This window comes from Nelumbo lutea, chromosome 1, assembly GCF_056320005.1.
Source record: "Nelumbo lutea isolate HS-2025 chromosome 1, American lotus-T2T, whole genome shotgun sequence".
In the NCBI taxonomy this organism is placed as follows: domain Eukaryota; kingdom Viridiplantae; phylum Streptophyta; class Magnoliopsida; order Proteales; family Nelumbonaceae; genus Nelumbo; species Nelumbo lutea.
The window spans coordinates 221,290,899-221,435,077 of NC_142684.1; the positions used below are offsets into that span (position 1 = coordinate 221,290,899).

Genomic DNA, 144,179 nt, shown 5'->3' on the forward strand with positions numbered 1-144,179 from the left:
ATTGGTTAATAACGGTACAGGATACACAACAAATAGAAAATGTAGTTATACCAATAACGGTACAGTATCTTGTAAGTCGTTCGTATTGCATCCATATGAATCTGACATGTATCGGACACTACGCACTGGTACGAGACGATACGTGCGAAACGCCGTGTCTCTACTTCATAAAAAATGTAGTTATACCAATTTGAGCCCAAGTCATTTAAACACGCTATCTTTTCACCACACTCTCAACCATCAAGCCAAGCTTTATCTTATGTTATTAAATGGAATCAAATAAATTTTATTAGTCTTTTGTGTCAACATAAAAATTAAACAAAAAAGCTCATTTATATTTAACAGTTATAACTATTCCAAGCAATAATATTCAAAAATAGTATTTTATAAATTAATAGAACAAATAATCTATCAAGTCCATATTTATATAAAAAGATGATTTTTAATATCAATAAAATTATATAAATAAAATATTATTAATAAAATAATTACTTTAATATTTAAATTGCACATGATATACATTTTAAATTTTGCATATATTTGTAAAAATTATTAATTAATATTTTAATTCACATTAACAATTAATAACAATATATTTATTATTTATAAAAAATAAAGATATTGTTTACAAAATATTGAGGGATATAATATTAAATTGAACCTATCAAATTTACTAATATACATTTATTTCAAAAAATGTTTTTAGTTCAAATTATTTATAGAAATAAAATTATTAACAATGGAATAATTATTTTAGTAATTAAAGATTATGAATTTGTATAGGATATGTATCTTAGAAATTTTAACAGATTTGATATACTTTAAGTTAATATTGTATTTTTTTTGTTAATTATTAATTGGTATTTTAATTTACATTTGAGAATTTAATATTTAGTTGATTTTTTTGTTAATGTTAAAAAATTAAAATAGTAAAATAACAAAATAAGTGATATAATAATTAAAATATAATATGCACATGTGTTTAGTGTCTTTGATTCTTGATTTATGTATTATAAATAAAATTATATGATATCTAGGTATCCCACTATATTAATTGTAATATATCTTTTCATATACACCATTAAAATATACATTTTCTATGTATTTATATATTATTCATGACTTTTGGTCTTAAATTTAGTGTCATTAATGTATTTGTGGAATTTGTATGTATTTCCCTAACATATCCATCTATTTTCATATTTTTTTCGTTTGTATCCATGCGTTTCCAAAATGTATCTATATTCGAAGTCTCCCATATGATATCCGACACCGATACTTTAATCATTGCTATGGATGTTACCTTTTTTAAACTTATTATCTTTTTCTTGGGTGGTTTTCCTCAGGGGGAGTGTTTTGGGGAGGAGAACTACAATCCCACTATCTGAAGTCCCTCTTCCTGTGTCATTTATTCCTTCATCTGATCCACCTCCACCATCAGCGACTACAATCCCACTGTCTGTTCCACTACGGGCAACCTCACAGGTATGTCAGTGCCACTGGGGGAGGATTGACTCCACACATGCTCAGATAAAAGAACCTACACCACTCTCCGTCAATTCATCTGAGATCCCAAGTTCAACTGATACAGTTTCAAGTATATCCTTTGAGCATGAGCCTGATATTTCCCCTAATAATGATGTTTTTGTACCTAACATTGTTGTGGCAATTGATGCCACTGACCTTGATTTTTCCATTGCAATCCGCTAAGGGAAGAGAAAGTATACAACTCATTGTATTTCGCACCATCCCTCTTATAGTGCATTATCACCCTCCTACTGTGCTTTTTTTTTTCATTGGATTATGTGTCTATACCTAGGAATGTTAGTAAGGCTCTTCTAAACCTGAATAGAAACTAGCTATGCAAAAAGAAATGGAAGCTTTGGTTAAGAATCAGACATGGGAAATAGTTGATCTTCCCATAAACAAAGAAACAGTCGGATGTAGATGGGTGTTCATTGTGAAATACAGGGCTGATGACAGCATAGAGAGGTACAAAGCAATGTTGGTTGCAAAAGGGTACACATAGACCTATGGTATTGATTACTTTGAGACTTTTGCAATAATTGCTAAGATAAGCTCAGTTTTGATTCTCTTGTCCCTATCAGCTACCTATTCATGGTCTCTATTCCAATTTGATGTTAAAAATGCTTTCCTTAATGGTGATTTGCAAGATGAGGTATTTATGGACATTCTAATTGGTTTATATGAGAATGTTAGTAAGGGAAAAGTTTGCATGTTGAAGAAATCACTATGGTTTAAAACAGTCACTTGGGGCATGGTTTGATAGGTTTAGAGTAGTACTTATCCATTTGGGGTACACACAGACTCAATCTAGCAATATTCTCTTTGTAAAAAGGAGAGAGACACTCTTATTAGCATTGTTTGTATATGTAAATGATATAATTGTTATAGGAAATGATATGAAAGAGATTGATGCACTCAAGAAGTCAATACAACAAGAGTTTGAGATCAAGGATATGGGTGAACTGAAATACTTTATAGCGATTGAGGTTTCAAAATCCAAGTATGTGGTTTTCATCTATTAAAGGAAGTTTGTGTTGGACTTACTACATGAGGTTGGGAAGCTATGAACTAAACCAACTAGTACTCCTATTAACCTAAATCATAGAATTAATGCTTTGGATGGTCAATTGGTTATTAGAGGATGGTAGGCCGGCTACTATATTTATGTACGACACATCTAGACATCTTCTATGTTGTTACTATTATGAGCCTATATGCTTCTCGGGTTCAACACTAGGAAAACATTGAGCGGATACTTGCTTACCTGAAGAATCATCTTGGTAGAGGAATTATTTTCTTAGACCATGAAAATTTAAAATTGGAGTCCTACACAGATGCAAATTGGGTAGGTTGCTTAGATGACAGGAGATTTACATCAAGGATATGCACCTTTGTGGGAGGAAACTTGGTCTCATGGAAGAATAAAAAACAATCAGTTATGGCTAGATCAAGTGTAGAGGTTGAATATAGATCTATGGCTCATGGTGTTTTAGAACTACTTTGAGTGAAATCTTTACTGAGTGAGATTGGAATAAAAGCTAATGAACCCATGATGTTATATTTGACAACCAAGTTGCAATCAATATTGCCTACAAACTAATTCAACATGATAGGACTAAATCGGCACTTCGTAAGAGAAAGTGTGACAACTTAAGAAGTTAATTTGCCTTATGTTTCCTCTAAACTACAACTGGTTGATGTCTTCACCAAAGGGGTTGCAAAGAACAAGCTTGAATACAATCTACGCAATTTAGGAATGTGTAACATTTACTTACAAATTGATGGGGAATGTTGAGGTTTTAGACAAGTTGTGTAGTCTATAGTGATTGTTTTTTATTATTTATTGTTTAGATATGAAGTGGGGACCACACCACTCTTGTTGGGCCATTTTTTGAAAAGTTGTTTTAATTGTTTTATGTGTTAGCTACCCTATAAAGGGCGTATTGGTCTTTGTACTTTTTATTATTTTAGACTATAAATAATAGTGAAGAGGGTAACCAACATTATTGCTCTCTTTTCTCCCTAAAATTTCTTATCAGCTTCAAGAAATATTCTTTTTTTTTACAGATTTTTTATTTCAGCAATTTTCCACTATAACCAAAACAGGATAACTTTTTTGAAAAAAAAAATCAAATAAGGGCACTATTAAATGAGATCAGTGCCAAACGTCGAACTTCATCCATAAAAGCTTAGATATTCTGATTGGAGGATCCACCGCCGACCAACGCCTTCTCTATTGTGTTCTTCCATTTTAGGGTAATTTAAAGCCGAGAGAAAGATTGGAACAACTCAGGTAATGCCTACAATCAATGAATGGTGAGAAATCACCAAAAGTCCAAAACAAAAACAGTGGAATCACCGTTATGAGGTTTTTTTCGCAGAGATAGGAAGGTCTGAAAATGATGCAGAGAGGGAGAGGGATAGGAAGAATAAGGAGAGAGAGAGAGAGATTTGGATGTAAACATGAACATGTCTACTAACAACTTATTTGACTGTAGTCAGAATTCGATTCAACTATAAACATGAAATTTGGATATACCCAAATTTGATTGATTCGAGTCATTTGCAGCCCTACTAGTAGGGGTCCTCATGGTTCAGTTACCGAATTGTGGGCCTATTTTTGAAACCGAATCGGTACTATCAGTTTCTAGAAAAGCGATAACCGAAACTGAGTCAAAACCGATTGATTAATCATTTGTCCAATTCAATTTGTCGGTTTTTTATATTTATATATATTATAAAATATATAAACATATAATAACAACTAGAAATATATAATATTATATTTTAAATAATATACAATATATAATATATTATATATTATAAATGTATTTATATAATACATATTTAATAATTTATAATATATAAATAATATCAAATATATAAAAATATATATAATATACACAAATATGCATATAATATATAAAAATATATATATAATATACACAAATATGCATATAATATATAAAAATATATGTATACTGGACAATTCAATTAAATGCCGATTTTTTATAGCCAAAACGAGCCGATACCTTCGGTTTTAAAAATATCGAATCGAAACAAAACCGACCGATCCGATTAACCGGAATTTTCGGTTCGGTCTCCTCGCTTCGCTTCGGTTTGTTTTTCCGGTCTTTCGATTTTTCTTACTCACCCCTCTACCTACTGGCGCTGCCTCAACTGAAACGGATAACTGCTTATTATGCACATTACTGGCCAGAAAATTTTCTCACTCCCAGATTCCGAAAATCCTCTTGATTTCTCTCTATCGATCACCGTCTCGAATTTTTCTTCTACGTATTTTTCTCTGTCACTCGCCTCTTTTCCCTCATGCTAGCTTTGCAAAACAACTTCTCTTTCACCATTCTATCATCCATTTCGAGCCATTCTCTCTCTGCCCGTCGTTTTAACAATGACAATGCTGCTCCAAGAGTTGCAAGACCTGCACTGAGATTCCAGGAAATCCCCATCGAATCCCTAGAATTGCAGGCCATGAGCGACAAGACCTCTTCAAGCAAAGGAGAGGATAGAACCACACAGACGGACACTGAACATGGTGTTCGAAATGCCAAGGGAGGTGAAGAAGAATTTAAGGGAATCTCTGGAATTCGAGTTCCGAGACGCGGTTACATCTCCGTTTCCAAATCTAAACTTCTTGATGCCGTACTGTCCATGTTTGATTCGAAACAAGATGTAGACGACTTCGTTCGCTTATCCTCGTAGCTACTCTCTATTATCTCTGTCACTACTATATTTCTCTAAGTATTAGCTTTAACCTGTTATCAATCGAAGGTTCAATCAACACTGTTGTTGCTTTTGTTAGTTGTTTTTAGTTTCATTGCATGGAATCAAAATTATTTCCCCAAAAGTTCATTATTTTCTTAACGCATAAAATCTAATGTGCCATGTGTTTGTATTATTTCAGGTGCTTGGACTCAATTCTTCATGCTGAGCATAAAGGTATTCTAGAGGAAATGCGAATTGATTATTGCCTTATCCATCCTATTGAAAGCAATGAGAGTACTTGTGAGAGTTCAGCTAGATTAGAAGAAGAGTTCGTGGCCAATGGGGATTACTCTGAATCAGCCTATAACAGCAGATATGGGGTAGTACCTGAAAAATGCATGCCTTTCAATTATGGCTTGGACTTGGGATCTCTATTAAGTTCATCCTTCAAAAACTTAAGAAGAATTTCCACCGGAGGGTCGAGGTTTGTTGCCAGGGTATCTGTTTTTTTTTTTTTTATCTAGTAGTCCATATTGGCAATTTATGTGGAAGAATTAATTATATGTGAGCATGTAGGACTGAACATCCAATTTCTGTTAGCGAATAGACCAATGACATGCATCTCTCATTGGATCACTACATAAATAGACGTGGAGTATTGTAAATAATTCTTATTAGAGAAATTTGACATGATCAACCAGAATATCAATCAAACACTAGAACTTTTTTTTTTTAAATGGTGTTACACTGTGTTGTTTCACATCATCTTCCAATTCAGTGTCATCAACTATAGGACTACTAAAGCCAAATTCCATACCACCACATGGTTGCCTTGCATTGTTATATTCGTGAGTTTTCTTTGGGAATTCAGTCATATATGGAAGGAAAACATATGTTGAAGGAGATATTCGACATCCAAGGACCAAGATGGATGGATGACCTTGGGAATTTTAAAGAATTTCTTGTCTGAGTTAGGTCTTGGAATATCTCAGAATCATTGCATTGCTTTCAGGCAAAGATTATGTGAAAAGCGAGTAAACTGACTTTCTATAGGTCAACCCTTTTAAGGATTAAAATCATGTGTAGGACAAGGTATCATGGGCACAATTCTCTTAAAAACTGATAATACGGGGACTCTTATAAAAAATGAAAAGTAGAGCTTATATTCAAATGAATTTGAGTTTTTTGTATTTTTTGAGATATGCATAAATTAACTTGCATAGGTCTAACCATTTTGGTGAAACTTGGCCACAGGTAGAATTGTAATGAGATTTTGATTATTTGGTGCATTTTCTATGAAGTTAAGACTCATACAAGGTTTAACCATTGACCTCGAGTCTAACATTCACTTTCTATGCCAAATTTACCAAATGCATTATTACCTAAATTTTACATTTGTTAGTTGTGTACTTATTTTCTTTTTATGTTTTGGGATTTTATCTTTTTAGCATACTCAATTGTTATAGTCTCATGAAGATATTGCCTAGATAGATAATATATGTAATATTGAACTTATTATGGCTAACTACTTGTAGAGTTCCTCTTGCTGCTCGTTTCCAACGCACTTTCATGAAACTTCTACATGATGGTCAGTTTGAAGAGCTATCAAAAACAGATTTGTTGTTGGCATCTGCATTGAACACTGATTATCTCCTTACGCTGCCAATATATATCGATTGGAAGAGAGCATCTGAATCCAATGCAATAATATTCAGGTGAGTTTTTATGTATATATGTGCTTGCAACCTTTGTTTACACCTTTATGTTCATTTTGGTAGATTTCAACAACGAACTAAGTGCCATTTCTTCCTCAATGGCATGTTATCCTTAGCTCTAAGGCAGATTGATGGGCATTTCGTTCTCTTACCTCAACTCAATTCAATTAACTTACCCTTAATTGAAGTCCTTAAATAATTTTTACTGTCCTGCCTTTGTGCTTTAGGGCCATATTTCTACAAAATTTGAAGTCCTTAAATAATTTTTACTTGGTGTGATCATGGGTTGGTTCGGTTTGATTCCAAGGCAGAACCTAGAACCTACCTTGTAGGGGTCGGTTCTAGGTTTTTGGAACCAGAACCTATCCTAAAGATTGGTTCCAAGGCTGGTTCTGGCATTGGCGGTTTTGAGGATGGCCTCAAGGTGTACCCAAGGAACCTATTCTTTATAAAAAAAATAATAGCATAACAATCATAAAATGTTTAAACTTGATTTTCAATAATGATTATATATAGTGTACCTAGAAAGAATTAATAGTTGTGTTTTACTCCAAAGAAAAAAACATCATTGGTTATTATCCCCCCACTGGTATTCCCTCTATAAAGCTGAGGGTGAGATTTTCTTTCACTGTTAGACAGTGTATGCCCTTAGCTCCAATAAGATTGACGTACATAAACATTTACTTGTAAATGAATAAGCATATTGTTGTTTCATGTTCATATTGGTGTGTTTTTTGTGTGTTATCCCTTAAGCTGGACAATTAAGAGACTCGTGTTAGTTTAGAATGTTCTCAACCATTGGATAAACTTGGGGAGTTTATCCTGACGAGACTAACATCGGTGTGCTACCAAGCAGTTGGAGCAGCTTGTCTCAGCTTCTAGGGTTAGACCCTAAGCACAACCAATGGGTTTCTCTATCAAAGCACTGAACCCGGACTGATTTCTAGTTATGCCCTAGACCTTGGAGATAGATGGGCAAAACTAGAAAGTTACACATAACACCAGACTTGATTATGGTGTTGGACTAGGCTGTCTTTGATATGCCAACTAGTGAGATCCATCAAGGGTCAAATACCTGGGTATGTTGGGGTAGTTTAAGAATTCGCCTGAGTGGGTGATCATAGTGATAGGATCGACCCCTTTGTTAGAAAAAGTGAATGTCAGGGTTTACACTCTCTTCGATGGAAATCTAAACTGCCGGTAGTGGATTTCACCTGTGTCTAAAATATGGTTTTGCAAAATGTATTTATACATTATGTACTATTTTATAAAAAATGTTTTAATCCCAGGATCCATCTGAGCAGAGAGTGTGACCGTTAAAGTTAGCCGAATAAGGGTAGTTTAGTCATCTTATCTTTGTTAAGTTGTTTGCTTATGTGGCAGTCTTATTAGAGACACTCTGCCCCACACTTAAGTAAGGGCAGTTTAGTCTTTGTAAATGTGATTAGAGACTAATAACTATTAAGGGGTTGACTGATAGGGTTAACCTATCAGATTCGACAGTTCCTTCTTTTCTTTCTTCTTCTTCTCTTCTTCTCCCTCTTCTTCTTCCTCTTGCTGGTTCGGGTTACTGTAGCAGCAGTCCAAACATGGTATCAGAGCCGTGCTCTTGACCTACTTCAGTTCGTGAAACATATCAGCAGGGTTCGTGACCTCTCTTCCTTCATTTCTGGGCTGTCAATGGAGAGAACTGGTTCGTCCTAGGTCTGAAACACCTCAGCTCGTCTCTCTTTGCTGCACATAACCTTCTTCATTAAGAAAAGCAGCTTCAACAGTGAATGGTTGGTTGAGACTCTCAAAGGAAGGTCAGTTATCTCTTCTTCTTGTGTTGCTGGTATTTCTGGGTAGAAAACCTTCAACAACGTGCTAGTACTGATCAGAACCTAGAGAACTTGGTTCACTGTTGCCCTAGTTCTTGGAGAGAACCTCAAGAATGGGTTGTGTGTACAGTAGCCGAATGGTGTAGGGGCTACTGTAAGTTGCTGAGTGGTGTAAGGGCTGCTGTAAGTGGCCGAGTGGTGTAAAGTGTAATGCAGTGACCTAGCCGAGTTCTTTGTGGTCGTGTAGTGCCCTCTTAAAGGTGTTAAACAGGTCTGTACTGGGTGTAGCAGATATGACTATGTGGTGGTGCTTGTGATGCACAATCTTTATTGAGTGGCTGTAAGAGGGCTTGCATGTGAGCAGTAAGTGTTAAATTGATGTTTATGTGGTTCGTGGTGTTGTGAAATCAGTAGTAGTGTGAACAAGAACAAGGCGTGTGTACCCATTGTTGTGTTTAGGGGCTGCTATAGGAGCTGGAACATCAAACTTCTAATAACAGCACTCAGTTTGTAGCTGAGAATTCAGGTTAGAGGCAACGGTGAAAGAGTACCATGGCAGCAATGGGAGATGGGTGTAATGATCAGAAACCTAGTGTGGCGGTTCCCTCTGACTACCTAGGTGTACAAATGACCTCAATCAAACTGAATGGGGAGAACTATGTTCCATGGGCCAAATCAGTGGAAGTTTTCCTCAAGGCAAAGAGAAAAGTGAAGCATGTAAAAGATGATAAACCACCGGTTGACTCTCTAGGGTTTGATGATTGAGAACAAGAGGATGTTCAAATCATGACTTGGCCATGGAATAGTATGGAACCCAAAATTAGTGCCAACTTCATGTTCCTAAATACGGCTAAGGATATATGGGAACATGCTAAGAAGTTGTATTCTGGACAAGATAATACAACAAGGGTATATCAACATTATCAGGAATACTTTGATTTGCAACAAGGAAACAAAACACTAGAAGAGTACTATGCCTGCATGAAGAATATAAGGAATGAACTCAATGTCTATCATCCCCTCACTCCAGATGTTAAAGTTTAGCAACAACTAAGAGAACAACTAAATGTTACAAGATTCATAGCGGGGTTGAAATCGGAGTATGAACTAGTTATGGCCCAAATATTAGGGAGATCTACCCTTCCTACGCTTGAGGAAGTATTCTCATGGCTTCGTAGGATTTCTTTGGGACAGACAGAGAATCCCACACAGTCTGATAGATCAACACTTGTGACAGTTAGATGAAGTGGACGTGGTACAAGAGGGGGAGGACATGCCTCCCGAGGAGGCCGTGGCAGTTCCATGTTTGGCCGGGGTGGTGGTCGTGACTCAGGGGGAGGCCGTGGCAGAGGGAAGAGTAACTCTGCAAGGAAGTGTACTCATTGTGGCAGGGAAGGACACACGGTGAATTTCTATTATGATCTACATGGCCCTCCCTCTAAATGAGCTAATCATGCTGTAGCTGGTGAGGTTGATATCAGTGACCTAACTCCTCCCACATCTACATCTACTTCTGGGAGGGAGATGGTGAGTGTACCGCGTGATGAGTATGAACGGTTCCTTCAAACCATTTCACAGGATACCACTGCAACTCTTGCCCACTCAAGTATTGCTTGCATGTCATCTAAAACCTCTTCCTGGATTATTGACTTTGGAGCCTCTAATCACATGACCGGGACTCCAGGTGTGTTCTCCTCTCTTTCTGAAACTTCCACATCACAAACTGTTACACTTGCCAATGGGTCTTCATCTCCCATCTGTGGTATTGGTAATGTTGACATGGCTTCTCTTTCTTTATCATTTGTTTTATATGTACCTAAGTTTTCATTCAATCTTATGTCTGTTAGTAAAATAACCAAGGCTCTTAACTGTTATGTTACATTTTTTCCTTCCACTTGTCACGACGGGAAAGAAGATTGGTGGGGGGCATGAAGATGGTGGATTGTACTATCTAGACGGTGGTGGATCTTCAATTGCTCTTCAGACTTCACTTACTCCTCTACAGTGGCATTGCCAACTATGACATCCTTCTCTCAAGGCTCTCAAGATATTAGTTCCGTCTTTGAGTCATTTTCCAGTTTTGCAATGTGAGTCATGTCAGTTTGGGAAACATCGTCGTGTTTCCTTTAGTCCTAGAGTTGAGAGTCGTATGTTGAGTCCTTTTTCTTTGGTTGATTTAGATGTTTGGGGCCCGATCAAAATATAGTCTTATAATGGGTACAAGTATTTTGTCTCTTTTATTGATAATTGTTCAAGAATGACATGGATTTACTTAATGAAAGAAAGGAGTGAATTATTTTCCATTTTTAAAAAATTCCATGCTGAAATACGTACACAATTTGGTGTTCCAATCAAAATTCTCTGTTCAGATAATGGTCGTGAATACTTTCTTTCTTCATTTCAACAATATTTAGAACAGCATGGCATTATTCATCAAACCTCATGTGCATTCACTCTTTAACAAAATGGGGTGGCTGAACGAAAGAACCGTCAGTTCCTTGAAATTACTCGGTCTGTTCTTCATCATATGAATGTTCCTAAACGGTTTTGGAGTGATGCTGTACTCACTGCATGTTTCCTCATTAATCGGATGCCCTCTTTCATTCTTCATGGTCAGTCCCCCTTCTCTATCTTGTTCCCCACTTTATCTCCATTTCCATTAACTCCTTGTGTCTTTGGTTGTGTGTGCTTTGTCCAAAATCTGAGTCCTAAAATAGACAAGCTAGATGCACGCTCCATTAAATGTGTCTTTCTTGGCTAATCTCGGACTAGAAAAGGATACAAGTGTTATAATCCCATTACTCAAAAGTGCTATGTCTGATCTGATGTCACCTTTTTTGAGTCTGTCCCCTTCTTCTGAAGACCTGAAGCATCTTCGTCTCCACCCTTACTTCCTCTTCCTCTTCCTGTCAGTGATCCAGTTCTAGATGTTGCTGTTGGAGTAGACTCGTCACCTCATCCAGTGCAAATCACCACTAAACGACCACCGATCCGACAAGTGTATACACGTTGAACGACACCGGTCCCTCCTCTAGCTTCTACCTCATCTTCGGATCCTGTCATGGCTCCTGTTGCTGAACCCTCAAACCTTGACCTACTCATTGCCTTACGGAAAGGTAAACACAGTTCTACCCTCCATCCCATTTCTAATTTTGTTTCATTATCTCGTCTTTCCACCTCACATCGTCAGTTTGTTTCACTTTTGTCATCTATTTCCATACCTAACAATGTCCAAGAAGCTCTTAGTTCACCTGGGTGGCGGCAGGCAATGGAGGAGGAACTTTCTGCTCTTCAACATACTCAAACGTGGCAACTCTCTACTCTCCCACCTGGTAAGCACGTTGTGGGCTGTAAATGGGTGTATACTGTGAAATACTTGCCAAATGGTAGTGTGGAGCGTCTGAAGGCCAGACTTGTTGCTAAAGGTTGCTCATAGTTGTATGGAGTGGACTACATGGAGACATTCTCTCTGGTGGCTAAGATTGGTTCTGTTCGAGTGCTAATTTCCCTGGCAGTTATGTATGATTGGCCTTTGTTTCAGCTTGACATAAAAAATGCCTTCCTTCATGGTGACCTTGTGGAGGAGGTATATATGGAGCAACCACCTGGGTTTGTTGCTCAAGGGGAGGATGGTAAGGTGTGCAGACTGAAGAAGGCAATTTGTGGGTTGAAACAATCACCACGTGCTTGGTTCGGGAAGTTTAGTGAGGTGGTGAAGAGTTTTGGAATGAAGCAATGCCAGGTTGATCACTCAACGTTCAGCTATGACTCAGAAGCTGGGAAGATTTTATTAGTGGTCTATGTGGACGATATTGTCATTACTGGCAGTGACAAATTGGGGATTGGCAAACTAAAGGTATTTGTGCAAAATCATTTTCAAACAAAAGACCTTGGAACATTGAAGTATTTCTTGGGAATAGAAGTTGCTAGGTCAAAACAAGGTGTAAATCTGTGCCAAAGAAAATATGTTCTTGATCTACTGGAAGAAACAAGACTGTTAGGTGCAAAACCGGATGAGACCCCTATGGAACCAAATGCTAAGTTGAGCAGTGATACAGGAGAAGTATTTGAAGATCCTGGAAGGTATAGACGACAAGTGGGGAAGCTGAACTATCTGACTATCACGAGACCTGATATCTCCTTTGCAGTCAGTGTGGTTAGCCAGTTCATGCAGAACCCTCGTATACCTCATTGGGATGCAGTTCTTAGAATTGTAAGATATTTGAAGGGAGCTCCAAACCGTGGACTATTGTATAAACCAGGAGGAAAACTTGAAGTAGTTGGGTATACAGATGCAAACTGGGCAGGCTCAGTGAATGACAAAAGATCTACTACAGGCTATTCCACATTTCTTGGAGGAAATCTCGTGACGTGGAAGAGTAAAAAACAGATGGTTGTGGCTAGAAGCAGTGCTGAAGCCAAGTATAGGGCCATGACACACACTACCTGTGAATTAGTGTGGTTGAGGAATCTCCTACAAGAAATTGGGTTCCACATGGATAAACCTATGAGATTGTACTGTGACAATCAAGTTGCACGCCATATCTCATCCAACCCTGTTTTTCATGAGAGAACAAAGCACATAGAGGTTGATTGCCACTTTGTGAGGGAGAAGGTTCTTGCTGGAGAGATAAGCACAGAACATGTGGGCACTAATGATCAGTGGGCAGATTTATTTACAAAAGCTCTAAGCTCAGGGAAAGTGAACTATTTATGTAACAAGCTGGGATTATATGACATATATTCTCCAGCTTGAGGGGGAGTGTTAAAGTGAGCCGAATAAGGGTATTTTAGTCATCTTATCTGTGTTAAGTTGTTTGCTTATGTGGTAGTCTTATTAGAGACACTCTACCCCACACTTAAGTAAGGGCAATTTAGTCTTTGTAAATGTGATTAGAGACTAATAACTATTAAGAGGTCAACTGATAGGGTTAACCTATCAGATTTGACAGTCCCTTCTTTTCTTTCTTCTTCTTCTCTTCTTCTCCCTCTTCTTCTCCCTCCTCTTGCTGGTTCGGGTTACTGTAGCAGCAGTCCAAACAGTGACATTGCACCTTGCAGCCAAGGGAGAGGTCCTTCCCTGTCGGGCAATGTTCTAATGATTATGGGCTGAGAGGTTAAGTGTAAGAGACCATTATAGGGCTGATTAACTGATGGATTTATCTTACAAAAGTCCATTATCCTTGGGTCTTCATAGGGTGGCTGAATCCAAGAATCATTTAGGTGTAAATGTTGGGACTAGACTAAGCCCTTGCTGATTGGCTCAAGGGTTCACTGCCCTAAGCAGTAAACTCAGCCCAATCTCTTTTAGAGGTGGGGCCCAACCCTCATGGACTTGTGTGTGACTTTTGTGGGGCCTCACACCATAAAATATCAAGCCCAAAGTGGCCATGCAACACTTTGGGATGTGAGCCTTTAAGAGAAATGGGCCTAAGGCCCATTACTTATATGATTAGTTAAGCTATGACATGACAACTTAAGAGGATAATGTTTATCAATTAAGAAAAGGAAAGTTTTGATCCAAATCAAATTTGGATGATTTGGATCATCTCCTAATCAGATCAGGAGTTTGCTCCATATAGAGATAAAGAGAGAAGTGTCTTGGACTCTCTCTACACATTCTTGCTCTCTCTTCTTCTCTCTTGTCTCTCAAGAAACCCATCACGACCTAGCCTTTTCAAGAACTGATTTCTATCAGTTTTCTTCTGTGTTTTTGCAAGAAAAACATTGAAGAAACTTAGCGTCACTCATCCCATTTGATCCAAGCTAGTTGGATAACAGATTTTCTCAATCGGTTTCTCCTGTACATTGCACCATCTTTAGTTGGAGGCCGATTTTGGGATTGATATTTGGCGTGAACTTCCACCTTGGGAGCTGTGATTTGTGGTCTTCGTATCTGGTATAGACTACTTTCAATTTGGTTTCAAATCTGGTTCGGTTCAATGCAAGATCAACTCGGAAAATTTAGTTTTCAACTTCACTAGGAAATCGGCTCCTGAAAGGGGTAGAAAAATTTTTGAAAATTCGCTCAACCATCTTGCATGGTTGGGCCATCCATATGATGGATTCGAAACTGTTCCAACACTCACTTATTAATCACTTGCTCTTTTTGTTATTTAATTTGGGATTGGCTTTCTTCTTTGTTTGGGCTGAGGTGGAATTTCCCAGCTTCTATACCAAACTTGTTTGCCCCTTGTAGAGGAGATGGGCCGAATGGCCCATAGGCTGTCATTCTATGTTATGTTTATGTTTTTTCTCTGTAATGGGCCTTATTCTGGCCCCATATTCTTATATACTTTGTTTTGTAATTTCTTGCCCATCCAAGGGCCCCTCTGTCATATTTCAAAGATTAAGTTAATAAAATGATTTAGAGTGTTAGAGGGAGGTTAAGTTCGAACCTCTCTTCTCTAACTCTCTCATTGCCACCAGCTTCTCTTCCTCTCTCAACTTCTTAAGCTTCTCTTGTTCTTTTTCTGGTTTTGTATCTAATCTCAAGCTGTTTTAGACCACAAGAGGGCTGTTTTCAACTCCCCTAATTTGGTTAGCTGGCCAAAAAAGAGGAGGAGAACTCTTTGGAGGTGTACAAGGGCCGTTGTGTGCTGGATTATTTGAGAAGAAAGGAATAAAAAGAATATTCTCAGGAGTGGAGAGAAGTAGGATTGCTTTAATTGAAACCATTACTACTAGAATGGTTTATTAGGTGAAGTCTTTGAAACTCTTAGAAGACGTTTCCACTAGGTAGTTGATGAGGAAGTGGATTGCTTGCTCTTCTTCCTCTAAGGCTATGGTTAGGTCTTTGTGGTCTCCACTTAATGGAGGCTTCATAAAGCTGCACTTTGATGGAAGTAGTGAAGGAAAGTATTTAGGGATGAGGAAGGTAGAGCCGCTGCCTTTTTTTTTTTTTTTTCGGGTTCAATTGGTGGGAATACATCTTTGTGAAGAGGGAAATTAGAAGCCTGATACAAGACATGGAGGTCATCGTACAATTGGTGTGTTAGAGTGAGCCGAATAAGGGTAATTTAGTAATCTTATGTCAGTTAAGTACTTTGCTTATGTGGCTGTTTTATTAGAGTACTCTGCCCCACACTTAAGTGAGGGCAGTTTAGTCTTTGTAAGTGTAATTAGAACCTAATAAACACAAGGGGGTCGACTGAATGGAAGACTAATCAGTTCGACTAAACCCTCCTGTTCTCTCTTTCTCTTGTCTTCTTCCTCATCTTCTTCTTCCTTCTTCACTGGTTCGGACTACTGTAGCTGCTCCAAAACATGGTATCAGAGCAAGGTTTCTGACCTGCTTCCGCTTGCAAAGCATCTCAGCTGTGTTCGTGACACCCTCCTCCTCGTTTCTAGTTGGTTAATGGAGAGAGCTGGTTCGCCCTAGGTCTGAGACATCACAGTTTGTTGCTCTCTGCTGCGCACAGTTTTCTTCATCAAGGAAGGTGATTTCAGCAGTGAATGGTTGGTTGATACTCTCAAAGGAAGGTTGGTTATTTAGTCCTCTTGTGTTGCTGGTATTTCTGGGTAGGAACCCTTCAAGAATCAGTTAGTACTGATTAGAACCTAGAGAACTAGGTTCATTGTTGCCCTAAAAAGGGCTGTGTGTGCAGTAGCCGAATGGTGTAGGGCTGCTGTGAGTTGTTGAGTGGTGTTAGGGCTGCTGTAGGTGGCCGAGTGGTGTAAGGTGGAATGCAGTGACCTTGCCAAGCTCCTTGTGGTCGTGTAAGAGGGCCTACTGTTGTGTTGTGGTGCTTGTGATGCTTATGTGGGTCGTAGGTGTGTGAAGTCAGTAGTAGTGTAAAGAAGAACAAGTGTGTGCTCCCACTGTTGTGTTTAGGGGCTGCAATAGGTGCTGAAGTATCAAACTGTGAACAACATCAATCAGCTTGTAGCTGAGAAGTAAGGTTAGAGGCAACTGTGAAAGAGTACAATGGCAGCAATAGGAGATGGCTACAATGATCAGAAACCTAATGTGGTAATTTCCTCCGACTACCTAGGGGTACAAATGACCTCAATTAAGCTGAATGGGGAGAACTATGTTCCATGGGCCAAATCAGTGGAAGTGTTTCTCAAGGCAAAGAAGAAAGTAAAGCATGTAAGAGATGAAAAGCCATCGGAGGACTCTCCAGGGTTTGATGATTGGGAGCAAGAAGATGCTCAAATCATGACTTGGCTGTGGAATAGTATGGAACCTAAAATTAGTGCCAACTTCATGTTTCTTGATACGGCTAAGGATATATGGGAGCATGCTAAGAAGCTATATTCTGGACAAGATAACACAACAAGAGTGTATCAGATTTATCAGGAGTATTTTGATTTACAACAAGGAACCAAAACACTAGAAGAGTACTATGCCAACATGAAGAATATAAGGAATGAACTCAATGTCTATCACCCCCTTACTCCAGATATTAAAGTTCAGCAACAGCAAAGGGAGCAACTAGATGTTACAAGATTTTTAGTGGGGCTGAAGTCGGAATATGAACCAGTTAGAGCCCAACTCTTTGGGACAGACAGAGAACTCCACACAGTCTGATAGATTAGCACTTGTGACAGCTCGAGGGGTTGGATATAGTACAAGAGGGGGAGGTCATGCTCCCCGAGGAGGCCGTGGCAGTTCCATGATTAGTCGGGGTGGTCGTGACTCAGGGGGAGGTCGTGGTAGAGGGAAGAATAACTCTACAAGGAAATGCACTCATTGTGGTAGAGAGGGACACACAGTGAATTTCTGTTATGATCTACATGGCCCTCCCTCTAAATGGGCTAATCATGCTGTAGCGGGTGAGGTTGATATCAGTGACAGTAAACCGGCAGACCGAACTCATCCCACATCTACATTTACCTCTGGGAGGGAAATGGTGAGCGTACCGCGTGATGAGTATGAACGGTTCCTTCAAACTACTTCACAGCATACCACTGCCACACTTGCCCAATCAGGTATTGCTTGCATGTCATCTAAAATCTCTCCCTGGATTATTGACTCTGGAGCCTCAGATCATATGACCGGGACTCCAGGTGTGTTCTCTTCTCTCTCTGAAACCTCCACATCACAAACTGTTACACTTGCCAATGGGTCCTCATCTCCCATATGTGGTGTTGGTAATATTGACATGGCTCCTGTGCCCTTATCATCTGTTTTATATGTCCCTAAGTTTCCATTCAATCTTATGTCTGTTAGTAAAATAACCAAAGCTCTTAACTGTTCCATTACCTTCTTTCCTTCCACCTGTGTTTTTCAGGATCTCAAGACGGGGAAGAAGATTGGTGGGGGGCATGAAGCTGGTGGACTGTACTATCTTGACGGTGGTGGATCTTCAATTGCTCTTCAGACTTCGCTTACTCCTCTACAATGGCATTGCTGACTGGGACATCCATCTCTCAAGGCTCTCAAGATTTTGGTCCCGTCAATGAGTCATTTGTCAGTTTTGCAATGTGAGTCATGTCAGTTTGGGAAACATCGTCGTGTGTCCTTCAGTCCAAGAGTTGAGAGTCGTATGTTGAGTCCTTTTTCTTTGGTTCATTCAGATGTTTGGGGTCCAATCAAAATAGAGTCTTATAATGGGTACAAGTATTTTGTCTCCTTTATTGATGATTGTTCAAGAATGACATGGATTTACTTAATGAAAGAAAGAAGTGAATTGTTTTCTATTTTTCAAAAATTCCATGCTGAAATACGCACACAATTTGGTGTTCCAATCAAAATTCTCTGTTCAGATAATGGTCGTGAATACTTTCTTACTTCATTTCAACAGTATTTAGAACAGCATGGCATTATTCATCAGACATCATGTGCATACACCCCTCAACAAAATGGGGTAGCTGAACGGAAGAACCGTCAGCTTCTTGAAACTGCTCGGTCTATTCTTCATCACATGAATGTTCCTAAACGTTTTTGGAGTGATGCTGTACTCACTGCATGTTTTCTCATTAATCGGATGCCCTCCTTCATTCTTCATGGTCGGTCCCCCTTCTCTATCTTGTTTCCCACTTGATCTCCATTCCCATTAATTCCTCGTGTCTTTGGTTGTGTGTGCTTTGTCCACAATCTGAGCCCTGGAATAGACAAGCTAGATGCACGCTGAATTAAATGTGTCTTCCTTGGCTACTCACGGACTTAGAAAGGGTACAAGTGTTATAATTCCATTACCCGGAAGTGCCATGTCTGTCCTGATGTCACCTTTTTTGAGTCAGTCCCCTTCTTCTCAAGTCCTGAAGCACCCTCGTCTCCACCCGCATTTCCTCTTCCTCTCCCTGTCAGTTCCAGATGTTGTTGTTGGAGTAGACTCATCACCTCATCCCATGCAGATCACCACCGAACGTCCACCAATCCGGCAAGTGTATACACGTCGAACGGCACCGGCCCCTCCTCCAGCTTCTACCTCATCTGCGGATCCTCTCATGGCTCCTATTGTTGAACCCTCAAACCTTGATCTACCCATTGCCTTACGGAAAGGTAAACGCAGTTCTACCCTCCATCCCATTTCCAATTTCGTTTCATTATCTCGTCTTTCTACATCACATCGCCAGTTTGTTTCCCTTTTATCCTCTATTTCCATACCTAACAATGTCCAAGAAGCTCTTAGTTCACCTGATTGGCGGCAGGCAATGAAGGAGGAACTTTCTGCTCTTCAACATACTCAAACGTGGGAACTTACTACTCTCCCACCTGGTAAGCATGCTGTGGGATGTAAATGGGTGTATACTGTGAAATACTTGCCAGATGGTAGTGTAGAGCGTCTGAAGGCCAGACTTGTTGCTAAAGGTTACTCCCAGTGGCTAAGATTGGTTCTGTTCGTGTACTAATTTCCCTGGCAGTTATGTATGATTGGCCTCTGTTTCAGCTTGATATCAAGAATGCCTTTCTCCATGGTGATCTTGTGGAGGAGGTATATATGGAGCAACCACCTGGGTTTGTTGCTCAGGGGGAGGATGGTAAGGTATGCAGATTGAAAAAGGCAATTTATGGGTTGAAACAATCGCCGCGTGCTTGGTTTGGGAAGTTCAGTGAAGTGGTGAAGAGTTTTGGAATGAAGCAGTGCCAGGTAGATCACTCAGTGTTCAGCTATGACTCAGAAGCTGGGAAGATTCTATTAGTGGTCTATGTGGATGATATTGTCATTACTGGCAGTGATAAATTGGGGATTGGCAAATTAAAGGTATTTTTGCAAAACCATTTCCAAACAAAAGATCTTGGAACATTGAAATATTTCTTGGGAATAGAGGTTGCCAGGTCAAAACAAGGTGTAAATCTGTGCCAAAGAAAATATGTTCTTGATCTATTGGAAGAAACAGGATTGTTAGGTGCAAAACCGGCTGAGACCCCTATGGAACCAAATGTTAAGTTGAGCAGTGATACAGGAGAAGTATTTGAAGATCCTGGAAGGTATAGACGACTAGTGGGGAAGTTGAACTATCTAACTATCACGAGACCCGACATATCCTTTGCAGTCAGTGTGGTGAGCCAATTCATGCAGGACCCTCGTATACCTCACTGGGATGCAATTCTTAGAATTGTGAGGTATCTGAAAGGAGCTTCAGGCCGTGGACTATTGTATAAACCAGGAGGAAAACTTGAAGTAGTGGGGTATACAGATGCAGACTGGGCAGGCTCAGTGAATGATAGAAGATCTACTACGGGCTATTGCACATTTCTTGGAGGAAATCTTGTGACGTGGAAGAGTAAAAAGCAGACGGTTGTGGCCAGAAGTAGTGCTGAAGTTGAGTATAGGGCCATGGCACATACTACCTGTGAGTTAGTGTGGTTGAGGAATCTTCTACAAGAAATTGGGTTTCACATGGATAAACCTATGAGACTGTATTGTGACAACCAAGCTGCACTCCATATCTCATCCAATCCTGTATTTCATGAGAGAACAAAGCACATAGAGGTTGATTGCCACTTTGTGAGGGAGAAGGTCCTTGCTGGAGAGATAAACACAGAACATGTGGGCTCGAATCATCAATGGGCAGATTTGTTTACAAAAGCTCTAAACTCAGGGAAAGTGAATCATCTATGTAACAAGCTGGGATTATATGACATATATTCTCCAGCTTGAGGGGGAGTGTTAGAGTGAGCCGAATAAGGGTAATTTAGTAATCTTATGTCAGTTAAGTACTTTGCTTATGTTGCTGTTTTATTAGAGTACTCTGCCCCACACTTAAGTGAGGGCAGTTTAGTCTTTGTAAGTGTAATTAGAACCTAATAAACACAAGGGGGTCGACTGAATGGAAGACTAATCAGTGTGACTAAACCCTCCTGTTCTCTCTTTCTCTTGTCTTCTTCCTTCTTCACTGGTTCGGACTACTGTAGCTGCTCCAAAACATGGTGAAAAGAGATGCCAACTCTTTTGCTGACTGTTTTGCTAGACATGGAGTGGGAAGAAATCAGTTTTGGGGTCAATATTTAAAAATTTTTCTGTTTTGGGAGAGTTAAGATAGTTTCTCTCTCCTTTTTCTTTTTCTTATAATTTTTTGTTTCTATCCATTTAATGAAATGCCTCTGTTATAGATAAAAAAATAATGATAATATATAGTTCAGAACTACATTATCTTTATTGATTAAATTGAGTAATTAAATCTGTAGATTATCATATGTATTAGTATATAGTTCAAAACTTGTCATTATGATTTAAATTTTGTAAGTATTACCTTTTACATTTCTTATTGTGCACATTTAAATTTTTAAATATGACTCAATGGCCAACTGAGACCATGGTCTTTGTAACCATGAGTACTTGGGTTCAAATCTTCACATAGTAGAAATCTATTGAAACAAAAATCTGTAAAGAAAGAAGAAAAGAAGTGTTTTTTTTTTTGTGAGAGAAGAGAAGAAGAAGAGAAGAGGTTGAGCAAGAAAGAGAGCAATCAGATCTGGTCACTCTCTCTCATTAGTATTTATACTTTAAATATAAATAGATACAATGACTGATATGCCCTTATAGGGCGGCTGATACAAAAAACTCAGTAAAAAACTCAAAAACACTAGTCCAAAGGACCCCAACAAGTAGGCTGTGGTCCCCACTCCCTAACTAAACAAATAATAAACAAAATCAACTAATAAAATGTAAAAGATCCTCTAATACCCTCCTCAAGTTGGGAGTAAATGTCATACATTTCCAACTTGCGTAGGTTATGTTCCAAGCTTATTTCTTGCAACTGCTTTGGTGAAGACATCAACCAACTTGCAACTACAATGACTGATATGCCCTTATAGGGCGGTTGATACAAAAAACTCAATAAAAAACTCAAAAAACACTACTCGAAAGGACCCCAACAAGTAGGCTGTGGTCCCCACTCCCTAACTAAACAAATAATAAACAAAATCAACTAATAAAATGTAAAAGATCCTCTAATACCCTCCTCAAGTTGGGAGTAAATGTCATACATTTCCAACTTGCGTAGGTTATGTTCCTAGCTTATTTCTTGCAACTGCTTTGGTGAAGACATCAACCAACTGTAATTCAGAAGAGACATAAAGTAGGCAAACTTCTTCAGCTGTCACCCTTTTTCTTGTGAAGTGTCTATCAAATTCAATATGCTTTGTATTGTCATGTTGAATTGGATTGTGGGCAATATTGATTGCAATTTGGTTGTCACAGTATAACATCATAGGCTCCTCTACATCTATCCCAATCTCATGCAGCAAGGAAACTCAAAGTAATTCTGAAACACTATAGGCTATAGATTTATATTTGGCTTCGACACTTGACCTTGCCATCATTGACTGTTTTTTACTCTTCCATGAAACTAGATTTCCCCCCGCAAAGATATATACTCCTGATGTGGATCTCCTGTCATCTAAACAACCTGCCTAATCTGCATCTGTATAGGATTCCAGTTTCAAATTCCCATAATCTGTGAATAAATTTCCTCTGCCAGGTTGTTTATTTAGGTATGCAAGGATCCGATCAATAGCTTCCCAGTGCTGAACCCGAGGAACATGCATATATTGACCAACGACACTCACAACATAAGAAATGTCTAGGCGTGTCATGCACAAATATAGCAGTCGGCCTACCATCCACTGATATCTCCCCACATCCTTAACTAACTCACCATCCAAAGCATTAATTCAGTGGTTCAGATCAATAGGAGTATTACCTACTTTAATTCCTACTTCCCAATTTCTTGTAGTAGGTCTAATACATACTTCCCTTGAGAGATGAATATCCTATGCTTGGGTCTTGCAACCTCAATCCCCAAAAAATGTCTTGATGACTTGCAACCTCAATTCACCTAGATCCTTAATCTCAAATTCTTGCTGCAGTGATTTCTTGGACAGCTTGGAAGAAAGGAATCAGAGTATCTTTCTTGATAAGGAAAGAAGTAGAGCTGCTCTAATTGTCGCCATTACAATTAGGGTTAAGTCCAATGTTGGTTGTGTGTTGCTGACTCCGCTCCTCTCAAGGTTGGCTTAAGTCCAAGTTGGTCCCCACCTTCACATGGTTTTATTAATATGAATTTTGATGGGAGTAGTGCAGGAAATCCCGGTCCTTCTGGCATAGGGGGAGTTGTTAGAAATGAGGAAGCAAGAATTATAGCCATTTACTTGGGTCCGATTGGTGTGGGAGATTTTCTGAGGGCTGAAATAATGGCTGTGTTGGAAGGTCTCCGAAGGGCTAAAGAGCTGCACATTCATAAGCTTCTAATTGAGGGGGAATCGAAGTTAGTTATTGAGTGGTTGCAAAAGGAAGAGGAGGCTGGGTGGTGGAACTATATTAATGAGAAAACGAGCAAGTGGCTATCGCAAGGAATGCAAATTAATGTACAAGGGTGAAAAGGAATGCTAACTCCTTTGCTGATACTTTAGCAAAACAGGGGGTCAGAAGGGATCATTTGTTTTGGGCTGTTTTGTAATCCTGTAATCATGTTTCCTGGGTGAGGGAGAGTTAAGAATGCTTATCTCTCCCTCTATCCTCTTTGTACTTCTTTCTTTAATTTTAATGAATCAGTTTCTGTTATTCATAAAAAAATGAACAATTATCAAGATTGGTGTCTCTTCGTGAATGGAAGGACACCAAGATGGATAGGGTGGAAGAACAGGGGATCCTATCAATAAGAGATGCTAATTATTAATTTCTTGGTTTTGATTTCAATGTGCACTTATAATAATTATGAGCTATTATTTACTGTTTTAATTCAGGCGGGGATATACTACTGAGAAGCAGAAGGGTTTACTGCTTGTTGAAAAACTTGATTACTTGCAATCGAAGCTTCTGCAAGGGATATTCTTCAGTCTATCTAAACCACTGGGAAAAGTTGGCATGTGGATAAATGAGGTTAGTGGCTGGTTTGTGGAACATGTGATGTCTCTTCTTGCGTAAATCAATTTATGTGGCATTAAAGTTTGCTAATGTACACATTGAACCAAAAAAAGTTTGCTAATTTACATTGGCATTTTGCTCATCATGCTGCAGTGAGCGTAGATCTTTTATTCTTATTAGAATTTGTTCCATTTGTTACATATAATTCCTGTTAGGCACTTGGTGATCTGTAGACGAGTATACCTAATACATTTAAATATTTATACCCATATATACTTCATTGTGAAAAGGTAGAAGTAGACATGCTGACAGATTACTCCTTTCACATTGCAAGTTAGAATCTTTCTATAATATTCTACCAAGGATGGATGCTATTGAGAGATCATACATTTGGCCTGAGTAATGCACGTGTGTCTTAATTCTTAAATGTGTGTGAGGTAAAGATGTTTTTTTATATGATCAATTGGAATGGAAGATGAAATGCATCTGGCTGGAAGACATTGTAATGCTGATCAGAAGGTTTTTTTTTTTTTAAACCCCAAACATTCATGGTATAGGGGTGTCCACCGTAAAATTTTATTAAAATCTCATGAAAGAAATCCTAGGAGGGGGGACATAAAAACCTTACCCCAGTAAAAAAATCTATACAAGGTCCCTAAGTGGCTCATAGATACAGTCCACCAAACATCTGTTGAATAGAAGATTTCAGCATTAAGAAACTGGAAGAAAATAACAAACTAATAGAAGAATAGTAAAAAAGATAACGGGAGGGATTCTAGATTTTATTTCGCAAAATATCATTCTCATTGTAAAATCTTGTGGAATCTTTTACCTTTTGCTCTGTATTGGACTGTTTGGACGGAGAGGAGCAGTAGGGTTTTTGAAGCCAATGACTCTTAATCTAATCCGATTATAGGTAAAATAGAATGGAATCTTTGGAGATGGGTGGGTGTGTTAATGATTTCTGGAGGCATTAAGGACTGTATCTTTATAAATCATTGGGGTAGCATTGTATATGGGGGTTGCTAATTTTTTTTGCAGATATTATGTACAGGTTATAACTTAAAGATACTTTTTTTTGTAAGCATCTCATCTGTGAATATCACCCTCTTTTTATATTGATTCAAATATATTTTTATTTGCCTATGAAAAAATCATACTGATTGAAATAAATCTGAAGTAAATGCATATTTTTTTTGGTATTATCAGAATGTATAATTTTAATGGATACACCAAAATGATTTTTAATTTCAGAAGAGAACAGATGAGACGGAAAATTACACTGATGTTTTTTTTATTAATTATATTCATTTCATTCTTGAAATATTGTGTACAAAGTATTAAAATACTTGAACTCAATGTAAGAGTTTACTAGTCGGGACCCGTGTGATGAACAGGCTTTATTAAGAAAATTGAGAATGGAGCTCCATGACATTTTCAATTAAGTAGTGGCCATCTAAGTCCAATTCAAGCATTATTTTTTGGATTATGTCTAATTTATAAAATCACAATCCAAGTTGCACTTAGTGAGAGGGGCCAATTTCTTATGCTCAAGACAAATTTGTATTGTTTTTTTGTATCTTAATCCTATTTTTTATTAATTTTGAAATTTATTGGTTTGTTATTATATTCATATTATTTGTTATGTAAAATTAAAAAAAAGATCTCCTCTTATAACAATTCTACAAACCACCTTTAAGTTTTGATCCTAACAAAAACCTCCCCTATATTTTTGAAAAAATGTGCAAATACCTCCTTTGCGTTAGCTTTTTAATAACAAAGACATTGAAGTTACCAAAATAAACAAATAGTATTTGTTTGGGCCTAGGACAAGGACACACTTGCCCGTGTTAAATATAAAACTACGATTTTTTTACAAATTAAATTTTTTATTTAATTTTAATTTATTATAAAGAATATATAAAAATTTCTATTCATATATTAGTATAAAATTTATTATCTAAATATTATATAATAATATTTACCATATATGTATATAACTTCCAGGTGGAGCTTAGGGGTTTCTTAGCTTGGGCCTTGCTGGCTATGGTTGTCAATGGACTCTAAAATCGCAATACTTGATTCAACATTGAATCTGATTATCCTGGATTTAGATGTTAGGACTTGCATTCATATATATTTATTATACATATACTTCAAATATATGTATACATTTAGATATTATATGTTGTTATATAAAGTTTATAATTGATAAATTTAATATTTTATATTCATATGCATTTATTATACATATAGTACAAACATAATTAGTTTTTTTTTTTTAATTTTTTTAAATTTTTTTGGTCATTCTAAACACAATAAGAAGGTTACGGGTTAAATCCAAATCCAATTCAAAATCCAACATAATAATTGGATGTGGATGTGGATCTAGAGATTTCATAATTGAATATGGATGCAGCTGGATCCGATCTGAATTCAATCCCTTTGCATTCCTATTGTCTACATTATGTGTGGTCTTGGTGCAGATCTGAGCTAGACGTAGCTCAAAAGAAAATAGTTGCTTGATCTTGGAACTTTCTAGGTCTAGCCAAGTTGGGCTAAGTTATAAATGATCATTCCTAAGTTGAAGGAGTCTTACGACATTAATTGGGCCGTTATTGGTTTCATTATTTTAAATAATTTTTATAATTTTTATATGGAATTCAAATGGTTTGTTTTGCTACTTTTAATATTTTCTTACTTTTTCTTATTGGCTTTAATTATCCTATTAATGTTAGTTATTTTTAAAAGAACTTAAATGTATTTTAATTTTTAACTTATGAACTAATTTTTATTAATTTCTTAATTTTTAATAGTTTCTAAAATTTAGTAATTTTTATTAAATTTAGTTATTTGGTTTCAAATTATATTTTTTTGACAATTAACTGATTAAATAGAATTTGAATGATGAAACAAATAAATGGAATTTGGATGAGAGTAAAATTCTCATCCAAATGTAATGTGGAACCCAGGATCCTTCATAAATTCCCCTACACCACTCGTTGCATAAATGAGATGTTTGGTCATGTGATAGTCATGTAGTTTAGTTTGCCAACTAGCCTTATATACCTCCTAGGATCATTAAACGGTTTACCTTGATCAACACTCAACTTTGTACTAGAGTCAATTGAAGATTTGTCTAGTTTTGCTACCAATAGTCTTGTTTCCTTAAGTAAATCAAGGACATACTTCCTTTGACACAAATTGATGCTATGTCTTGATCTTGCCACTTCAATACTCAAGAAGTTCCTTTAATAAATCAAGGTTGCCACTTCAATAATCTTGTTTCCTTAAGTAAATCAAGGTCATTGATAGTCAACTTTGGGGTGAGAGGTACAAGTTCTTTTACCTTTCCACAAAGCAATTGGGAGATCTAAATGGGAAGCATTAAATGGATGTTGCAATTGGGGAAGACAAAGTTGGAGGATCCAGTCCCCTTCTCTGTGTATACACTCTTTCTATTGGTGATTTCTTAGATGGTGGGTGGTCCTTGAGGAAGCAATTGGAAGATGTCCTTCATAAGGAGGAGATAAGCTAGAGACAGAAGTCTAGGAACAAATGGATCAAGGAGGGTAACAGGGACACTAAGTTTTTTCACACAATGGCTATTAGAGGAAAGAGGAGGAATCTTATCTCAAGACTAATGGTTGATGGGATCCCATTGACACATCAGAATAAGATAGGCACGATTTTTAAAGAACATTTTAGATTTATCTATAGAAGAATGTTGAAGGATAGAGTGTGGCTTGAAGGGCTTGGGTGGTCGAGGATCCTTGGCGAAATAAAAAACTGGTCGATGAGAAGTTTTGAGCTGGATGAGATTAGGGAGGTAGTTTTCTCAATGGATAGATGCAAAGTGCCATGGCCGGATGGGTTCACAATGGCCTTTTACCAAGATTGCTAGGACATCCTGAAAGATGAACTATTGGGAGTGTTTGAGGAATTTTTTGAAAGGGGAGTAATTAATCTAGGCTTGAACTCGACACTTATTACCTTGGTGCCAAAGAAAAGTGATGAAACTTATCCTCATGAGTTTGGGCCCATTAGCTTGGTGAACAGTCTATAAAAATTTATAGCTAAGGTCCTGTCTTTTTGGATTAGGGTTGCTCTCCCCTACATTATCTCTCCAAATCAAGGTGCCTTTGTTAGGGGTAGACAAATTATTGACCAAATCCTTATTGCGAATGAGTGTGTGGAGGACTTTAAAAGAGTTGGAAAGAAAGGATTCGTTTGCAAGTTGGACTTGGAAAAAGACTATGATTTGGTGGATTGGACCTTTCTATTGGAAGTCTTGAGGAGTTTTGGTTTTGGGGCAAGATGGTGTAAGTGGATAAAGGGGTATGTTCAAGTCCTATCACTACTCCTTACTAGTTAATGGAACCATGTTGGGTTTTTTCCCGGCTTTGAGAGGGATTAGGCAAAGAGGCCTCCTATCCCTCTTTCTATTCACTCTAATTGCTGAGGTTCTCGGTATGCTATGCTCATTGCTAGGGTAGATTCACAAGAACTGTTGAGGGGTTGGAAGGTAGGCCGTGGCCGTGTCCCAATTACTCACTTGCATTTTTTTGATGATACTTTTCTTTTTTGTGAAGGAAGAAATAAAAACTGGGTTCGTAATCTCAAGTTGACAATTCAACTCTTTGAGCTAATCTCCAACCTTAAGGTGAATTTTGACAAGAGTTGTATTGTGGGAGTTAACATGGAAGAAGGGGAGAAGTAGGAGTGTGCAAACATTTTGTTAAGAGACTTGCATCTTGGAAGAAAAGCTATCTATCCTTGGGAGGAAGGATCCCATTGATAAGAGCTACCTTGGCCAATTTGCCGGTGTACTTTATTTCTGTTTTTAAGATGTCGGTAAGTGTGAGTAGAAAATTGGAAAAGCCGATGAGGGATTTCTTGTGGGAGCCAAGGGAGGAGAAAAAAGACCATAGAGTTAGCTGGGAAATGGTGAGTAGAAGCAAGAAGTTTGGTGGGTTAGGCCTTGGTAACCTACTTAAAAGGAATGAGTCTTTGTTGGGAAAGTGGCTTTGGAGACTACCAATGGAGAAGGATAAGCTTTGGGCTAAGATAGTTATTGGTATTCATGGGCTTGCAGTTGACGGTTGGGATGCTGGAATTTTGGCTGGGGCTACTAGAGGATCTCCTTGGAAAGCCATTAGGGCTGTCCTTCCATCCTTCCTGCCCTATATCAGGTATGATCTTTGTTCTGGTAACCTCATAAATTTTGGGAACATGTTTGGGTGGGTAATCTTTTTTTGGGCTTGGCTTAGTAGATTTTGTTTTGACTAGTGTGACCACAATTAAGTTGGATGGAACCAATTGCCTAGCTTGGGAACAGTCTATACGGATTTATGTCTGTAGTAGAGGTAAATTAGGGTATCTCACAGGAAGTAAAGTGAAACCCAAAGAGACAGACCTTGCATTTGAGAAATGGATGTAGGAGAACTATACAGTAATCAGATGGTTGGTCAACTCTGTGCAACCTCATATAAGTCAGCATTACCTTTGGATGTCTTTAGCCAAGGAGATCTAGGACAGTGTTACAGAGACCTATTCATAGAAGTTGAATGTGGCAAGAGCCTATAAATCGAAAAGTGATGTGAAGAATTTGAGACAGGGGGAGAAAAGTGTGGCAATTTACTACACTATGCTACAATCTCTATGGTAGGAAATTGATATTATGGAGACAGTTGTGTGGGAGAGTGCAAAGGTTGCAGAGACCTTTAGGAAATTGGTGGAAAGAAACATGGTGTTTGAGTTTCTTATGGGACTCAACCCTGAGTTTGACATTATTAGGTAGAATATTCTGGCCAAGGATGAGGTCACCTTGACCCAAGCATATGCTATGGTAAGTAGTGAAGAGAGTAGGCGGTAGGTTCAGTTACAAAGTCCACCTATAGAACACTTTGCACATTTTGGAATAAAGCCAAAGGGTCTGACTAAGAAGAAGGAGTTGATATGTGAATAATGCAAGAAACTGAGGCATACTAAAGACATTTGCTGGAAGCTTTATCCAAATCTTCTACCGGATAGGTTTAAGAATAATAATAGTTTTAAGAAGGTTGGTCAGACAGGAAAGCCTAAGATTGCGAATGTTGCCACAATGCCCGAAGGAGGGAATAAGGAAAGTGAAGAAAAGTCAGCCATGGAACACTTGGCAACAATGAAGGCAAAGTTTGAAAAATATGGAAGGTTATTGAATCACTTGGAAACCACTGTCTCTACATCCCACTCTTCAGGCAATATATCATCATCATCCGCATTTGCTCTCTCAGGTATTCGTGCTTTTGCAAATCATGCTTTTTGTTTCTGGTGCATCGGACCATATGACCAGCTTGTCTAACCTTTTTTGTTCATATCATCTTCTTTCTGGTAAAGAGAAAGGGGGATATTAAAACCTCTGACACCCTTGTTTTATCCTCTGTCCTTCATTTCCCTAAACTTAATACCAATCTTTTATCTATTAGCAACTTAACTAAATCCATGAACTGTAGCATAACCTCCTTTCCTACCCATTGTGTTTTTTAGGACATGAAATCTTAGAGGACGATTGGGAGTGTCCATGAGGCGAATGGAATATACTTGTTGGACACACCTGATAGGAGTCTTGGACCACCTCATGGAGTAGCCTTGGAGTCGGTTGTGTCAAAGTCTGTTGATAGAGTCATGTTATGTCATTTTCGATTTGGTCATTTATCTTTTTCTGCTTTGAGTAATTTGTTTCCCAATATGTTTAAGGGAGTGTCGTTATCAAGTCTTCATTGTGAGTCGTGTGAACTTGCAAATCATTGTAGATAGCCTTATTTATTATGCAATAAAATATTTATTTCTCCTTTTCATATTGTGCACTATGATGTGTGGGGGCCATATCATTTGCATATTATGGGGGGTTACAAGTATTTATCCTTTTTATTGATGATTACTCTCGTTACACTTGGATTTATCTCATGAAATCTAGGGATGAAGTATCGAATATTGTGCAAAAATTTCATGAACTTATCCAATTTAACACCAAAATCAAAATATTCCGTTCTGATAATGGTAAGGAATATTTTGAGAAGAACCTCTCATACAACTTTGAAACTTTTGGGGGTATTCATCAGAGTTCTGGTTCCTACACTCCACAACAGAATGGAGTGGCAGAAAGGAAGAACTGCCATGTGGTTGAGGTTGCTAGATCTCTCCTTTTTGCATCCCATGTTCCTATTAAATTTTGGGGAGATGTTGTCGTTACTGCTACCTTTTTAATTAACTGTATGCCTTCCTTGGTCCTAGGTTTCAAAACCCCCTTTAGACTTCTCTTTTTCAGATGTGGATCTCTTCTCTCTTCCTCTCTGAGTTTTTGGGTGCACTTGCTATGTTCATATTCATAGCCATCAAAGGCACAAATTTGAACCTAAGGCACATAAGTGTATTTTTCTGGGATATGCCTCTACATAGAGGGGATATTGCTGTTTTGATTCGGTCAGTGGCACCTACTTTGTCTCTTGGGATGTCACGTTTGCTGAGTCTACTCCTTTCTTTAGTACTTCTCCTGAGGGGGAGCAATCTGAAGAGCTTTTTGCTATGTCTCCAGTAGTTCCTCTTCCTGTTCCTTTTGAGTCACCTGCTAAGTTATCATCTCCTCCCACTGTCTCTACCTTAAATGTTCATGCTCCTCCTCCTCCTCCACCTCATCCTCCTATAATTCCCTCACATCCTGTTCTCCAAAGGTGGTACAATAGTCGATCAAGACTACAGTCAGTCTTGAATTCCAACAGATTTCGGATTGAGAAAAGTAGAAGAAAGGAGAAGAAGTAGAAGTACACAAGGGTTTTGAAAGAAGGAACAAATCGAATGAATCTGCCGCCGCCACTCTCTCAATATTTATAGTTTATGTTCACTAAATGTAGGAAAGGACAAAATTGCCCTTAACGCTTACATGGCAAATAAAACAAATAAATAACTGAGATAACAAGCTGTCTAAGATAACTACCAACTAACACTGACAAATTAATCAAAGGTTACATGTGCTGTCATACAAACATAGTGGGGACCACAGTCGTGGGGCCCACATCAGTGTTCTCTACACTCCCCCTCAAGTTGGGAATAGATATATGTCATTCCCAACTTGAATAGGTATGCCTATAACTTCTTCCTTGGAATGGCCTTGGTGAGAAGATCTGAGAGCTTTATGTTGGAGGTAATATACAGGAGACACACTTCTTGTGATGAAACCCTTTCTTTGACAAAGTGTCGATCAACTTCGATATGTTTAGTTCTATCATGCTGCACCGGATTGTGAGCTATATTAGTAGCCGCCTGATTATCACAATACAACATCAAGGGCTTCTCATAATCAATACCCAACTCTTCGAGTAGTGACTTCAGCCATAGGATTTCAGCCACTCCGTTAGCCATTGACCTGTATTTAGCTTCGGCACTAGAGCGGGAAGCAACACTTTGTTTCTTACTCTCCAAGAGACAAGGTTACCTCCTACAAGGGCACAATATCCAGAGGTAGACCTCCTGTCATCAGCACTCCCAGCCCAATCAGCATCTGTATAGACCTCTACCTTCATGTGATTATTGTTCGTGAACAGTATACCTCTACCTGGGCATCTCTTCAAGTATGCTAATATTCTCTCAGCTGCAAGAAGATGTGTAGTTCTAGGGGAATGCATGTACTGGCTGACAACATTGACTGCATAACTGATGTCTGGGCGTGTGAGGCAGAGATATAGGAGCTTTCCAACCAACTGTTGGAACATAACTCTGTCTTCGAGAGGGTCTCCACCCTTTGCACTGATCTTGTGATTCTGTTCAATGGATGTATCGGCAGGCTTGACACCTAACTTTCCAGTTTCCTCCAACAGATCTAGAACATACTTCCTTTGAGAAATAATGGTCCCCTGTTTAGATCTAGCAACTCAATATCCAAAAAATATCGCAGTGCACCAAGATCTTTCACCTCAAACTCTTGATAAAGGAGCTGTTTGAGGGACTCAATCTCACTATTATTATTCCCTGTCACTACAATATCATCCACATATACAACAAGCAAGGTCAAAGAAGAGTTCACTCTTTTAACGAACAATGTATGATCTGACTGGGCCTGTACATAGCCAAATTTTCCAAGGGCTAGTCTGAATCTATCAAACCAAGCTCTAGGGGATTGCTTTAATCCATACAATGCCTTATTCAGTCGGCAAACCTTTTTACCTGTCTCTATATCATAGAATCCAGGGGGCAACTGCATGTAGACCTCTTCCTGTAAGTCTGCATTTAGAAAGGAATTTTTAACGTCCATCTGGAACAAGGGCCAAGAGTAACTTGCTGCAAGGGCTAATAGAACTCGAATAGTGGTCATCTTTGCTACTGGAGCAAAAGTCTCCAAGTAGTCTATACCATAAGTCTGAGTAAATCCTTTTGCAACCAACCGGGCTTTGTACCTTTCAATGGATCCATCAACATTATGTTTCACAGTAAATACCCATCTACATCCAACTGGTTTCTTTCCTCTGGGTAGGTCAACTAGCTCCCAAGTATTATTTTTCAAAAGGGCATCCATCTCAACTTTCATTGCATCTTTCCACTTTGGAACTGATAAGGCTTCTTGCACTGTTCTGGAGATAGGGATATTGGCAATGGAAGTGAGATAGGACCTGTAAGAGGGAGACAGGCGATCATAGGATAGAAACTGGGAAATGCAGTGAGCTGTGGATGTGGTGCAATGTCGTTTCCCTTTACGGACCACAATAGGGAGGTGAAGGTCATCTAAAGAAGGGGGGGAAGTAGTAACAGTGGAAGGTATCTCAATGGGCTTTGGGACTGTAGTACCTGGATTTGGATCCGCAGAAGGAACTGGAGCTGGCCTGGACTGTCGATGACCGAGATCAACCTGCCTGCATCGCCTATGATAGACTTTCAACTCCTGATCCCTCTGACAACCCTCACCATTACAACCTTCATCACTCAATGGAATGGGTAAAGGAACAACCTCAGATGAGTTAACCCCACTCTCACTGCGCTCCCCCTGAGGAAAAAGACCCAAATTCTCACTACTCTCCCACTGAGGAGAAACCCTAGGATAATAGGGTGCCTCCTCAAAGAAGGTGACATCCATCGAGACAAATCTCCTCCCTGAAACAGGGTCATAGCAGCAATAACCCTTTTGAGTTTGTGCATAACCGAGAAAGATGCATTTGGAGGCCTTAGGGTCAAATTTGGAATGAAGAGGTCCAAGAAGCTAAACAAAATAGGTACAACCAAGGTTTTGAGAGGAACAGTAAACAACTCCTCGTCTGGGTATAGAAGGGTAAACGGAGGCTTCATATCAAGAACCCGGGAAGGAACCCGATTAATAAGATGCACTGTCGTGAGGATAGCATCACCCCAGAAACGGATAGGCACATTGGAGGTAAACATGATGCTTCTAGCCACTTCCAAAATGTGCTTATTCTTCCTCTCGGCAACCCAATTCTGCTGTGGTGTATGAGGACAAGTGCTCTGGTGATGATCAAGTAGATAAGAGGCCAGTGGCTTAGCAAAGTATTCTTTTGCATTATCAGAACTGAGGACTTTGATTTTGACCCCAAATTGGGTTAAAATCATCTAATGAAAGTTTCGGGTCAGAGCGGGAACCTCATCTCGAGAACGCATAAGGTAGACCCAAGAAAACGGGTATGGTCATCAACAAACAACAGAAAATATCTGCACCCACCCATAGAAGGGATTTGATATGGCCCCCAAACATCGGTATGCACAATATCAAAACAATTATTACTTCTTTTATTACTCAATGAATAAGATGTTCTACAATGTTTGGCAAGCTCACAACTCTCACATCTCAAATTTGACATCTCAACAGACTCAAATAAAGTAGGAAATAGACTTTTCAAAGACCGAAAAGATAAGTGACCTAATCGATTATGCCAAAGCATAACCGGACTCACAAACTGAGAAACAAAAGACTTCTTATCCACTAGCTCTTTCCAATGAGAACTCTCTCCAAGCAAATAGATCCCATTTGTCTCACGACCAGTCCCAATCATCTTCCTTGTCCCCAAGTCCTGAAAAACAAATCGGTTAGGGAAAAAGGTTACTGAACAATTATGATGTTTGGTAATACTATTGACTGAAAGCAAATTAGTATCAAGTTTAGGAACATGCAAGACTGAGGATAAAGAGATAGTATCAGATAACTTGATGTCACCCTTGCCAGAAATGGGAACAAGAGAGCCATCAGCAATGGATATTGAAGAAAATTGAAGAGAAGAGAGTTGAGGGTTCGGCAATGAGGGTCTGAGAAGAGGGTTTCGAACTCTTGCTCTCTCAGCCCCTTAACACTATTTTATTAGATATATTTGAATAATTACAAGGAGGTCCTTAGTTGGGCAAGAATTTACAAAGAACTTAGTATTGACAGGATGGGCCCAGAATAAGGCCCATTACAGAAAAGAAACATAAATAACAAGAAAGAATAAACAACCTACAACCTATGGGCCATTCGGCCTATCTTCTCTACACTCCCCCTCAAGCTGAGCATAGATGTCAATCATGCCAAGCTTGCTGGTATCATGCTGAAGTTTTGCCTTGGTAATGCCTTTGGTGAGAAAATCTGCCAACTGTCCTTCAGATGTGATGAAAGGAATACACACTTCACCCGAAGAGACCCTTTCCCTAATGAAGTGTCGATCAACTTCAATATGCTTGGTTCTATCATGTTGCACTGGGTTGTGAGCAATGTTGATGGCAGCCTGATTATCACAGTACAATATCATTGGCTTGTCATATTCAACTCCAAGTTCTTCCATCAAAGATTTTAGCCATAATAATTCAGAAACTCCATGTGCCATGGCCCTGTATTCTGCTTCAGCAGAAGACCGAGCAACAATCGATTGTTTCTTGCTTCTCCAAGAAACAACATTACCAGCTACCAAGCTGCAATACGCAGAGGTAGATCTTCTATCATCAATGTTCCCGGCTCAGTCAACATCGGTGTAGGCTTCAAGTTTCATATGACCATGCTTTGCAAACAAAATATCCTTTCCTGGGGAGCCCTTTAAATAACATAGGATTCTCTCTGCAGCTGCCATATGAGTGTCTCGGGGAGCATGCATGAATTGGCTAATGCAACTGACTGCATATGCAATATCTGGCCCAGTCATGCATAGGTACAAAAGTTTCCCAAGAAGTCTTTGAAAGATTCCTTTGTCTTCTAACAATGTCCCTTCTGAGGCTGAGAGTTTATGACTCATATCAATAGGAGTAGCAACTGGTCTAGCACCCATCTTTCTAGTTTCAGAGAGCAAGTCAAGAACATACTTCCTTTGGAAGATAAGAATTCCATCCTTGGATCGAGCCACTTCTATGCCAAGAAAGTATCTCAATTCCCCCAAATCTTTAATCTCAAACTCTGTATGGAGAAAAAAGTTTAGATCATGAATTCCTGAGGCATCATTACCAGTCACTACAATATCATCTACATACACAATGAGATATACTGCCAGAGGTCCACTCCTCTTCACAAAAAGAGTATGATCGGACTGTGTCTGCACATAACCAAAGTTAACAAGTGCTGTTCTAAATCTCTCAAACCATGCTCTAGGGGACTGTTTTAGTTCATAAAGATTAACGAAGGATTAGAGAGGGGAGAGAGGAAATTATCGACTCTTCTTCTTCTTCCTCTTCTTTTCTCCATCTTCTTCCTTTGTACTGCTGTCTTCTACCTTTCTTCTACTTTTCTCTCTATTTTTAACCAAGTTTATATCAGTTTTAGAGGACTGATTCACTCCTCTTCTTATCCTCGATGGGGTTTACTTGGAATCCTTAAAACCTGACAGTCATATTTGGACTCTTTCCTCCTCTGGTTCCTTTTCTTGTGCTTATTTCTTTAAGGCTCTCATTCAACCTTTTGATTCCTCAGGATTCCGTTTCCAGTGGCTGAGGTATGGGGTAATCCTATCCCTCCAAGAGTTAGGGGTGTTGGGAAGTCTTCTTGGAAAAAATTAATACTTGTGATTTACTCCAAAGGAAAAGAACAAATTTGTGCTTATCTCCTCATTGGTATGTTATGTTTAAGGATAATGGAGAAACTTGCTTTCACTTATTAATCTCTTGCCCTTTTGTTACTTTTATTTGGGAATGGTTTTTCTTGCTATTTGGGTGCAGGTGGTCTCCCTCAATCACTGTGCAAAGTTTGTTTGATTCCTCTTTCTTGAGGTGGCCCAAGAAAAGGGGACAAGTATTATGGAGATGTGTTAGGGTGACTATAATTTGGAACATATGGGAAGAGAGGAATGCAAGATTGTTTTCAGAAAAGGAAAGAAGTAGAGAAGCTATAATAGAAACCATTATGGTGAGAGTGGTTCATTGGGTTAAATCTGATGGTCTTAGACCCAATTTTAGTCCTGTTTGGTCTCTTCCAATGTCAAATTACGTTAAACTGAACTTTGATGGGAGTAGTGCTGGAAACCTGGGTCCTTTGGTATTGGAGGGGTTTATAGAGATGGTGAAGGCATATTTATTTCAGGCCCAATTGGAGTAGGTGACTCCCTAAGGGCTGATTATCGAAGGTGATCGAAGGAGTGCAAAAGGCAAAGGAAATGGATGTTAGGAAGTTGATTATCGAAGGTGATCAAAATTAGTAGTGAAATGGTTGCAAAAGGAAGGCAAGGGTTTCTGGATGTACATCAATGATAAAAGGACTGCAAATGTTTTTGCTGATGCTTTAGCTAAGCAAGGGGTGGGAAGGAATCATTTGTTTTGGGCTCAACTGTAATTGCATATTTGTTGTGGAGAGGTAAGACAGTTTACCTCTCCCAATCCTGTAATTATTCTTTTATAAAGTTAATGAATTTCAGTTATTGATCAAGAAAAAAAAAAATCTTAGATGGTGGTGCTTAGAATCGGCCACAATACCAGACTCAATTATTGGAACAGGAAGAGGTAGCAACGGTGAAGTAGATAAAACATTATGACCATTGAAGAAAGGAAATGACTCAAAAAAAGTAACATCAGGACCCTTTTAGCTCTGGAGCCATAGTAAGAGCTCGGTTTTAATTTGAGATGAAAGAAAGCAGGTAAGAAAAAGAAGGCAACGAATGGAAATAGAATTTGGGTAGGGAGCAAAAAAATCAGTTTCCTCTCTCAACGGAAATGTATTACTAATAACTTGAAGTATAGTAGAAATAACCAATCCTTTTAATATACTATCTCTAACAAATGAATATATAAAAAAATGCATGGAATAAATTTTTAGATTTGATAAAGTTCAGATCTGTGTAGCCTTTAGATTTGAAATAATAAAGGAAAAGAAACAATGGTGAAAGAGTAGAAGAAAGAGAAGAGAAGAGAAGAGAAGAGGAGAGAAAATAAGGTTTGGTTCGAACAAGAGAGACTTCTCTCTAGTCGGCCAGTTTTATTTAGCTTTCTAAAACAAATGCACAGACTATTGTGCCCTCACTTAAGTGTGGGACACATCACTTAACTTAGGATTTACTTGCAACTACATCAAGCATATAACACAATGTAAATTGACTATACTACCCCTCTACAGCTGACTCTAACAAGATTCTTCTAATAATAATTCTCTTTCTTGACTGTTTTTAGCTGATTTCATTGATTTCATGCTACTGTTTCTGTCTTTTCTTTTGCTTGCTGCCCTTTTCCTGTATGGTTTCTTTGTCTTTCTGTCTTTTCTTTCATTTCATGCTATTGTTCCTGTCTTTTCTTTCACTTGCCCCTTGTCAGGGTATAATAGTTAGATTGCTTTGGGGGCTTTATTTCTTCTCTTGGGTGATGCTTTATCACCTTCCTTGTGTACTTTCTTTTCCCTTTTAATGATTTTTTTTCTTTACTTCTCGAAATGATATTTGGTGGTTGTCTTTCTGCCATAGGGATGTTTCTAGTTACAAATTTTTGTTCTTTTCCCTGCTACTTTAGAACAGGCACTGAAGAATGGCACTCAGGCACAACAATTTAAAGCTTGGATTGAGAAACTCAATCTTTGGATGAAAGAGTTATTTTTTTCTCGATGGTCATATTCTTATGATGGAAAAAGCATACCTGATAACCAACTGGGAGCTGATCAACCATCTGATAATGACCTTCCTATTTGGCTTGCAGCACAAAGGGCAGTGCCTCGTTATGAAGGTCTTTTGTCATCTATTGGGCCCCGTGAGAGACTCTTAAGAAAGTTACTTATGTGGATTGGAATTATTCCTTCTATTCCAGAAACATCAATTGAACTTGAGATGGATAGTACAACTTCTGAACCTTATTTAAGGTTTGTCTTAACTGCCCTTATGTTTTTCCTTTTCAAAGCTATATTTCTTTTTCATTTATGAGAGGCTTGATTTTTATTGGCTTCTGTTTGTATTTGGGAAAGATGTATGCTAAGAATGTCAGCAGTACAGTTAAACCAAGACTAGTCAGCCATTGGGCCACTGAGTGGCTTAGTTAATTTTCAAAACCAAACCATGCATCAGAGCATTGGATGTGGTGGTTCATGGTTCAACAGTTTCTGGTTTAGGTTGCTTATTACATGATTTCTCATGGTATCTGTGATCAGGAGAGGAATAAGATAAATAAGGTGCAAAAAATCTTAGCAACAGTCCATATTTGGTTCAGACGGGAGTAGGAGAGAAGAAGTTGACGAATGAGGGCTGAAAGCAAGTTGAGATTGAACAGAACCAATCCCTAACTGCTGTGCCACTTTTCTTTTATTATAATAAAACTGAAATTACATAATTACCCCTGAAATAGAAAAACAAATAAATAATAAAAGAAAATAAATGAAAAAAGACTAATGGACCCCTATGATCAGCACTTATAATTTAACACTCCCCATCAAGTTGGAGCATTTCATCTGTGCTTGACTTAACCCTTGGTGAAGAGATCGGCTAGCTGATCGCCAGACTTCTTGTAGGGTGTAACTATTTCTCCACTAACAACTTTCTTCCTTACAAAGTGGCAATCCAATGCTATACGTCTGGTTCTCTCATGAAATACTGGATTGGAGGATATGTAAATAACTGCTTGATTATCACAAAATAACTTAATGAGAGTTGAAACTGCCACTTTTATCTCTTGTAATAGCTGTTTTTAGCCACATCAACTCACGAGCAGTATATTCAAACCCACCTGAGCAAGGTGATGTGGTTAGATCAGAATTATTGGCTGCAGTTTATGGGGTTGAGAAGGCCAAAGAGTTAGGTATTGAAAGACTGATTATTGAGGGTGATTTGAGAACAGTTGTGCAATGGCTGAAATAGGGGGAGTGGTGACTTGGCACCTAAGGAATGACTTCAGGTGTTTCAAATGGCTGTCAAGACATGTTGATCCAAGTTAAATGGGTTAGGAGATCTGCGAATAGTCTGGCGGATGGTTTCCCTAAGCAAGGGGTACAAAGACATTCCTTGTATTGGGCTGAATTGTAATACTTGGGATGGATTAGCTCTATTGAACTTGTTGTTTATTCTTTCAAAACTTCTTGTTGTAATTCTAATTTCTAAGCTTTATGAAATTATTAGTGTGTTTCTGATAAAAAAAACAAAAACTCACAAGTAATCAAATTCCCTACCAGGAATGTGCAAAAACCAGTCAACATCTGTATATCCCTCTAAAGAGAGTTCTCCTTCTTTTTTATAAAACAACCCCCGAACTGAAGCACCCTTTAAATAATGTAGCACTTTAATGATACCTTCCCAATGGGTCAACCTCGGATTCTGCATTAACTGACTCAACAATCCAAAACTAAATGGGATATCTAGTCTTGTAATTGTGAGATAAATCAGTTTCCCTACTAACCTCCTGTACCATCTGGGATGAACTAAAGCTTTCACTCACTATTAGACATCGTTACATTCAGATCTATAGGGGTATCTATTGGTTTTTCCCGTAATAGACCAATTTCTTCCAACAAGTTAAGCACATACTTCCTTTGTAAGGGTGAGATTCCCCACTTTCACATTGCTACTTCTATGACCAAAAATTACTTCAAGTGCCCCAAGTCCTTAGTTTGGAACTAGTTTTGTGAAAACTATTTCAATTATTCAATACTCTGTTTATCACTCCTAGTAATAATAATGTCATCTGTTTAGCTAAGAAGAAGAAGAAGAAGAAGAAGAAGAAGGGGAAGAGAGAAGAGGCTGCAGACTTAAGGCCTCAAAAGAACTGCTTCATGCGAGTGAAGCATTTGTATTTATACTATATTGGCTGTACAACACAAAAAGAACTACAAAATTACAAAAATACCCCTACAGGCACTAAACCTGCGTACAATACATATAATACACCGGTCAACACTCCCCCTCAAGTTGGAGCATAGATATCAATCATGCCCAACTTGTCACAGAGACCTTGGTGTCTGGAATGATAGCCCTTTTGTAAAGATGTCTGCTAGTTGGTCTTCAGAGCTGTTGTATGGAGTGCATACTTCGCCTGTGATGATTTTCTCTTTGATAAAGTGCTTGCCAACTTCAATGTGCTTTGTTCTATCATGTAGTACCGGGTTGGCGGTGATACTTATAGCTGCCTTGTTGTCACAGAGAAGAGTCATGGGTTTGTCAACTAGAAAACCCAACTCTCCCAATAGATTCTTTATCCGCATACCTTCGGCTACTCTGTGTGCCATTGCACAGTATTCAGCTTCAGCACTGGATCTAGCTACCACTGTTTGCTTCTTACTCCTCCTAGTAACAAGGTTCCCTCCAACAAAGGTGTAGTAACCACTAGTAGACCTTCTGTCACTTTGAGATCCAACCCAATCCGCATCTGTGTAAATTTCAACTCTCAAATGTCCATGTTTCTGGAATAGTAAGCCAGCACCCGGGAACTTCTTAAAATACCGTAGTATTCTCTCCGCTGCTTCAAGATGAGTAGACCTAGGTGCATGCATGAACTGGCTGAAGACACCAACAACATATGCTATGTCTGGACGAGTCATAGAGAGGTACAGAAATCTTCCTACAAGCCTCTGAAATTGCTTCACATCCTTAAGAGGTTCACCTTGGCTATCACTTAATTTTTGGTTGGGGTCAATGGGAGAGTCAGCTGGTTTAATCCCAATCTTTCCAGTGTCCTTAAGCAAGTCTAGGACATACTTCCTTTGGGAGATGAAAATACCCTTTTTTGATCGGGCAACCTCAATTACAAGGAAGTATTTGGCGGGTCCTAGATCTTTCACTTCGAACTGAGTTGCAAGGAAGCCCTTCAAACTTTGAATTTCATCCTCCCAGTCACCAGTAACAATTATGTCATCCACATATACTATTAGGGCAGCCATTTTACTGTCTACCCTTTTTACAAACAGTGTGTGATCTGACTGACATTGCTTGTATCCCCTCTGCTGAACCGCAGTATGAAATCTGCTAAACCAAGCTCTTGGTGATTGCTTCAGCCCATATAAAGACTTCTTTAACTTGCACACTTTCTGTTCACTTTCTTGAGCCAAAAAACCGGGGGGTTGAACCATATAAACTTCCTCTTCAAGGTCACCATTCAAGAAGGCATTCTTGATGTCGAGTTGATGTAGATCCCAATTTAGATTGGCAGCAAGAGAGAAAAGTACTCAAATAGAGTTCATTTTGGCAACAGGGGCAAAGGTTTCTGCATAATCAACTCCATATACTTGAGTAAAACCCTTTGCCACTAAACGAGCTTTATACCTCTGCACAGTTCCATCAGTCTCATGCTTAACAGTGAACACCCATTCTACAATGTTTGCTCAACCGACAAGTTTGACATTTGAACTCAGACACTGACATTGATTTAAATAAGTCCCGGAAGTAAGACCTTTAGTGGCTCAAAAGATTAATGACCCAAATGACTATGCCATAAGTAAACTTGACTCATACTAGACCGACTCATAGACTCAATGACCGCAAGACTAGCTTTGTTCGCCAGCATGTAGAGACCATCCACCATATGATCTCTTCCAATCATCTTCCCTGAGTCCAAATCTTGTAGAATACAAGAAGGGAAAAAGGTCATCGAACAATTTAATGAATTTGTAGTGCTACTGACGGATAGAAGTTTATAGGTAATTCCAGGACATGTAATACATTAGAAAGGGTAAGTCCAAAAGGAAGGGTTATGGTTCCTTGACCAGCTATGGTGGAAAAAGAATCACCAGCTACTCTCACTTTGTCCCTACCAGATAAAAGTTGATAGGACTGAAAACAAATTGACTTACCCGTCATATGATTTGAGGCTCAAGAGTCAATTATCCAAGGGGAGTCAGGTGAATGGGAAGACACATGGAAGGTGTTGAAATAATTTATTTATTTGTGTTAGGGTCTGCTTGGCTAGTTAAAGCGTTTTTTTTTTTATTTTTTTATTTTCTGTTATTTCTGTTATTGTACTCACTTACAGCAGGGGCACAAGGGTCTTTTCCCTTCTTATTTCTGCTGCCCTATATAATATAATAGAAGCTGGTGCCGCCAACACTGTTCTATTGCTCCAAACCTTTTCTTCTTCCTTTCTTTCTTCTCCTTTCCTCTCTTCTTCCCTTCTCTTCTCTACTTCCTCATATTTCAATCGGATTTATTGTCAAGATGGTATCAGAGCAAGGCTGTTGAATCTGGGCGACCAAGTTTTTTTCTCTTCAAGTTGCCGAATCTGGGCTGATCAAATCAGATCTGCAACTGCTACAACCCTAATGTTTTCTTTCTTCTTTTATTTCTTTCCTTGGTTGCGTACCAAGTGGAGAACAAATGAATCCAAACCACTGAATGTCGGCAGACTTTTGTGAGGGTTATATTTTCGTGCGATCCTGTACCTATGAAAAGGTGACTGTAGGTCATAGATGACATGTTTTCTCTGCTCGTTAGTCTGATTTCATGTGTGTTAGGATCTCTCTTATTGATTAATGCTGTGGTGGAACTTACTGGAAAACCGGTAGGCTGGGAGTGTTCTTCATGCAGATCTGAAAATCAGTCTTGTCATAGTTCTTCTTTGGAAATTGGTGCTGTTTTTTGTGCTTAGATTAAGTCCAGAACTGAATTGTTGTGTGTGGAGCTTTTGTCGATACAAGGAGGGATCATAAGTTGAGAGTTTAGATAAAAAAAACCTTGTGTTTACCATGTCTGAGAATTCTGCTACTTCAGAGATTTCAGGGAGCCACAATGGAGTGAGTGGGGGAATGGATATGAATTTCCCCATGGCTGTTATTCTCTTTGATGGTCTGAACTACCTTGAGTGGTCTAGGGGAATAAAACTCTACATCACTGCTAGGGGGAAAATAGGATACATCAATGTGAGAGTGAAAGAACCGAAGAACGGAAGTGCTGAATATGATAGGTGGAACCAAGAGAATGGTATGGTGATGTCATGACTCTTGGTTTCCATGCTGCCATAGGTAAGGAGGACTTTTATGTGGGATGAAACTGCTTGTCAGATATGGGAACAAGCAAAGTCCACCTATTTAGAGCAAAGACACTATGCCAAGATATACCAACTGCAAGCTGAATCCTCTACTTGCAAGCAGGGGGAGAGGAGTCTCTCAATGTACTATTCTGATTTGACATCGATATGGAAAGAACTTGATCACTACCAGAATTTGAATTGGAAGTGTGATGAAGATGCAAAGGCGTATAAGTCACTTGTATCTCAGCAACGGGTCTTTGCCTTCCTCCTAGGGATGAATGCTTCATATGAGTCTATCAGGGTGCAGATCTTGGGTAGTAAAGACTTGCCATCAGTTTAGGAGGTGTATGCCTTGGTGCAGTCAGAAGAGAGTAGAAGAAGTGTGATGAATTGTGTAGAGGGGGAGTCAGTTGCCCTAGCTGTCCCGGGAAATTCTGATATAGATGTCGGAGGTGCTTTTAAGAAAGGTAACTCTCAGAAGAGAACAAATGATAAGAGTAAACTTTAGTGCACTTACTGCCAGAAGACAAGACACACTAGAGATACATGTTGGGATCTCCATGGAAAATCTAAATGGGCACAGGATTTGGGTAAGAAGTCAACACCTGATCAGGGCAAGAAACCAAGTCAACAGAATCAGAAAAAGTATAACTCATCTAATATGGTGTCGCCAGAGATTAGTCCATTGGTAACTCAGGAGAGGCATCCCAGTTCTGACCCTAAGGAAGAAATTATCAACTCCTTTCGTGACCATTTGGAATTGTATGGTAGGACTCTCCGCCAGATGGATTCTGGTCCTACTCCCTCTACCTCTTTCGTGTCTACATCAAGTAACGTTGCCACTGCCTTCCATGTGTCATCTCATACCACTGATTCTCCTTGGGTTATTGACTTTGGAGCATCAAACCACATGACCGGTAAGTCAAATTTATTTCAGACATATAACCTTCTCTCTGAGAGAGATAAGGTGAGACTAGCTGATTGTTCTTTCTCTACCATAGCTGGTCAAGGTACCATACCTCTCCCACTCGGCCTTACCCTTTCTAATGTACTGCATGTTCTGAAATTACCTATAAATTTGCTGTCCATTAGTAGTATAACTCACTCCTTGAACTGTTCAGTCACTTTTTTCCCGTCTTCATGTGTGTTTCAGGATTTGGCTTCGAGGAAGACGATTGGTAGAGGAAGCATGGTGGATGGTCTCTACGTGTTGGAGAATAAAACTGGTCTTGTGGCTACAGAGTCCATGAGTTTGTCCAGTGAGAGTCAAGCCTATTTATGGCATAGTCATCTTGGTCATCTTTCTTTTGAGTCATTAAAAGTTATATTCCCAAAGTTGTTTGAGTCCTTGTCAGTGAGTCAGTTACAATGTCAGACATGTCAATTGAGTAAACATTGTAGAAGTTCTTTTCCTTTGAGAGTTAAAAGATCTGAATTTCCATTTCATATTGTTTATTCTGATGTTTGGGGCCCTGTTACTCTACCCACTGAGGCTGGATATAAGTACTTCATTACTTTGATTGATGATTACTCTAGATACACTTGGGTTTACCCTATGCAATCTAGAGATGTAGTGCCAAAAATTGTATAAGACTTTCAACGCATGGTGTTCATTCAGTTCCAAACTCTGAAATCCATATCTTCAAGTCGGACAATGCGAAGGAATACTTCCATAGTTATCTCACGAAGCTTTTTGCTTCGAGTGGGTCACTTCAACGAAACCCTTGTGCCAAGACACCCCAACAAAATGGTGTTGTTGAACGAAAGAACCGTCACCTTCTCGAAGTAGCTCATGGCTTATTAATTTATATGAATGTGCCAAAATGTTTTTGGATGGATGCAGCTTTGTGTGCTACATACCTTCTCGGTTACTAGAGTATAAGGCCCCGCATCATCTTCTGTTTCCTACAGCTCCGTTGTCCACCATTCCGAAACGTGTTTTTGGGTGTTGTTGCTTTGTCCATAACTTGTCCCCTACACGAGGTAAGCTTGATCCTCGGGCTATTCCTTGTGTTTTCCTTGGTTACCCTTTATCTCAAAAGGAGTATCATTGCTATGATCCTACCTCTCGCAAGTACTATGTCTCCATTGATGTATCCTTCTTTGAGAATCAACCTTTCTTCTTGGTTTCTCCTCAGGGGGAGAGTAGGGTTGAGGAGAAACAAGCGGCTCAAACTCAACTACTTCCTTTACCCGATCCTCCTCCATTCTGGGTCTTTCATCGTCGCCATAAATGCTAGCAGAGTTCAAGAGCCGTGGAACCTGACACTATGCAACCAACATCATCGGATTCACCAGAGGCAGATCCGTCTCATCATCCAGGTACACTTTCTCCTATTGATATGCTTGTTCCTCTCAATGTTGATTCTACTGCCATCAATGATCTTGATGTTCCTATTGCTAAGAGAAAGGGTGTTAGATCTTGTACCACTAATCATCCTATCTCTAATTTTGTGTCATATGATCACATTTCACCTTCATTCCGTGCATTCCTTTCTTCTGTGGACAGTGTCCCTGTTCCTAAGAATGTGGCAAAATCTTTATCTAAACCTGAATGGACATATGCAATGCAGGAAGAAATTGATGCATTACACAAAAATGGCACTTCGGAGTTGGTGGATCTTCCTGAAGGGAAGGAACCAGTGTGTTGCAAGTGGGTGTTCACAGTGAAACACAAGGCTGATGGAACTGTTGTAAGGTACAAGGCTAGACTGGTAGCAAGAGGTTTTACACAGGTATATGGAGTGGACTATGCAGAGACTTTTGCTCCAGTTGCCAAGATGAATTCTATAAGCATTCTTCTTTCATTGGCAGCAAATCTTGACTGGGAACTTCACCAATTGGACATCAAAAATGCTTTCTTGAATGGTGACTTGGAAGAGGAAGTGTACATGACTCAACTTCCAGGTTTTTGTGCCAAAGTTAGTGAACAAAAGGTGTATAGGTTAAGAAAATCTTTATATGGGTTGAAACAATCACCTCGGGCTTGGTTTAGTAAGTTCCACTTAGCAGTTCAACAGATGGGGTTTAAACAATGCCAGTCAGATCACACTCTCTTTGTGAAAGAGGTGAAGGGAAAATTGCAGCTTTAATTGTGTATGTGGATGACATAGTGATCAAAGGAGATTGGGAGGCTGAAATACGGAGACTAAAAAACTTCTTAGCCACTCAATTTGAGGTGAAAATCTAGACCCTTTACGTTATTTTCTTGGAATTGAAGTTGCCTGCTCTCATAAGGGCCCTTTATTTCCCAACGGAAATATGTACTATATCTACTAGAAGATACAGTTAAGTTGGGGGTAAAACCAATTGACTCACCAATTGAATCTAATCATCAGTTGGTAGATAGTCAGGGAAAGTTTTTGAAAGATGTGAAGAAGTTCTAGAGACTCGTAGGGAGACTCTTGTATTTGTCTATGACTAGGCCTGATATTGCTTATGTAGTGGGTGTCCTTAGTTAGTTCATGCACAATCCTAGGACAACTCACTTTGAAGCTGCAGAGAGGATCCTTAGATACCTCAAGAAGTTTCCCGGAGCTGGTTTGTTGTTCTAGAATCATGGTCACTTAAAGGTGGAAGTATTTACTGATGCTGATTGGGCAGGAGCAGTTGATGACCAAAAGTCTACCAGTGGGTATTGTGCCTTTGTAGGAGGAAACCTGGTCACATGGAGAAGTAAAAAACAAATTGTGGTGGCTAGATCTAGTGTTGGAGCAGAATATAGAGCGATGTCTCATGGGGTTGCTGAAATCATGTGGATAAGAAATCTGTTAGGTGAACTGGGTTTTGCAGTGAGCAATCCTATGTCACTCTATGTGACAATAAAGCTGCCATAAATATTACTGCTAATCCAGTCCTGCATGATTGGATGAAACACATTGAAGTGGACAAGCATTTTATTAGAGAGAAACTTGTAAATGGAGAAGTGTGTACTCCATATGTCAGCTCAGAAGAACAACTTGTAGATATCTTCACCAAAGGGCTTCATCATGTGCGGCACAATGATTTGTGTGACAAGTTGGGCATGATTGACATCTATGCTCCAACTTGTGGGGGAGTGTTGAAATAATTTAGTTATTTGTGTTAGGGTCTGTTTGGCTAGTTAAAGCATTTTTTATTTTCTGTTATTTCTGTTATTGTACTCACTTACAGCAGGGGCACAAGGGTCTTTTCCCTTCTTATTTCTGCCGCCCTATATAATATAATAGAAGCTGGCGCCACCAGCACTGTTCTATTGCTCCAAACCTTTTCTTCTTCCTTTCTTTCTTCTCCTTTTCTCTCTTCTTCCCTTCTCTTCTCTACTTCCTCATATTTCAATCCAACAAAATCCATTTGATGGATTGCTCTCCCATACAAATCCAAGTGGTCATGGAAAGAATTAATTATATCTTCCTGGGGATCGGCAAACGGAGGGGTGGTCCTGGTGAATAGCAGTAGATGACTGAGGCTCCTGAGAGGCCAAGTTTGTTGTATTAAACCTTTTTTGACTCTGCTGTCCCGACTTCTTATTCTGATCTGATTTCTTACACAACTCTTGGGCCCACCTTAGCTTTCCATGGGTGTCCTAGCGAGTATCTCGGGTATGTCTAGCCTTCTGGTAATGAGTACACCATAACTTATCCTTATCATCCACTCTCTTTTGGGAGTCACCCTTCTTAAAGGAATTATTGCTTCCTACACCTATACTCCCTTTAGCCACTAAGGCAATCTGCTCCCCCTTGGAGCTATTCATCACACTTTGCCTACTCTCTTCGGACTGTACTAAATCATACACTTCTTGCACTGAAGGAAGATCTTTACTTCCTGATATTTGAACTCAGAGGGACTCATACACAGGGTTCAGCCCCAAGAGGAAGGCAAAGACCTGTTGTTGGGAAACTGCAGAGGAGATGGGCCGAATGGCCCATAGGCTGTCATTCTATGTTATGCTTATGTTTTTTCTCTGTAATGGGCCTTATTCTGGGCCCATACTCTTATATACTCTGTTTTGTAATTTCTTGCCCATCCAAGGGCTCCTCTGTAATATTTCAAAGATTAAGTTAATAAAATGATTTAGAGTGTTAGAGGGAGGTTAATTTCGAACCTCTCTTCTCTAACTCTCTCATTGTCGCCAGCTCTCTCCCTCTCTCAATTTCTTAAGCTTCTCTTGTTCTTTTTCTGGTTTTGTATCTAATCTCAAGCTGTTTAGACTACAAGAGGGCTGTTTTCAACTTGGTATCAGAGCAGGCCAGAACTTGGCGTGATCCTCATGTGATTCTAGTTCAGCCAACTGCATGAGGAGGTTCTTGGACTGAAAGCTTAAAGTCATTCGCCTGTTTCTTGGAGGTCATTGGAGGGTGCCCAAGTCTCTACGCACTTGGAGAATGGTACGGTGACCAGGAAGAATCAGAGAGAAAGGTGTTCAGCCTGATTTGAAATAAGAGAAAAGGGTGTTGAAGTTATCTCAAAAAGCAAGGTGTTTGGCCTGGTTTGAAGTTTAAATAAGAGATTCTCTTACTGTAAGTTTTCTCAGTTTTTGCTGGGTTATTTTCGTTGCTTGGGAGGGCTGTTAAAGCATTCAAAACCCTCCTCCATTCTGCCTTACTGTTGCTGGACTGATTCAACTCAGAAATTTCTGGGTTATTTTGGAGAGCAGTTCGGCTGTTATTGGACTGCCAAGCTGCTGAAACTGATTTGGACTAAGTGGTACTAGTCTCAATTTCAGCCCAGCCTTTTTCTTGGACCTATATGGAACACTATTGAAGTGGTTTCTACTAGTTAACAGTAGGCTGTTAACTACTGCACACAGAGTGTTTGACAAAAGGTCTTGTTGGAAAACGTGGGGTTACTGGTTCCGATCTGAAAATAGAATTGTATATATTCCTAGGATTGTGGAAGGATTGTTTTAGAAAGTTTTTTCTTTCTATTTCTTTCTTTCTATTTTTGTACTTTCTATTTTCTCTTCTTTCTATTTTTTCTTCTTTCTATTTTGTTTTCTTTCTATTTTTCTTTCTTTCTCTCTTTCTTTCTTTCTATTTATTGCAGCAGCTTACTGTATAAATATGCCCATTGGCAATAGAATGAAACATATCAGTATTCTACCATTCCAAAACATGGTATTAGAGCTCTAGGTTTGTCAACCTTGAGATTTTTTCGGCCTTCATTGCCAGTTTTTTGTGTTTTTCTCTTCTTTCCTTCAGTGTTGATCTATAACCAGAAGTGTTCCTTTATTCTCCTTTCCTGCTGGCCTTATTTTTCCTCCATTAACAATGTCCGACATGACTGCAACAAGTGCTCCCGTCCAAACCGATGAAGGAGCAACAAATTCTCATCCTCACACTGGTGATTTGTAGAATATTCAGGCAACATATAGACTGAATGGCCAGAATTACTTGAAGTGGCCACAATTAGTGCATACCTATTTGAAGGGAAAAGAAAAAATTAGTCACCTCCTTGGAACAAGACCAAGGTTAGGCGAGCCAAATTTTGATGCTTGGGACGAAGAGGACTCCATGATTATGTCATGGTTGTGGAGTTCAATGACACCCGAGATCAGTGATACTTGTATGCTTCTTCCCTCTGCAAAGGCTATTTGGGATGCTGTCCAACAAACCTATTCCAAAGCCCATGACGCTGCTCGTGTCTATGAGGTCAAAGTGAAGACTGTGGCAGCCAAACAAGGGAGTAGGAGTGTTACAGAGTATGCAAATCTGCTGCAAAATTTATGGCATGAGCTTGATCATTATCGGGTTCTTGAGACAAAGTGCGCAGATGATGCTGTGATCTTGAAGAATTTTATTGAAAGAGATAGGGTGTATGATTTTTTGGTTGGACTGAATGCTGAATTTGATCAGGTCCGAATACAAATTCTTGGCAAAGAAGAAGTGCCTCCATTGAATGAAGTCATAGCCCTTGTCAGAGCTGAGGAAAGCCGCCGTGGAATCATGCTTGAGCCTAAAGATACCGAAGGCTCAGCCGTGGTGGCAAGGGGAGGAAGTTACAGTGGTTCAAAGGGTGAGAACAATCACAACTTGGCTCATGACACAACCACCCGTGACTCTAACGATAACCTCTGGGGAAATCGAGGAGTTTCAAAAGGAGTTCAACAGGCCCATAATGTCTCCACAACCCCACAGCAAGAACACTCAAGTCAAGGACCATTTAATGATGAACTTGAAAGGCTAAGGTGCTTCTTGAAATCCTTGGAACCAGGAAGTGGTTCTACCTCTCTTGCTCTCTCAGGTGAGTCTTTATCTCTAGGATTACATGCCTCAGCTAGTGTTTTTCCATGGATTCTTGATTCTGGAGCTACTGACCACCTGACACCCTCTTCACTACATTTTCTCACCTATACACCCCGTCCTAGTAATAGAAAAATTTCTGTTGCTGATGGTTCTTTCACCACAGTGGCAGGGATTGGGAATATTCAAATTACTCCATCCCTATTACTTAAAAATGTGCTTCATGTTCCTAAGTTATCCACTAGCCTTATCTCTATACATAAACTCACCCAGGATGTGAACTGCAATGTTGTGTTCTTCCCTTCTTACTGTGTATTTCAGGACCAAGTTTCGGGGAAGAAGACTGGACTTGCTAAGGAAAGAGATGGACTCTACCACCTTGATGCAACCAGCAAATCATCTTACACTATTATGCATGTCACACACGAGTCATTCTTATCTACCTCCAATAAAGATTTAATTTGGCGTCATCATTTCCGTTTTGGTCATCCTTTATTTCCTATTTTAAAAACAATGCTTCCTTCCTTGTTTAAAGGAATTGATGTTGAAACCTTTCATTGTGATGTTTGTGAACTTGCTAAGCACAAAAGGGTTTCTTTCCCAATCAGCAATAAAAGATCTTCAACTCCTTTTTATTTGATTCATTCGGATATATGGGGCCCTTCTCGAATTCCCAACATTACTGGTTCCAGATGGTTCATCACCTTTATTGATGATTGCACTAGGGTCACATGGATTTTTCTTCTTAAGTCTAAATCTGATGTGGGTACGATTCTTCCCAACTTTCATAACATGGTCCAAACTCAGTTTGGTGTGAGAATTAAAAGGTTTCAATCTGATAATGCTACAGATTATTTTAATCAGAATTTGTCCCCATTTTTTCAGAAAGAAGGCATTATGCATGAATCCTCCTGTGTTAACACTCCCCAACAGAATGGGATAGCTGAGAGAAAAAATGGCCATCTTTTGCAAACCACCCAAGCCTTTCTCTTTCAAAATCAGGTGCTAAAACAATATTGCGGGGAAGCTGTCCTTACTGCTGCCTACACCATAAATAGACTACCATCTAAAGTTCTTGACAACCGCAGCCCAATACAAGTCCTTTCTCAAATTTACCCTGATATTCGAGCCTCAAATAGTCTCACACTAAGAATTTTTGGCTGCACTGCCTTTGTTCGTGTCCATAATAAGGTAAAATTAGACCTACGAGCAATCAGGTGTGTCTTCTTGGGATATTCCCCAACTTAGAAAGGTTATAACTGTTATCATCCAGTCACCAGAAAATTCTACACCTCCATCGATGTCGCATTTGAGGAAGGAAAATCTTTTTTCACTCAACCTTATCTTCAGGGGGAGCCCTCATTAATGGAAGATAAGGCCTCGGATCTACTCTCCCTAGATGTATTACCCTCCTCACAGACATTCAATCGTTAAGAATCACATCCCTCTGAGTCACATTCCTCTGAGCCCCACATTCCCGAGTCTCAACAAGAGTCAAACAACCCGACCATTGAACCAAATTCGGACACTGTTAACCCCACGAATGATGTGCATGATAATGTGAGATATATGTAGGTTTATTCTAGGAGGAAAAATCCAGATCCTCAACCTGTGCAATTCCAAGATTCAACTCCTAATCCTAGAACTAAGGGATGCTTAGATTCTGAACCTACACCTTCACAGTCTGAGTATGAGTATGACCTACCTATTGCACTGGGAAAAGGAACCAAAGAATGTACCAAACGCCCATTGTACCCTTTAGCCAAATATGTATCATTCCAAAGATTCTCTAAATCCCATAAAAGTTTTCTAGCCAGCCTTAACACCATTCCAATTCCTAATACTCTAGCCGAGGCACTTTCTAATAAGGAGTGGAGAAAAGCCACGAGAGTGGAAATTGAGGCATTAGAAAAAAACAACACATGGGAAGTTGTGGACCTACCAAGAAACAAGAAGACGGTAGGTTGTAAATGGGTGTTCACAATTAAGTACAAATCTGATGGGTCATTAGAAAGGTACAGAGCACGCCTGGTAGCCAAGGGATATACACAGACTTTTGGGGTAGATTATCAGGAGACTTTTGCCCCAGTAGCTAAAATGAATACAGTAAGGGTGTTACTGTCGTTGGCTGCTAACTATAATTGGGATTTGCAATAGTTTGATGTAAAAAATGCCTTTCTCCATGGTGATCTAGAAGAGGAGATATACATGGACATTCCACTGGGTTTTGGAGAAGGCATTAAAGGGAACAAAGTTCGTCGGTTGAAGAAAGCACTATACGGTCTCAAACAATCTCCAAGAGCATGGTTTGGAAGGTTTACGAAGGTAATGTTGAGTACAAGTTACAAGCAAAGTCAAGGTGACCACACATTGTTTATCAAATCTCACAGCCTCAGGGGGAGTTACTGCACTATTAGTCTATGTGGATGATATAATCGTTACTGGGAATGATAAAAAGGAGAGGGAAGCATTGAGAAACTGCCTTGCCAGAGAATTTGAGATAAAAGACTTGGGGGGACTAAAGTATTTTCTCGGAATTGAAGTTGCACATTCTAAACAAGGCATCTTTATCTCTCAACAAAAGTATGTTGTTGATCTTTTTAGAGAAACAGGAAATATGGCATGTAAACCAGCTTGCACGCCTATAAATCCCAATCATTAACTTGGAGAAGCCCACGAGAATGCAAGTGTAGACAAGGAGATGTTCCAAAGACTAGTTGGAAAACTCATTTATCTTGCACATACACGACCGGATATTGCATATGCTGTAAGTGTAATAAGTCAGTTTATGCATAATCCTAAAAAAGTTCATCTGCAGGCTGCTCATCGAATTCTGCACTATTTGAAAGCCAATCCAGGAAAAGGAATTTTATTTAGAAGAAATGGAGGACTGACTCTTGAAGCATATACAGATGCCGATTATGCAGGATCTCCAGTAGATAGACGGTCCACTTCTGGTTACTGTACCTTCTTAGGAGGAAACTTAGTCATTTGGAGGAATAAGAAGCAAAATGTAGTGGCTCGGTCAAGTGCAGAGGCAGAATTCAGGGCTATGGCACAAGGAGTGTGTGAATTACTCTGGTTGTAGATAATTTTAGAAGACCTGAAGATTCCACGAGAAGAGCTTATGAAACTATATTGTGACAACAAGTCAGCCATCAATATTGCTCACAATCCTATTCAACATGACAGGACGAAGCACATCGAAATTGATAGACACTTTATAAAAGAGAAACTGGACAACAAGTTGATTTGCACTCCCTATGTGTCTACAAAAGGACAACTGGCCGATGTACTTACTAAAGGGCTCAATAGTACAGTCTTTCGGAGAATTATAGCCGAGCTGGGAATGGAGGATCTCTATTCACCATCTTGAGGGGGAGTGTTGGAAAACGTGGGGTTACTTGTTCAGATCTGAAAATAGAATTGTATATATTCTTAGGATTGTGGAAGGATTGATTTAGAAAGTTTTTTCTTTCTATTTTTGTACTTTCTATTTTCTCTTTTTTTTCTTGTTTCTATTTTCTTTTCTTTCTATTTTTCTTTCTTTCTTTCTATTTATTGCAGCAACTTACTGTATAAATATGCCCATTGGCAATAGAATGAAACATATCAGTATTCTACCATTCCAAAACAGGTCTCTTAAGGACTGTGGACTTTTTCTCTCTCTCTCTCTTTGGGACAACGGTTGTTGGGGACCTGGAATACTTTGTGTTTGGGGGTCTACTGGTTGTCCCTTGAATGCTGAAATAGTATTTCTTACTCTAGAAAGAGCTACCATCGTGCTGGACTGTCACAGTTATCAAGACTGAACTGATTCTGTGAGCTGGTTGTTGTTGCCAATTCAGCTCAAACTAAGTTCATCAAGGACCCCAGTACCTTGGAAAACTTATTAAAATCCTAATTGGATCCTTTGCATGATGGATTTCTCGAACCTTGAAAGCAAGAATGCTGCTTAATATGGACAGACTTTGGGAACCCCAGCTGATTCTATGTTGGCTGTAACTACAGTTAAACTTGATGGGACCAACTACTTGGCATGGTCACAATCAGTGAAAATCCATATTTGTAGCAGAGGGAAATGGGGTTTTATTTCTGGGAGCAAGAAAGCTCCTCTAGAGGATGATCCATCTTATGAGAGATTGATGCATGAAAATTACACAATGATTGGGTGGCTTGTGAATTCAATGCAGCCACAGATTAGTCAACACTATCTTTGGATGAACTCGGCTAAGGAATTCTGGGATAGTGTTGTAGAAACTTACTCCCAAAAGTTAAATGTTGCCAGAGCCTACAAACTGAGGAGTGATGTGAAGAATCTAAGGCAGGGGGAGAAATCACTTGCATCATACTTCTCAACCCTGAAATCTCTATGGCAAGAGATTGATTTGATAGAGGCTGTGACATGGGATACCCCTAATGATGCTGAAACATACAGGAAATTAGTTGAAAGGAACATGGTCTTTGAGTTCTTGACAGGGCTGAATTTTGAATATGACATCACAAAGCAGAACATTTTGTCCAAGGAAGATGTTTCATTGTCTCAAGCATATGCTTTGGTCAGCAGTGAATAGAGTAGGAGGCAAGTGCAGGTTGGAGGAGTCGGTATCAATGATCATTTTGCAAATATGGGAATTAAACCCAAAGGGGTTATAGGAGCTCCCAGTGGCACAGGAAAGAAGGAGGTGGTGTGTGAATATTGCAAGAAGCCGAAACACACCAAGGACAAGTGCTGGAAATTGCATCCCAGTCTTGTCCCTATCCAATTCCAGAAGAAGAATAATAGTAGAAAGACAGGAAGTGCACATGCAGCCACAAGTACAGATACAAAGGTTTAGTCTGCCAGTACACAATTGGCAGCCATGAAAGCTAAATATGAGAAGTTTGGAAAGATGATCAGCCAACTTGAAGGTGTAACTTCATCATCCAACCCTTCTGGAAGTTCAGCTACCACCGCATTTGCTCACTCAGGTATAAGAGCTTCTGCTAACCATGCATCCACCTCAGGTAATCCCAAGACCCCTTGGATCATAGACTCAAGTGCTTCTGATCACATGACCAACCTTTCCACTTTGATTGTTTCATAGGATTTGCTTCCTGTTCGTGACAAAATCTCCTTAGCTGATGGTTCTCTTGCCCCAATTTCTGGCAAGGGAACTGTCAAGCCTACAGACTCCTTACTCTTATCTTCCACTCTTCATGTACCTAAATTGAATAGAAATTTTTTATCTGTAAGTAGCTTGACCAAGTCATTGAACTGTTGTGTAACATTTTTTCCTTCTCATTGTGTGTTTTAGGATCTGGAATCTCAGAAGGTGATTGGGAATGGCCATGAAGCGAATGGAATATACTTGCTCAACACTCCTGGCCAATGCCTTGATTATCCCAAGAACGCTGGCTTTGGTTCTACTTCTTCGGAGTCGGTCTGTCGAATTTTGGTGAGTCATTGTTGTTTTGGTCATTTACCTTTTTCTGCTTTGAGTCATTTACTTCCCGAATTGTTTAAGGGAGTCAATGTGTCCAATCTCAATTGTGAGTCATGTCAGTTGTCAAAGCATTGTAGAAACAATTATCCCGTGAGAGATAAAAGATCTTCTTTTCCTTTTCATATTGTGCACTTTGATGTGTGGGGGCCTTACCACTTATCTTGTATGGGGGGCTACAGATATTTCATCTTGTTTATTGATGACTTTTCTAGATTCACTTGGATATACCTAATGAAATCCCGTGATGAAGTTCCAAGACTTGTGAAGCAATTTCATGAGCTTATTTTAACCCAATTTGATACCATAATTAAAGTTTTCAGATCTGACAATGCAAAAGAGTACTTTGAAAAGAGCTTATCCTTGTATCTCTCTGACATGGGGGTTATTCACCAAAGCTCTTGTGTTAGAACCCCTGAACAAAATGGAGTTGCTGAAAGGAAAAATAGACATATTGTTGAAGTTGCAAGAAGCCTTTTGTTTGCCTCACATGTTCCTACAAGATTTTGGGGTGATGCTATTCTTACTGCTACCTATCTTATAAACCGTATGCCATCCAGGGTTTTAGGGTTTAAATCCCCTTTTAGTCTTCTTCATCCAGACAGGGATCTTTTTCCAATTTCTCTTCATGTGTTTGGTTGTACTTGTTATGCTCACATTCCAAGTGCCCAAAGACATAAGTTTGAACCAAAAGCCCACAAGTGCATTTTCCTTGGTTATTCCCCCACACAAAAGGGTTATTGCTGTTTTGATCCTAAGACTGGTACTCGACATGTCTCTATGGATGATACCTTTGATGAGCTTTCACCTTTTTATGGTTTCCCTTAGGAGGGACATTTTCAACAGGGAGAGAGTTTGTCACAAGTATTTTCTTTTCCTCTTCCTATCCCAGTTGAGTCTCTTGACAAGCTTGTATCCTCACCAAATGAACCAAAGGAGGATCAACCACTTCATTCATCCTGTCCTGATGCTCCTATTTCTTTACCTCCTCATCCTACCCATAATCCAAAAGTGTACCAAAGGCAAAGATCCAGAAATGAGCAAGTTGTTTCCCTTACAACAGATGAGGCTCATACACTCCCAATCACAGATGAGATAACAGGTTCTGCTCCAGCCCCCTTGGAACCATCATTCCCGGATCTTGATGCCCCCATTGCTGTTAGGAAAGGAAAGCGGAAGTGCACTGCACACTGCATTTCCAAACACCTTTCTTATGATCTACTTTCTCCTTCATACTTTGCTTACCTCTCTTTAGTTGCTTCTAACCCTATTCCTAGGTCTGTATCAGAAGCTCTTGGGATTCCAGAATGGAGAGATGCCATGAAGTTTGAAATGGATGCTCTACACAAAAATGATACATGGGAAGTTGTGGATTTGCCTGAAGCGAAGGATCCTGTTGGATGCAAGTGGGTCTTTACCATTAAATACCGGGCTGATCTGACTATTGAGAGGTACAAGGCCCGACTGGTTGCAAAAGGTTACACACAAACATATGGGATTGACTACCTGGAGACCTTTGCCCCGGTTGCCAAGATGACATCTGTGAGGGTTCTCCTATCTCTGGCAGCTCACTTTGATTGTTCTCTTTATCAGTTAGATGTAAAGAATGCATTTCTGAATGGTGATTTACATGAGGAAGTCTATATGTCCCTCCCTCCAGGAATGTATGGGAAAGATATGCAAGGAAAGGTATGCAAGTTGAAGAAATCACTTTATGGACTCAAACAGTCTCCTAGAGCCTGGTTTGAGAAGTTTAGAGCTGCACTTGTTAGATTCGGCTATGTCTAGACACAGTCAGATCATACTCTCTTTGTGAAGAAAAGTGGATCTCTAGCAGTATATCTCATTGTGTATGTTGATGACATTATAGTAACTGGTGATGATGCCTCAGGCATTCGAGCCCTTAAGTCTTTCCTTCGCACAAAATTTGAGATTAAGGATCTGGGAGAGTTGAGATACTTCCTTGGCATAGAAGTTGCTTGATCTAAGGATGAGATTCTTATCTCCCAGAGGAAATATGTCATTGATTTGCTGTCTGAAACTGGAAAGGTGGGTGCTAGACCAGCTGCAACTCCCATTGATATGAGTCACAAACTTTCAGCTTTGGATGGAACATTTTTGGAAGACCCTTCTTGGGAAAATCTTGTACTTGTGCATGACTCGGCCAGATATTGCATATGCTGTCAGTTGTATTAGCTAGTTCATGCATGCTCCTGGAGATACTCATATGGCAGCTGTAGAACGAATTTTGTGTTATCTGAAAGGCTCTCCAGGAAAGGGAATTCTATTTACTAAGCATGGTCATCTGAAGCTTGAAGCTTATACTGATAGTGGCAATATTGATGATAGAAGATCTACTTCAGGGTATTGCAGTCTGGTGGCTGGTAATGTTGTCTCTTGGAGGAGCAAGAAACAATAAGTTGTGGCCCGATCCTCAGCAGAAGCAGAATACAGGGCCATGGCTCATGGAGTCTCTGAACTGTTGTGGCTAAGGTCATTGATGGAAGAACTTGGGATTGATCATGACAAGCCAATGATGTTGTATTGTGATAATCAGGCAGCCATCAACATTGCCCACAACCCAGTACAACATGATAGGACTAAGCATATTGAGGTTGATAGACACTTTATTCGAGAAAGAGTCTCTTCGGGTGAAGTGTGTCTTCCATTCATCACTTCTGAAGGACAATTGGCAGATTTTCTCACCAAGGGCATTCCCAAGGCAAGGCTTCAGCATGACACTGGCAAGTTGGGCATGATTAACATCTATGCTTAGCTTGAGGGGAGTGAGGAGGAGATGGGCCGAATGGCCCATAGGCTGTCATTCTATGTTATGTTTATGTTTTTTCTCTGTAATGGGCTTTATTCTAGGCCCATACTCTTATATACTCTGTTTTGTAATTTCTTGCCCATCCAAGGACCCCTCTGCAATATTTCAAAGATTAAGTTAATAAAATGATTTAGAGTGTTAGAGGGAGGTTAAGTTCGAACCTCTCTTCTCTAACTCTCTTATTGCCGCCAGCTCTCTCCCTCTCTTATCTTCTTAAGCTTCTCTTGTTCTTTTTCTGGTTTTGTATCTAATCTCAAGCTGATTTAGACTACAAGAGGGCTGTTTTCAACTGAAACCAAAGACTTGTAGGCTTTAGCATCAGCATCAGACTTCCAATCAATGTTCTGAGAGTGATCTAGCTCTATCCAAATTGAGGTCAAATCTGAATAGTAGGCTGAGAGGGTCCTCTCCCCCTGCTTACAAGTAGAGGAGGCAGCTTGCAACTGGTATATTTTGGCATAGTGGTGTTGCTCTGAATAGGTAGATTTTGCCTGCTCCTGAATCTCAACAGCTATTTCAGCCCACATGAAAGTCTTCCTGACTGGTGGCAACATAGACAGTAATAGCCATGACATCACCATGCTGTTTTCCTGATCCCACCTATCATGCTCTACCGCCTGAGGCTTTGGTTCTTTAGTTTTACCATTAATATAGCCTACCTTCCCCTGGCTGTTATGTATAGTTTGATTCCTCTTGACCATTCTAGGTAGTTAAGACCATCAAAAGGTATCACAGCCATGGGAAAACTCGTCAAATCCCCCACTAACTTCACCTTGACAGGAGGACCCACTAGACAGGATAGAATCCTCAGAAGACATATTATAAGATTTAGGTTTTCAGATCAGGTCTGTTAAAAAAAGTCACAGTTCAGCCACAATTCATTAACAGTTCCGTTCATATTGGTTCAGTTCAGCCACTGTTCAGTTACAGTTCAGTCAGTTCAGTCCCCAGTTCAGGTTCAGTCAAGTATAAATTTTCTTTGAATACCACACAGATCAGCTTGTCTGTACATTGCTGAAAGACAGTTCATGAACAAAGAAGGGCAATTCTGTAGCTAGGCTGACTTTGTATGAACTCTTTTTTCATCACTTTTCTTGGATACACAGCTACTGGAAATGTTTCCAAGGAAGGGAGCCGATAACTGTCTTACAGTTACAGGTCATTTAGACCTACACCGTCCGGTTGTCTGGGTAAAAAAATTTTCAGGATCACATGATCCAAAGTTCAAGGAAACCTAGCACTTTCTTGTCATCTAGACCTCCAAAAAACCCACTTACCTGGGTACAAGAGAGGATCACTTGATCCACAGAAGATAGATTTTTCCTCGCAGCATCAGATTTCCCTTCCTTTTAAGGGTTTCTTGGCACACGACCAAGGAAGAAAAGAAGAAGACTAGCAGAACCCCCTTCAGATCAGTCCGATCTGCTTCTTGATCAGATTCGATCCACAGCAAGGAGAGTCCAAAAAAAGGAAGCTTTATCACACACTTTCTGATCTCAGAAGGCCTGCTCTGATACCATGTTTTCAGGCCAGAGATATCAGAGAAAGAGAGGAAGAGAGAAGAGAGAAGAGAGAAGAGAGAAGAAGAATTTGGATTCAAAACTTGTGGTTGGCGGTGCCAGCTTTTTTCTTTTGTATTAGGGTGACTCAACTTATAATAAAAAAGAGGAGAATTACAAGAGTGCCCCTGTGACACTAAAGAACAGAAAATTAAATAAACAGCTAGGAGAAACTAGCTTATTTCAACAATATGGGCTTGTATGTTCACTGGTCTTGGGGAGCTAATTTTCAGTTCTAGTTTATGCATTCATATATTTCTATTGATAATCAATAAGATCTCTATTCTTGTTACTGATTAAAAAATGCAGAATTCTTTGAATTGTAAACAATGATGTTTGATGGTCTGACTATTTTAACCATCTTCTCTGATCAATTTTCGAAATATTATACTTAAGATATAGTTGGGAGTAGTAATTGGGGTGGTAACATTACTGCACTGTGTTTATCCAAACCACATTGGGTGATAGTGGGTGATAAAAAGGACAAAGGTGTGGATTTTTTGGTCCTGACACCTGAGTTCAAGTGGTGAAGAGAGGCTAGTTGTAATTCTCTACCAGGATTTTTTTTAGTAAATGTAACAAAATGTACTAAAAGATAGAAAATACAGATCAAAATTAAAATTAAAATTAAAAATGAAAATGAAAATGAAAATGAAAATGAAAATGTAAAGAACAGAAGACAGGAAACAGCAACCCAAAAAGAACCAATCTTGCCATAGAAACACCTAACTAGATTCTATACAAAAAGGCCCCCAAAAGCAGCCCCAGAAAAATACTTCAAACGGCTCCAACATTTCTCTTCCTTCCACCTCTCTCCTATCCCTCGTGCTCTATGAAATTAGTTACTTTCTCAAGCTTTCTACTACCGCTGCCTGTCTCAGTACTCACATTATATTCCAGCTTCCTACTAGTTTTGTCTGTTCTGGCAGGATGTCATAAAGTAGTTGCCTGTGCATGGGTAAGAATGGGACATATGTCATCTCTTCACAAAGCAATGGGTGATGTATGGAAAATTGCTTGCCGTTCTTGAGTAAAGGGAAATATTGGGAAATATCATAGTTCTTATAGATCTGAGTTCCAATTCCATGTTGTGTTGTTGTGTTTGTATGTGGTAATTTGATGTAGATTAAGTAGTTTCACTTGAGAAATGCCTAATTTGTATTTTAATTGTTTATCAGGCCAATTTTCTTGTCTAGGATATCACTTAGTGATATATGGAAACCAGCCACAAGGGAACCTTGCGGAAATGATATTTGGGAAATGCTGAAAAATGCTGTTTCTATTCTTTTCTCACAGTCAGTTCTCCAGGTATCCCCAATATTTCAGTAAGTTTTTCACCTTAATTTAATCTCTTTGTATATGATAAATATTTCCCTCCCAAAAGTGTTTTTTTTCTTCTACATCATTCTATTGTTGGTGAAAATGTAATCTGAAGTCATCTAACTTTTTTTTTTTTTTTTATCAATAACTGCAGTTTTCATTAAATGATAGAATTAAATGTGTGTAAAATAAGTATACAATGATTGAGAGAGAAAATTTCTTTCTACAATTGTGCCCAAAGCATCAATTGTCTTTCTCTCCCTTGCTTAGCTAATGCATCTGCCATGGAGTTGGCAGTCCTCTTAACCCGTTGCATTTTCACTTCCATATCCTTTGTCAGCCATTTGAACTCTTTTTTGTCATTGTTGTACATCCATAACTTCAAGTCCTCACTTAGTAGCCACCTCACTACTAATTTTGAATCTCCTTTAATAATTAATTTCCTGATATTCAGCTAATTTGTCCATCTTACTCCTTCCATCATTGCAATAACTTCAGTTCTTAGAGAGTCTCCCTCACCTTGCTGTTCCTGAAAAGAAGGAATTACCTTCCCTTCCTCATCCCTAAGCACCTCTCCAATACTTGAAATTCCAGGGTTACCGGTGGTGACCATAATGGAGTGGTGGTGCTCTTATTGCAAGAAGAGTCCGCCGCTTCCTTCCAGTTTCTAATAATGTCATCCACCGTAACATGTGAGAAAGTTTCCATTGTCTTTAACCATGAGCCGCTCTAATCAAAATGGACTCTATTAAGGACTCCACACTTCTCTCCTTCTCTAAGAAGATTCTTGAGTTTCTTTCTTCCCATATTGTCCAAAGAATTTCCACTCTTATACATCCCACATATATCTTTCCCTCTTCTTTGGCCATTCAAAGGTTGTTCGAGCAAGTAGGCTTGGAATATCAGTCGGAGGAGTCCACCTACAACAAAGAAAGAAACCATTCCCAAATATAAACAACAAATAGACAAGAGATTAATAAGTAGTAACAATTCTAACCATTTGCCTTACACAATACACCAATTGAGCGAGAGGCACCAGTTAGTCTCTTCTTTTGAAGCAACTCACAGGTGTTAATTCTCCCAAGAGCAACTTCCCCACAAAAAGCTGCTATTCTATGTAGAATAGGCTTACACCACATCTGTTTTGTAGAGAAAGGGTTCAAGGAGTGAATTGTGAGTTGAGATAGTTATTTGAAAAAAGAGGCACATATAAACAAGCCAGATGGAGAGAAAGTGCAGATTTGGCTATCAGTTTTGGATGGGTCAAGAAAAAGTCCTTCAAGCAATTGAATTAGGGAATGCACATTAGGGATATCACAATCCCTTACACCCCTTCTAAAGCCCAGATCCCAGTTGAAACCATTTCTGAGTTGGAGGGAACTATGAAGTTAGAAATAGGATCATTATATATTGGTGATAATGCAAATTGTTGTGAGGATTATTTAATTGTTATTTTATAGTTGCTGTTAGTGGGTTGTCCTCTTAAGGTGCTGTCAGTTAATTTCTTTCTTTCTTATTAGTTTGGTTCTAGGGAGTACCGCCAGGGGCATACTTGTAGTTTTCATTCTTTTTATATTAAGTAAATATAAATAATGAACTGGCTGCAGCCAGGAGAAGGTTTTCCTTTTTCTCTCAATTGTATCTTCCTCTTCTTCTCTTTCTCTCTCTCGTCTCTCTCTCTCTCCATGAATGATTACATGGTATCTGAGCAAGGTTCTGGGCTATAAAAGAATTTCGGTCTCTCCTATTTGAACCTGCTTCGTCCTCTTTACCTTCTTTGATTTCTTGGACGTGGAAGACAGAGAAACCCTAGCAGACTACTTGTGGCTCTTCCTTTGGGTTCTTCCTTGGTCGTAATATCAAGGAAGCCCTAGTCGAAGAAGGGCGATGCAGAAAGAGACTCCCCTTCTTTTCTGTTCGATGCTGCGAAGTCAGTTTCTGGTTGGCACCTTCGTACAGGTGCTGGACAGGGTATGTGTTCTTGTTTTTTTGTTTTTGGCCAATGGTGTGAAGGCCTTTATCCTTGGTTCTATACATTCGTTTGGATGCTGGATTGTTAGACTGTATGGGCTGTAGTCGGACTGATAGTATACTATTCTAACGTCTGCCTTGGCTGGTGTTGGACTGATTACCAGGCTGGTTTAATGACTGAACCATCACAGAGTTGATTTCAGTAGTTTTTTGTTGTCATTTCCACATCCTAGAAGTAAATTTCTTGAGGGTTGGTATTCTGTTTGTGGCTGTTGTGTAGTTTTGTGGGATTTGGACTGATTTCAGCAATAATCTATGGCAACTATGATTCAACCTCATCGGGGGTTACACCGACCCACAGCACAGCTGGTATGGGAGGTGAAAACATGATGTTTCCCATGCCCATTACCCCTTTAAATGGTCTAAACTACCTGCAGTGGGCTAAAAGTGTAAAACTTTATGTAACGGCAAGGGGAAAAGCTGGTTACATAAATGGAAGGGTGAAAGAACCTAAGAGTGAGACAGCTGAACATGATAGGCGGGACCAAGAAAACAGTATGGTGATGTCTTGGCTCCTTGCAGCCATGGAACTTGATGTGAAGAAGAACTTTATGTGGGCAGACACCGCTAGTGAGATTTGGGAACAGGCCAAAACTACCTATTCTGAGCAAAGGCATTATGCCAAGGTTTACCAGTTGCAAGCTGAATCTTCAACCTATAAAGTAGAAACATGATGACGATGCTAAGGCCTACAGGAAGCTGGTTTCTCAGCAGCGTGTGTTTTCCTTCTTGTTGGGACTGAACCCTGCCTATGAACCTTGAGAGTTCAAATCCTAGGAAGCAAAGAGTTGCCGTCGGTTCACGAGGTATACTCCCTAGAACCAAACTAATAAGAAAGAAAGAAAATAACTAACTGACAACATCTTAAGAGGACAACCCACTAACAACAACTATAAAATAACAATTAAATTATCCTCACAACAGATAAGAAGTACATATCCAAGGAAGTCACTTTTTTAAGTCAAGTCTTTTGTTATAGTCATCTCGTCCTTCTTTTCAAGAGGAGAGTGTTGGTGAAGATTGGACTCCTTTTTGTCTTACTGTTCCTACTTAAGTTGGTACTTTTGCTCTTCCTCTTGCATTGATAGCCCTCCTTGCAACAGTGTTTTATCAGGTGGAAGAAGGTTGCTTCCGAGACTGAACATCCACCATAATCTAACCCCTTAGATTTAAGTAATCCAGGTAACCAACTTGTTGAATTTGAACCTCTTCTTGATTCTATTGCTAATCTTTTTCCCTTGAATTTTGGCCTTGATCTTCTTATTGCAGTTCGTAAAGGAAGAGCTCTACCTCTATCTTATTTCTAATTATGTTTCTTATGACACCCTATTTCCTTTATATTATGCTTATATTTATGCCATTTCTTTTGTTCCTATACTTAGTGTTACAAAGGTAGTACAATCACCACATTAGAAGGATGCTATGGAGCAAGAGATGGAGGTACTTAGTAAGAACCAAAAGTGGGGTCTTGTTTCTCTTCTTAAAGATAAAGTTTCAGTTGGTGACAATTGGGCTGTTAAAGATAAAGCCGATGGTTGAATTGAGAGCTTGACAGGTATAAAGCTTGCTTGGTAGCAAAGGGGTATACTCAAAATTATGGATTTGGTTACGAGGAAACTGTCACTCCAATGGCATAGATAAATTCCATTCATAACATCATGTCTCTTGTTGCCCACTATTCTTGGCCCTTGATGGACATAAAGAATGCTTTTCTTAATGACGATCTTCAAGAAATGTATATGGAGGTGCTCTTAGGAGTGAATATCCCTGGTAGTGAAGGGAAAGCTTGTGCTGTTTGAGGAAACCTCTGTATGGCCTTAAGCTATCACCTAGTTCGATAGATTTGGAAGAGCTGTCTTGAAAATTGGACTCAAACAATCTCAAGCTGATCACATTTTGTTCATCAGGAGAGTTGGTAGCTGTGAAACTATGTTGATAGTGTATGTTGATGACATTGTTATTGCAAGAGATGGTACATCTAGCCATGGTTCAAAATATCGATACACCGGTAGGGACATATCGGGCGTTTCTATACTTGTTTTTTTACCTTTTTTTTTTTTAATTTTTTTTTCAAAAACTGGTTTAGGGGAGCCGGTCTAGGACCCTTCCATCCTCCGAACCAGTCAGACCCCTGATACACCCACTGTAGGGGTGTATCGGAAGGGTCCCGGAATGATACGTATCGGCTGATACAGGCCGATACGTAACGATACTTTGAACCTTGCATCTAGCATTTCTGAATTGAAGGCTTTCCTTGCTTTTAAATTTGAAGTCAAGGATCTTGGAAACATTGTGATATTTCCTTGGGACTGAGGTGGCAAAGTCAAAGAGATGTGTTTATATTTCATAGAGAAAATATCGTCTTGATTAGCTTCAGGAAGCAGGAAAATTAGGATGCACGCCAGCTGAAATTCCTATCAATTCCAATCATAAGTTGGGGGCTGTTATTCTTCCAGATAAGGGTTCCTACCATAGACTTGTTGGCTTCCTTCTTTAGCTTTGTCTAACCTGGCTTAATATATGATATGTTGATGCCTAGAACATCTCATGTGTAGGCTATCAACAGGATCCTTTCTTATTTAAAGTGATGTTGAGGTGAGGGGATGCTATATTCTTACCATGGACATCTTAAGGTTGAAGCGTATACAGATGCAGATTGGGCATTGTGGATGATAGGTATTGTACCTTGGGGGCTGGTAACATTGTGTCATGGAGAGGTAGAATATGGTGCAATGGCTCATAGAGTTTCAGAATTGTTGTGGCTAAAGAACTTGTTGTCAGAGATGGGGATATGGGCTAACATCCCAATGAGATTATATTGTGACAACCAAGCAACCATAAATATAGCTCATAACCCTATCCGTCATGATCATACAGCATATAGAAGTGGATAGGCACTTCATTAGTGAGAGCATTGCCGATAGAGATTTGCTTACCTTTGTGAAATCTGGATAATAGTTAGCTGACTGCCCTACCAAGTTTGTTCCCAATCTGAAACTTTATAGAAACTTGAGTAAGATGGGCATGATAGATATCTATGCTGAGCTTGAGGGAGAGTGTTGAGTGTTTGAAAGGGCATTTAGTCTTTATAAATGTAATGAGGTGCCTAATAGATGTTATTTTTTTTACTTATTAATATAAAAGCATATAGATTAGGGTGTGGGAGACGATTTTGAGTCTCATTAATTCTTGTTCTCTTCTTCTTCTTCATTCTTAAACTGCCTTTTCTCTTTTGATAGGCGGTCTCTACCCATGTAAGCACTTAGGAGTTCCTATTCACAAAGGGAAAGCCAGAAGCTATATGTTTGATGAATTATTGACCAAGTTCTAGTTGAAAATTGATTCTTGGAAAGGGCTGCTATTATCTTCAAGGGGCAGACTCACTTTACTGAAGCATGTACTTTCCTGAATGCACATTTACATGATAATGGCTTTTGAACTACCTTCAGCAGTTTTCGTGGTCAGGCTCGGATGGAAGAAAACATGGGTGGGTTCCTTGCCATGAGGTGTGTAAGAAAATTGAGGGAAGTTTAGGTCTAAAGTGGCTAGATGACATCAAAATAGGTCTGAAGTGGCTAGCAAACTTAATGCCTTATGGAGAACTCTCTCTAAAAGTGGGTGTTGGTCTGATTTCTTTAAGATGAAGATGATAACTGTTATCCATAAGAGTAAGCCGTTTCATGGCTCTTCTACCTGGAAGTCCAATTTTAAATTATGACTTTTATGAATATTCTACTTGGCACATTAGAGAAGGTAAGATTAGCTTCTGGTTGGAGAATTGGTGCTCTTCAATGCCTTTAAACAAATTGGTTCATGATCCCAGCCAAATTGACTTATCTATTTGGAGTCATGACATCCTTAACTCTAATGGCATCTGGAATTGGTCCATTGTTGAGAACTGCTTGAATCCTAAAGTGTTAGTTGAAATTGAAGACTTAGGTCTTTGAGTTAAGGAGGGTCCGGATGTTAGAATCTGGAAGTCGAGTTCATATGGTATTTGTTGAGCAAGAGCAAGAGCAAGAGAAGAGAGGAGAGGAGAGGAGAGAAGAGAGGAGAGTCGAGTGGACTGAAAGCCCTCTAGAATACTGGGGGCAAGTGTAAGAGATATTTTTTATACTGGCCCAGTCGTACAATATAAAAATGGGAGAAATTACAACAGTACCCTTGAGGTACTAAACCTGAGTATACAAAACAACTGTTAACACTCCCTCTCAAGTTGGAGCATAGATATCAATCATACCCAACTTGTCACAAATGATGTCTGGAATGGTTTAAACCCTTTGTAAAGATGTCTACAAGTTGGTTCTCAGAATTGACATAGGGAGTACACACTTCGCCTGCGATAACTCTCTCTGATAAAATGCTTGTCAACTTCGATGTGTTTTGTTCTATCATATAGCATCGGATTGGCAGCAATGCTTATAGCTACTTTGTTATCACAGAATAGAGTTATAGGTTTGTCCACTGGGAAACCCAACTCACCCAACAAATTCTTTATCCACATGCCTTTAGTAACCTCGTGGGCCATAGCATGATATTCAGCTTCAGCACTGGATCTAGCCACCACATTTTGCTTTTTACTCCTCCATGTAACAAGGTTCCCTCCTATAAGGGTCCAGTAGCCACTGGTAGACTTTCTGTCACTTTGGGATCTAGCCCAATCTGCATTTGTATAAACTTCAACTTTTAAATGTCTGTGCTTTTGAAATAACAAGCCAGTACCCGGATACTTCTTTAGATATCGGAGGATTCTCTCTGCTGCTTCAAGATGAGAGGACCTAGGAGCATGCATGAACTAACTGAGGACACCAACAACATATGCAATGTCTGGGCGAGTCATAGAAAGATCTCTCTACAAGCCTCTTAAACTATTTCACATCCTTGAGAGGTTCACCACGTCTGTCACCTAATTTATGGTTGGGGTCAATGGGAGAGTCAATTGGCTTCACCCCCATTTTCCTAGTGTCCTGAAGTAAATCTAGGACATATTTCCTTTGAGAAATGAAGATACCCTTCTTTGATCGGGCGACTTCAATTCCAAGGAAGTACCTGACAGGTCCTAGATCCTTCACCTCAAACTGAGTGGCAAGAAAAAACTTCAACCTCTGAATTTCATCCTCCTAGTCACCAACAACAATTATGTCATCCACATATACAATTAGAGCAACAATTTTACCTTCTCCTCTTTTCACAATGTGTGATCTGATTGACATTGCTTGTATCCTTTCTGCTGAACTGCCACATGGAATCTGCTGAACCAAGCTCTTGGTGATTGTTTCAGCCCGTATAAGGACTTCTTCAACTTGCACACTTTCTGTTCATTGCCTTGAGCCAGAAAACCAGGAGGTTGAATCATGTAAACTTCCTCTTCAAGGTCACCATTCAAGAATGCACCATGGGAGGAGCATCCATCTGACGAATTGCTCTACCATAGAGCTCTAAATGGTCACAGAAGGAATTCATAATATCCTCCCTCGAGTTAGATCCAGTGAGATGTGTCTGAGTCACAGTAGAAATGGGGGGCTGATTCTCCCGAGTAACCATGTTGGCCATGTGATGTTTCTCTGTACCTTGCTGTCCAGACCTCTTATTCACCTCCGAACCTTGCTTCTTAGTCAGATCTTGAGCCCATTTTGGTTTCCCATGAAGATCCCAACAGGTATCTTTGGTGTGTCGGGGTTTCTGGCAATGAGTGCACCACAATTTGTCCTTGTCTTCTGTTTTTTTCTGGAGATCTCCTTTCCTGGAAGAAGATCCCACACCAGTAGAGACACCCCCTTTTGCTACCAACACAACTGCATCCCCACCAGGGCTGTTCATCAAATTACTTTTGCTTTCTTTAGATTGTACAAGAGCATAGACTTCCTGAACTGATGGGAGATCCTTAGAGCTAAGAATCTGAACCCTGATAGATTCATACATAGGATTCAGACCATGTAAGAAGGCAAACACCCTTTGCTAGGAGACAAGTTGCTTGTACATTTTGGCATTCTCATCACATTTCCAATCCACACTCTGGTAATGATCCAACTCCTTCCAGACAGAAGTCAAGTCAAAGTAATAAACTGATAAACACCTTTCCCCCTGTCTACAAATAGATGATGCTGCCTGCCGTTGATAAATTTTGGCATAGTGTCGCAATTCTGAATATGTAGATTTTGCTTGTTCCCAGATTTCATTTGCAGTTTCAGCCCACATGAAATTCTTCCTTATTTGAGGTTGCATGGACCCCAAGAACCAAGAGATAACTATACTGTTCTCCTGATTCCATCTATCATATTCAGCATTCCCAGAGGATGGTTCTTTGATCCTCCCATTAATATAGCCTATCTTCCCCCTTGCAGTGATGTATAATTTGATCCCTCTTGACCACTCTAGGTAATTTAAACCATCAAGAGGGACAACAGCCATAGGAAAGGATAGGTCACCCCTACCCATTCCATTCAGCATTGAGGAAACTCCAGATGTGGCTGAATCTTCACTGCCCATGATATCGGAATAAAAAAGAAACAACTAAATGAGTACTGCCATACAAGGGTATTGCAGAAAATAGGTCCTTCTGACCTACGGTTTCACTGGGAGCAAAGTCTGAACACTGCTGTTGCAGTACTAGAACAGGTCCTTTTGACCTACGGTTTCATTGAGAGTAAAGTCTGAACACTGCTGTTGCAGTATAGGAAAAGGTCTGTATGACCTACGATTTTGTAGGAATCAAAAAGAAACACTGCTGTTGTAGTACATCACTAGGTTTGAATGACGTACAATTGAACAGAAGTCATATGACCTCCCAATAGAGTGAAAAAAAAGAGGGTGAAGTTTACCACACACCTAATCAGTTGGCCTGATAGCCAACCAGTCAATGAGATCAACAGGGTAGCCGAACAGTCAATCAATAAGAATAATACAATATCAGCTTCAGGACATCAACAGTCCATAATACCAAAAAAATCAGCTGAATACAGCTGCTTTGTTAAGGAATACAGTCAATCAACAGTCCATCAATCGGCTGAACAGTCAATCAATAAACAGTTAATCAGTAGGTCAGCCGAACAGTAGATGACCAGTACCTCTTTTAACTTCAGATGATAGTCTCTCTGTAAACTAGAACTCCCTCTACGAACCTCAAATGATAGCCTCTCTACAGTCGAGCAGACATGGGGTACAACTTCTGGGCTGGAAGATGAAAAGTCTCTGTAAATTCTGGGTCGAACTGAGTACACCAGATTAGCAGTTCGATGGAGACAGCTCTGGGAGATGAAAAGTCTCTATAACTTCTGGGTCGAACTGAATACAACAGCTTAGCATTTCGAGGGATGCAGCTCTGGGAGATGGAGAGACCATCTGCACGACATTGAACAGCAGGTTTGGTTGACACCACCCTTCGGGCCTGGACGACTTGCTCTGATACCATGTTGAGCAAGAGCAAGAGAAGAGAGGAGAGTCGAGTGGACTGAAAACCCTCCAGAATACTGGGGGCGAGTGTAAGAGTATTATTTATACTGGCCTAGTCGTACAATATAAAAATGGGATAAATTACAACAGTATCCTTGAGGTACTAAACCTGAGTATACAAAACAACTGTCAACAGTATTTTTAGTTGTAAAGCGGCTTGGAATTGTATTCAGACCAGTCAAAGTGCAGTGCCTTGGAGCAGGCTTGTTGGAGAACTCTTCGGGGTAATCTTCCTCCAGATGGCAGCATTAGAGAGTTGGGAACACTAGCTTCGAAGGTCTGGAATTACTTCAGTTGTCTATTGTACATGTAGAGAAGATGGGCCGAATGGCCCATAGGCTATTATTCTATGTTATATTTATGTTCTTTTCTGTAACGGGCCTTATTCTGGGCCCATCCTCTTCTATGCTATGTTTTTTGTAATTTCTTGCCCAACCAAGGGCCTCCCTTGTAATTATTCAAAAATTAACTTAATGAAATAGTGTTGGAGTGTTAGAGGGAGAGATTAGTTCGAACCTCTCATTCTCTAACCCTCTTTGCCGCCAGCTCTCTCTTCATCTTCTACCAATCTTTTCAGCTGTTTTACTCCTTTTGATTTTTCCATCTAATCCTATACAGTCCCATATTTCGAAAGACTGTTTTTCAACTTGGTATCAGAGCAGGCCTGAACTTGGCGTGGCTCTCATGTGGGTATAGTCCAGCCGACTGCATGAGGGTGTTCTAGGGCTGGAAGTTTCAACTTGTTCGCCTGATTCTTGGAGGTCATTGGAGGGTGCCCAAGACTCTAATCACTTGGAGAGTGGTTCGGTGATTAGGAAGAATCAGAGAGAAGGACTGTTCGGCCTGATTTGGAGCTCAAATCAGAGATTGGTAAGACTGTAAGTTGCATTCAGTTATCCCTGGGTTATATTTCTGGTTTTGGGGACTGTTGAAGTGTTCGAAACCCCTTTAAATTTGTTCAACTGTTTGGCTGTGGTTAACCTGATTTAACTCAGAGATTTCTGGGTTGTTTTCTCACCCTATTGGACTGTCAAGTTGCCGAAACCTCTTTGGAATTGGTGGTGCAAGTTCTTACTTCAGTTTAGTTGCTTCTTGGACCTATACGGACTGCTCCTGAGGTAGTTCTTACTTGGTGACAGTGGGGGTATTCTCTACTGCATACACAGTGTTCGTAAAAGGGCCCTTTAATTACTGTGGACTGTGTTTTGCTCTCTTTAGGGCACTTATTGTTGGGAACCTAGAATCCCTAACTAGAAAGGTACTCCAATCGGGTACACAGTGTTTGGAGGTCTGCCAAACATCCCGAGAATATTAGCATGAGATAGAGGTACTTACATAATGTCGATGTGCGTATTATGTGATGTACGGAAGACACACATCTTGTGATGTGACCCTTTCTCGCACAAAATGTCGATCAACTTCGATATGTTTAGTTCTGTCATGATGCACTGGGTTGTGGGCTATATTAATAGTTGCCTGATTATCACAATACAGCATTAAGGGCTTTTCATAGTCAATACCCAACTCTTCAAGTAGTGACCTCAGCCATAAGATTTCAGCCACTTAATTAGCCATTGACCTGTATTCCGCTTCAGCACTTGAGCGGGAAACAACACTCTGCTTCTTACTCCTCCAAGAGACAATGTTACCTCCCACCAGGGCACAATATCCGAAGGTAGACCTTCTGTCATCAACACTTCCAGCCCAATCGGCATCTCTATAGAATTCCACCCTCATGTGATTATTGTTCTTGAGCAATATACCTCTACCCGGGCATCTCTTCAAGTATGCTAATATTGTTGGGCACTTATTGATGGAAGTTTTGAGTCAGAGCAGGAACCTCATCCCGAGAACGCATAAGATAGACCCAAGAAAACCGGGTATGGTCATCAACAAACAGTAGAAAATATCTGTACTCACCCATAGAAGAGATATGATATGGCCCCCAAACATCAGTATGCACAATATCAAAAGAGGAATTACTCCTTTTATTACTTAAAGAATAAGAGGTTCTACAATGTTTGGCAAACTCACAACTCTCACACCTCAACTTTGATAACTCAACAGACTCAAATAAAGCAGGAAACAGACTCTTCAAAGACTTAAAAGACAAATGACCTAATCGGTTATGCCAAAGCATAACCGAACTCATAGACTGTGAAACAAAAGACTTCTTATCCACTGACTCCTCCCGACGAGAATTCTCTCCAAGCAGATAGACCCCGTTCGTCTCACGGCCAGTCCCAATCACCTTCCTCGTCTCCAAATCCTGAAAAACACATCGGTCAGGGAAAAATGTTACTGAACAGTTCATGTGTTTGGTAATACTACTAACTGAAAGCAGGTTAGTATCAAGCTTAGGAACATGCAAGACAGAAGATAAAGAGATAGTATCCAATACCTTGATTTCCCCCTTGCTCGAAATGGGAACAAGAGAGCCATCAGCAATGGATACTCTATCTCGGCCAGAGGACAAGTGATAAGAAGTGAACAAAGATGGCAAGCTAGTCATATGGTCAGATGCACCTGAATCTATTACCCAACAGTGATCATTATTACCTGGAGCTAAAGCATGGTAAGCTGAGGCTCGAGTACCTGAATGTGCAAATGCAGATGTGGCAGGAGCTGATGGTGATTGAGATGGCTGAGCTGAACTCCCAACTTCCTTTTCCAACTGTATGAGGGCAGCCCGAACAGCAGCTAAAGTCTCTAGGGATGTGCTTGATGAGGATGTTGAATCAGTGTTCACTGCCATATGAGCATTACCCTTCTTATTTCTTAGTTTTGCTGGGAACAAGTGAGGATGTAGCTTCCAACAAGTATCTTTTGTGTGCTTGGGTTTCTTGCAATGTTCACATACCAGATCCCGTTTATCTTCCTTCTTCCGGTCCCTTTCTGAGTCACCCCCTGGCTTGGGTTTAATAGCTGTCAAGGCTGGGAAAGAGGGCTGAGGCTGCATCATGACTTTCCTCCTGGTCTCTTCACTATGCACCAGGGAGTATGCTTGAGAAAGGGTCACACTATCTCTTGTCAATATCTGTTGTCGCACAATGTCATATTTTGAATTCAAACCAGCCAGAAACTCAAATACCCTTTTCATCTCGACTTGCTTTCTGTGAGTCTGTGCATCTTTGGGACTCTCCCACTCAAGGGTCTCTAGATGGTCAATCTCATGCCACAAGGATTTCAAGGTAGAGAAGTAGATAGAAACTGACTTCTCTCCTTGTTTAAGGCTGTTCACCTCACACTTCAGTTCATAGGCTCTGGCAACATTAAGGGGTTGGGAATAGGTTTCTTTCACAACATCCCATATCTCTTTGGCTGTCTTTGCCCACAAGTAATTGCGGCTGATATGTGGTTGCATAGAATTACACAACCATGCCATAACTAAATAGTTCTCTTGAACCCACTTGGTGTATGTTGGGTCCTCCTTGGAAGGTTCTTTCACATCTCCCAAGAGGTAACCTAGTTTTCCCCTTCTTCCAATAGCCATCATGGCTGATTGCGCCCACTCCAAATAATTTGACCCATCAAATCTCATAGTTGTAATCTGAAACCCGGTTTCAGATACACTACCATAACTGTGGTTTCCAAAACTACTTTCTCCCTGACCCTTAAACTCCATCTTTAATCAAGATTTAGTAGCTACAAACTGTTAGAGCAATTATACCAGAAAACAGAGTCAAACGAGAAGTCTGAAATCTGATCCGAAACCAATACAAATCTGATCTGATCCGATCTGAAACCAACCCAAATCTGATCTGAAATCAATTGCCTATCACAGTATATGCAAGAAATCAACTCAAATCTGATCTGAAATCAATTGGCATGCATAGTACCAGGCAGCCTATCAATCTGAGATGCTATTTTTTGAAATCACAACTGTGGGGCCCACTGCTGCGAGAGCAAAAATAGGATTTCAACTGTAGGTCTGAAGTAAGTGCTCAGCTGCACTCTCCAAGCAGTCCGCACAAGTGGGACTTGTCGTAGGGCAATATGAAACCCTAAAAACTAACCACCTTTGAAGAGGGGGGTTCGGCCCAACGGTTAAACCCTAGAAACAAACTTGAACACAGTTCGGCTGGTTGCAGTCTCTGAAACTCAGTAAAAAAAGCTTATGTACTTCGGTTTACTGTCTTCTAGGGTTACCTGAACCCTAACCTTCGCTGCCTCTTCCTGATTACCAACTCTCTGCAAGCCGCGGCAAGTCTTCAACTGCTGCGAATCTCTCCTGGTGATCTCCAAGATTCAGTCACCGAAAAACTTCTTCAAAGCTTCCAGCCCTAGCTAGTCCTCATGTGGTCGGCTGGACTAGACACACATGAGAAGCCCTAGATAGGCTCTGATACCAAGTAGAAAATCAAGACTGTAATCAGTCTTGAATCCTAAAAGGTTTTAGGTTTGCAAAACAGAAGAGAAAGTGAGAGAAAGGAGAGAGAATAGAAGAGAAACAAGAGAACACAAGTTGTTGAAAGGAGGGACAGATTCTTACTGATCTGCCGCCTCCATTCTCTTAATATTTATAGGTTATGTTTAGTACATAATGGAAAGGACACATCTGCCCTTGGTACTTACATAATAAATAAAGTAAATAAAAACTGAAATAAATAACAACTGAATTAACAAACTGACTCAAACTGACACTACTATAACTAAAACAAATAACTACACTGCTGTCCTACGAACACAGTGGGGACCACTGCAGTGGGGCCCACATCAGTGTTCTCTACACTAGTTACATCTTGAAGGCTGAATCAAGTCATCTTCTTCTTGAAAGAGCTGTTACCGAGCTTGGTTCTCACGGCTGGCGAGTGTGAGTTGGCCTTGTGAGTTGCTGTGTTTGAGGCCGATTTAACCCAATTTGAAGCATTTACATGATGGACTCCTCAAATATTGATAGTAAGAATGTTGCTGAATATGGACATGCTTTGGGAACCCCAGCTGATTCTTTGTTGACTGTGACCACGGTTAAACTGGATGGAACCAACTATCTGGCATGGTCACAATTTGTGAAAATTTATATATGTAGCAGAGGAAAGTGGGGGTTTATCTCCGCGTATGAGAAATGGATTCAAGAGAATTACACCATTGTTGGGTGGAGTTGAAAACAGTCCTCCTGAAGTATAGGACTGCTTGAGATTAGTTGCAAAACCAGAAAAACGAACAAGAGAAGATTAAGAAGTTGAGAGAGAGAGAGTGCTGGTGGCAATGAGAGTTAGAGAGTGAGAGGTTCGAACTTAACCTCCCTCTAACACTCTAAACATTTTATTAAGTTAATCTTTGAAATATTACAAAGAGGCCCTTGAGTGGGCAAGAAATTACAAAAACAGAACATTACAGAGTATGGGCCCAGAATAAGGCCCATTACAGAGGGAAACATAAACATAACATGAAATAACAGTCTATGGGCCATTCGACCCATCTCCTCTACAGGTGGCTTGTGAATTCAATGCAGCCACAGATTAGTCAACATTATCTATGGATGAACTCAACAAAGGAAATCTGGGACAATGTTGTAGAAATCTATTCCTAGAAACTAAATGTAGCCAGAGCCTATAAATTGAGAAGTGATGTGAAGAATTTAAGATAGGGGGAGAAATCCCTTGCGGTATACTTCTCAACCTTGAAGTTTTTGTGGCAAGAAATTGATCTAATAGAAGCTGTAACTTGGGACACTACCAATGATGCAGAAACCTATAGGAAATTAGTTGAAAGAAACAGGGTGTTTGAGTTCCTAACTAGACTAAACCCAGAATATGACATCACAAAACAAAATATTTTATCCAAGGAAAGTGTCTCATTGTCACAAGCGTATGCTTTGGTCAGTAGTGAAGAAAGCAGAAGGCTGGTACAGGTTCAAGGGGTTGGCACTAGTGATCACTTTGCAAATATGGGGGTTAAACCCAAAGGAGTTGTGGGGGCTCCTAGTGGCTCTGGAAAGAAAGAAGTTGTATGTGAATACTGCAAGAAGCCAAAGCACACCAAAGACAAGTGCTGGAAATTACATCCCGGTCTTGTTCCTATTCGGTTCCAGAAGAAACATGATAGTAGAAGGACAGGGAGTGCACATGTAGCCACTGGTCCAGATACTGAAGTTGAGTCTGCCTGTGCATAGTCGGCGGCCATGAAAGTTGAGTATGAGAAGTTTGGAAAGATGATCAGTCATCTCGAAGGTGTAACTTCATCTTCCAACCCTTCAGGAAGTTCAACCACTTCTGCATTTGCTCACTCAGGTATAAGAGCTTCTGCTAATCATGCAACCACTTCAGGTAATCTTAAGACCCCTTGGATTATCGACTCAGGTGCTTCTGATCACATGACCAACCTTTCTACTTTGTTTGTTTTGTATGATTTTCTTTCCACTGTGTTTTTCAGGATCTGGAGTCTCGGAAGGTGATTGGTAGTGGCCATGAAGCGAATGGAATATACTTGCTCGATACTCCGGGACAATGCTTTGATCAGCCTAGGAATGCTGCTTTTGATTCTATTTCTTCAGAGTCTGCCTGTCGAATTATGTTGTGTCATTGTCGTTTGGGTCATTTGTCTTTTTCTGCTTTAAGTCATCTATTCCCTAAATTGTTCAAGGGAATTAGTGTGTCTAGTCTTCATTGTGAATCATGTCAGTTATCAAAGCATTGTAGAAACAATTACCCTTTGAGCAATAAAAGATCTTATTTTCCTTTTAATATTGTGCACTCTGATGTGTGGGGGCCTTACCACTTATCCTCTATGGGGGGTTACAGATACTTCATCTTGTTTATTGATGATTTTTCTCGGTTCACTTGGATATTCTTGATGAAATCTCGTGATGAAGTTCCAAGACTTGTGAGACAATTTCATGAATTTGTTTCAACACAATTTGATACCAGGATTAAAATTTTCAGATCTGACAATGCAAAAGAATATTTTGAGAAGAACTTATCCTCCTATCTCTCTGACATGGGGGTTATTCATCAAAGTTCCTGTGTTAGAACCCCTGAACAGAATGAAGTTGCTGAAAGGAAAAATAGGCATATTGTTGAAGTTGCAAGGAGCCTTTTGTTTGCCTCACATGTTCTTACAAGATTTTGGGGTGTTGCTGTTCTCACTGCTACCTACCTCATAAACCTTATGCCATCCAGGGTTTTAGGGTTTAAATCTCCCTTTAGTCTTCTTCATCCGGACAAGGACCTTTTTCCTATTCCTCTTCGTGTGTTTGGCTGCACCTATTATGTACACATTCCAAGTGCCCAGAGACATAAATTTGAACCAAAAGCCCACAAGTGTATCTTCCTTGGTTATTCCCCCAAACAGAAGGGTTACTGTTGTTTTGATCCAAAGACTGGCACTCGATATGTCTCAATGGATGTCCCCTTTGATGAACTTTCTCCCTTTTATGGTTCCTCTCTAGAAGGACATTGTCCACAGGGGGAGAGTTTATCACAAGCGTTTGTTCTTCCTCTCCCTGTCCTAGTTGAGTCTCTTGATGAGCTTGTGTCCTCTTCAAATGAATCAGGGGAGGATCAGTCACTCCATTCTCCTTGTCCTAGTGTTCCTCTCTCTTTACCTCCTCGTCCTACCCACAATACCAAGGTGTATTAAAGGCAAAGATCCAGGAATGAGCAGGTTGTTTCCCTTACAACAAATGAGCCTCATGCACTTCCAGTCATAGATGAGACAACAGGTACTGTTTCAACCCCTTTGGAGCCATCTTTCCCGGATCTTAATGTTCCTATTGCTGTTAGGAAAGGAAAGCGGAAGTGCATTGCACACTGCATTCCTAAACACCTTTCTTATGGTTTGCTTTCTCCTTCATACTTTTCTTATCTCTCTTCAGTTGCTTCTAATCCTATTCCCAGGTCTGTGTCAGAAGCTATTGAGATTTCAGAATGGAGGGATGCCATGAAATTTGAAATGGATGCCCTACACAAGAATGACACTTGGGAAGTAGTGGATTTGCCTGAAGGGAAGGATCCGGTTGGTTGCAAGTGGGTCTTTACCATTAAATACCGGGCTGATGGGACCATTGAGAGGTACAAGGCCATGCTAGTTGCAAAAGGCTACACATAGACGTATGGGATTGATTATCTGGAGACCTTTGCACCTGTTGCTAAGATGACATCTGTGAGGGTTCTCTTATCTCTGGCAGCTCACTTTGACTGGCCCCTTTATCAATTGGATGTAAATAATGCATTTTTGAAGTGTGACTTACATGAGGAGGTTTATATGTCTCTCCCTCCAGGAATGTATGGAAGTGATATGCAAGGAAAAGTATGCAGATTGAAGAAAACCCTTTATGGCCTCAAATAGTCTCCTAGAGCATGGTTTGAGAGATTTAGAACAACACTTGTTAACTTTGGCTATGTTCAGACACAGTCTGATCCTACTCTTTTTGTGAAGAGAAGTGGATCTCTGGCAGTATATCTCGTTGTGTATGTTGACGATATTGTTGTGACTGGTAATGATGCTTCGGGAATTCATGCTCTTAAGTCTTTCCTCCATATAGAATTTGAGATTAAGGACCTGGGGGAGTTGAGATACTTCCTTGGCATAGAAGTTGCTAGATCCAAGGATGGGATCCTTATCTCCCAATGGAAGTATGTCCTTGACTTGCTTTCTGAAACTGGAAGATGGGTGCTAGACCAACTGCTACTCCTATTGATATGAGTCAAAAACTTTCCGCTTCAGATGGGACGTCGTTAGAAGACAAAGGGGTCTTTCAGAGACTTCTTGGGAAACTCTTGTACCTGTGCATGACTCAACCAGATATTGCATATGCTGTCAGTTGTATTAGTCAGTTCATGCATGCTCCCAGAGATACTCATATGGCAGCCGTAGAATGAATTCTATGTTATTTGAAAGGCTCTCCGGGAAAGGGAATTCTGTTTGCCAAGCATGGTCATATGAAACTTGAAGCCTATACTGGTGCTGACTGGGCTGGAAACATTGATGACAGAAGATCTACTTCAGGGTATTGCAGTTTGGTGGCTGGTAATGCTGTTTCTTGGAGGAGCAAGAAACAATCAGTTGTGGCTCGATCCCATAGGCTGTTATTCTATGTTATATTTATGTTCTTTTCTGTAATGGGCCTTATTCTGGGCCCATCCTCTTCTATGCTATGTTTTTTGTAATTTTTGCCCAACCAAGGGCCTCCCTTGTAATTTATTCAAAAATTAACTTAATGAAATAGTGTTAGAGTGTTAGAGGGAGAGATTAGTTCGAACCTCTCATTCTCTAGCCCTCTTTGCCGCCAGCTCTCTCTTCATCTTGTATCAATCTTTTCAGCTGTTTTACTCCTTTTGATTTTTCCATCTAATCCTATACATTCCCATACTTCGAAGGTCTGTTTTTCAACTGTACATTCCTATAATTCCTTTGCAATTGGCCAGGGAAAGTATATTATATTGGTTCAGTCATGAAACTGGACCAGGAATACAAATTAAGATGTTATTGCTTCCATACCACAATTGATTCTTTGGGAGTTTGGAAGGAAAGATGTGCTTGACGAATGGAGAACATGGATAAACTGGCATCTTCAGTGATCTATAAAATATTCTCTTGGTTGCAGGAAATCAGGTGGAGCAACCCTATACATTGGTCCTTAATGAGGTAGGATCTTATCTTAAATATCTTACATACCTCACCTTGGTCTTGCTACAGGACTAGACTTTTGATTTGTAAAATGGTGTCCTCCGGGTGAAGGAAAATTCAAAGTGAATGTTGATGGAGCTTGCTCTAGAAATCCGGTCCCTTCAGGTGGTGGTGAAATTTTAAGAGATGAAAAGGACCACTTTATATTTGGTTTTGCTAGCTGGTATGGTATGGGAACTAACATAACTGCAGAATGCTGAATTGTTCTTGATGTTCTCAATCTCAGTAGGTCTTTGGGTATCTTTTCTCTCACACTTGAGAGTGATTCCCTGGTCCTTATTGACATTTTAAATTCTAAAGCATGAGCTCCCTGGACTATTCATAGTTGGTTGAGATTAAGGAGGTTGTTACCACTATGGATGTTCACTTTGCTCACATTTGAGAGAAGGTAGCACAGCTGCAAACTCTTTATTGAAGCATGCGCTGTGGTTCAAATAGGATGTTCTACTGCATTGGATCATTTCTCTTCTCTTCCACATACTTGTAGATCAAATTATTTTGATGATCTTTTGAACACTCTAAAAATTGGAGTATCTTACTTTTTTGGTTGGGGTTTTGAGTTGTGAGGGTGCATTCATTATACCTGGGCTTGGGGCAAGGTGGGTTATATCCCTCCCCTTTATTCTTTGCTATTATTATTGTTATTTTTAATAAAAATTCAAGGTGGTCACCCCTCCACCTGGAGTAGCATTTGGGGTTAAAAAAATATAGGATAACTTCTACCATCATGGCTGACCTAACCTAGAGAAGAGAACAAGAATTCCTTTTTCATGGAGTCGTCAGACAAATTTTGTTGTCACTCTCAGTCCCATAAAAGAGGCCAAACACTGTAGTTATTTGTTCCCTTATTTTATTACGTCAACCCAAATGCAAGATAACCTACATCCTCACAAATCTCTATGCTAAAGCTTCTAAATTCAAGTCCAAAGCCACCTAAAAACAATGGTTTCTGTATTCCAACTACTCAAGACACAAAATCTACTAGTTTCTCATATTGCATTTGCTAAAATGTTAGAATGAAGTCTCTTTGTATGAGTGTTCGGCTGATAAGAGTCTTATTAGCCCATACTTAAGTTAAATCATCCTGTAAATGGGCCTGGGTTAATGGGCCTAAGCCTGTTTAATGTTTTAAGTTAACTGGGTGTCCCATGACTAATCAGGGGCATTCCAGTAAATTCTTGTACAATTGTACTTCATTCAAATGTAAATCATTGCTGGTCAACTGAACAGTACAGTTCGACATTTCCAGCATACCGGTGGTTTTCTTCTTCACTTCTCTACTTTGAATACAGCATTCAGCACACATGGTATCAGAGCTGATTCGAACCTAGGGTTTCAGCCGGCACACCAGCTTCTACTCTCTCTTCTTTTGCTGCTCTTGTCTCATTTCTTCTTCTTCTCTGGGTTGCTGAAAAAAACAGGGTTGTAAGAGAACAAGGTAGATTCGAACCTAGGGTTTCCCTTGGTTGTAGGGCTCAAGGGAGGTAAGGCCCAGAAGTGGATGTCCTACTAGCTTCTTCTTCAGCAAGATAGTAGCTATTTGGCTACTAAGTGAGGTCTGTATAGGACAGACCTAGTTGAGGACTGATTTCTGCAGTCCTAGCCCTAGCCAAAAGGGGGAGAGCTTCCCTACAACAGCAGCTTCAAAGCCCCAGCAAAACCAGCACAGCAAAGTGGTAAGCAGCTCCAAGTTCAGGTTGGTTATCAGCCCGAAACCCCTCACCACTGCTGTACCCGAGCTCCTTCAGCTTAAGTGAAGTTACCTAGGGGGCTGTCAGCTCTAGTTTGCCCAGCACTGAACTCTTTGACCAGTTAAGACTGAAGTCAGCATGTCTTCACTATCCGGAGAAGTTTCCTCCAGGGATATCAGACCTGCCGCAAGGTCACCCAACCTGGAAAACCCTAATCTGCACAGTTTGCAAATCACTAACGTATTGTTGGATGAATATAACTTTAGAGAGTGGTCCGTCTCAGCAAGGCTGTTCATTACCTCTCGTGAACTCACAGGCTATTTGGATGGAGACAAGAAAGAACCACATATTGCCAGTCCTGAATACACCGTGTGGCGCAAGGAAAATGCCACAGTCATGTCTTGGTTGCTAGCCTCCATGACTCCTTGGGTGGCCAGAACTGTTCATCACTTCCCTACAGCTGCTAAGATTTGGGAGAAAGTATCCAAGACATACGGCCAGAAAAAGAACAATGCTAGAATCTACAGGCTGAACCAGGACATTGCAGCCCTAAGGCAAGGAGACATGTCCGTAGCAACATACTTTGCAACACTGGAAGACCTCTGGGAAGAGCTTGACCATCACTTGATTTTGGACTGGGAAAATGCCAGGGATAAGGAGAGGCATGACAAGCAGATTAAGGAGAGCAGGGCCTTCAAGTTTTTGGCTGGACTAGACCTAGTATATGAAGGTATAAGTCACAGATTCTAGGGAGAGATGAATTACCCGAGATCCACAATGTCTACTACCTGGTGAGGAATGAAGAAGTATGGAGAAAGGAGATGCAAGTTGACTCCCAGACACAGTCAATAGAACTATCTGGAGAACATTCAGCCCTAGTCTCCACTAAGGGAAATAGACTTCCAGACAAGAAGTCCCTCAAGTGTACTCATTGTGGTGGTGAGAAACACACAAAGGAAAAATGTTGGGACTTGTATCCTCATCTGAAGCCAGCTGCTTTGAAAAAGGACAAAAGACAACATAGGGGGTGTTTGCTGAAATAGGGCTGTCGAATGAGAGAAGAAGAGGAAGAAGAAGAAGAAGAAGATATGAGAAGGGCGGCAGAATAATCCTCAGCCAGCCCTAATCTATTATATATAAGGACATTATATAATGTTACATAAATAGACAAGAATGCCCCTGATTAGTGATGGGACACCTAGTCAAAATAAACACTACATAAGATTAGGCCCAGTAACTAAGGCCCAATAACTAATGACTTAAGACCCAACAAAGATAAACATACAAATTAAGACTGTCGAACCAACACTCCCCCTCAAGCTAAGCATGGATGTCAATCATGTTTAGCTTGCCAAGTAAGTCCACGAATTTCACTGTAGCTAGCTCTTTAGTCAGAACATCTGCAATCTGCATCTCGAAGGGAGTATAAGGAATGCAGAGTTCTCCTGAGACAATTCTTTCTCTAACAAAGTAACGGTCTATCTCAATATGTTTCGTTCTATCATGTTGCACTGGGTTATTTGCAATGTTGATGGCAGCCTTGTTGTCACAGTACAACCTGAGAGGACACTCAATCTTTATTCCAAGTTCACCAAGCAGGATCTTAAGCCATAAAAGTTCAGCAACACCATGAGCCATAGCTCGGTATTCGGCCTCTGCACTAGATCTAGCAACCACATTCTGTTTTTTACTCCTCCATGTAACTAAATTTCCTCCAATAAAGGTGCAGTACCCAGAAGTAGACTTCTTGTCCCCAACAGAGCTAGCCCAATCTGCATCAGTATATCCTTCAACTTCAATTTTACTGTTTTTCTTGAACAGAATCCCTTTCCCCGAGCAAGACTTCAAATATCTGAGGATCCTTTCCACAACTTTGATGTGAGGGATTTTAGGAGTGTGCATGAATTGACTGACAACATGTACAACATAAGCAATGTCAGGGCGAGTGAGGGACAGGTAATTCAACTTCCCCACCAGCTTTTGGTATCTTTCCTTATCAAGGTAGTCCTCTCATACTGACTCCTGTAGACCATGATTCTGTTCTATTGGAGTATCTGCTGGCCTACACCCCATCATGCCTGTCTCTTGAAGAAGATCAAGGATGTATTTCCGCTAACATATATAGATGCCCTCTTAGGACCTTGCAACTTCAATCCCAAGAAAGTATCTCAGTTGGCCCAGGTCTTTGATCTCAAATTCAGCAACCAAAACCTCCTTTAGTCTTTTAATCTCTTCCTGATCATCCCCTGTAACTACCATATCATCCACATGGACAATAAGTGCCGTAAGTTTGCCATTTCTCTTCCTTATGAATAGGGTATGATCTGCCCCACTTTGAGTGTAACCCCCTTTCTTCATGACCCCACATAGCTTCTCAAACCAAGCTCGAGGGGACTGCTTAAGGCCATATAGGGCTTTTCTCAGTCTACATACCTTCTTGCCAAAACCATAACCTGGTGGGGGATCCATTAACACCTCTTCATGTAGGTCACCATTCAAGAAAGCATTCTTCACGTCCAACTGATGTAGCTCCCATGAGAAATTTGCAGCTAATGATAATAGAACTCGGATTGTGTTGAGTTTTGCCACCGGAGCAAAGGTTTCTTTGTAGTCAATCCCTTCTTTTTGAGTAAACCCTTTTGCTACCAGTCTAGCCTTGTACCTCTCAATGGACCCGTCCTCCCTATGCTTCACAGTGAACACCCACTTGCATCCAACAGTGCCTTTTCCTTCTGGTAGATCCACTAATTCCCAAGTCCTTGCTTTCATTAAGGCCTTCATTTCTTTGTCCATAGCCTCTTTCCATTTTGGGTCAGATACTGCCTCAGAATACCTGGTAGGAACATGCACAGAAGAGAGAGCAGACACAAAAGAACAATAGCGGGGAGACAAATGTGAGTAAGACACAAAATCAGCAATGGGGTGTCTGATAGTACAAGAACGAGTAGACTTACGAAGGGCAATAGGAAGATCCAAGTCAGAGGAACTGATAGGATTACCTTGAGTTTCTGAGACAGGTTGATGTGAGTCCAATTGGTTGCTGTCATGAGTTAGATGACCCTTCTTCCTTTTGTTGTAGGTGATTCTGATATCTCTTTGCAGCCTGCTGGAGTCTTCAGTAATATTTGCAACATCACTAGTAGTAGCTGGTACAATGGGAGCCTCACGAGATTCACCCGGGATACCACAACTAGGTGGATCAGGAGGAGAAGATGGAAGGCCTGAGGTTGAGAGAGGTACAAAGAATGGGGGAACAGAAGAATCCTCTTCCATCCCACTAGTCTCCTCTTGAAGAGGATTCTGGGAAGAATGAAAATAGGATTGAGACTCAAAGAATACCACATCCTTTGTGACATTTTTTCTTGGTGACTGGATCATAACACTTGTATCCCTTCTGAGTTGGAAAGTACCCCAAAAAGATTCCCTTTGTATCCCTAGGATCCAATTTGCTCTTCTTCGGATCCTTGACATGTATAAAGCATACACAACCAAAGACTCTCGGTGGAAGAGAAAAGTCAGGAAGATGAGGGCAAAGAACAGAGAAAGGAGTTTTCATCCCCAATACCTTGGATGGCATTCGATTTATCAGATATGATGCAGTAAGGATTGCTTGAGACCAATAGTTTTTAGGAACTTTGTGCTGAAATAGTAAGGCTCGAGCAGTCTCCAATAGGTGCTTATTCTTGCGCTCAGCAACCCCATTCTGTTGGGGGGTACTAGCACAAGATGACTGATGAATCATTCCAGCATCCTCCATAAATAGATTTAAGGACCTTTCAAAGTATTCTACAACATTATCTGACCTGAATTGTTTGACCTTCGTACCAAATTGTGTTTCAATCATTTTGCAAAATGTTATGGTTACCCGCGGCACTTCTTCTCATGCTTTTAATAAGTAGATCCATGTGCATCGAGAATAGTGATCAATAAAACTGATAAAGTATTGAAGCCATCAACAGAAATAATGGGAGAGGGGCCCCAAACATCAGAGTGGATTAAGTCAAAAGAAGCTCGAATTTCATTACTTGAAGTTGAATAAATAGTTCTACATTGCTTTGATAGTTGACAGACTTCACAAACTAACTCTTGACTTGAAACACCTTTGAATAATTCTGGAAACAACACTTCCAATGATGAAAAAGGTAAATGACCTAGCCTAGCATGCCATAGATGTAACCTAGCTATTGACTCCACATTGGACTGACTACAAGTAGCAGATGTTTGCAAGGTCGAACTGATGTCTGCATCAAGGTAGTAGAGACCTCTACACTCATGACCGCTCCCAATCGTTCTCTTCGTCAATCTGTCCTGAAAGACACAATGAGTAGGAGAAAAGGTTATGATACAATTCAAATTTTTGGTAAGCTTTGAAACAGATAAGAGATTTGAAGAAAGATTGGGAACATGCAAGACAGATTTGAGTGAGAGGTCCTTGCTTAGGTCGACCACTCATTTTCCCAGAGATGGTAGAGAGAGAACCATCAGCAGCCCTCATTTTATCTTGGCTAGACATTAAATGAAGGAAGAAAATAGAGAAGACATGTGTGTCATGTGGTCAGTTGCACCGGAATCAATAATCCAAGAGGCAGGATCAATAGTACTAGTTGCACTAAAGGCAGAGACAATACCTGATCTGGCAAGGGAGGAGGATGGAAGAGAATTGGTCCTTAGACGGGCTAGGGCCCGGCTAAGTACCTCTACCTCATCGGCAGTAAAACCCAAGGACCCGGTTCGAGGGGAATTAGTAGTCTGTCCCATGAAAGAGGAAGTAACTGTAGATGAGTGTTTTGAACCATCATCACTTTGACCCGTAGCCAGATTCACACTTGCAGATTGACCCTTCAGATGCTTCTTATCTTTCCTCAATGTAGCTGGCTTCAGATGCGGATGGAGAACCCAACAGGTCTCTTTCACATGCCTTTCCCCTCCACAGTGGGTGCACTTCAGATGTCTCTTGTCAGAGTGCCTGTTTCTCCTTTGATTTGTAGAGATTAGGGCCGAATGCTCCACAGACTGTGCAGCTAGTTTTGTTTGAGTATCAACTTGCATCTCTTTTTTTCTCACCTCTTCATTCCTCACAAGGTAGTAAACATGATGTAAGTCTGGCATTTCATCCCTTCCCAGAATTTGGGACCTTATGCTCTCATATATAGGATCTAGGCCAGCCAGAAACTTAAATGCTCTACCCTCTTCAATTTGTTTGTCATGCTTTTCCTTGTCTCCGGCACTCTCCCTATCAATAATAAGGTGGTGATCTAACTCTTCCCATAGTCCTAGTGTAGCAAAATATGTTGCAACACTCATATCTCCTTGCCTCAAGGCAGCAATGTCTTGATTCAGTCTGTAAATTCTGGCATTATTCTTTTTTTGCCCATAGGTTTTAGAAACTTTTTCCCATATCTTGGCAGCCGTGGAGAAATGTTGAACAGTCCTAGCTACTCTTGGAGTCTTTGAGGCAAGTAGCCAGAACATAACTGTAGCATTCTCCTTGCGCCAAGCTGCATATTCAGCACTCCCCACTTCTGGTTCCTTCTTTTGCCCGTCCAAGTAACTAGTGAGTTCCCGGGATGTGATGAAAAGCATGGCTGAGACAGACCATTCCCTGAAGTTGTACTCATCCAACAACACACTTGTGATTTGTAGGCTGTGCAGATTTGGACTCTCCAGATTAGGAGACCTCCCACAAGCCCTAACATCTCTAGAAGACACTTCCCCGGATATGGAAGACATCTTCACTTACTCGTAAATGTCAAGACTGTAAACGCAATATATAGTGAACTGTTTCACACTTACGGAAACTTGCTGCACTGTAAACTCAGTCCTGAGAACCCGACACAGAGCTGAAACACCAAGTTCTACACTGCACACTGTGCCCTAATTACTGCTCTCACAGATTATACTCTGTTGTGCTACCTTCTGCTGTGTTCTAATCACTGCTGCCGCAGCCTGCAACTTGCTGTGTTGGCTTCTACTGTGTGCTAAGCACTGCTATCGCAGGTTATAACCTCACCCACGAACAGTTCTAGGACTGCTGAGATTAGTCCTTCCGCCTAGATCTGTTCTACACAGATCTATCTTAGCCGAATGGTTACAGTCTGCTGTACTGCGTCTAATAGGGCATCAGCCTCTGGGTCTAACTCCCCTTGGTCCCTACAACCAAGGGAAACCCTAGATGTAGGTCTAGCTGTGTTGTACGACCAACCCTAGGGTTTTTTTGCAGCAACCTAAAAGAAAGATGAGAGAGTTAACTGCAAGTAGAAGAAGAGGCGGCTGCTGTAACCAGTCGAAAGATTAGTGCTCTGATACCATGTTTGCTGAAATAGGGCTGTCGAATGAGAGAAGAAGAGGAAGAAGAAGAAGAAGAAGATATGAGATGGGCGGCAGAATAATCCTCAGCCAGCCCTAATCTATTATATATAAGGACATTACATAATATTACATAAATAGACAAGAATGCCCCTGATTAGTGATGGGACACCTAGTCAAAATAAACACTAAATAAGATTAGGCCCAGTAACTAAGGCCCAATAACTAATGACTTAAGACCCAACAAAGATAAACATACAAATTAAGACAGCTGAACCAACAGGGGGCATACAGCAAGTGGGAATCTTGCCACCAACAACAGTAGTGACAAGTCACAAAATACTCCAACTGTGTCCTCTTCCATCACAAGGCAGGTCACCGACTCCTCTAGACCAAGTACCTTGGGCTTCTCGGCTAGTGAGGTAGAGATTCTCACCCGGGCATTAGCCCGTCTGAAGAATAACCCTTTAGCTTCCATCTCTCTTGCCAAATCAGGTACAGTCTCTGCCTTCTGTGCAACTAGTTCCATTGATTCCTCCTCATGGGTGATTGATTCCGGAGCAACTGACCATATGACACATGTGTCCTTATTCTCTTCATACCATTTATTGTCTGGGCAGGATAAGTTGAGAGTGGCTGATGGGTCTCTCTCCACCATCTCTGGAAAGGGGGTGGTTGACCTAAGCAAGGGCCTCTCTCTTAAATCTGTCCTACATGTTCCTACTCTTACCTCCAATCTTTTGTCTGTTTCAAAACTTACAAAAAATTTGAACTGCATTATACCCTTTTTTCTTTCTCATTGTGTCTTTCAGGACAGATTGACGAGGAGAACGATTGGGAGTGGTTGTGAGTATGGGGGCCTCTACTATTTTGATGCAGACATCAGCTTAGCCTTATAAGCTTCTGCTACTACTAGTCAAGAAAGTGTGGAGTCAATAGCTAGGTTGCACCTGGCTAGGTCATGTGTCTTTTTCTTCTTTAGCAATGTTGTTACCCAAATTGTTTAAGGGAATTCAAAGTCAGAGTCTAATTTGTGATGTGTGTCAGATGTCAAAACAATGTAGAAGTGTGTATCCAACTTCTAGTAATGAAATTCGAGCTCCTTTTGATTTAGTGCATTCTGATGTTTGGGGTCCTTCACTCATTCCATTGATGGCTTCCGTTACTTTATCAATTTTATTGATCATTTTTCTCGGTGTACATGGATTTATCTGTTAAAAGGACGAGATGAAGTGCCACAGATAACTATGGCCTTTTGCAAGATGATTGAAACACAATTTGACAAGAAGATTAAGCAATTCCGGTCAGACAATGCGGCTGAATACTTTGAAAGATCTTTGAACTCATTCACGGAAGATGCAGGCATATTACACCAATCTTCTTGTGCTAACACCCCTAAGCAAAATGGGGTTGTTGAGCGCAAGAACAGGCACCTCTTGGAGTCAGCTCGAGCTCTACTCTTCCAGCACAAAGTGCCCAAGCAATATGGTCTCAAGCTATACTCACTGCATCATACCTGATAAATCGGATGCCATCTATGGTATTGGGTATGAAGACCCCTTTCTCTGTTTTGTGTCCCACTTTTCCCGAATTTTCTCTCCCCCCACGGGTTTTTGGCTGTACATGCTTCATACATGCGAAGGATCCAAAGAAAACCAAGTTGGATCCCAAGGCTACAAAGGGAATATTTCTGGGGTACTCTCCTACACAAAAGGGGTACAAGTGTTATGATCCTGTCTCCAAGAGAAGGTATGTCACTAGAGATGTAGTTTTCTTTGAGTCTCAACCCTATTTCCAGTCTTCTCAAAATCCTCTTCAGGGGGAGACAAATGGGGTGGAAGAGGATTCTCATCCTCCTTTCTTTTGTGTTCCCCTTTCATCACCTTCCACTATTCCTAGCTGTGACATTTCGGGTCAATCTAGTGAGGCTCCCACTGTGCCAGTTACATCCCTTGATACAACAGATGCTTTTGAAGGCTCCAGCAAGCAAGAGAAAGAGATACTTACATACAATAGAAGAAAGAAGGGCCCTCAATCTCATGATTACAATCAATTGAACTCAGATCAATTTGTCTCTGCAATCCAAGGTAATTCTAACCCTCACACTTCAGATTTGGATCTTCCTATTGCTCTCCGTAAGCCTATTCGTTCTTGTACTACCCGGCATCCCATAGCTGATTTTGTTTCTTACTCACACTTATCTCCTGCCTATCACTCCTTTGTGTCTTCTCTTTCCTCTGTTCGTGTCCCTTTGAGGTACTTAGAGGCAGCATCTGATCCAAGGTGGAAAGAATCCATGAATGAAGAGATGAAAGCCCTAATGAAAGCAAGAATGTGGGAATTGGTTGACCTGCCAAAGGGGAAAGGCACTATTGGGTGCAAGTGGGTATTCACAGTAAAGCACAGGGAAGATGGGTCAATCGAAAGGTATAAGGCTAGACTTGTGGCAAAGGGATTTACACAAAAGGAAGGAATTGACTACAAAGAAACCTTTGCCCCAGTAGCAAAGCTCAACACAATCTGGGTCCTACTATCACTAGCAGCAAATTTATCTTGGGAACTTCATCAGCTAGATGTGAAGAATGCCTTCCTAAATGGTGATCTTCGTGAAGAGGTATTCATGGAACCCCCACCAGGCTATGATGTTGGAAAGAAGGTATGTAAACTAAGGAAAGCATTATATGGTTTGAAGCAGTCTCCCCGGGCATGGTTCGAGAGACTTTGTATGGCTATGAAGAAAGTGGGGTACACTCAAAGTAGTGCAGATCACACATTGTTTACAAGGAGACATGATGACAAACTTACAACACTCATTGTTTATATGTGGATGACATGGTGACCACCGAAATGACTTGGAAGAGATGAAGAGGCTAAAAGAGTTCTTAGCTTCAGAATTTGAGATCAAAGACCTAGGAAATCTGAAATATTTTCTTGGGATTGAAGTTGCTAGATCAAGAGAAGGAATCTGCATATGTTAGCGGAAATATGTGTTAGATCTCCTACAGGAAACAGACATGATGGGATGCAGGCCAGCTGACACTCCAATAGAACCAAACCACGGACTACAAGAATCAATGGGTGAGGAATACTGTGATAAAGAGAGGTACCAAAAATTGGTAGGAAAGCTGATATACTTATCCCTTACTCGGCCAGGCATTGCTTATGCAGTGCATGTTGCCAGTCAATTCATGCACTCGCCAAAGACCCCTCATATGAGAGTAGTGGAAAGAATTCTCAGGTACTTAAAGACTTGCCCAGGGAAAGGAATCCTATTCAGGAAAAGCAACAAACTTGAAATTGAAGCATACACTGATGCAAATTGGGCTGGTCACATGGCGCAGTAAGAAGCAGAATGTGGTGGTTAGATCAAGTGCAGAAGCAGAATACTGAGCTATGACACACGGGGTTGCTGAACTCTTATGGCTCAGAACTCTTCTTAACGAGCTTGATATTAAGGCTGCGGGCCCTCTCAGGCTGTATTGTGATAATAAAGCAGCTATCAACATAGCCAACAATCCCGTGCAGCATGACCAGACAAAACATATTGAAATTGACCGACACTTTGTCAAAGGGAGAATCGTTTCAGGAAAACTCTGTGTACCCTATACACCATCTGAGATGCAAATTGCAGATGTATTGACTAAAGGACTGACAGCAACAAAGTTCAGAGACCTACTTGGCAAGCTAAACATGATTGATATCCATGCTTAGCTTGAGGGGGAGTGTTAGAATGTTAGAATGAAGTCTCTTTGTATGAGTGTTCGGCTGATAAGAGTCTTATTAGTCCATACTTAAGTTAAATCATCTTGTAACTGGGCCTGGGTTAATGGGCCTAAGCCTGTTTAATGTTTTAAGTTAACTGGGTGTCCCATGACTAATCAGGGGCATTCCAGTAAATTCTTGTACCATTGTACTTCATTCAAATATAAATCATTGCTGATCGACTGAACAGTACAGTTCGACATTTCCAGCATACCAGTGGTTTTCTTCTTCACTTCTCTACTTTGAATACAGCATTCAGCACACAGCATTTATACTTATTTGCTAATGTTATGGGTCTTTATGTTACCTAACTTCTAGCACTATCAAGTGAACATATTTAAAGTGGTCAATTCTTGTGCTTGAGCTTCAGTATGCAAGTCCATCTAGAAGTGAATTTTACATGATGATGTTTTTAATCTTGGAAAATTTTTTAACTAGGAGCCAGCCTTCCAAGAATTGATTTTACTTTATACTGAGGATATGCGTCAACATGATAAAGCTGAAGCTTCTTCTTTGCAGCTGAAGATCTATGAGAAGATCCCTATTCCAGATCTTCCAGTAAATACTTCTAAAATCTTTTCTTCTATATTCTTTCCTTAATTAAATCTTATGGATTTTAGTATTCTATGTGTTTTATTCACTTTCCTGAAATGCTATGGATACTTGCATTTACATTTTTCATATAACCATTCATTTTGTGCAGGTTATTTTTCCACACAAGAAGCTGTCTTTCCGTATCTTAGACTCGGTATGAGCTTTGTATGAAATTTATTATAGATTTTTTTATCAGCATACTGTTTAAATATTCATCATTAGTTAGTACATATACCACCTAGTCTAGAAGAAAGTTTTATGACAGTCACAAGGCCAGTGCGTAGCATTATTTTAACCCGAAACATTCCCAGTGGAGGGTTGGCCACTTTTAAATTTTATTAAATTTGATATCCTCTACTGTGTTTCCTTCCTTGTACATGTGGGTGAACTATGAAAACAACATCTAGCTTACTCAAAAATTCCAAGACATCTGACTTCCAATACCTTAGCTTCCATTGGACTGAAACTTGGCCAGTCACAATCTGGATCAGCATCATAGAATCAGAGCATGTTTCCACCTTATCTGAACCCATGGACAGAGCCAGATGAAGGCCATCAAGAAGTGCATGGGATTCTGCAAACATATTGGTGTTAACAGTATAAAAGTTAGCAAAAGCAGAAACAGGAATCGTCTAGTTCTCTCTCTCTCTCTCTCTCTCTCTCTCTAGTGTGAGTTCGTTTTTTTCTTTTGATCAATAACACACTTCATTAAATTCATTAGAACTTTCAATGATAATTACAAAGAGGAAAACAGACTTTCTTATCTTCTAGCTATAACTTGAGTCCCAAGAGAAGGAAAAAGAAAAAGAGAAAGAGAAGGAGAAACAGGAAAAATAATTACAACTGTGCCCAGAACATTGACTCCCTCTCCACCCCTTGTTTAGTTAACCCATCAGCAAAAGAATTAGCTGATCTTTTTACCCATCTGATTTTAACCTCCATTTCTCGAGCCAGCCATCTAAATTTCCTCCTCATATTTCTGTAATTCCCTAAGCCACTGTAGTCTTTATTCAGCCATCCAACCACCACCTCCGAATCCCCTTCAATTACAAGTTTTCTGATATTCATCTCCTTGGCTTTCTGGATTCTTTCCATAACCACATGGATCTCGGCTCTAAGAGAGTCACCCACTCCAATTGGGTCTGAGAACATGGCCGAAACAACCCCATTCTCATCCCTAAAAACACACCCAACCCCTGATTGTCCAAGATTCCCTCTGCAGCTCCCATCAAAGTTTAGTTTTATGAAACCCGTAGGGGGGGCGGAGTCCAAGACACATTCATCACTGTTTTGGTCTGGGTACTGTTAACAATATCACCCCAAGTCCTCAACATGTCATCCATTGTATAATCTGTGAATAGCTCTAGTGATATCATCCACTATACTACCCTTATAAGGATCAAAGCCCTCAATTCATCAGTACTTCTCTCTACTTTCGAGAAAATCCTGGCATTTCTTTCTTCCCATAAGGACTAGCAAACCATAACCCTTAGTCCTCTCCACATAATCCTGCCCCTTTTCATGTGTCACCTGAAAAATGAAGGAGAAAACAGATTTCGCAAATTTGATGGAGGAGGGTTCCAACTACACCCAAATAGGGAGGGAGCCTACTCCCAAATAGACTATGCATATTGGCAAGACACCAGTAGGTGAAAACCCGTCCTCCCATCAGCTTTACAAAGAACACACCAGTGAGGGGACAAACAAGTATTGGGTCTCTTTTTTTGGAGCAGATCACCAGTGTTGAATCTTTCTAGAAAGGCTTCCCAGCAAAAACTACCAACCCTAGGAGGGATTGGTCTGCACCAAACCTCAGGAACAGGGAAAGGGAGGGCTACAGGACTGGTGAACTGGCTTAAAACCTTGAAGAAAGAGGCATAGGAGAAAGAACTAGAGGGGGTGGGAGTCCAAATTCTAGAGTCCACCTTAGTAGTGTCTAAGAAAATATTGTCAAGAAGCTGAAGGAGACTCGAAAAGTGGAAGAAGAGGGGGTTATGAAGGAGGAAAATGGCTCATTTTTAAGGTTAGAGAGGGCATACAAAGAAGTAAACTGGTCCTTTAGAGGGGCATCCCCCACCCAAGTTTGTTCCCAAAATTTTATAGCATTACTTGAATTCAAGTCATACCTGATAAGAGGGGAAAAAATTGGTAACAACTCATGAATGGCTTTCCAAGGTGAAGCACATGTAGTCCTAGCTCGGATTCCAACATCCCATCCATTTAGCTCCAGCCCATGTAAGCTGACCACTATCTTGGCCCATAATTTCTCCTTCTCTAGTGGGAATCTCCACAACCGTTTCCCAGAAGGGCCAGATTCCTTTTTAATGTTCCTGAGCCCCAAACCACCACTATTTTTACTCCTGGTCACCACCTCCCAACCTACTCTATGATCCCTTTTCTCCTCTCCTGGCTCCCAAAGGAAGTCTCTCATCATCTTTTCCAATCTATTGGAAACCTTTACCGGGATTTTGAACACTGAAATGAAATAAATAGGTAAATTTGCTAGAGTAGCCTTAATCAGTATTATCCTCTCACCCATAGAGAGGTAATTCCTTTTCCAAGGGACAAGCTTCTTTTCAAATCTTTCCACCACCGGATTCCAGAAGCTTTCTCTCTTTGGGTTTTCACCCAATGGCAACCCCAAATAATTCAAAGGCCACTCTAAGACTTCACACCCTAGCACTTCTGTAGTCTCCCCTGATTTCACCTTCCTCCATATTCACATCCACTACACAACGTCTCTCAAAGTTCACCTTCAAGTTTTACATTTGTTCAAAGAGTTGTATTACCAATTTCAAGTTCCTTATATACCTCATATTTCTCCCTTCACAGAACAGAATCGTGTCATCTGCAAACTGTAGATGGGTGAGGGGGGTATCCTCCCTTCCATCTCTCCAGCCTCTAATAAGACCCCTAGAATCTGCTTTGTAAATTAATTTCCCCAGAACATTAGCAATCAGTGTGAACAGGAAGGGCGACAGGGGGTCTCCTTGTCTTACACCCCTAATGGCTAGGAAGAAGTCAACCATTGTCCCACTCACTAGTACCAAGTAATGACAATTACGAACACACCCTATAATCCATTTGCACCATCTAGCCCCAAATCCAAATTTGGTCATAACTTTCCTCAAAAATTCCCATTCCACCAAGTCATAGGCCTTTTCCAGATCCAACTTATAAACCACTCCCTTCTTTCTATCCTTCCTAAAATTCTCCACACTCTCATTAGCAATTAGAATTTGATCAGTTATTTGTCTTCCACTCACAAAAGCTCTTTGATTTGGTGAGATAATAATTGGCAACACTTCCTTCAATCTCAGAGACAACACCTTTGCAAGGATCTTATACAAACTGTTTACCAAGCTGATTGGCCTGAAATCCTTTGGATGCAATGCACCTCTCTTTTTTGGGACCAAGGCTAGAAAGGTGGAATTCACACCCAGGTTAACCACTCCTCTCCTATGAAAGTCCTAAAAAACCAACAAAAGGTCATCTTTCATCGTATCCCAACAGTCTTGGTAAAAAGCCACTGTGAAGCCATCCTGTCCTGGAGCTTTTGTTCTATCCATAGAGAAAACAACCTCCTTAATCTCTTCCAAGTCAAACCTTCTCTCCATCTATCTCCAGTTTGGAGACAAAATTTCTCCTTCTCCTGCTTGCCAAAGAATGAAAGAAACTAGTATTTCTATCTCCCTCTTGTAGCCATTTACATCTAGATTTTTGCCTCCAACTAATTTCCTCTTTATGTAGGCAGTCCTCAAGCTGACTTCTCAAACCTCATCTTTATTCCTTGTTTGCCTCTCCAAAGTCTCCCCTTTCTTCTTCCAAGTAGGGTAGGCCTTGGCGCAATGGTTGGGTTGCTCCATTGCTACCTGGGTGACCAGGGGTCAAATCTTGGAAACCTCTCTGTATGTGCAAGGGTAAGGAAGTGTACATCTGTCCCTCACTAGACCCTGCATTGGTGGGAGCCTCATGCACTTGGTTGCCCTTTGCATTGTGAGTTCTCAAGCAAAATATGGTTCCATTACTAGAGAGCAATACTACTCTTGTGGTTCTAGCTATTTATGAAGTGACATGTTAAAGGCATGAACAAGAAAGGTAGATCTACTTGGTCTTTGCTTCCTTTAGGCATCACATGAGCAATATGGTAAGAGAGGAATGCCAGGGTATTTGAATATAAGAAAAAGCTTTATTGAGCTAGTGTTGACTTTCTTAGGGATTAGCTCTCCATTCATAGAGTTTTTGTGGGGATTTAGGCCTTTTTTTTTGTCTACAGACTTTTTCAGGAGCTATTAGTTATCCTTTTGGCTTGGTGTACATATCCTCTTTGTACAAGGGTGGCTTGTTATATCTTTTGATATTAATACAATATACATTTCCTTTTCCAAAAATAAAAAAGAAAAAATAAAGAATAGACCTATATATATATATATTCTCATCTGATCTGGCAAGTGCAATCTACAGTATGTTGTACTCTAAAAGTTGTACAATATGTAGTTATTGGAAACCTCCATAATTATTAGAAGGCTAATTCTTTATATGTTGTAGATGGTATCCTCTAATGGATCTCTTCATAATTCTTGTTGACCAAATATAGGTACGGTTGGATGTTGCAACTATACTGGGCCTATTGGCATACTTTGTAAATTACAAATTTGAGGACATTCTGTCATCCCCGTAAGTGTGTAATCTGAATTGATTTGTATAGTTCTAATAAAATAACTTAGTATCATGTCAAGGATTAGTCCCTTATTGATCTTATAGTTGTTATATTTAATTGAGTATGTTGCTGAAATATACAATGGTATCTAAGTTTCTAGCATGCTTTTAATGGAACAAGTTTTCATTGTGAATCATTATTTTGTTTTGCTTGCTGTTGTAGTGAGTAGTATGAGAGATAAAATTAGGCTACAAGCTATTAACAAATCTATCTCTTTTTGTTGAGTTGTTAGGCTGGTCATTGTTCCATTATTTTTCATTTATTTTATGCTATTGGGCTTTTTCTTATTGGGCCTATGATATTTGCCTATGTTTATTTATACAACCACCCTATTAAAGGTAATCTTGTAATTCGTACTTAATTGCAATTAGAATTAACACAATACAACCGGAGAGAATTGTGATTCTTTTTTCGCTAAGCCCTCTCTTTCTTTCTCTTCTCCCTTCTTCTTGCTCTAAACTTCTCTTCATCATTGTTCTTATGACCATATGCCACAACAGAATGGATTGGCTGAAAGGAAAAATTGCCACATTGTTTATGTTGCTAGGAGCACCTTATTTGCACCCCATGTTCCATTAAAGTATTGGGGTGATGTTGCCCTTACTACTACTTTTTTGATTAATCGTATACCATCTCGGGTTCTAGATTTTAAGTCACCCTTTAGTTTTGTTTTCCTTAATTAAGGCATTTTTATCTTCTCTTGTGTGTCTTTGGTTGTACTTGCTATGTCGATATTTGTAGTTCCTAGAGACATAAGTTTTGAACCCAAGAGTAGAAAGTGCATCGTTCTTAGATATGCCTTTTCACAGAAGGGTTATTGCTGTTATGATCCTACTAGTGTCACCCGATTCATTTCCATGGATGCCACATTTGCTAAGTCTACTCTCTTCTTGTTAAGTTGTTTGATATTCCTCTTCTTGTCCCAACTCTTGTTGAGTCTATTTGTTCTTCTCCTACTCTAGTTGAGTCTTACTTTGTTCCTCTAGTTGTTGAGCCTTCTTTACCTTCTGTTCCATCCCTTAATCCTCCTATGGTTTCTCATTGCTCTGCCTTTTAGAGGTATCAAAAGCACAAGCATAGACATGAGCAAGTTGTTCCCACATCATCATTAGAGCCTTCTGTTCCACTAATTACTGAAGGGACAATAGATCCAGATCTTGGCTTTCCCATTTCTATTCAAAAAGGTAAGAGAAAATGAACTACGCACTGCATATCTGAACACCTTTCTTATAGATTACTATCCTCTTTGTAGTACTCCTTAGCCTCTGTTTCATCTCATCCTATCTAGTTTCAGTTGTTTGAAACCGATGAGGTTCAGACCTGTTTAGCAAGGAGAATTCAGAAACAAAGAGGGAAAAACAGAGATGAAGAGAAGAGAAGAGAAAGGAAGAAGAGAGGAGAAAGAAAGAATAGAGAGAAAAGGGGTTTAAACTGTTATGTCTAGTCTTCCGCCCCAAGTGTTATTTATATTAGGCTTACAATAAAAGAGGTACAATGACAGGAATACCCCTGTCACTAGAAACAACAGAAAAGAACATTCTAGCAGAAATATAATCAAAAGGAAACATATAAAGAGGTGGGACCACAAGCTGGTCAATCATTTTCTCTACACTCCCCCTCAAGTTGGGAAAATATATTTATCATTCCCAACTTGCTTAAATCTGTCTCAAGCTTGATTTTGTTGATTGCCTTGGAGAAGACATCAGCGAGCTAGATATTAGTGGCAACATAAGGAAGGCATACTTCTTGAGAGGCAACTTTCTCTCGGATGAAATGTCTGTCAACTTCAATGTGTTTGGTTCTATCATGCTGTATTGGGTTGTGAGCAATGTTAATGGCTGCTTGGTTATCACAATACAACATCAACGGTCTTTCAAACTCAACTCCCAGTTCTGTAAGGAGTGATTTCAGCCATAATATTTCAGCAACACCATTAGCCATAGACCTGTATTTGGCTTTAGCACTAGAGCGAGCAACAACATTTTGTTTCTTGCTCCTCCAAGAAACTAGATTTCCTCCAACAAAGGCACAATACCTTGAGATAGATCTTTTATCATCAATACAACTTGCCCAATCTACATCAGTGTATACTTATATTTTCATATGTCATTTATTTTTAAATAGTATACCTTGGTTTGGAAACCTTTTCAGGTAGGCTAAAATCCTCTCATCAACGTACACCGCTAGGAGAGCCAAGTAGATCCTTTCTTCTTAATGAAAAGAGTGTGGTCAGACTGGGCTTGAACATAGCCAAATCTTTCCAAAGCAAGTCTGAATCGATCAAACCATGCCCTTGGAGATTGTTTTAGACCATACAAAGCTTTCTTCAACTTACAAACTGTAAAAATAGTTAGTAGCCACGAGTGTGAGGTTCCATACCCACACTTAGGCTCTAGTGTGTGTGGTTCCATACCTACACTTAGTTATTTTAATTCTTTTTTAAGTTGGGCCGGCTTGCCTTATCCTATGTTATGATTTGTTTTATTCTAGTAGGACTAGAATTTATCTTTTTTATCTCCTATTCTTGTAAGGAAACTAAACTATATAATGGAATTCTTGGAGGTAGATAAGAATGACTCGTGTGTGACATGCATAACAGTGTGAGATCATTTGCTGGTTGCTTCAAGGTAGTAGAGTCCATCTCTTTCCTTAGCAAGTCCAATCTTCTTCCCCGAAACCTGGTCCTGAAATACACAGTAAGAAGGGAAGAACACAACATTGCAGTTCAAATCCTGGGTGAGTTTATGTATAGACATAAGACTAGTGGATAACTTAGGAACATGAAGCACATTTTTAAGTAATAGGGATGGAGTAATTTGAATATTCCCAATCCCTGCCACTGTGGTGAAAGAACCATCAGCAACAAAAACTTTTCTATTACTAGGACAGGGTGTATAGGTGAGAAAATGTAGTGAAGAGGGTGTCATGTGGTTAGTAGCTCCAGAATCAAGAATCCATGGAAAAGCACTAGCTGAGGCATGTAATCCTAGAGATAAAGACTCACCTGAGAGAGCAAGAGAGGTAGAACCACTTCCTGGTTTCAAGGATTTCAGGAAGCACCTTAGCCTTTCAATTTCTTCATCATTAAATGGTCCCTGACTTGAGTGTTCTTGCTGCGTGGTTGTGGAGACATTATGGACCTGTTGAACTCCTTTTGAAACTCCTCGATTTCCCCATTCCTTGCTGGATGTGGGAGGTTTCCCATGAAGTTTCCAGCACCAATCTTTCGTGTGTCTGGGCTTCTTGCAATAGGTGCACCAGAGGTTATCGTTAGAGTCACATGTGGTTGTGTCACGAGCCAAGTTGTGATTGTTCTCACCCTTTGAACCACTGTAACTTCCTCCCCTTGCCACCATGGCTGAGCCTTCGGGATCTTTAGGCTCAAGCATGATTCCACGGCGGCTTTCCTCAGCTCTGACAAGGGCTATGACTTCATTCAATGGAGGCACTTCTTCTTTGCCAAGAATTTGTATTCGGACCTGATCAAATTCAGCATTCAGTCCGACCAAAAAATCATACACTCTATCTCTTTCAATAAAATTCTTCAAGATCACAACATCATCTGCGCACTTTGTCTCAAGAACCCGATAATGATCAAGCTCATGCCATAAATTTTGCAGCAAATTTGCATACTCTGTAACACTCCTGCTCCCTTGTTTGGCCGCCACAGTCTTTACTTTGACCTCATAGACACGAGCAGCATCATGGGCTTTGGAATAGGTTTGTTGGACAACATCCCAAATAGCCTTTGCAGAGGGAAGAAACATACAAGTATCACTAATCTCGGGTGTCATTGAACTCCACAACCATGACATAATCATGGAGTCCTCTTCGTCCCAAGCATCAAAATTTGGCTCGCCCAACCTTGGTCCTGTTCCAAGGAGGTGACTAATTTTTCCTTTACCCTTCAAATAGGTACGCACTAGTTGTGACCGCTTCAAGTAATTGTGGCCATTCAGTCTATATGTTGCCTGAATATTCTGCAAATCACCAGTGTGAGGATGAGAATTTGTTGCTCCTTCATCGGTTTGGACGGGAGCGCTTGTTGCAGTCATGTCGGACATTGTTAATGGAGGAAGAGGAAAAATAAGGCCAGCAGGAAAGGAGAATAAAGGAACACTTTTGGTTACAGATCAACACTGAAGGCCAGAAGAGAAAAACACAAAAAACTGGCAATGAAGGCCGAAAAAATCTCAAGGTTGACAAACCTAGAGCTCTGATACCATGTTTTGGAATGATAGAATACCGATATGTTTCATTCTATTGCCAATGGGCATATTTATACAATAAGCTGCTGCAATAAATAGAAAGAAAAGAAAATAGAAAGAAGAAAAAAAGAAAGAAGAGAAAATAGAAAGTACAAAAATAGAAAGAAAGAAATAGAAAGAAAAAACTTTCTAAATCAATCCTTCCACAATCCTAGGAATATATACAATTCTATTTTCAGATCTGAACCAGTAATCCCACGTTTTCCAACAACTAAGGAGTAGGCTTATGATAGGGTCACACTATCTCTTGCCAGTAGTTGCTGTCTCACACTATCATATTCATGATTTAGACCAGCTAAGAACTCAAAAACCCTATTAGTTTCAACTTGCTTTCTATGAGTTTGTGCATCCTTTTGACTTTCCCACCCAAGTGTTTCTAGGTGGTCAATTTCATGCCACAAAGATTTCAAGGTAGAGAAGTAAACTGAGACTGGTTTCTATCCTTGCTTAAGGTTGTTAACCTCACATTTCAGCTCATAGGCCCTAGCAACATTAAGGGGTTGGGAGTAGATTTTTTTCATGACATCCCAGATTTCCTTAGCTATTTTTGCCCACAAATAGTTTCTGCTGATATGTGGCTAAATAGAGTTGCATAGCCATGTCATAACCAAACAGTTCTCCTGAACCCATTTGGTATAAGTTTGGTCCTCCTTAGTTGATTCCTTCACATCTCCCAACAAATAGTTCAGTTTTCCTCTATCCCCAATGGCCATCATGGCCGATTAAGCCCATTCTAAAGTAGTTGGACCCATCAAACTTAACAGTTGTAATCTGAAATGTATTCTCAGACATGTTACCTGAACTGCTAGTCCCAATAACACCTTCCCCTTGATTCTTGAACTCCATTCTTGATCAAGAATTAATAAAAAAACCTTTTTTAACTACTGTAATAAGAGAAACAATACCCAAATAACTGATAACAGCCGGCCTAGGTCTTCCAGAGAACAAAAAATAAAACAGTTCTGAATTTTAGGGCTTTCTCTTAAAACCCTTAAAAACACAGGTGAAAAAGGCAAAGATTTTCCAGCCGCACCTCTCAGAATAAACCAAGACGATCTTTTCTAAAGTCGATCTCAAGGAAAGAAGGCTTACTTTATGAAAAATTTCTGGCTGCCACCTTCTAGCTGATGCAAAACCCTAATCTTGAGGGTCCGAAGCTTCTTCCGATTCTTCTTGATCACTAGAACTCTCCTAGGCTTCTACAATCTCCTTAGTAGCAGCCACTTACTGCCAGTAACCTCCAAGAATCAGCCAATCCATCTTCTTCATTGAAAAACTTCCAAAACTAGGAAGCTCTCATGTAGTCAGCTTAATTAGACTAGCATAAGAACTCCTAGGTCGGCTCTGTTACCAAGTAGTCAATCAAGACTACAATCTGTCTTGGTTTTAAAAAGAAACAAATACCAACTTGAAGAGGAGAAGAATAGAAGAAGTACACGAAGAGAAATTCAGAAAATGAGAGAGAGGGTCATAACATCTGCCGACCCACTCTTATGATTTATATAAATGCTTGACTAACTATAAAACGGCTGAATTGCCCTTATTGCTTACATGGCAAAAAGAATAAAAGAAAACTAATAATAAAAAACTGAAATAACTACCAACTAATATGTTGTCATAGCTAACTGAAATAATACTGCCATACGAACGCAGTGGAGACCACATCAGTGGGGTCCACATCAGTGTTCTCTACACTTTACTTCAAATTTTTGATTAAGCAGTTGCTTAAGAGAATTAATTTCATCAATATCACTTCCTCTCACAACAATGACATCAACATACACTGCTAGGAGAGTCAAAGCAGATCCTTTCTTCTTAATGAAAAGAGTGTGGTCAGACTGGGCTTGAACATAGCCAAATCTTTCCAAAGCAAGTCTGAATCAATCAAACCATGCCCTTGGATATTGTTTTAGACCATACAAAGCTTTCTTCAACTTACGAATTGTAGAAATAGTTAGTAGCCACAAGTGTGAGGTTCCATACCCACACTTAGGCTCTAGTGTGTGTGGTTCCATACCCACACTTAATTATTTTAATTCTTTTTTAAGTTGGGCCGATGGCCTTATCCTATGTAATGGTTTGTTTTATTCTAGATAGGACTAGAACTTATCTTTTTTATCTCCTATTCTTGTATGGAAACTAAACTATATAATGGAATTCATGGGGCGGTAGAATTAACCAACCGAACCCCTTTCTCCTCTCTTCTCCTCTCTTCTCCTCTCTTCTCTTCCCTTCTTCTCTTCAAAGCCTAGTTCTTTTCTTTCCTTTTCTTTTCTAAATTGCAGTAAGACAGAAATCTACTAGCTTTCTTCAAGTTGGTATCAGAGCTATTGGCGAGAAAAACTAGGGTTTTCATGTAAGCTTGATCTGGTCAGCTACATGAAAATCCATTAGATCAAGACCTCTGCAGCAGCTGCCTGGTTCTTGAAGGTTACTGGAGTACTGAAGACTGTCCAAGAAGGTGAAAGATTGTTGAAGAATTATCCGGTGACCAGGAAGAATCAGAGATCAGATTCGATCAAGGTAGGGTTTCAAACCAAAGAGGATGATCAGAATTCTTTTTTCTGAGAAAGAGTTCAGATTCGATCAAGGTCAGGGTTTCAAACCAAAAGAAGACGATCAGAGTTCTTTTTTACCGAGAAAGGTACAACCTTTAAGGTAACTTGGTAGAATTTATCAAGATTTCTTTTATGATCAGAATTCTTTTTCTGAAAAAGGTGCAACCTTAATTTGATCTTAGATAAATTTCTGTTAGCAGCAGCATAATAAATCTGAGATCACCTTGCTGTTTTTAAAGAATCAAGACCTGTTCTTTGCTGATCTTGACCTAGGGTTCTGGTATTTTGACTAAAGTTACAGTTTTGAGATGGAACTGTCAACTGAAATTAAGTTTTGGTGCTTATTCTTTTCTGAAATAAGTTTCTGGACTGTTATTCTCTGGTGTTTTGATTAAAGTTACAGTTCTGGTTCTTATTCTTTGCTGAAATCAGTTTCTGGACTATTATTCTCTGGTGTTTTTTATTAAAGTTACAGTTTTGAGAAGGAACTGTCGACTGAAATTAAGTTCTGGTTCTTATTCTTTGCTGAGATCAGTTTCTGGATTGTTGTTCTCTTTTTTCTTGGTATTTCAGTAGAAAATTAGTTTTCTTCTTGAAGTTGTGATCTACTTAGTATGGAACCTCACACTCGTGGCTACTAACTATTTCTACACAAACTTTCTTACCAATCTCTGCATCGTAAAAACCAAGAGGCAATTCCATATACACCTTCTCATGCGAGTCACCATTTAGAAATGCATTCTTAACATAGCAGAAAGAAACAACAAAGCCTTGATGGTGTTCATTTTTGCAACTGGTGCAAAGGTTTCCAAGTAGTCAATACCATAAGTTTGAGTGTATTCCACTTAGCAACCAGTCTAGCTTTATATCTCTCAACTGTACCATCGGCATTATACTTCATTGTGAATATCCACTTACACCCAACAGGTTTCTTCCCTCTTGGCCAATCTACCAGTTCTCAAGTATCATTTTTCACAAGGGCATCAATCTCAACCTTCATTGCTTCCTTCCACTTAGGGACAACTAGGGCTTCTTGCAAGTTCTAGGAATACTTGAATCTGGGTAGTGAATGAGGTACACTGACTCTTCCCCTTGCGTATTGCAATTGGGAGGTCAATGTCATCTGAGAATGGTTGAGGCTCGATAGTGGAAGTGCGTATGTCACCAATAGTAGGAGTGGGTAAGGAGGAGGCAATACTTGAATCTGGTGCCGTAGAGGAGACAAGAACTGGCCTGGATTGATCATTACTGGAACCAACTTGCCTCCACCATCTTCTGTGAAACACCCTTAATTCTTTACACTTTTGACAACTCCTCTCCACTCGCAGGAATAGGCAAAGGGACATCTTGAGCAAAAGTGCCCTGCTCACCACTCTCCCCCATTGGTGGAACTCTAGTGGTAACCTCATCTCGAGAGCGATTTAGGTAAACCCATGAAAACCGAGAGTAGTCGTCAACAAACAATGGAAAGTATTTGTATCCTCCCATAGCAAGAATATGATAAAGTCCCCAAACATCGGTATGCACAATTTCAAAAGGAATAGAACTTCTTTTATTACTTTGTGAATAAGTTGATCTATAATGCTTTGCCAATTCATAGTTCTCACATTTCAAAATGGACACTTGGATTGACTCAAACAAAGTAGGAAAAAGACTTTTTAAAGACCCAAAAGAAAGATGACCCAATTGATTATGCTAAAGCATAATCTGACTCATAGACTGTGACAGAAAAGACTTCCCATCTTCTTTACTCTTCCCAGGTGGATGTTCAAGCAAGTAGATCCCATTCGACATTTATTGTAAATTGATGTACATTTGACATTTATTGTAAATGAATAAAAGTACATAATTGATTCATGTTATATCTGGCATGTTTCTGTGTAATTATCCTTAAACTGGACACTTATGAGACTTGTGTTAGTTTAGAATGTTCACAACCATTGGATAGACCTGAGGAGGTTTATCCTGCCAAGGCTGACACTAATGTGCTGCCAAGTTAGTTGGGGCAGCTTGTCTCAGCTGGCAGGGTTAGACCCAAAGCACATGTAGTGTGGGTTTGCTTGAAACTCTGAACCGGACCTTTTTCCAGTTATGCCCTGGACCTTGGAGACAGATGGGCAAAACTGAAAAGTTACACCTAACCCCTAGACTCGATTATGGTATTGCACTAGGTGTTGGATTAGGTTGTCTTTGATATGCCAATTAGCGAAATCCTTAGTTGGGGTCAAAATCTGGGTATGTTGGGGTAGTCTGAGAATTCACCTGAGTGGGTGATCATAGTGATAGAATCAGCCCCTTTGTCGGACAGAGTGAATGATCGGGGAAAACACTCTCTTTGATGGAAACCTAAACTGTCGGCAGTTGATTTTAAACTTGTTTGAGATTTGTTTTGCAAAATATAATTATATAAAGATATGTTTATATATATATATATATATATAATATGTTTTTATGAAAAATGTTTGCAAAGGTTTTAATTCCCAGGATCCATTCTGAGTAGAGAGTGCGACACTGTACCTTGCAGCCAAGGGAGAGGTCCTCTCTCGTCGGGTAGTGTTTGATCATTATGGGCTAAGAGGTTAAGTGTAAGACCATTTAGGGATTTTATACCTGATGGGCTAATCTCACTTAAGACCATAGTCCTTGGGCCTTCATAAGGTGGCTGGACCCAAGGACCATTTAGTGTAAATGTTGGACTTGCTAAGAGCCTATACTGATGGGCTCATGGGTTCATTGTGTTTAGTAGTGAATTCGGCCAGGCCTTGTAATAGAGGCTAGGCTGAACCCATATAGCTTTTGTGAAGATCAATGTTAGGGTCCCATGCCATACAAAGAGAGCCAAGCTAGCCAACAATTAAAAGGGAAGTGAGCCTGATGTCTTAATGGGCCTTGGGCCCAAGATTAATATGATTAATCAATATGGGCGAATCTGGGTTTAAATATGGGTTTGGATCAGCAGCTAAGGATAAGAGGATAAGTCTTATCCACTCAAAGAGTCCAAATCTAAATAGAGATTTGGATTAGGAAACTCCTAATCAAATTAGGAGAAAAACTCTTTAAGATCTATTTAAATAGAGGAGGGCGAATTGCTAAAAGGTTACAAACTGCTTTCAGTTCTCCCTCTCCTTCTGATCTCGTCGCCACATACCCTATTCGATCTCCATTCTTGGACTGATCAAGATTGGATCTTGATTCTGATTTTTGCAAGAAAAATCAGATCTGAATTTGTGCTCACCTCCCTTGCCTGATCCTTACTGAAGGATTGCAGTTCTTGCTGAAGGATTGCATTGCTGATCCTGCTTCATCTGAAGCTGTGCCATTTTCAGTGGAGGTAGGATTTGGTACACTCTTTGGGCGTGAACACCTACTTTAAGAGCTACGTTTGTGGATTCCGCATCAGGTATATCCCTCCCTTTATTTTGGTTCCAGATCTGGTCTGGTTTGTTTCAAGAACGACCATTGAAAAATGTAGTTTTTCAAAAACGAGGAATACGATTCTCGGGAGGGAGAAAGAAATTTTTGAAATTATGTCCAGCCACCCTGCAAGGTTTGGCCATCCATATGATGGATCCCTCTTCCCTTCAGAAGCTTCCAACAAGTGTCCTTAGTATGTTTTGGCTTCTTACAATAGTCACAAAACACATCCCTCTTTCCTTCCTTTTTTACTTCCTTCTCCTTATAACCTCCAATATTTGGTTTTATGGCTGCTAAAGCTAATTCCATAGATGGAATTTGTAACATTTCTCCTACTTTCTTCACTCTGTACTAGAGAGTAGGCTTGAGATAAAGAGACACTATCTCTAGTGAGAAGTTGTTGTCTTATAATGTGATAATCAAAGTTTAGCCTAACCAGGAATTCAAACACTCTTTTTCTCAACTAATTTCTTGTATGTGGCAGCATCTTTCTGGCTCTCCCACTCAATAGTCTCAAGATGATCAATCTCATGCCACAATGATTTCAAGGTGGAGAAATAAACTGGCACAGGTTTCTCCCCCTGTTTAAGATTATTCACCTCATTTTTTAGTTCATAGGCTTTAGCAACGTTAAGGGGTTGAGAATAGGTGTCTTTGCCCAAAGATAGTTTTTACTGATATGAGGCTGCATGGAATTGCATAACTAAGTCATAACCAAATAATTTTCTTGGACCCATTTAACAAGGGAAGGGTCCTCCTGAGCTGGTTTCTTTGTCTCCCATCACATACCCCAGCTTTCCCCTTCCTCCAATGGCCACTATGGCTGATTGGGCCCATTCCGAATAGTTTGTTCCATCAAACTTGACTGTAGTAATCTGAAACGAATTGTTGTCAGTAGAATTTCCAGCTCCTACAAGTTCTTCTCCATATGATTTGGTTTCATTTCCAGTCATTTCCATGCTGAAATGAACAATGGATAGTCACAGAATGGAAGGTACAGCACTGTATGTCCAACTCCCTTTTCAACAAAATATTATTTCAAGTACTGTCCTGGAGCACCCAGAATAAAAAATGTCCAGAGGCTTTTCTTCGAACACAAAGTGAGAGGCTGAGGTGAACGAAACTGTCAACAACTCAGCCCAAAAACACAGTCTGCAAAGAACCCCCCCCCCCCCCCCCAAAAAAAAAAAAAAAAAAAAAAGTCCAAGAGAAGAGAAATCAGACGGTCCTCCCAGAGGATTCCAAAAAACTTCAGACGTCTGTCAATCCAAAAAAAGAATGAAAAAACAACCCAGAAAGTACTGGCCACCACTCCCAATCTCTGATTTAAGCCCTAAATCAGAAACTGACCTGTTTTCTCTGATTCTTCCTGGTCACCGGGCAGCTTTCCATGTTTTCTAAACCTTGGGAACCTCCAATCACCAATGACCTCCAAGAGGGCTATTTTATTAACTAACATAAGTATGCAATGGATCTTGTGAAACTGGCTCACTATCTGGACTGCATATGATATGTCCAACCGAGTCATCATGAGATATATTAAGCTGCCCGCCGATTGTCGGTACAGAGTAGGATCCTCAAGAGGAGAGCCTTCATCCTTGCTTAATTTTAAATTAACCTCCAGGGGAGTATCAACAGTCTTGGAGTCACTGAGATTAGCCAATTTGACAAGATACATTGCATACTTATGCTGGTTAACAAAATAGCCATTGGGAATTACGGCTGACCTCAAGTCCCGAGAAGTAGGTTAAGGGGCCCAAGTCCTTCATCTTAAAGGAGTCGCTAAGAAGTCTTTTCAGATCAGTGATTCCCTCCACATCATTCTCTGTAATAATTATGTCATCAACATATAAGAGGAAAAGAGTCGCACCCTGATTCTGATGCAAAGTGAAAAGAGAGTGACCAGACGAGCTTTGAATAAATCCTGCATCAGTGATCACAGATCTGAATAAATCCAGCACCCAGAGCCTAGTTTGAGAGATTCAGGTCTGTGATCATTGATGCAGGAATACCCCAAGTCGTGTCTTATATTATCAATCATGCCCAACTTGTCACGTTGTTCTTTATGGTGCAAATCAATGTTGCATAGACACACAGTCATGGGAGTCGGAATCCAACATGTCCAAGAGTCTGACTTGGCAACATTGAATTGGGGAAGATAGAAGAGTTAAGTAACCCATTTCTGAGGGTAAAATCCTATCACAATAAATCCTCCCATAATGTAATTCTTGTTCCAGAATCACTTCATACCAGTCAAATTATTAGAATGTGGGAAGGATGACCACAATGAACTTCAGTAACACACTAAAATGACCTTCTCAGCTAAGCATGCTTTAAAATGGCAACACTATTTCTTGATATTTCCATGTCATGCGTCAATTCTATGCGTACAAACTACAAACACAAAATATTATTGAAATCGACGTATTCCCCCAGTAAAAATTGCCAATACCATGTAGAGGAGTAAACACGATGGTATTATAACATGATGAGCTGGCAACAATATTACAGATATATGGAGGAATAGTATTATAACCTGCGTAATGGAGATAATGACCACTTTGAGCCAGCTGTTTTTTTTTTTTTTTGTGTGTGTGTGTGTGGTGTTAAATCTTGGTTTTTATTATTATGCAGAATCTACTTGCTTTTGATGACTAAATGGGACACTGCTAGGTTACCTAGGAAATCTCCATAACCATATTTCAAGAAGGGAAGTGTTTTTGTCTCTCCATTTGTCCTTTACCATGACCTGCATCCTCCCCTTGAGAAACCTTTAATTATTTTTCTCCACTCTCATCTTCACCTATATTTATTCCCATTATTATAGTGTTTTGTAATTGTCACTTCCCTTTTAAAATTCATTGACCTTGATTAACACACGTATTATGTTTGTTTTCTAATTTAATGTTCACATTGATTATGTACCTTGATTGTTATACAGGTCAGCTTTCTTGCTTGATGTGATTGCAATCAGTACCCTTATTATATACATAATTCGTGTAGCACTGGGTTACAAGCAGACTTGGGATCGATATCAAGTTAGTTATCTATATTTTCCATTGTAGTGAGGACCTTCATGGATCAAAACAACAAATTTTGTAAATATTCCCTTGTATTCATATTTGTGGAAGATGTTCTTAGTGTCTTCTTATATAGGATCCATTGTTGCAGCTTCTGGTCAACAAGACACTTAACGAGAAAACCTTAGCAAGTGGCTTTGGCTCAATTCACTTTCTGTTGGACGCCTCTGAACAGCAACAAGTGAGGATATTAAATATGTGATGGCTTTATCTTCAATAGAATCCAAGAAACTTTGCCATCTGAAATTATTCTTCATTTTCCTTTTCTTTTCACTCTGTGCCTTGCAGTACAAAGAAGCTATTTTAGCTTATGCAGTTCTGCTCCAAGCTAATGAGGATGAGGTATTTTATGTTTTTTCAATTGAAATAAAGCCGGAAAATTTACCAAGTCAATAATTTCATTGTCTAACTAGGAATTTTTGCCTTGATTTATAGAGACAGGATTATAGCCCCAGTGCACTGAAAATCTTAACCAACCTGAAGTTTTTGGGTCTAGTCCTGGTAATCTTTTACGATAACAATCTTATTCTGAAATTAGCATCATCTGTTATTCCTCTCCTAGGATCCTCTTGGATTCTTGTAGGGAAATATCTATGATGCTAGAATGGTATGATACTGGAAGATCTTTGACCAATCAGAACCCCCTATTATAGTTGGACTCTTCAAGCTATCTCATAATATGTAAAGTCTGGGTTTATTCTATGAGAAACTCATCAAATGGACTTCCAAATGGTGGGACAGAATTTGGTTGACCAAGGTCGAGCAAAAAATTTTTGGAATTGTCTTGATAATTATAAATATGAGAGAGGTATTCACGTCATTCAGAAAGGTGACAAGGTCAGGCTCTTTACAAACTAGTGCTGTAAATTCAAGAATTTATGAGGGGATAGAATGAACACTAGTCTTACCCAAGATATCAGTATAGAAAAGAGAAACAGGCTCAAAATACTCATTTTGAGCTCTTTATCATACTTGTAGTTTCCCTGTCATCCATGTTCTGGGTAATCGTTTAGTTATAGAATGAACACTATTGTTTTTGAGGAGTAAAAAGAGAAGTAAAATGAAGTACTTAATATGAGAAAAGTGAAATATAGCAAATATTGCATCAGTTTTTGTGGTATGTGTGTCTGTGCTCTTCAATTAATGGTGATATATGCAACACCATCCCCTATTTATCATAGATAATCAGTTTGGATCCTTATCAAGCTGGATTGGGGTAGACCTGATACGAACCCACTTATTATCAGGGCTCAACTATCAGACCTAGGACTAACCTGCCAATTGGGCATGTCCTATAACCTATGAAATAAAATCAGATTGGTTTAAGTATCATTCAGTACATCTACCAACTTAAAATTACTTTTGAGGCCTTTTAACTATTGTCAAGTATGCCTAGGCTTTTTGAGATGCGGAGGAGAACCATATCAAAGTTCTCAGATCCCATGAGTACCATCAAGTTAAATTCCAATATTTTATGCCGATTCTGATATGCAAAAGCAATTTTTTACCAGACAAAAGGATCTTTATTTTTATCATAATGGAATATGAGAATACTTTGGATGTATAACTTCCATGTTTTCCTTTTCTTCATTAGTTTTCTTTGTCCTGCAATTGGCATATAAAGATCACTAGCTGTTATGGAAAATGCAGGTCCTTTCTCGTAAAAGCATCGGGAGCTCATGTGAGATATTTTTGTACGATAAGTTCAAGGAAAAGGTAAGAAAGACAATGTTCCTTCAATAAAATGGATTGTATAGGCTAAAAGGACTGGGTTGAATTATGTGCAGGTTGAAATGCCGGTTGACAAAGCTCTCGATACATTGCTGAGATTGGGCCTTGTAGTAGAGGTTCTTTCTAATGGGAGCCCAAGGCTGCATGCTCTTTCATGTTTCGAGGCATGTAAGGCCCTTAAAAAACGTTGGGACAGCCTACTCATGTAAAAGATGTTTGTCTTTATGTTAATACAGGTATAATTTTTCTGTACATCCTGTCATGTTTTCCTGCTTTCATGCTGGTATTTAAGGTTGGGAGAAATCTAGCATCTAATGAGGACGAGGGTTGTGTGAGTCGTGGCCCGTGGGGGTTCACAGATCAGCAAACTGTTTGGCTGATAGACTTGCTAAACAAGGGGCTAACAGAGAATAAATGTACTGGGGAACAACAAATAAGAACTATTTGTAAACTTGAAATGCATGCAAGGAGGTTAGGTGGTGAAATACCAACCTAACAAAAGATACGTATTGTACTTAATTATTTTTTCACAAACTAATAAAGACTATAATTATCTATAAAAAGATGTTTGAACTGAAGGTTCACGACTGTTGGAGAATGTGTTAATGCGTCATGGTTTCCTATAGGGATGTCAGAGGGTCTGTTCAGTATGGGTTGACTCAACATGAAGTTGACTGACCTGATTAAATAAAATGGAGTACCAAAGCTGATCTGAATTACCCCACAAATAGTAGACCAATGGTCAAACAAGGCTATATGTATAAATTATTCAATGCTACATGTTGGTCCTGGCACATGTGCACCTCAACCCAATCCTGACCCAAAGCCTGATTGAGGCTGACCTGTCTTTAACCAATAGGCTCCAGTCAATGCGGGTTTACCCCTTAACCCCACCCACTGACATCCCTAGTTGCCTGATATAGCTTATTAGTGACCACATGTTAATGTAAGACAAGGACATGATATGTTAAAAAGCTCAGCTCTTTCACGACCCTACCTCTTCAATTAGAGAATACCTGACATTGATAAAAAAATAGAGAATTCCTGATATGGGGATTAGTTTGTTTTTAGGGTTCAATCCTTTGAACTATGGATATTAGGCCATGTTTGGGATTGTTTATGTTAAAAATAAGTGCTTAAAAATAAGTGTTTAATGGAATAAGCACTTATTTTGTATTGGGTGTTTGGTGGTCTTTTTCTCCAATAAGTACTTAAATAAGCAATTTTGACTCTTTCATCCTTCATTTTCTTTCAAAATTTTAAAATATTCAATCTAAAGTGAATGAATAAAAGTACTTTGATAGAAGTACTTTTGTAAGTGCTTTTATAAAATCATTTTCATAAAAGTGCTTTTATAAAAGTGTTTTCGTAAAATTGCTTTTATAAAAATACTTCTATAAAAGTACTTTTATAAAAGTGCTTTCATAAAATTACTTTTATAAAAGTGTTTTCTTAAAAGTACTTTCATAAAAGTACTTTTATAAAAGTGTTTTCATAAAAGTATTTTTGTAGAAGTGCTTTCATGTAAAAGTACTTTTACAAAAGTGCTTTCATAAAAGTAATTTTCATAAAATTACTTTTCTAGAAGTGTCTTTATAAATTGTTTTTGTAAAAGGGTATAACTGGTATTCTAAAAATTCACTAGAGACAATTATGAGAGTAAAAAATTGAATAAGTGCTTACTGTACAAGCACTTAAAAAAAGCTAGAAATTTGGGCTTAAAAAATAAGCCCTTATTTTCAAAATAAGCACTAATTTCAAGCTTATTTCCCAAACACTAACAAGTGCTTAATGGTGTGGTCTCCGCCCAAATAAGCACTTCCAAACATGGCCTTAGTCCTGTAGAAATTGTAGAGAATAGAACTTAAAGTCTAAGGGTATTTGAGTCACTTTGTGAGTGGAGCAAATATCTCTATGTCACTTTAGGGTTCATGTTCGAACTTGCCAATAATATCTTTATGTCTAATTTAAGAAAGATCCTTAGTAAGAAAATTAGTTGGATGGTTTTTGTTCTTCACAAATGGAAGGCACACTATTGTCCACCTCAAATATGAAGTGTAAATCCACCTCTATATGTTTAGTGTGATAGTGCTAGATGGGATTACAAGCTATATTGTTTACAACCTTATTGTCATATTATATCCTCATACGTTCATTATTACAAAACCTAAGATCTCTCAAAACATGCTTAACCTAAAGGAGCTTGGAAATACCACTCTAATGATTTCCTCCTATTAGAGTGCAATACGTAGATGTGGACTTTTTGTTACCAACACAAGTCTAACCAGCATTAGTGTATGCTTCTACTCAAAGATGTCTATAATTAGAAAACAAGAGCTGTTTTTCTTATTTACCCTTCAAATGTCTAAGAAACTTTCAATCACCTCATAATGACCAACATGTGATGTTCTCAGCCGTTGGATGTTTAAGAACCTTTCAGGTCTAACTAGTAATACTTAGAATGTTTTCAGCCGTTGGATAGACTTGGGGAGTTTATTCTACAAAGGTTGACACTGATGTGCTATCAAAGAACTTGGAGTAGCTTGTTTCAACTGTTAAGGTTAGACCCAAAGCACATGTAGTGTGTGTTTGGTTGAAACACTGATTATGGTAATGCATTGGGTGTCAGATCAGGCTGTCTTTGATATGCCAATCAGTGAGATCCTTTAGGGGTCAAAGCTTGAGTATGTTGGGACAATTTGAGAATTCACTTAAGTGGGTGATCATAGTGATAGGATCGGCCCCTTTGTCGAACAAAGTGAATGATTGAGACTGCACTTTCTCCGATGGAAACCTAAATTGCCATAAGTGGATTTCAAATGTGTTTGAGATTTGGTTTTGCAAAATATATCTATATGATACATATATATTATGTTTTGAGAAAATTGTTTGCAAAATGTTTTAATTCCTAGGATCCATTCAAGTAGAGAGTGTAACACTACACCTTGCAGTCAGGGGAGAGGTCATTCCCTGTTGGGTAGTGTTTGATCATTATGGGCTGAGAGGTTAAGTGTAAGAGACCATTAAGGATTGACTACCTGATAGGCTATATCTTAATTAAGTCTATTATCCTTGGGTCTTCATAGGATGGCTGGATTAAATGATCAATTAACTATAAACGTTGGGCTCATTTTGAGCCCATAGTGATGAACTCAGAGGTTCACTACATTTGGCAATGAATTCGACCAGACCTTTTCATAGAGGCTGTGTTAAACCATGTGGGCATATGTGAGGTCATTGTGCGGTCGTGAGCCATTTAGTTAATGGGTCTAAATCCCATGATTAATATGATTAATCAAGATGAGCCCATGATTAATATGATTAATCAAGATGTCACATGACTGCTTAAGCTGTCATATGACATGGGCGAATATGGGTTTGGATATGGGTATGGAACACCCATTTTGTTAAGAGGATAAGACCTATTTATGATAGAGTCCAGATCCAAATAAAAATTTGGATAAACCTCCTAATTCGATTAGGAAAGGTGCTCCGTAAAGGATAAAAGAAAGAGAGATCGAACTACTTCAGATAACTCTGCAATTCAACATTCTCTCTTCTCCTGTTGTCGCCCAAGAAACCGTAGTTCAATATCACCTTTTTGGAACTGATCTTGATAAGTTCTTTCTATGATTTTTGCAAGAAAAATACAGAGAAAAATCTTTCTCACCTCCCTTGTTTGATCCAAAGTGTTGGACTGCGGTTTTGCTGAAAATTGCATTGCTGAACCGGTTTCAACTTCAAGTTGTGCCATTTTCAGTGGAATTTGGTTTTGGGATTTGATTTGGGCGTGAACCACCTTGGGAGCTACATTTGTGAAATTTGTATTAGGCATACATCTCCCTCTTGTTTGGTTTCAAATATGGTCCAATTTCAATGCAACATCAATCATAGAAAAATGCATTTTTTCTAAAACAGAGAATATGATTCTTGAAAAGTTAAAGAAAATTTTTGAAAATTTGCCCAGCCATCTAGCATGATTCGGCCATCCATATGATGGATCCTAACCTTCCAACAGTGGCATCAGACCAAAGGTTCAATCATGAACCAAAATAGAGCAGATTTGAACCAAGAATCAAATCGGCAAGAACTAGTATATCCGATTTGAGTAGTTAGTAGTTTTTCTAAGAAAACGGTTCTCAGATTTGGGCGAATTGATCTGAAATTTTTATGATTATATTCTGATATAATTTAGAACTTCTCTTTTGTGAATTTCTTGATATATTGGGCTGATTGTGTGATGGAGATCAAAATCTTTTGTGGCACCAAGATCTATGTACTCGAAAAATTATTATTTGATTATTTGATTTGTAATATTTTTTTTTTATTTTTAGAAAATTTGTCTTATGATTTTTCCTAATATAAGTAATAGAAATTAGGGTTTTTCTTTTTTTTTTTTTTGCATCATAGAAATTGCTGGAGCGTGCGGAGAAGACAGATATTGCATATAGAGAGCAATCTATGATTTACAGTTTCTTGCAGGGTTGTAGTTTGTCCAGATTGGATACGGACCACCACACTTTAATCCCTAGCTTATTATTTGCTTATTATCTACTGTCTTGATTATGAATCTCGACTAAAAAATTTCAGATCATTATTTTGTGATTTTTTGCATGTTTTAAACACCAAACCCTAGGCTAATTTGACCTAGTTTTGGTCTAAATTGGTTGGGTCGAACATATGGTTCTAAGGGTCTGATCACAACCCCTTAGGTCACATTTTAAGTAACTCAAAATCAGATTTGTGCCAAGAGTTTGATGGTCCATTACATGCATCAATTCGGCTCTCTCTTGAATACCCCCTTTTGTGTTAGATTAAAGCAAAACCATCCCATTTCAGCATGGATTGCTATATGGGCCGAACTATTTTTTGTAGTTTAGCCCATATACCAAGATAAAATTATTAGATAAATTTGGTTCATCATTTGGTTGATTATGTGTTAATCTAAATAAATATGGGTTTTACAAGCTTTAAATTGATTTGGATCAATTTGTGTGTGTGCTTGTGATGTGTTGAATGAATGTGATTCGCTCATGGGCCATAAGTTTTTTGCCCATGTTTGGACTTATGTGGCTCTCTGCGATCATCATAGCTAAATGCATATAATTGCCATGATGCCCATAGTGAAAGGATGGTATTAGATAGTGTATGCCCTTATCTCCAATAAGAATGATGTACATTATGACATTTAATGTAAATGAATAAAGTACATATTTGATTCGTGTTATTATAGTGTGTTTCTGAATAAATGAATAAAGTGCATGTTTGATTCATGTTGTTTGGTTTAATTCTGTGTAAAACCCTAAAACTGGACATTTATAGAGACTCGTGTTAGTTTTAAATGTTCACAGCCGTTGGATAAGTCTAGGGAGATTTATCCTGCCAAGGCTGATACTGGTGTGCCACCAAGTGTTGGGATGGTCTGTCTCAGCCACCAGGGTAAGACCCGAGGCACATGTAGTATGGGATTACTTGAATCCTTGAACCGGACCAGATTTTTAGTATTGCCCTGGACCTTGGAGATAGATGGGCAAAACTGGAAAGTTACACCTGACCCCTAGACTCGATTATGACACTTCACTAGGTGTTGGATCAGACTGCCTTTGATATGCCAATCAGTGAGATCCTTAGCGGGGATCAAAACCTGGGTATGTTGGGGCAGTTTGAGAATTCATCCAAGTGGCTGATCATAGTGACAGAATCAGCCACTTTGTCGGACAAAGGGTAATAATCGGGAATGCACTCTCTCTGATGGAAACCAAACTGCCGGCAGTTGATTTCAATCGTTGGAATTTTGTTTTGCAAAATTAATATATTTATATATATATATGTACGGTTTCAAATTGTTTGCAAATGGTTTTAATTCCCGAGATCCATGTGAGAGGAGAGTGCGGCACTGTTCCTTGCAGCCGAGGGATAGGTCCTCTCTTGTCGGGCAGTGCTTGATCATTAAGGGCTGAGAGGTTAAGTGTAAGACCATTGAGGATAATACCTGATGGGCTAATCTTGCACCTGCCCACAGTCCCTGGGTTTTTATAAGATGGCTTGGCCCAGGGACCACTTAATGTAAGTGTTGGGCCCATAGGGTCCATATGATGGACTCAAGGGGTTCATTGAGTTTTTCAGTGAATTCGGCTGGGCCTTGTATTAAAGGCTGGGCCGAATCCATGTGGCTAGTGTGTAGATCAATGCTTGGGTCCCACGCCATACAAAGAAGCCCAACTGGGCAGTAGATTGGAAAGTAATTAGACACTAAACACTTAATGGGCCAGAAGCCCATTTCGAGGTGGGCTGATAAAATCACCCATCCTTGGGGCGAATATGAGATTAATGTTAGTAAAAGGATTGGGCCTTTAGCTTTATCCTCTCTTGGAGACCAAATTCAAATTAGATTTGAATCCGGTAACCTCCTGATAAGATCAGGAGTAAGTTAACTTTATCTGCATATAGGATTAAGATTATCCCCTATCCAAATACTGATTTGGATTGGGATAACTCCTAATTAGGAGGTTTCTTAATCAAGAAGAAAGGAGGAGAAACCCTAACAAAAGAGCAAGAAAGGTTCCTGCGAATTGAGATCAGATCTCATACTCCAGAAAAAGAAAGAAGAAGCAGTTCAGCTTTTTCGCCTTTGGAGTTCTCCTCTTGCCGTCGCCATCTGGTTTTGCAAGATTAGATCTTTGAAAAAAAAGAAAGTCAAGAAATCTGTTCTTGACATCAGTCTTGCAAGAAAGACTGAAAAAGATTCAGTGTTTAGTACTTCCAGAGGATTCTTGTGAAGGATCCAGTGTGTAGGACGCACCCTGCTGGTTCTGTTCCATCCACAACTGTGTCATCTTCAGTAGGAACGGATCTTGGAGCATTATTTGGGCGTGAACACCAACTTTGGGAGATAGTGCTTCTCCGGATCAGGTATATTCCTCCCATTTGTCTTTTGGTACAGATCTGGTTTGATTATGGTTCAAGTAGGATCCTTGAATATTGTATTCTAAAGAAGGGTAGGATCCATCTAATGGACGCCATGAAGGGTGCAAAATGGGTGGGCGAATTTCAAAAATTTTCCTACATTCTCCCAACTGGGAATCATATTCCCTAAATTTAGAATACAATATTCAAGGATTCTACTTCAACCATAATCAAATAAGATCTGAACCAAAAGGAAACATGAAGGATTATACCTGATCCCGAGAAACAATATCTCCCAAAGTTGGTGTTCACGCCCAAAGAATGTGCCAAGATCCGCTCCTGCTGAAGATGACACAGCTGTTGATGGAACAGAACCAGCAGGGTGCATCATACACATTGGATCATTCACAAGAATCCACTGGAAACTCTGAACACTAAATCCTTTTTAGTCTTTTCGCAACACTGATGTCAAGAACTGGTTTTTTGACATCTTCGCCCCACAGATGGGTGATCATATCAGCCCAACTCGTAATGGGCTTTTGGCCCATTAAGTGTTCAATGTTTAATTAGTTTCCAATCTGCTACCCAGTTGGGTTTCTTTGTATGGTGTGGGACCCAAGTATTGATCTACACACCAGCCACATGGGTTCGGCCCAGTCTTTATTACAAGGCCCAGCCGAATTCATTGAAAAACTCAGTGACCCCCTTGAGCCCATCACATGGACCCTCTGGGCCCAACACTTACATTAAGTGGTCCCTGGGCCAAGCCATCTTATAAAAACCTAGGGACTGTGGGCAGGTGCAAGATTAGCCCATCAGGTATTATCCTAAATGGTCTTACACTTAACCTCTTAGCCCTTAATGATCAAGCACTGCCCGACAAGAGAAGACCTCTCCCTCGACTACAAAGACTGTGGGCAGGTGCACTCGCTACTCATATGGATCCCGGGAATTAAAACCTTTTTGCAAATGTTTTTGAAACTGTACATATACATACATATATATATATATATATATATATATATATTAATTTTGCAAAACAAAATTTCAACGATTGAAATCAACTACCGGCAGTTTGGTTTCCATCAGAGAGAGTGCATTCCCGATCATTACCATTGTCCGACAAAGGGGCTGATCCTGTCACTATGATCACTCACTTAGATGAATTCTTAGACTGTCCTAACATATCCAGGTTTTGACCCCCACTAAGGATCTCAATGATTGACATATCAAAGACAGTCCAATCCGACACCTAGTGAAGTGTCATAATCGAGTCCAGGGGTCAGGTGTAACTTTCCGGTTTTGCCATCTGTCTCCAAGGTCTAGGGAAATACTAGAAATCTGGTCTAGTTCAAAGATTCAAGCTATCCCATACTGCATGTGCCTTGGGTCTTACCCTGATGGCCGAGACAAGCCATCCCAACACTTTGTGGTACATCAGTATCAGCCTTGGTAGGAAAAGTCTCCCTAAACTTATCCATTGGCTATGAACATTTAAAACTAACACGAGTCTCTATAAGTGTCTAGTTTTAGGGTCTTACACAGAAATATACCAAACAACATGAATCAAACACGTACTATGTTTATTTACACTAAATGTCAAAAGTACATCAAATTGGATTGAAGCTAAGGGCATACAAAACAGTCTAACAGCTCCCACTTGCACTTAGGTCCAATCCGGTACAAGCCGGAGTCCCATACTTTTCACATGTTTCTCAAACACCTTCTGTGTTAGTGGCTTAGTCAATGGGTCTGCCACATTGTCTGCTGATGCTACCTTCTGAATTAGGACGTCCCCTCTACCAACGATCTCCCGCAGTACATGGTACTTCCTCCCGATGTGCTTTGACTTCGAGTGAGCCCGAGGCTCTTTAGCCTGGGCGATCACTCCATTGTTGTTACACAACAACGAGATGGGTGATGTGCTGGACGGAATCACTCCCAATTTGTGTATGAATTTCTTCATCCACACTGCTTCCTTGGAAGCTTCACTTGCGGAAATGTACTCGGCCTCGGCTGTGGAGTCTGCAGTGGACCCCTGTTTGCTACTTTTCTAGCAAACAGCACACGATCCTATCGTGAAAACATACCCAGATGTAGACTTTCTATCATCTGGATCCGGTTGGAAATCAGCATCGGTATACCCTAGAACTTGTAGTGAACTACCATCGAATATCAGACAAAACTCTTTTGTCCTTCGAAGGTATTTAAGTATGTTCTTCACAGCAGTCCAATGCTCCTGCCCTGGGTTGGCCTGGAATCTGCTTACCACACTCGCTGCCTGAGCTATGTCCGGGCGAGTGCACAGCATGGCATACATGATGCTCCCTACGGCTGAGGCATAGGGAACGTCTCTCATGCCCTCAATCTCCTCAGAAGTTTTGGGAGACATCTTCTTGGAGAGAGTGACTCGATGCCTGAAAAGAACATTTCCTTTCTTGGAGTTCTCCATGTTGTATCTTTTGACAATTTTGTCAATGTAAGCAGCCTGGGATAATCCAATTATTCGCTTCGATCTATCTCTATGGAGTCGAAGACCCAGTATGTATTAAGCTTCTCCAAGATCTTTCATGGAGAACTGCTGTGATAGCCATACCTTGACCGAAATCAACATTCCTACATCATTCTCAATGAGTAGGATATCGTCCACGTACAACACCAAAAGGGTGATCTTATCCCCACTGGATTTCCTGTAAACATAGGGCTCATCCGGATTCTGCACAAAGTCAAATGTTTTGACAGCAGAATCGAAACGGATGTTCCAACTCCTAGAAGCTTGCTTAAGTCCATATATGGATCTATTAAGTTTACATACCATGTGTTTCTGACCAGCAGTAATGAAGCCTTGCGGCTGCTGCATGTAGATATCTTCATTAAGATCTCCATTCAGGAACGTGGGTTTGACATCCATCTGCCAAATCTCGTAGTCATGGTATGCTTCTACAGCTAGCAGGATCCTAATGGATTTGAGCATGGCCACGGGCGAAAAGGTTTCCTCATAATCGTTACGTTCTTTCTGAGTGTACCCTTTCGCCACCAAGCGAGCTTTGTAGGTCTCAATCCTGCCATCGGGGCCCTTCTTCCTCTTGTAGTTCCATTTGCAACCAATTGCTTTTACCCCAGAGGGCGGATCTACTAGAGTCCAGACTCCATTGGTCTCCATCGAGTCCATCTCAGCTCTCATGGCCTCCACCCACTTCTGGGAATCTATGTCTAACATAGCTTCCGCGTAAGTTATGGGATCCTCTTCACTAGTCAAGGCTTCCACCAGGTAACTATCTTGATCATAACCATATCGGACTGGTGGCCTGGATACCCGAGTGGATCTTCTAGGTTGGTCACCACCTGGAGCTTGTGGGACATCTCCCACTGCACCTGAGCTCTCCTCATCAAGAACTATTTCTTGACGATGGGTGTCCAGGATGTAATCGGTTTCTAAGAATTGGGCATTTCGATTGCAGAACACTTTCTACTCACTTGGGTCATAGAATAGATAACCCACCGAATCTTTTGGGTAGCCTATAAATAGGCAACGACAGGTTTTGGATTCCAACTTGTCCGCACTTGTTCTTTTAACGTGTGCAGGACAACCCCAAACCTTCAAGTGTCTTACACTTGGCTTCCTTCCGGTCCATAGTTCATATGGAATCTTCGGAACCGATTTGGTTGGAACCCGATTTAGTACGTAGATAGCAGTCTCTAATGCATATCCCCAAAAGAATGTAGGTAATTCTGAGTGGACGAGAAGTGACCGTACGATGTCCAACAAGGTCCTATTCCTCCTCTCTGAAACACCGTTGAGTTGAGGTGTGGCAGGAGGAGCTAATTGTGACACTATCCCGTTGACCTTTAAGTAGTCCGTGAATTCATTAGAGAGATACTCGCTACCTTGATCTGATCAATGGGCCTTGATTACTCTCCCTAATTGTTTCTCGACTTCCTGTCTGAATTTTTTGAACTTTTCAAATGACTCAGACTTGTGTCTCATTAGGTACACGTAACCATATCGTGAAAAATCATCTGTAAAGGTGATGAAATACACGTGTTGATTTCGTGTCCTAATACTCAGGGGACCACATACATCAGTATGTATTAGATTAAGTATGCCTGTAGCTCTTTTAGGCTTACTGTCAAATGGCCGCTTAGTCATATTGCCTTGAAGGCAAGGCTCACAAGTGGGAAGATTTTCTACAATTAGAAAATTCAAAGGACCATCATTTACCAGCCTTGTGATTCGGTCAACACTGATGTGGCCAAGTCGGTAATGCCAGAGGCACGTGGGATTTACTGTATCACGATTTCTTTTCTTGGGATTTTTGACCGACGTAGTTTTGGTTAAGTTAGTTTCCAGAGAATGATGTAGAACATAGAGACCATTCTCAGTTCTCCGCATGCGATGAATTTGTTATTCCGTTTAACAGTAATTATATTACTAAAATAAACAGTATATCCATCAGCACACAGTTTAGAAACAGAAATCAAATTTCTTCTCAAGTTCTGTACATAAAGACAATCTTTAAGTACAAGCACTCATTCTCTAAAAACTAATTCTATGGTTCCTATTGCCGCAGCTGCAACACTTGCAATTGTTCCCAAAAACAGTGTCACTTTGCATTCACTCAATCTTCTGCTAACTTTGAACCCTTGCAGTGAGTTACACGCATGAGTTGAAGCCCCGGAGTCAACACACCAAGACACAGAAGTAACTAACATATTAGTTTCTATGACACAAGTATCGACGTTACCTTTCTTAGATTCCAGGTAGGTAGGACAGTTCCTCTTCCAGTGGTCGGTCTGCTTGCAGAAGTGACAGACATCAGATGCATTGTTCTTCTTCCACTTCTTGGGTTTGGCAGCTTTTTTCTAGGGATTCTTTGCCTTTCTCTTTTTCTTGCCCGATTTGTTAGCTTCAGCAAGCATAACCACATGCTCATCCTTCTTTAGTAGATCCTCGGCCCTCTGCAACATATTGCTGAGTTCTTGGACGCTGACATTCAGCTTATTCATGTTATAGTTCATTGTGAACGCATTGAAGTTAGAGGGCAAAGAATTCAAGATGGCATCCACTTGCGTGCCAAGATCTAGCCCGGATCCAAGGGCTTCAAGTTTGTTAATGTAACCCATCTTTCGAAGACAATGGTCATGAACTTTCTGCCCTTTGGACATTTGCGCGGTCATGAACAATTTCAGGACCTTCTGTCGAGTAGAACGGTTCTGCTCTTCATACATTGTCTTTAGACTGTCCAATATGTCTTTGGCTAGTTCGATCTGATCGAACTGCCTGTATATTGAGTTGTCTAGTGAGGCAATGACAAAGCAGCGGGCTAGGGAGTTCTTATCCTCCCAATCTTGGTAGTCCCTCCTACGGGCCTCAGAAGCCCTATCACCCAGACGCTTCGGGGCAGGATTTTTCACTAACTTATCTAACTTTTCAGAAGTGAGGACCAGCATAAGATTTTTGTACCTGTCGGCATAGTTTGTGCCCTTAAGCTTGTTATCATCTAGAAGCTTTGCGAATTGACTGTTTGCCATTTTCTGATAAAACAGCAAAATCATTAGTCCACAACCTTAGTTTGATTCATGTTACCTACATAGATATGGCTTTTAATCTATGTTCCATTCTCATTTATTCATCTCTGAGATTTCCCTCATTTCTCAGTGATGGAGACGACAAAATGTCTCTGGAAATGTGGGAAATCACATGGGGTGTGTGAAGCCAACTGTTTCAGCTGCATAACTCCACCACCTTTCTGTGATGGATCATATCCATTCATCAGATGAGTTTCCCTTTGGCCTCTGTCAGACAAGGTTCAGAGCCGTTTTCAGATAAACCTTTCTGTCCAGTGAGTGCACACCCATCATATTCAGGTTACGCCAAGGTACCGTGAGAGAGTTCCCATTTTCTGGTGAAGCCCCTCCCACATCAGTCTATGACGCCCCTATCATCTTATGAAACACTCTAACAGATCCAACAGCAAATGGATAGCCCAGTTTTATGGTGCGTTTCCTCATTACTGATGGACCCATCATTGTGCTAATGACGGAAGGCATTTAGAGAGTCCATCATATGGATCTCCCTATCACATGCATTCATATTTGCTGGAGGGAACAAAATTATGCCCTAGTTCTAATTTAGGTCAAACCAAAGTGGCTCCCATTGACTTTCATAAAGTCAGATTTCTGGTGGGCCTTGATCGGCTAGGGTTTCCATACACATCCCTTTTCAGGGTTATGGGGCCACCAAGAAAGTAAGGGTCATCCAATGACCTTAAGGGACATAGTGGCAATGATGTGCATTCAGCCATGGTGTGCGCAAGAGCCACTAACAAATCATCATGGGCCAAGTGCTTATGGCCCATGGTTGCAGCACATCAAACATCCAATCATCACATGAAAATGGAGGAATTGATCCAATCAATCAACTACTGTAAAGCCCATTAAACGGCCCATATGAAATCCATAACATTAACAATTAATATCTACTAGGTGTATGGGCTGAATCGTAGTTAGCAGTTCGGCCCATACAACTTTTCTCAAAAGTGTGGGCTTTTGCAGTTTTAACCCTTTAAAACTGGGCTTTACAGGTGGGCCGAATTAATCCCTGTAATTGAAAATCAGATTTGCAATGAAAGTGTGAGAAAAGTGGACTGAAAAACAGTCCCTTTCGAACCCCCAGATTCGGCCCAAACAGTTTTGGTCTAATCTGGTCCGAAATGGTTTGAAACTGATTTTCAATTCAAGAATTAATTCATGAAAGATCTGAAATTAATAATTTTGATTTTAGACAAGCACAAATCAACTATGGACTGTTCGCACCACCTACAAAACAGAGGTTAATCACTAGGTTTGCAGTTTCACAAACTGCAAATCGCAGAGAACGATTTCTCCATCTGCAAATCTCCAGCGCCGCCTTCCTCTTCCTTCTTCTTTAATCAAGAAAATAAAATAAAATAAAACAAAAATCCTATTTCTATTAATTAATTACATTCGTGATCAAATCCTATACATTCAGTCTAGAAAAATAAAAAAAAAATTATTTACAGATCGAATTGAATAGAAAAGGAAAAAAAGGGTACGCAGACCATCTGCGCCAAATCTGCACCGCAATCTCCAGATTCGAACAGTCCATTAAATCAAAATAAATAAAGAACATTTCTAAATAAATTTTGAATTTAATAGAAATTAATTTCAGAGCAATCGCCCTTAACAAGAAACAATTTCTTGAAATAAAGAAAACAATCTGCGCAAATCTTGGCAGAACAACTTCTGTCCATCTGCGCAGGTTCAGATATGATTTTCTTTTGGTTCAAGATTTGAACCTATGGCTCTGATACCATTGAAAGAAGGGTAGGATCTATCTAATGGACGCTATGAAGGGTGCGGAATGGGTGAGCATATTTCAAAAATTTTCCTACCTTCTCCCAATTGGGAATCATATTCCCTAAATTTAGAATACAATATTCAAGGATTCTACTTAAACCATAATCAAACCAGATCTGAACCAAAAGGAAACAAGAAGGATTATACCTGATCCGGAGAAACAATATCTCCCAAAGTTGGTGTTCACGCCCAAAGAAGATGCCAAGATCCGCTCCTGCTGAAGATGACACAGCTGTTGATGGAACGGAACCAGCAGGGTGCGTCCTACACACTAGATCCTTCACAAGAACCTACTGGAAACTCTGAACACTGAATCCTTTTTAGTCTTTTCTGCAACACTGATGTTAAGAACTAGTTTCTGGACTTCTTTCTCCTACAAAGATCGAATCTTGCAAGAGGGGGTTGGCGGCGGCTGGAGGAGAACTCCTGGGACGAAGATGGTTGAACAACTTTTCTTCTCTCTAGAGTTCTTGAGATCAAATCTCTATTGCAGAAGACTTTCTTCTTTCTTAGAGAAAACTTGGTTCGAAATCTGGTATATTCGAACCTTATTTTCTCCTACTTTCTTCTTGATTAAGAAATCCTCCCAATTAGAAGTTATCCCAATCCAAATCAATATTTGGATAGGGGATAATCTTAATCCTATCTGTAGATTAAGTTAGTTTACTCCTGATCTTATCAGGAGGTTACCAGATTCAAATCTGATTTGAATTTGGTCTCTCAGAGTGGATAAGGTCAAAGGCCCAATCCTTTCACTAACATTAATCTCAGAATCGCCCCACAGATGGGTGATCATATCAGCCCAGCTCGTAATGGGCTTTTGGCCCATTAAGTGTTCAATGTTTAATTAGTTTCCAATTTGTTGCCCAGTTGGGCTTCTTTGTATGGCGTGGAACCCAAGCATTGATCTACACACCAGCCACATGGGTTCGGCCCAGTCTTTATTACAAGGCCCAACCGAATTCACTAAAAAACTCAGTGACCCCCTTGAGCCCATCACCTGAACCCTATGGGCCCAACACTTACATTAAGTGGTCCCTGGGCCAAGCCATCTTATAAAAACCCAGGGATTGTGGGCAGGTGCATGATTAGCCCATCAGGTATTATCCTAAATGGTCTTACACTTAACCTCTTAGCCCTTAATGATCAAGCACTGCCCGACAAGAGAAGACCTTCCCTCAGCTGCAAGGAACAGTGCCACACTCTCTACTCACATGGATCCCGGGAATTAAAACCTTTTGCTATATAATTTTGCAAAACAAAATTCCAACGATTGAAATCAACTGTCGGCAGTTTGGTTTCCATCAGAGAGAGTGCATTCCCGATCATTATCATTGTCCGACAAAGGGGCTGATCCTGTCACTATAATCACTCACTTAGATGAATTCTTAGACTGTCCTAACATATCCAGGTTTTGACCCCCACTAAGGATCTCAATGATTGACATATCAAAGACAGTCCAATCCGACACCTAGTGAAGTGTCATAATCGAGTCCAGGGGTCAGGTGTAACTTTCCGGTTTTGCCATCTGTCTCCAAGGTCTAGGGAAATATTAGAAATCTGGTCTAGTTCAAAGATTCAAGCTATCCCATACTGCATGTGCCTTGGGTCTTACCCTGATGGCCGAGACAAGCCATCCCAACACTTTGTGGTACATCAGTATCAGCCTTGGTAGGAAAAGTCTCCCTAAACTTATCCATTGGCTATGAACATTTAAAACTAACACGAGTCTCTATAAGTGTCTAGTTTTAGGGTCTTACACAGAAATATACCAAACAACATGAATCAAACACGTACTATGTTTATTTACACTAAATGTCAAAAGTACATCAAATTGGATTGAAGCTAAGGGCATACAAAACTGTCTAACAGAAACTCCTAATGGGATTAGGAGATGCTCTATTAAGGTTATTAATAGAGAAGTAGGGTGAACCTCCAGTTCATCCTTCAGTCTACTGATTCAAGAGAGAAGATAGCATACAATTGGACTGCCTCTATCTTCTGCTCTTGCTCTCTTCTACTATTGCCGCCATAACCAGTTCGATCTCCACTCTAGGAGCGATCAAGAAGGGTTCTTGATATCATCTTTGTTAGACAGTTTTGTATGCCATTAGTTTCAATCAGTTTTGATGACTTTTGATATTTAATGTAAATAAATAAAGTACATGTTTGATTCATGTTGTGTGGTATGCTTCTTGTATGACCATAAAACTGGACACTTAATGAGACTTGTGTTAGTTTTAAAGGTTCACAGCCGTTAGATAAGTCTGGGGAGATTTATCCTGCCAAGGCTGACACTGGTGTGCTGCCAATTGTTGGGGTGGCTTGTCTCAGCCACTAGGATGAGACCCAAGGCACACGCAGTGTAGGATTACTTGAACCCTTGAACCGGACCAGATTTCCAGTACTGCCTTGGACCTTGGAGATTGATGGGAAAAACTGGAAAGTTACACCTGATCCCTAAGCCCAATTATGGTAGTGCACTAAGTGTCAGATTGGGCTGTCTTTGATATGCTAATCAGTGAGATCCTTAGTGGGGGTCAAAACCTGGGTATATTGAGACAATCTAAGAATTCATCTGAGTGGGTGATCATAGTGACGGGATTAGCCCCTTTGTCGGACAAAGGTAATGATCGGGGATGCACTCTCTCTGATGGAAACCAAACTGTCGTCAATTGATTTCAATCGTTGGAATTTTGTTTTGCAAAATTTATATATATAATATATACTTGAATATGATTTCAAAATGTTTGCAAATGGTTTTAATTCTCGGGATCCATGCGAGTAGAGAGTTCAGCACTGTTCCTTGCAACCGAGGGAGAAGTCCTCTCTTGTCGAGTAGTGCTTGATCATTATGGGCTGGGAGGTTAAGTGTAACGCCATTTAGGATAATACCTAATGGGCTAATCTTGCATCTGCCCATAGTCCCTGGGTTTTTATAAGATGGCTTGGCACAGGGACCACTTAGTATAAGTGTTGGGCCCATAGGGTCTATGATGGGCTCAAGGGGTTCATTAGGCTTTCTAGTGAATTCGGCTAGGCCTTGTAACAGAGGCTGGGCCGAACCCATGTGGCTAATGTGTAGATCAATGCTTGGGTCCCACGCCATACAAAGAGGCCCAACTGGGTAGTAGTTTGGAAGATTATTGAGAACTTAATACATATTGGGCCTAAAGCCCATTTTGATGCAGGGCTGATTTGATCAGTCACTTAAAGGGGCAGATCTGAGATTAGGTTAAGCCCAAAAGCTGATATGATCTGCAGATAAGATTAAGAGGAGTCCTAATCCAAATACAGATTTGGATAAGGGCAACTCCTAATATGATTAGGAAGTTTTTCTTAATTACTAAGAAAGAGGAGGAAAACTCTAATTCGAATTACTTGAATTCGAACCCTAAGGGTTTTTTAGCAGAACACCCTACATTCTTGAGATAAGATCTCAGGTAACCCTAGAGAAGAAAATAGTAGTTCGCCACCTTCTCTATCATTCTCCTCTAGCAGCCGCCACCACCTTTTCTGCCAGTTCGAGTTCTAAATTAGAGAAAATCAAGAAATGTTCTTGATTGTTCGTGTGGTGCTCACAGTCTTCCATCGAGTTCTTCAGAAGAACCTGGTTCGTGGGACGATCACTACTGGTTCAGCTCCATCATCACTGTGTCATCTTCAGTGGAAGCTGATCTTGGGATCTTCTTTGAGCGTGAACACCAACGTTGGGAGATACTACTTCTCTGGATTAGGTATAATCCCTCCCTTCTCTTTTGGTTCAAATCTGGTCTGGTTTGATTCAAGTAGGATCCTTGAATTTTTATTCTAAAATCAGGGAATGCGATTCCCACTTGCAAGAAAGGTAGGAAATTTTTGAAATTCGCCCACCCATTCTGCAACAGTTTTGGCGTCCATATGATGGATCCTACCATTCCTTTCAACCTTTTGGCAGAAAAGATGATCAGAAGTCATGTTCACCATCCCTCCATCAGATTCTTAGTGAAGAATCATGTTCTTGCTGAAGAGCCATCCTGCTGATTCTGTTTCATCCTGCACCGTGTCATCTTCGGTGGAACCAGTCTTTGGATTCATTCTTGGGCATGAACACCTTCATTGGATGTTACTATTACTTCATTTCAGGTATAACCCTCCACTCTCTTTTGGTTTCAGATATGATCTGGTTTAGATTTAAGATTGATCATTGAAAATGTAGTTTTCTAAAATAGGGAATGTGATTCCCACATGGGAGAGAGAGAAATTTTTACCTACCTACAGGGTTTGGCCATCCATATGATGGATCTCTCATCCCTTCAGTGGTATTAGAGCCATGTTCAAATCTTGAGCCAAAATTAACCTGATTTGGAACTGCACAAATGGGTAGAAGTCATTCTACCCGATTTGCGCAGATTAGCGATTTCTGGGAAATTTGTTCCCAGATTTTTGGGCGATTGATATGAAATTAAATTTTATAAATCTAAAATATATTTAGAATTTTTCTTTATTTTTGGGTTGTTTTTACGGTGGAGATCAAAATCTTTTTATGGTGCAAGAAATCTGCGTTTTTGTTGTTCTTTTACATTCTTGGTCTATAATTTTTTTTTTTAATTTTTAGACAGAATGTATAGGAATTCAATTTGATGTAATATTAATAGAAATTAGGTTTTCCATTTTATTTTCATTCAAAGTTGAAGCAGAAAGCGCAAGGAGGAGGTTTTCGTAGATTAGGGTTCGCCCATCTGCGATTTGCAGTTTTGGAAACTGTAAGCTGCGTACTAACCTCTATTTTGCTGGGTAGTAGACCTATGAACAGTCCCCCTTTTCTGATTCTTGAATGTCTTGCATCAGTAATTTAATTTAGATCAAAATCTTGAATTAAAAATTCATTCGAACCAGATTGGACCAAACTGGTTGGACCGAATCTGTGGTTCGATGGAGGTTGTTCTCAGCCCTAATTTTCCATTCTTGGGTCCAGGAGTTGATGGTCAATTGCAGGATGCAATTCAGCCCACACCTGTAAAACCCAGTTTTAATGTGTTAAAACCGCTTTAACCCATTAATTGCATAAAAGCTATATGGGCCGAACTGCTCTTTGCAATTAAGCCCATATACCTAGATAATATTAATCAATAATATTATGGATAAGTATGGGCTTTAATTATGGGTTTTTCAGATATTAATTAATTGGATCAATTCTATTTTTCATGCATGTGGTGTATGGATGTGTGATGTGCAACGCTCATGGGCCATACGTACTTGGCCAATGCTGATATGATAGTGGCTCTTGCACACACCATGACTGGATGCACATCATTGCCATGATGTCCTCAAGATCATTGGATGATCTCCCTTCATGGTGGGTCCCACACCAGCTTTCTCACCAAGAGGAACAGTGTGGAACCCAGGGCCCATTGAAATTTGGCTTTATGAAAGTTAGTGTGAGACACTTTGGTTTGACCTAAATTAAATTAAGGGCGTAATATTTCGTTCCTTCTATTAGAATATGAGTGCATGTGATAGGGAGATTCATATGATGAATTCTTTAAAGGCCTTCCATCATTAGCATGAAGATGGGTCCTTTAGTAATGAGGAAATGCACCATAAAGTTGGGTTATCCATTTGCTGTTGGATCTGTTGGAATGTTTCATAAGATGATAGGGGCATCATAGACCGATGTGGGAGGGGCCTATCCTAAAATGGAAGACTTTGTCACGGTACCTTGGCGTTCACGAATATGATGGGTGAGCACTCACTGGACAGGAATATTTAACTTAAAATGGCAATGAATCTTGTCTAGCAGAGGCCAAAGGGAAAACTCATTAGATGAGTGGATATGATCCTTCATAGAAATGTGGTGGGGTTATGCAGCTGAAATAGTTGGCTCCATGCACCCTATGTGATTTCCCACATTTTCAGAAACATAATTCGTAGTCTCCATCATTGATATAGGAGGGAAATCTCAAAGATGAACAAATGGGAATAGAACATAGGTTAAAATCCATATCTATGTAGATAACATGAATCAAATAAGGTTGTGGACTAATATTTTCTTTTTATCAGAAATGGCAAATAGTCAATTTGCAAAGTTGTTGGATGACAACAAACTTAAAGGCGCAAACTATGCTGACTAGTATCGTAATCTTATGTTGGTCCGTAGGAGGGACTACTAGGAATGGGAAGAGAAATATTCCCTTTCCCGCTACTACATCATAGCATCCTTAGACAATCCGATACAACGACAGTTCGATCAGATCGAATTATCCAAAGGTATCCTGGACAGTATGAGGACGATGTATGAAGAGCATAATCGTTCTACTCGATAGAAGGTATTGAAACAGTTCATGACCGCGCAGATGTCCAAGAACCAGTAGGTTCATGACCATTTTCTCAAGATGATGGGATACATCAATGAACTTGAGGCTCTTGGATCCGGGCTTGACCATGTCACTAAGGTGGATGCCATTTTAAATTGTTTGCATCATTCCTTCAATTAGTTTATCATGAACTATAATATGAATAAGCTAAATGTAAGTATCTAGGAACTCAACAATATGTTGCAGAGAGCCGAGGAACTGATCAAGAAGGATGAGCCCATTGCCATGCTTATTGAAGATGGTAAACCAGGCAAGAAAAAGAGGAAGGCAAAGAAAAAACCTCAGAAGAAAGATACTAAGTCCAAAAGGCAGAGGAAAGACAAAGCATTACATGCTTGTCACTTCTGCAAGTAGGCCGGTCACTAGAAGAGGATCTGTCCTCAATACCTAGAATCCAAGAAACAAGGTAATTTCGATTCCTTTGTCATAGAAACCAATTTGTTGGTAACTTCTGCTTCCTGGTGTATTGACTCCGGGGCTTCGACTCATGCGTGTAACTCACTGCAAGGGTTCAGGACAAGCAGAAGACTTAGTGACGGAGAGGTGACTCTTTACTTGGGGACTTCCGCAAGTGTTGTAGCTACAACTATAGGAACTATAGAGTTAGTTTTCAGAGAATGAATTATTGTACTGAAAGATTGTCTTTATGTGCCTAATTTGAGAAGAAATTTGATTTCTGTTTCAAAATTGTGTGCGGATGGATATTCTGTTCTCTTTAGTAATATGATTAATATCAAAAGAAATAACAAATTCCTCGCATATGGAGAACTTGATACAGTTAATCCCACATGCCTATGGCATTACCGACTTGGCCACATCAACATAGATCGTATCACAAGGATGGTAAAGGATGGTCCTTTGGATTTTCTAACTGTAAAAGATCTTCCAACCTGTGAACCTTGCCTTCAGGGTAAGATGACGAAACAACCATTTAACGGTAAGCCTGAAAGATGTACATGCATGCCTGACCTTATACATACTGATATATGTGGTCCCATGAGTGTTAGGACACGTAATCAGCACGCTTATTTTATAACATTTACCGATGATTACTCACGGTATGGTTACGTGTACCTAATGAGACACAAGTCTGAATCCTTTGAAAAGTTCAGAGAATTCAAACAAGAGGTCGAGAAGTAGATAGGGAGAGAAATTAAGACCCTTCAATCGAATCGAGGTGGTGAGTATCTCTCTGATGAATTCAGGGACTACTTAAAAGACAATGTGATAGTATCACAATTAGCTCATCCTGCTACACCACAGCTAAACGGTGTATCAGAGAGGAGGAACTGGACTTTATTGGATATGGTCCGATCACTTCTCGTACACTCAGAGTTACCCACATCCTTTTGGAGTTACGCATTAGAGACTGCGATATACGTGTTGAATCGGGTTCCAACCAAATTGGTTCTGAGGACTCCCTATGAGGTTTGGACCGGTAAGAAACCAAGTGTGAGACACTTGAAGATTTGAAGTTGTTCGGCACATGTTAAAAGAAAGAATGCAGAAAAATTGGAATCCAATACCAGTCGTTGCCTATTCATAGGCTACCCAAAGGCTCTATGGGTTACTTATTCTATGACCCAAGAGAATAGAAGGTGTTCTTTAGTCGAAATGCCCATTTCTTGGAAGATTATTACATCTTTAACAATCATCATCAAGAAGTTGTTCTTGATGAGGAGAGCTCAGGGGTAGTGGGAGATGTCCCACAAGCTCCAGTTAATGACCAACCTAGAAGATCTACCCGGGTTTCCAGGCCTCCAGTTCATTTCGGCTATGACCGGGATAGTTACTTGGTGGAAGCCATGATCAGTGAAGAGGATCCCGCAACTTATGTGGAAGCTATGCTGGACATAGATTCCTTGAAGTGGGTAGATGCCATGAGAGCTGATTTGGACTCAATGGAGACCAATGGAGTCTGGACTCTAGTAGATTCGCCCCCTGGGGTAAAAGCAATTGGTTGCAAATGGATCTATAAAACGAAGACGGGCCCCGATGGTAAGGTTGAGACCTACAAGGCTTGTCTTGTAGGCGAAAGGGTATACTCAAAAAGAAGGAATCGATTATGAGGAAACCTTTTCGCTGGTTGCCATGCTTAAATCCATTAGGATCCTGCTAGTTGTAGCGGCGTACCCTGATTACGAGATTTGACAAATGGATGTCAAAACTGCGTTCCTAAATGGAGATCTTAGTGAAGATATCTATATGCAGCAACCACAAGGTTTTATAGCTGCGTGTTAGGAACACATGGTATGTAAATTAAATCGATACATATATGAACTTAAGCAAGCTTGTAGGAGTTGGAACATCTAGTTTGACTTTATCGTAAAAAAGTTTGACTTTGAGCAAAATCCGGATGTGCCCTGTGTTTATAGGAAATCCAGTGGGGATAAGGTTACATTCCTGATTCTGTATGTAGATGACATTCTACTCATTGGGAATGATGTAGGAATGTTGACTACGGTGAAAGTATTGCTTTCACAGCAATTCTCCATGAAAGATCTTGGAGAAGGCTCCTACATATTGGGTCTTCAGCTCTATAGAGATAGATCAAAGAGGATAATAGGATTATCCCAATATGCTTACATTGACAAGATAGTCAAGAGATACAACATGGAGAACTCTAAGAAAGGAAATGTTCCTTTCAGGCATGGAGTCACTCTCTCCAAAGGTATGTCTCCCAAGACTCTCGAGGAGATTGAGAGCATGAAGGATGTCCCCTATGCCTCAGTTGTAGGGAGCATCATGTATGCCATGCTGTGCACTCACCCGAACATCTCTCAGGCAGAGAGTGTGGTAAGCAAATTCCAGTCAAACCCAGGACAGGAGCATTGGACTGCTGTGAAAAACATACTAAAGTACATTCGAAGGACAAAAGAGTTTTGTCTAGTATTCGATGGTAGCTCACTATATACTGGGTCTTCGACTCTATAGAGATAGATCAAAGCAGATAATAGGATTATTTCAATCTTCTTACATTGACAAAATTGTCAAGAGATACAGCATGCAGAACTCTAAGAAGGGAAATATTCCTTTCAGGCACGGTGTCACTCTCTCCAAGAAGATGTCTCCCTAGACCTCTGAGGAGATTAAGGGCATAAAGGACATTCCCTATGCCTCAGTCGTAGGAAGCATCATGTATGCCATGCTGTGCACTCATCCTGACATTACTCAGGCAGTGAGTGTGGTAAGCAGATTTTAGGCTAACCCAGGGTAGGAGCATTGGACAACTGTGAAAAATATACTTAAGTACCTTCGAAGGAGAAAAGAGTTTTGTTTGGTATTCGATGATAGCTCACTACAGATCTAGGGGTATACTGATGCCGACTTCCAGTCAGATCCAGGTGATAGAAAGTCTACATCTGGATACGTTTTCACGATAGGATCGTGTGCTGTTTGCTGGAAAAGTAGCAAACAGGGGTCCACGGCGGATTCCAAAACCGAAGCCAAATACATTGCTGCAAATGACGCTGCGAAAGAAGCTATTTGGATGAAGAAGTTCAATCACGAATTGGAAGTAGTTCCACCCAGCACATCACCCATTCCATTGTTGTGTGACAACACCAGAGCCATTGCTCAGGCTAAGGAGCCACGAGCCCACTCGAAGTCAAAGCACATCGAGAGGAAGTACCACGTACTGAGTAGAGAATGCAGCATTATACCTTGCAGCCGAGTAGAGAGTGCACTATACCTTGCACTCATTGAGGGTAATACCTGATGGGCCAATCTTGCATCTGCCAACAGTCCTTGGATTTTTATAAGGTGGCTTGACCCAATGACCATTTAGTGTAAATGTTGGGCCCAATAAGAGCCCATGGTGATGGACTCAGGGGTTCACTGTCTCCTATAGTGAATTCGGCCAGGCCTTGTAACAGAGGCTGGGCTGAACCCATGTGGCTGATGTGTAGATCAATGTTTGTGTTCCATGCAATAAAAGGATATCCAATTGGGTAGTAGTTTGGAGGTTAAGTGAGCACATAGACTTAATGGGACTAAAGCCCAATTCGAAATGGCTTAATAAGATTAATTAAAGAAGGGCGGTTCTAGGATTTAGATCAGTAGATAAGATAAGGAATTGTCCCTGTCCACTTAGAGAGTGCAGATCCAAATAGAGATTTGGATCAGGAAACTCCTAATTAGATTATGAGGGATGATTTTTATCTGCAGATAAGATAAGGGATTATCCTTATCTCTTAAAGAGAGTCCAGACCCAAATACAAGATTTGAATTAAGAAACTCCTAATGGGATTAGGAGATGCTCTATTAAGGCTATAAATAGAGGAGCAGGGCGAACCTCCAGTTCATCCTTCAGTCTACTGATTCAAGAGAGAAGATAGCATACAGTTGGACTGCCTCTATCTTCTGCTCTTGCTCTCTCCTGCTATTGCCGCCATAACCAGTTTGATCTCCACTCTAGGAGCGACCAAGAAGGGTTCTTGATATCATCTTTTGGCAGAAAAGGTGATCAGAAGTTGTGCTCACTGTCTCTCCATCAGATTCTTGGTGAAGAATCAGGTTCTTGCTGAAGAGCCATCCTGCTGATTTTGTTTTATCTTGCACCGTGTCATCTTCAATGGAACCAGTCTTTGGATTCATTCTTGGGCATGAACACCTTGATTAATGATTTCTGGGAAGTTTGTTCCTAGATTTTTGGGCAATTGATCTGAAATTAAATTTTATAAATCTGAATTATATTTAAAATTGTTCTTTATATTTTTCTTGATTTTTGGGTTGTTCGTACGGTGGAGATCAAAATCTTTTTATGGCGTAAGAAATCTGCATTTTTGCTGTTCTTTTACATTCTTGGTCTGTAAATAATTTTTTTTTTATTTTTAGACGGAATGTATAGGAATTCAATTTGATGTAATATTAATGGAAATTAGGTTTTCTATTTTATTTTCATTCAAAGTTGAAGCAGAAAGCACAAGGAGGAGATTTTCGCAGATTAGGGTTCGCCCATCTGCGTTTTGCAGTTTTGGAAACTACAAGCTGCGTACTAACCTCTGTTTTGCAGGGAAGCTGACCTACGAACAGTCCCCCTTTTCTGATTCTTGAATGTCTTGCATCAGTAATTTAATTTCATATCAAAATCTTGAATTAAAGATCAAACCCTAGACCCATTCGAACCAGATTAGACCAAACAAGTTGGATCGAATCTGTGGTTCGATGGAGGCTGTTCTCAGCCCTAATTTTCATTCTTGGGTCCAGGAGTTGATGGTTAATTGCAGGATACAATTCAACCCACACCTGTAAAACCCAGTTTTAACGTGTTAAAACTGCAGTAGCCCATTAATTGCATAAAAGCTATATGGGTCAAACTGCTCTTTGCAATTCAGCCCATATACCTAGATAATATTGATTAGTAATACTATAGATAATTATAGGCTTTAATTACAGGTTTTATAGATATTAATTGATTGGATCAATTCAGTTTTTCAGGCTTGTGATGTATGGATGTGTGATGTACAACGTTCATGGGCCATAAGTACTTGGCCCATGCTGATATGATAGTGGCTCTTGCGCACACCATGGCTGAATGCACATCATTGCCATGATGTCGTCAAGATCATTGGATGATCTCCCTTCTTGGTGGGCCCCACACAAGCTTCGTCCTCACACAATGAACCCCTAAGTCTATCAGTATGAGATTTTAATGGGCCCAACATTTACACTAAATGGTCTTTGGGTCCATCCACCTTATGAAGGCCCAAAGACTGTTGGTAGATTCAAGATTAGGCCATCAGGTATTACCTTAAATGGTCTTACACTTAACCTCTTAGCCCATAATGATCAAACACTACTCAGCAAGGGGGGACCTCTCCCTCGGTTGCAAGGTACAGTGTTGCACTCTCTACTCACATGGATCCCGAGAATTAAAACATTTTGCAAAGATTTTGTGAAACCATAATATATATGTATATCTCTATATAATATATTTTGCATAACAAATTTCAACAAGTTTGAAATCAACTGCCGATAGTTTAGATTTCCATCAGAGAGAGTGCATTTCTTGATCATTCACTTTGTCTGACCAAGGGGCTGATCCTGTCACTATGATCCCCCACTCAAGTGAATTCTTAGACTGCCCCAACATACCCAAGTTTCGACCCCCTCTAAGGATCTCACTGATTGGCATATCAAAGACAGCCCAATCCGACACTTATTGGAGTACCATAATTGAATTTAGGGGTTAGGTGTAACATTTATGTTTTGCCCATCTATCTCTAAAGTCTAGGGCAATACTGGAATTTGGTTTGGTTCAGGGTTTCAAGAAAACCCACACTGCATGTACCTCTGGTCTCACCCTGGCAGCTGAGACAAGCCACCCTAACCCATTTAGCAGCACATCAGTGTCAGCCTTGGCAAGATAAATCTCCTCAGATCTATCCAACGGCTGTGAAGATTCTAAATTAACACGAGTCTCATAAGTGTCCAGTTGAAGGGTATACATAGAAACACACTAATATAACATAAATCAAACATGTACTTTATTCATTTATAATAAATGTCATAATGTACATCAAGCTGATTGGAGCTAAGGGCATAAGTTGTCTAACACATAGATCACTACATGATCTTCATTTTTTATGGACCCTCTGATTAGCTTCCTCCCCAAGAGGAATGTCATAGAACCCTAACCTATTATGGGCCCATTCGAATATGACTTTATGAAAGTCAGTGGGAACCACTATGGTATGACCTAAATCAGATTTAGGGACTATTTTTCATGTTCACTCCAAATTAATATAAGTGCAATGGGATAGGGAATATCATAGGATGATTTCTCTAAAGGCCTTCTGTCATTAGCATGAAAACGGGTTGTATTAGTGGGTGGAAATGCACCATAAAATTGGGCTATCTATTTTGCTGATGTAGTTGGTGGGGTTGTTTCATGAGATGACAGGGGCATCATAGACCGAGGTGGGAGAGGCCTATCTTAAAATGGAAGACTCTTTCACGGTACCATGGGGCCCACGATATGACATGTCTGCACTTACAAGACAGAAATGTTTAACCTAAAATGACAATGAACTTTGTCTGATGGAGGCTAAAGGGAAAGCTCATTGGATGGGTGAATATGTTATCCTTCACTGAAAGTGATGGGATTGTGTAGCTGAAATAGTTGGTCCCATATACTTATGTGATTTTCCACATTTATAAGGACATCAACTGTGTCCTCATCATTGTAATAGGAGGGAAATCTCAGAGATGAATAAATGATAATGGAACATAGATAAAAGTTCGTTCTATGTAAGACAACATGAAGCAATATTCTAGTCGTGTACTAATTATTGTTGCCTTTTATCAGAAATGACACACAGACAGTTCGCTAATTTGTTAGACAACAATAAGTTAAAAGGACCTAATTATGCAGATTAGAGGTAATTTGACCCAGTGTTACATCATAGCCTCTTTCACCCAGTGTTACATCATAGCCTCTTTCACAACTCTATCTAGAGGTAATTTGATAAGATCAATATCTACAAAGATATCTAGGATAGTATAAAGATGATGTATGAGGAGTAGAAACATTCTGATAGACAGAAGGTCCTCGAACTGTTGATGACCACGAGGATGACCAAAAGCCAACCGGTTCATGACCATGTCATGCGGACGATGGGTTATATAAATGAACTAGAGACTCTTAGATCCCAACTTGATGATGACACCGAAATTGATGTCATCCTAAACTCTCTACCCTCGTCCTTTAATCAGTTTATCATGAATTACAACATGAATAAGTTAAATGTTAGCTTGCAAGAGCTCAGTAATATGTTCCAAAGGGCTAAGGAGCTGATAAAGAAGAACAAGCCAATAGCCATGCTTGTTGAAGGTGGAAAATTTGGTAAGAGAAAGATGAAGGGCAAGAAGAGGCCTAAGAAGAAAACAGGCAAGCCAAAGAAGCGGAAGAGAGACAAGTCATCAAATGAATGTCACTTTTGCAAGCAGACTGGGCATTGGAAGAGGAATTGTCCCCAGTATCTAGAATCCCTTAAGAATAAAGAAGGTAATTTCAAATCTCTTGTCATAGAGACCAATATGTTGGTCACTTCTACATCATGGTGTTTTGATTCTGTGGCTTCCACTCATGCATGTAACACATTGTAAGGGTTCAAGGAAAGTAGAAGGTTGAATGATGACGATGTGGTACTTTACTTGGGGACAACTGCAAATGTTGCGGCTGCTACTATAGGAACAATATATTTAATTTTTGGATAAGGAATTATTATATTGAAAGATTGTTTTTATGAACCATTATTTAGAAGAAATTTGATTTCAGTTTCTAAGTTATGTATGGATGGTTATTCTATTTTAATTAGTAATAAGATTACAATCAAATTGAATAGCAAATTCCTTGCTTATGGAGAACTTGAGAATGATCTCTATGTCCTCCGTCCTTCTCTGGAAACAAATATAACCAAAACTATGTCGGAACACATCCCCAAGAAAAGAACACGTGATATAGTTAATCCCATGTGCCTGTGGCATCACCGACGTATCACAAGATTGGTGAAGGATGGTCCTCTAATTTTTTAACTATAAAATATCTACCAACTTGTGAGCCTTGCTGTAAGCACCCAATTTTTGCCCGGTCCCCTTTCTAATCCACTTCTCATACTCCAAATGCCCGATCAAACCTAACAAACATTTTTAGAATATGCCAAAACCTTAAGAAACTAAATTTCAACTCAAATAGCCTCAAGTCCACCATCAAATCCACAAGATTCCTTTTTGATGGTCCCGACTATACCACACCAACACACCTGTTACTCGATCAGACTCCATCATATGAAGCAAAGCTATTTATCATCCAATCACACCAAATTTTAGCTCTAAATTCCTTCATTTTACCATTTATCTATTAGAGATTCCATTTCAACACATATGACATTATGACACTTCTTAAATGAAAAACTTACAATCCACAAGTCCCCAATATGACCAAACCCTCACAACAACGTCATAATTCAGATCCATGCCACTCCACTAAAGTCAAACTTAAAAATTCCCTTAATTACTGATCCATCAATCCAAGATTCCATTTCAAGCCTCCTCATTGGTTAAAGCACCCACAACATAGATTCCATAAATTCCAACACCTTTAAAATCACCAGACACCCATTAGATCCCACATATTCCCAGATATCCACCACCCAAATTTTGGACCAAAAAATCCCCATTTTGCCCTTCATACGCAAAGATTCTGAATCGACCACTCATGTTGCTCATTACACTCAAAATCTAAGATTTCGATCATGGCACCTCTCCCAAGAGATTCAAACCTTCCAAAAATCTTCAACAACCACTTGATTGATCACCCATCAAATTTTAGACCTCAAAATGTCCATTTTACCCTTTGTACACAAAGATTCTAAATTGACCACTCTCATTGGTCATTACATTTAAAATCTTAGATTTTGCCCATGACACCTCTCCTGAGACATTCAAACCTTTCCAAAATCCTCAACAATCACTTGATTGATCACCCA

General features: G+C 39.9%; 1 protein-coding gene across 9 annotated transcripts; it reads left to right on the top strand.

Moving 5' to 3' along the window:
• The first annotated feature begins 4,700 nt into the window (after positions 1–4,700).
• On the top strand, positions 4,701–114,609 carry LOC148881182 (DUF3754 family protein, putative (DUF3754)). Of its 9 annotated transcripts, XR_016104765.1 has the most exons (15): positions 4,712–5,246; positions 5,453–5,737; positions 6,789–6,968; positions 23,928–24,063; positions 38,979–39,316; positions 62,668–62,797; positions 94,120–94,239; positions 94,385–94,429; positions 98,873–98,952; positions 105,516–105,907; positions 112,177–112,273; positions 112,407–112,496; positions 112,604–112,657; positions 113,966–114,031; positions 114,103–114,609. XR_016104765.1 is itself a non-coding variant. In XM_088963491.1 (14 exons), the coding sequence occupies exons 1-14, from the start codon at positions 4,858–4,860 to the stop codon at positions 114,253–114,255; spliced, it is 2,163 nt and encodes a 720-aa protein (XP_088819617.1). In that variant the 5' UTR covers positions 4,701–4,857; the 3' UTR covers positions 114,256–114,609. The 9 variants fall into 9 exon arrangements, 8 of the variants coding, with proteins under 8 accessions (XP_088819617.1, XP_088819619.1, XP_088819616.1 ...); XM_088963491.1 differs by lacking the exon at positions 105,516–105,907 and having other exon boundaries at positions 4,701–5,246; XM_088963493.1 differs by lacking the exon at positions 105,516–105,907 and having other exon boundaries at positions 4,701–5,220; positions 112,392–112,496.
• The last annotated feature ends 29,570 nt before the right edge of the window (positions 114,610–144,179 follow it).

What these genes read in the sequence shown, in the direction of transcription:
- LOC148881182 (XM_088963490.1), top strand. Translation starts at nt 4,858, where the DNA reads ATGCTAGCTTTGCAAAACAACTTCTCTTTCACCATTCTATCATCCATT. An exon ending in TTGGCATGTGGATAAATGAG is followed by an intron (nt 24,064 to 38,978) that starts GTTAGTGGCTGG and finishes ACTTTAGAACAG; the next exon opens with GCACTGAAGAATGGCACTCA. An exon ending in TCCCTATTCCAGATCTTCCA is followed by an intron (nt 94,240 to 94,384) that starts GTAAATACTTCT and finishes CATTTTGTGCAG; the next exon opens with GTTATTTTTCCACACAAGAA.